This window comes from Abrus precatorius, unplaced genomic scaffold, assembly GCF_003935025.1.
Source record: "Abrus precatorius isolate BTA unplaced genomic scaffold, Abrus_2018 Scaffold4, whole genome shotgun sequence".
In the NCBI taxonomy this organism is placed as follows: domain Eukaryota; kingdom Viridiplantae; phylum Streptophyta; class Magnoliopsida; order Fabales; family Fabaceae; genus Abrus; species Abrus precatorius.
Window position 1 is genome coordinate 13,995,349 of NW_020874384.1, and position 139,921 is coordinate 14,135,269.

Consider the following 139,921-nt stretch of genomic DNA (forward strand, 5'->3'; position numbering starts at 1 on the left):
TTGATCTTTTTTTTATTCCCCTCTCATCCTTCATCCATGTCTCTTTATTTCACTTTTGAACTTTGAAAAAAAAATTCTCATTTTTTTCTTCCTCTTACCCATCATCTACAACTTTCTCCCTTCAAACTCCAACAAAAAACTTCTCTACCTCTTTTTCTTCATTCAACAAAAATAAAATAAATAATGAAACAAAATTCTTTAACTCAAAATACAAGCCCCTTTAAATCATTCATTAAAAAATTTATGCCTTTTAATAAATCACTATCCTTTTTAATGATCTAACTACTTTTAGTAATGACATAATTTAGATTTAGATTTAATTATTTATCACACATTAGAAGAAAGGTTTAGAGCATGCTTGATTTTTATTATAATTTTTTTTTTGTTTTTAAAAATAAAATATAATATAAAATACTATTTTTAAAATAAAAATCAAACGTGCTCTTAATCTCACTCTTTCTTTCTCTCTATATACACTTCTTTGTAGTACAAAATATATTAATCAAAATTATCATTGTTAAACAAAAAAAAAAAATTGTTGAAGTTTGAAAAAAATAAGTAAAAGGTGTAAAAAAAGATGAAAATGAGAAAATATATATCGACATTTAAAGATAGATAGAAACAACTTAGTAGGCATGGATATGGAGTAAGGAAAAAGAAAAATGAGAAGAAAAAAAAACAACCAAAAAAATTGTTCAAATACTATATTTTTGTCAATGTTTATAAGAAAAAATAAAGATGAACATTAATATTTTGAAAGAGTTAACATTTTTTTATGAAAAAAAAAACTTTCTTGAAAAACGTTTAGAATTAAGAGACTAAAATAAGAAAAAAAAATTAGAAGACTAAACTGAAAAAAAACCAAGAATTAAGAGATTAATATACTAATTTAATCTAGATTCTAAATATTATTAGATATTTTTAAGTTTAGCACAAGCTTAAACAAATATTTACTTAATTTGTTTATGTATTTCATAATAATTTATAAAAATGATTATTGATAAAATTTTCATATTTTAAGTATTATTTTTTAAAAAATGATTGAGTAAAATGATTTTTTTAAAGTATTTATTTACACATTTTGAAAATAGAATAAAAAATTATATTTATAATTATTTTGATAAATTCTTTTGAAAGTTTTTTTTTCAAAATAATATATGGCCTCAATTCACCTTTTCTATGCCATGGATGCCATCAAGCATTGGCCATTGCTGCAATTAGACATTAAAAATACATTTTTACATGATTTGGAGGAGGAGATCTGTATGAAGTAACCCCTTGAGTTTGTTAATCATAGGGAGTCTGTGAAAAAGATTGCAATCAATAAGATTTTGCAAATTCTTTCTTATTGAAAGGAAGAACGTGAAATTCTTTTTCCTTTTTAGAGAGATCAGGAAATTGAATCTAATAATAAGGAGAATCCTCTTTTTGGTCTTCAACCACCTCAGTCACTACGTTAATTAATGATGCGGGAAAACTCTAAGAAGTTACATAAATAAAAATACAACACCAACTTAAGCTTGGTCCAAAACAGTGTGGCCAGATTTGACTATTTGACATGAGTGGCGTTAGTACTGCACAAATCTAACACAGTCATGACTAAAATAAGTCAGTAATCTCCCATTCGAGTAAGTTCAAGGACTGAGATACATACTGGGAAGGTTTTAACAGACGAAACATAAATATTATTGATAACATGCACGGTGAAGAATGTGTGCTGGATTCTGTGAAATAGACTTCAACAGTTGCGTTGATTATGATCTAGACAGCTGACAATAACAGAAGAAATTTGCATTAGCAGTAAATCCAAATATAATCAAATGAGGAAAGCATAATAAAAACTAGTGAAATAATAAAGGAAGGAATTACCCTCCGATTCATGGAGAACTTTTCTTCATTAAGAGGCTTCAAGCACCTGATCTCCAACAACAGCAGGCTCATTGTTAGAAGCATTCTCTGAAGTATCAATGCAATCACTGTTTTTAAATTGGTCCTCGGGCTGGGCATCAAACAAAGCACAAGAATTCTTAAGCCCTTGGGAAGAGAGTTGATTACTTTTTAAATTCTCATCTGGTAAGCATCCCACAGGAAAGTTCTCCAGGTTAGCTGCGTTGCTTTCACATTGCATTTTAGCAGAAATAGGCAATTCTAGTTTGCAAGGATAATTCCCAGTTAACTCCAAAGGCCTATGGAAGAGCAAATGAGCCACAGTTCGATCAATGGGATTTGTCTTGGTTTCAACATCAGCAATCCTAGCATATCTGTGATATGGTTCATACAGGGAGTAGTAGTTAGTAGTATCTCAAAAGGCAAATCATGATATTCCATAACCAAAAAGCCAATATTGATTGGTGGAGACGGTATTGTCATCTCTAATATGGTTAGCGAGGAAAGACACCCTTATTAAAGTGAAAAATATATTATATATTTTAAATTAGCAAGTACATTTCTAATCTGTTAAATTACAACCAGCAATTTACTAAAGCTAGTATTTATGTTATGCCTAATCTGATGACAATGAACATCTTTTAACAGCAAGTTGTTTTTGGGATATATTGAGTACACTACCTTTGAAGACAGAACATTTATAAGTCAACTAGGCTTTCCATGATATTTACAAATTTATAATTTCAAATTGTTCTCACCATTGTATATTTGTTAGAAGTGTCAATAGTTCTTCCCAGAATTCATGAACTCTACGTTTTGGATACTAAATCTAGTTCAATATGACATCTATTTAAAAAATAAGCAACTGAAATCATTCTGTTCTATTTTTCAGAAAGTTGCTCAGATCAATGTTTTTCAGTAGGTGTTGGAGTTATTTTTAATCTCTCTCTACCTATGTTTCATATGATTAAACTCTTCTTACTAGAGTCTTCATTGGTCTTCTCCTCTCATGGTCAAGCTGATAAAGAAAAGCAACTAGAGATATAATAAAACTGGGATTGAAATAAAATAGTGTGTATTCAGTAGTAAAATGAACGAAAAACAGAAATAGCATGATGGTGATTCTCATCTCCCAGCCCAAGCTAATAGCCTCTACTCTCAACAAACATTATCCAGAATCATCCTCCTTTCTCCCCCTGTTGTACTTATAACTAACTTCTCTCCTCATCACGGGTTCCCCCATTCTTTGTAACTAACTTCTCTCTCATCTCTCCTCCATGTGTCCCTCTATTTCCCCCTTCTGAGCTTTCGATTTTTCTGGTCCACTGGTTGAATCGGTAACCCTTCCACATTTACATTGTCTTCACAGGCCCTCTTAGGCAGGATTATAAATCATCTTTTCTATAATAATAAGTGCTACTCTAACTTATATCTCATGCATTTATCATTGATCTTATTTTTTCATGTGTATCCACTCACCCACCGCAATATTCTCATCTCTACAGCGCTTATTGTATGCTCTCATTCTCACTTCACGATTTTTGGAAAAAATTTCCTTTGAACTTGGAAGACCAAGGAAATCACAAATAACACTTGTATCATTTCCAATTTTATCCATCCAACATAAATCACAAGCAACTTCTTCAATCTCTCCATCACCTTCTATGAGCATTTGTTAAACAATTGAAATTGGGTATGGAATTGGACCTTTGAATTGTAATTATGTCATTTGGAAGTCTTTTTTTTAGAATAAGAATCACAAGTCTAAAAGTCGAATTTCATGGTTTCACCACTGATCATTGTGCCACCATCCCATTGTCACTATTGCCTCTGCTACACCAGCAATTACCATCCCCATCATTGTTGCCACTATCGTTTCACCCCTTTTCATTGCTACCACCAACTAAATGTGGAAATAGGCCAGGCCACTCAATGGAGACCTACGACTTAGCCTAGATCAGACCAGACTTGTTTACTGAAGAGGTCAAACCAAGCCTTTTTTAAAGTCTATTTAGTTAAAAAAGATCAGGCTTTGGGCTATCCAAAAAGTCTTTTAGGCCTAATAAGCTGACATATTTAAATAAACATTGATATTATTTTATTTTTATTAATGTAATTGTAATGTTTTGATATTATACATTTATTGTATTTGATGGCTTAAGTCAGCTGATTTACATATAAGTTTAAGCCCATTAACTTTGTTGATATTATGTTCCTAATTACCGTATTTACATAAATTCAGATCTTTGGATCAAATGCAATATACAACAATTTTCAAACACCTCTTCTCTTTTCTCTATGGTATCAGTTTTGGGTCGAATCTAATTTCCTACAGTTAACCGTGTCACTGCCAGCCCTGATATCTCCCGTCATTGACTTTTCTTTGTGGCTTTGACTAGAAGCACCTCCTCCTAGAGACTACCATTGACCAAGTGGCGTTGCCAACCATTGCCCCACGCGCACATGCGAGCCACTTCCATCAGCCTGCGTACATCTCACGTGTAGCCACTTTTCTTGGGCGTCCTCTTTTCAGCACTGGCCTTGCTTCGGTCACTTTTTTTTGGCATCTTCCCAACCTCTAACAATTCCCGTGTGGCTGTTGAACTTTACTTCCAATACAAGGCTGCCATGCAATCTACTCCACCTGTCACAGTCTCCTTCCCTTGGCCCTTTGGTTCTTACTTCCAGCACTTCTGATCACATGTTTGGTAATGCTACCCTTTTCTCTCATCTCACCTTTTTCAATTCTCTTCCTCTTGCCACTTTATCTAATGGTTCTCAAACCAAAGTCACTAGCATAGGTACTACTAACCCTCTCTCAAGTCTCTCTTTAGAGTCAATTTTTTTGTTTCAGGTTGTTCTTTCAACCTCATTTCTGTTAGCAAACTTACTCATTATTCTACATATTCAGTTCTTTTCACTAACTTTGTTTTTATTCAAGAGGCTAACTTCCAAGAAAGCTTGAAGTTATGGGGGTTAATTGGTTATAAAAGGGTAATTGTGCATATAGATTGTGGAGCTTCAGACAACTATATCTCTCAGAATTTGGTAGAAGAAATAAAGCTCAAGGTGACACCAACCTCCCCATTCCTTGTAGAGGTTGGAAATGGAGAATAAATAGAAAGTCAAGGCAAATGCAAGGAGGTTCCACTGGAGTTACAAGGGCTAGTGATACATCAAAATTCTTTTCATCTTTGATTTGAAGGACACAGTTGTTGTACTAGGGTTGGCATGGCTGGAAGGTTTGGAAAAAGTAGAGACTGATTTTGGGGCTTTAACCCTCACCATAGGAGAGGGAGGAGATGCTATAATTATCAAGGATGATCCATTGCTTAGGAAAGGACAAGTCTCTTTGAAATTGATGGTAAAAGCTTTGAAGCAAGAAGGGGAAGGTTATGTGATTGAGTGTCACAAAACAACAGCTGCAGGCAGTAGATTCCAGAATGTGTAATGGGAATTTTGAAGCAGTATGCAGATGTTTTTGAGACTCCAAAAGGGCTACCTCCAGAAAGGGTTCAAGATCATGCCATATACTTAAAATCAGATGCTATCATCCCTAATTTGAGACCTTTCAGGTATTTGCATGGCCAGAAGACTGAGATAGAGAAGTTGGTAAAAGACATGCTAGAAGCAGGAATAATATGATGTAGTATCAGCCCATATGCTGACCCAATCATACTGCTAACAAAAAAAGATGGGGGATGGAGGTTTGTGTTAATTATAGGGCCTTAAACAAATAAATGACAAATTTCCCATCCCTGTAATAGATAAGTTGTTAGATGAAATTGGGGGAGCTAAAATATTCTCTAAGCTGGATCTTAAATCTGGGTATCATCAGATTAGGATGAAGGCTTTTGACATGGAGAAGATAGCTTTCAGAACACATGAAGGCCACTATGAATTCTTGGTGATGCCTTTTGGCCTTACCAATGTCCCATCAACATTTCAAGCACTCATGAATGAAGTTCTAAGACCATTCTTGCGGATCCAAACCTTCAATCACATGCTGAAAACCTCACTACAGTTCTGAATGTATTGAGAAAACATCAATTGTTTGTCAACCTGAAGAAGTGCTACTTTGCACAACCTAAGCTGGAGTATCTAAGGCAGATTATCTCAGGAGAAGTCGTCTTGACAGATCCAAAGAATATAGAGGTAATGCGTTCTTGGCCTGTATTGAAAGATGTCAAAGGCGTGAGAGGTTTTTGGGGTCTTACTGGCTATTATCATAGATTTCTAAAGAATTATGCAAAAATAGCCAATAGGGGCTGTTTTATATCAACAGTGCAAGTCAATAGCTATTTTCAGCCAAGCTTTTTCAGAACATGCGCAACAAAAGTCAGTTTATGAATGAAAATTGATGGCAGAGGTGTTTGCATAGCAGAAGTGGCATCACTACTTTATGGGGACACAATTTACCATAGTAACAGATCAAAGAAGCTTGCAAATTTTAACTGATCAGAAATTATTGAATGAGGAACAATTCAAATGGGCCTCAAAGCTTATTGGGTTTCATTTTGAAATACAATACAGACCCAATAAGGAGAATCCAGCAGCAGACGACTTATCGAGAAGGATGCAATTTCAAGTGATGACCACAATGAGGATATAATACATAGAAGAATGGGCAGAGGAAATAAATAATGATGATAAGTTGGGGAAGTTTTACATGACCTAACCTTAAACCCAGGCCTCCCATCCAAGATACAGCAAGCAAGGTGATCATTTATATTACAAGAACAGGTTGGTTCTCCCCAGAAACTCTGTATTCTTTTGTTATTAGCAGAATTTCATGCTTTAATGAGGATCATTCTGGCTACTACCGTACTTATAAAAGAATAGCTGGGATATTCTATTGGGAGGGGGTGAAAAGAGATATTCAGAAGTTTGTATCAGAGTGTACTATTTGTCAACAAATAAATATGAGGCTTTATCCCCAGCTGGCCAACTGCAGCCCTTGCCCTTACCTAAACAGGTTTGGTTGGACATCACTATGGATTTCATTGAGAGTCTACCTACTCTACCAAGGGCAAAATGCACACTTTATTGCTCTGTGTCACACTTACACAGCGAAGGATGTAGCTGCTGCGCTCATGAAAGAGATAGTGAGGTTACATGGTTCCGTTCATCCATAGCTTACATGGTTTCCGTTCATCCATAGCTTCTGATAGAGATGAGCTATTAAGTAGTTTTTCGGTAGAATTATTTTGATTAGCAGGGATCACTTTGAAATATTTCACTGCTTACCATCCTCAAACAGATGGACAAACGGAGGTAACAAATTGTAGTTTGGAAGCATACTTAAGATGTCTAACAAGGTCCAGACCGAGGCAATGGCCAACATGGTTAGCTTGGGCTGAGTTTTGGCATAATATGAACTATAGTATTGCTATTAGAATGACATCCTTTAAAGCTGTATATGGCAGAGACCCTCCTATCCTCCTTAAGGGGACCACTATACCCTCTGAAGTTGAGGAAATTGAACTGCAGGAAGGAGACTTGGTGTATTTGAACCTACAACCTTACCGACCCAAAGCATTGGCTATATGCATCAATGAGAAATATGGTCCCTATAAATTCCTAGAAAAGATTGGTCAAGTGGCCTATCGCTTGTAGTTGCCAGAACACAGCCACGTACACACGGTCTTTCATGTTTTGTTGTTCCATGTGACATCTTATCCCTTACCCGAAGTTTTAGTAGAAGAATGGGAGTTACAAATGGAGCCAGAACAAGTTCTAGACACTAGAGAAACAGAATTAGGAGACCTGCAAGTCCTCATCTAGTGGAGAGAGCTACCCACATGTGAAAGTAGTTGGGAATCTGCAGCTCAAATTCAAGAAATCTTCCCACAATTCCACCTGGTGGACAAGCTGCAACTTGTAGGGGGGGGGGAATATTGATACACCCCTAGTAAGACAGGTTTACATTAGGAGAAATAAAAGCTGTAATAGAGAATAATTTCCTTTTAAGATGTCCCATATTAGTTAGGAATAGAGTCAGTATACTCCTTATAAGGGTTGGGATAGTCCTCCTCTTATAAGCTAACTTTTGTGAGTGAGTTAGGCAGAAGTTTCTATTTAGTCTTGCAAATTTCACGCACCAGATGTTCAGTCTTATGCGTGAGGGAGGGTGGTTAAAATGTCTCACATTAGACTATCTTAACCCTTATAAGGAGTATACTAGCTCTATTCCTAACCAATGTGGAACATGTTAACATTTCCCAATATAACTGATAGGTAGGTAGTTAGGTGGGACAGTTAAGCCTATAAATAAAATGTACCAAGGGAGAATAAGGTAGGAAAAAGATCAAGAAGTCTGAAATTGGAGTGTACTGGGTCCCTCAGAAACCCAGAATTAGGAAACCACATTGTATCTTCCTTCCTGAGTTTGAATTTTAGTTCCATATTGGAACTGAGTTGAAATCTTGGCATTTATCGATAAAAAATCATTCTTTTTCAGTAATCTGTGGCTACACATCCCTATTAGATAATACCCACTTTTCACCTCCAACACCAAGCAGGTTTAAATCAAAATTCGTAAAAATATATATGTTTAAATAATAATTGTAAGCAGGTTTAAACAGAGAAAATTGTTTAGGTCTACCCTTCAACTTGACAACATAACCAAGTTGATTGCTGTTCATAGTTTCAACTTTCAACCTGAATAAAGCCTAATTCATAGTGGTTTCAAGCAAGCCCATTATTTAGTGTAAATAGCTTTATATTAAACATGAACTCTATTACATATCACTGAATCATGTTGAAAATTTCCATTCATAAGTAAGAGCCTATATGATCTCAACTTATAAACACAACAGACACACAAACTTGAAACACTTAAAGATTCTAATTATATCCGTCAGAAATGAAGAAAGAATGATACTGAATTCAATAATAAGTAGGTGACTGATGAATATAAGATAACAAGTCATGAAATTAAAGTAGCTATGCATTTTAACAGTTTTCCAAACCTGTTTTGGCTGTTGCTTTCTTCTCTTGCAACAGCTTCAAGTTCTTCTCTGCTACTACTGTTTGTACTGCTTGTATCACTAGCATAATTCCTTTGCATTGCACTTTGTGCCAACCTGAATAAGCTATCTCTAATGCAGAGTCTAATTTTGACATCTAACTGTAGAAAAAGGTTTGCCTCAGGATTGTAGCCATGTTTGAATTAGTATAGAAGAAAAAGTTATACAAGACAGCTTAGACCATTATCAATTCAACGTCACCTTTGATATAATATCCTGAAGCATGTATAGTGTGGTGTCTTCAACAAAATGATCATCCATTGGCAAAGAGATTATATTAGAATCATCTTGTTCAGGATGAGCCCCATCACAACGTTGACTTTGCATTTCTATGGCACATGTTTTATTCATTGATTTATTAGTACCAGGAACTTGATGGCCCAATTGTTTCTGTTGCTTCTGAATAGCAAGCATTGCTTGCATTTGCTGCCGCCTCCTCAGTTTTTCAATTTTTTCCTGGGGTGTCATAGTGAGAGGCTTGACTGATTCCACAGACTTGTTCACAGGATTCATTAAATCAAGAGACACTTCATACCCAGAAAGCAGAGGCTGTCGCATAAGACCTCCAGACTGTGCTTGTGGTAGCAATGTGATAGAAGGATATGCATTAGTAAGGTTCCCATATGCAGGGGATGTCGCATATGTATTTGTGATGTCCTGGTATAGTGTCGCATGTCCTTGAATCTGCTTCTGTTGCCCAAGAATTGAAGAGGGAGAAGACTGAATAACAGAAGATCCCAACTGATTCTGAAATTCTCCAGATGCAGTTATTGAAGGAGACCAACTACCATAAAACTCCTGCATTACTTTTCCCTCTTGTTTTCCTTGGGATTTTTTCCGACCTTTCAACTGATTCTTTTGCCCAAAACCCTGAACAACATCAACAAAAAGATTAAACAATTTGTTGACTTTGAAAAGAAAAACAAGGACTACCAGAGGCAACACATAGTAATGTCAAACATGTGTAAGAAACCTCCGAAAATCTAAATAGAAAACACACATTCACTTAAGATAGAAGGCACAATACAAGTGTAGTTCTACAGAAAGAGCATTCAGAAAAAAACAAATTCAGAGCAAGAAACTATTCTCCTTGTAACGATCATTTGTTCCTAAAGATGCCTACAAGTTCATTCCAAATTTCAAGGGACATGTAACCACAAATGTCTGACCTCCCAAAGCACAAAAACCATTGGACGATAAAGCCTTATGCTGCCTATACACCTCTAAAATGGTTTGACTGTGAGCTTGAAACTAGAAAAAGGAGGTAGTAAAGTCCAAGTTATGACTAAAATTGCTTAATTTGTAAAACTCCTTGTTTGGATTTTTAAATTTAGCAAAAGGTATTTGTATTGTATAAGAAGCTGCCAAGGTGAAGGAAAGGCTAATGGAGGTGAAGGAAAGGCTAATGGGGGCTAAATTGTCTGGCTAAGCTAGTAGCAACATTTCACTAGTCTAGGGTGCATATGATCAAGGATTACAAAGAAATGGTGTAAGACCATTTCAAAAAGAGTATGTGATCTATTAGAATACATGGAAATATCCAAAAATATTTATACTATCTTAGATTATCTTCTAAGATTAGTTTCTCTGATTTCTCATTATCTCTTAGGATTGGTTACCATTTTTCTCCATCATATGTTCTCCTCTCTTAGTAGTTAGGATTTTTTAATGGTTAGTGCTCTAGGTTATGAACACATTAACAAATCAATACGTCATTATATCAAAATACATCTCAATTAATATTAATAGTGTTTCATTCACTTTTATCTCTCGCCCTTGCTCCACACCTACATCACAATTTCAACATTACCATTAAAGTAGTACCATCCTTTGCAACTTGTCTACTCCACTATCCAGCTCCCTAAAATTTTACATTGTTGATATGTGAATATGGTAATTAGAAATGTATTATCAGGATTGCCTTTATCAGGCATTATTTTGTGATTAATATAGATTCTTGTATATTTGTATAAATTGAGACTTTTGGGTTCAATTGTTTTCTTTTCATCATGTTCAGCCTTCTTTCGATTGTGTTCTTCATATTGGCTGCCTCCAGTTATTGTGTCCTTGTAGTTGTTCCCAATTGTGTTCTTTACTCCGATCATTCTTCATTCGTGTGTTCTACTGCGGTGACATCTTTGGCATGCCTTTAACACCCCTGTTTTTCTCCATGTTCCAATCTTCTACACAACACATTTTTCCCATGTGTCTCAAATTGTCTTCAACCACTGTCATTGATCCCCCACTGTTGTGTCATCATTCCATTAAAATCAAACATTCGTCCTGCAATTTGTGACTATTTCCATTGCTTTTTCATCACTATCTGATTCATTTTCTCACTATTTGGTCCATCACTGTTTCAAAAATATCTTACAATATCTTAATTATCCTCTAAGATTAGTTTCCCCAATTCCTTTAAACTATTATGATTAGTTACAATATTTCCATATCTAATCATGATTCGTTTCCTTACTTAGTTAAGAAAGTAATTAGTATAAATAAGGGTTAGTGTTCTAGGTTATAAACATGACAATATGTCTAGCACCACCAAGTTCTTCAACAATCAAATATTTTATTCTCTTCCAATACAATTTTGTTAATATCAATTAATGTTTCATTCTCTTATAACTCTCTTCCTTATAATTTAAACATGATCCAAAGCATAGAAGTCAGTAGTGGCTGCTATTGCAGAGTGATAGGGTGTCCCTATGAAGACGTCGTTGCGTCATGTTTTAGAGTAGCGGCCTTCACGCTGCCAATCGCAGCCAAAAACAAGGAAAATTATGGCCATCGTGGCTGCTATTTCATCCATGCTTAAATCCCAACTTTGCCTTCTATTTTTGAACGATGGGTGGGTTTTAAGCCCTCTCATTCCATCTCTCAATTCTATTTTGTTCTGTTCTTCATCTTCGTTCTATGCGATCCTCTTGCTTCCGGTGTCTTTTATCTCTGGCGAGGCTTGTGAAGTGACAAAGACATTATACGGTCATCTTCATCTATGATGAAGCTTCTGACATGACCCAAACAATTTCCAAACGTCTTCTTCCACTCTAGCGAAGCTTTCGATGTGACCTAGACATTTTTCATTTATCTTCTTCATCTCCGACAAACCTGCATAATTTCTGGTGATTGACCATTCTTCATTTTCTATTTCCCTTCTAGATTTTGATTTTTCCTACTTTGTTTTGTTTCAAATTTCAATGCCTAAAATAGAAGCAATGACTGCTCCTGCCAATCAATCGCAGGAAACTGCCCATGTTTCAATTTCTTCCTATACACTAGTTAAACTTCCACTTTTGATCATTAATATTGCATGTCTATAATTTGGGGCTTAATTTTGTATTTTTCAACATATATATGTGTGTAGCTTAATTTATATTAGATATATTTAAAACTTCAGAATAGCGGTCATCCCGTTATCCGCTATTCTGCTATCCCACTATAGCATTTTTGGTGTGTTCGCTCCGCACTACTATTCGGAATTAACTAATAACTACTATGATCCAAAGTCCATACTCCATACTAGCATTATGTTTTTTTTTTTCTAAAATAATTTGATATATACCTTATCAGCAATTCCATTTGCAGTTGCACCATTTTCAGAAGCTAAAGTTGAGATCACATGAGTGGTCCTTCCTACCATATCCTGATTAGTTATCAGATAAAAAAATGAATTAATTTCATTAATATACTATATAACAAGTAAAGAACAACATAGTATTGAAACTAGTTAAAGAACATTGGTATACTGATAATTTATTATTCTTTTGGGACTTGGGATATCTTATCGCAAGTTGTATTATGTCTTTCTTTTAGAATAGGATTAGGATTACCAGAGACTAGAGTAGATTCTCTCTCAAGTGTAGGTTGCTTGACTTGCTGAACTTTGCAGAATAGGGTCTTTGGGAAGCCCATATAAGACATTATTTATCTAATGGATATTAGCTAATCACTGATATCAAAATATTGAGAATTTCAATTATTAAGATTGTTTCTTGGTTCTTTCGTTCAATTTACATCAATGGTAATTGTCCAAAATGGTTTTACGTACCTGCTGCACCTTTTCAGTAGGAATAATTCTATCTCTAGCATATCCTACATTGACTGTGTTTGCATGAGCATTTTGAATATCTTGAGATGAAGAATCACTGATACTCTTAAAGCTGGGAGAAAATGATTGACCATTATGTTGAACATATTCTGCTTTAATTTCCAAAGGCTCAGATCTGTTCCTTAAAGCACTTCCTGGACTTGGTGATTCCAAGAGTATGGGTACTGCACTGTTACTCACATCTTTGGAAGACCACAGCTCATCAGAATTCTCAAGATTTACATGGCCAAATATAGGGTCATCATTGCTGCAAAATCATCACTTGTGAGAATATTCACAGATGTACACCAGTGTAAGCAATGAAAGTTCACAAAACTATCTTTAAGGTCAGATGTGGTCAATAAATATTAAGTGTTAATCAGGAATTTTAGTATTTAGATTCAATGTTATTCAAAATGTGTGCAAGATAATTAATCCAAGGATTGTATAATACCTATAAACAATATAAAAAATTGGCTGCATGAAGTCTCTATTCCAAGTTTAATGAGTGAAGAACTAGACATAATCATAATTTTGACAGCATAATTGTCAATGGAATTGATGAGCAAATTTTCTGGTCATCAAAACCAGCAAATTCACGGCATAGGATAGCTGGACATTTAAAGCCAACAAAGTCTATGAGATTATATTGTACAACTGTAACTTTGTAACTGTTATTCTGTCCTTAATTAGGATATCCAGTTTTAGGATAAATGTAAATATAGCAGTTTAGCTAATTATTGTATTAAACAGTATATATAAGAGAATTCTCCAGCAAGAGAACACAGTTTCTGACCTACACTTTTCTGAGTTTAACATGGTATCAATCTGGTCTATAATCCTAATCTAGCTGGTCCCAATTTTTACATCCCTTGTTTTTTTGTCTCAATTCTATACTTAGCTTCACGTCTATTGAAAAGTGTGACGTCTTATTGGTTTGCTTTAATGGCAAGAACTACTCCACCTGGACATTTCATTTCTAGATATTTGTCAAAGGAAAAGATCTTTGAGATCATATTAATGGTAGCAATCCTGCTCTTAACAAAACCAATAAAGGATGAACACGCCAAATGGCAGGTAAAAGATGCTCAAGTCATGGTGTGGCTCATAGGTTTTATTGATGCAAACATTGTCCAAAATTTATGAACATTCAAAATTGCAGCAAAAATGTGGGCCTACTTGAAGAAAATCTATAGTCAGAATAACAATGCTTGCAGATTTCAGCTTAAACAGGACATTGCCATCTCTCAACAGTATAGTCTCTCCATCTCTGTATTTTACTCTCATTTCATGAATCTTTGGACAGATTACACTGATATAATTTATGAAAAACTTGACTTTTGATTGTCTTAGTTCAAGGTAATCAGTTCATCAAACTACTAAATGAAATCAATTTCTTATGAAATTGAGATTTAATTTTGAAGGTATCCAATCTAATCTCATGAATAGAGACCATGTACCCTCACTAGATGCATGCCTCAATGAACTGCTTTGTGAATAACAGGGTCTTCTCACACCATCAACCATTGAACAACAAAAATCCTCTATTGTTCTAGTGGCTTACGCAACACAAGGAAAGCCACAAGGTTGTGACATGAGTCTTGTGCAATGCTTCTGTTGCGAAGGATTTGGACACACTACTTCACACTAGATGCATGACATGTTAAAATTTGATTTTCTTGGAAATAATCTGTCTCCACCTCTTCATGTTGTTCAATTTGATTTCATTCCTTGTAAAGTTAGCAAAAGTAAAATTCTACCTTTATAATTCATAGTGATGTATGAGGGGTGGGACCAATTATTTCTCATGCTAATTATAAATATTGTCACTTTTATTAACAATTATAGACGTTTTACATGGGTCTATTTCTTGCACTCTAAAGACGAAGTATGCGTTGCTTTCAAATTTTTTCATACTTATGTTTAGACTCAATTTTCATCTAAAATTAAAATTTTTTGCTCAGATAATGGGGGAGAGTTCGTTTTTCATTCATTTAAGGACTTCTAGCAAACTAAAGGTGTTTTATCTCAAAGGACATGTCCCTAAACTCCCCAATAAAATGAAATAGCCAAAAGAAAAAACTGCCACTTGCTTGATGTTGTCCACCCTTTTGTTGGAATCATGTGTGCCACCAAGGTTCTGGTGTGAATCTCTTTCCACTTTTGTTCACCCTATAAACTGTTTCTTGATATCTTCATCATTAAATAATAATTCTTCTTTTACTCGTTTATTTGGTCACCCACCTAATTATTTCTCTCTTCATACCTTTGGTTGTGTGTTATGTCCATCTTCCTTCTCAAGAACGTACTAAATTCACTGCACAATCCATTGAATGTTCTTTTCTTGGATATTCTTCTCACCAAAAAAGTTTTCTCTATTATGATCCTAATCATCGTCGGATTTGGGTATTTAGAAATGTCATCTTTCAAGAAAATAAATATTTTTTTGCAACTCATCACGATGCTTTCCCTCCCCAATTTCTATTTTTCCATTATTTTCTAACTCTTTTGTAGGACAATCTTCACCTAGACCTCTCTTGACTTACCACAAACAAAGTCATACCACTCAAAATTATCTATCAGATTCTCCTAGGCCCTCTCAAGGTCATTCCTTAGTTGCAGATCCAGTATAAGCACTACAACCAGTTCCTTTAAGACAAACTACAACTAGTTCCTTTAAGACAAAGTTCCCACACTTGTAAACCACCAGAAAAGTATGGTTTTACCCTTCCCTTATCCTTTACAGTAACTTTATCATCAGAGTCTTGGCATTAGAAGAAAATCAAACATGGAATTTTGTGCTATGTCCCTCATCTGTTAAACCTCTTGACAACAAGTTTGTGTTCTCCATAAAGCTTTGTTTGGATGGGTATATAGACTGTTGTTACAAGGCTCGTTTGGCTGTGTTAGGAAATAAGAAAAAATATGGACTTGACCATGATCAGACTTTTGTCTCACTTGTCAAGATGGTTATTGTGCGAACTATACTTGCCCTTCTGCATCACAATCTTGGCCATTACATCAAATAGATGTCAAAAATGCTTTCTTCCATGATGACTTCAAGGAGAAAATTTGCATTAAACTTCCTAATGGTATGTTCACACATTCACCTAATGTTGTTTGCAAACTAAAATGCTCTTTATATGGCTTGTAATAGGCATTGAGTATGATTTGAAATTTTTCGATCAACATTACTTGGCTTTTCATTTATACAAAGCTAGTATGATCTGTCACTTTTTCTACAGAGAACTTCTAATGGCATCTTGGTGCTTCTTGTTTACATGGATGACTTTGTGGTGACCGGTTCTGATCAAGAGCTTATTTTAAAAATTAAACAGTTGTTGCATTATCTTTTCACATGAAAGAGCTTGGCCACCTAACTTCTAGGGATTAGAAGTCCATCATCAACCTAAAGGCATATTTTAAAATCAACAAAAGTATATTCAAGATCCTCTATTGACACTCCGATGAAAGTTCAGCCACGATGAAGGTGAACTTCTTGCAAATCCCATTTTGTATTGCAAATTGGTTGCTAGTTTTATCTATGTCACCATCACTCATCCAATTTTTATTTTTTTTTGTAGTCCACCCAGTTAGTAAGTTCATGCAATCTTCTCAACATTTTCATCTTTCAGTAATATTTTGCATCATACTATACCTCCTTGGCACCTTCAAATGTGGTTTATTTTATTTGGTTCATTTCTCCACCTCCAAGCATACAGTGATGCTGACTAGGCTGGATGTCTAAATACAAGGAAATCTACTACTGGTTGGTGTATTTTTTGGGTAATGCTCAAATTTCATAAAAATGCAAGAAACAAGATTCAATTACCAATTCATCCATTGAAGCAGAATATCATGCCATGTCTTCTGTATGCTATGAAATAATTTGGTTATGTGGTCTTACAGAACTTGGATTCTCTCAAGCACAACTAACTCCATTGTATGCTAACAACACAAGTGTTATACAAATTGCAGCAAATTCAATTTATCATGAATGCATGAAGCACATTGAGATTGATTGTCATTATCTCTATTTGAGAAGCGTATGATTGTAGAATTATCACTCTACCTCATGTCTCAATATCTGTGCAAATTGCTGATATTTTCACCAAAACTTTGACAAGTCAGCGACACAATCTCCTAGTGGGTAAATTGATGCTTGTAAACTTACTAGCATCAATTTGAGGGGGAACGTCAATGAAATTGATGAGCAAATTTATTGTCAGGTGAAACTCACGAGGGACAAACTAAATTAGATGGGTCCCCTCCCTATTTAGTGGATTTTATTCCTTATTTATTATGGCTGGAATTCCTTTTTCACTTTGAATGTTACCTCCACTTATTGCAGCTTCGGCTGTGGAAAGCTGCACACATGGCTACATCTGATTTTAACATAAACAAGTTTAAATTTTAAAGACACTTATACTCAGATTGACCCATGTGTAAGCAATTGTAAATTTATAATGGAGAAGTTTTTATAAAGAGAGTAAGAGGATAAAGAAAAGTTACATCCATTATAATTACTGGTCATATTCAAAAAATATCTAACTGAACATATGTTACAAGGACCTCAGAAAATGCATGAACTGTATACAAAATAGTACAAATAATATACTTTACCTGAAAATTCGATCAAGGTCATCAAAGCTTCCTATGTTATCCCAGGCATAGTTGACAAAATCACCTTGCTCTTTAACTTCATTTGTATTTTGAAAAATTTCTACATCCTTTTCCAGATGTGTAGTTTCTTCTGTCACAGATATAAATAATTAGAAAGATAAATTATAACTACATATCATACAAGTTTATTGTTTTCATATAATAAAGGCAGGACATGAAAATCAAAGAAACCAGCTGACATAATCTGCACACAAATAAACAAACACCGATAGACATGCTATCTAGTCTACTCATAATTCCAACAATTAATAATTTTACCACCTCTTTGCTAAAATGAATTTGCTAGTTTCACCTAAATTTTTAGATACTTCAGTAGCCAGGGAACCCTGATCAGTTATAGCAGCACTAGATAAAGATAAGTCAGGCCATGAGTTTGTTCCAGATTCTGAGGCAGATTGTCCTTCAATATTATCAAGTTTGGAACTGCTTCCTAGCTTTCTTTGATGAAAATCAGTTTTAGCCTCTATTCTCCTCTGCTCGATCAATTTAGTGGCACAAGCTTTTTGATTCCATTCTTTCTTGTCATGAAGATCTTCACTTGCCTCCTGATAAGGCACAATATGATCATCACTCTCACCAGCCTCACCCCATACTATGTTAGCAAGCTGAAAACAACCCATTGTCAAACATGGAATAAATATTGATGAGGCAAAACCAACAAGAAAAATAAACATTTCAGATGCTAGCAGTAGGAACATTCCTAGACAGTAGACACAAGTAAATACTATGACATCTCCATTTATTTTTTAATCTCAGGAAACTATATCAGCAGATTCTATATCATGTAAAACACTGAAAACATTATGACAACTAAATGTAGTTGAAACTAAATTTCAACCATACCAGATACAAGAAACTCATCCACTTCATATGAAGTATTTCAGTTTTAGAAGTATTAAATGGGATTTCAAACCTATGCAGCATAAGACATTTCTCCATTCATTCAACAATTAATATTAAAATGACACAGATATGAGTAGGACAAAGTATGATGATGGCTTATGGGGAATTTTATGCTTTAATTAGACCTAGTCATTTAATTATGTTTTTTTTTTTTTTTGCTATACTATCTAGCTGATAGAATAACAAGAATAAGTATTGGTATGTGATTAAGAACCAGAATAGGAGCTTGAGCTGTTTACAACCTAAACTAGAGCCTCATCTACAAGAGAAGTATTTTCTCTCTCTAAACAATACAACAACAAATTATTTCTTAGGTCGACTAAATAGATCACAAGATGCCATTGAATTCGGTCAAAAATCAATTTTTCAAAAATACTATTTATCATTAGATCTTTTTAATATATTCCTCTAGAGTTCTTCTGAGTCTCCCTTTATTCTTTTTTACCAAACTATAAGTTACGTCATCCACTCTCCTAATGGAGTCATGGGTACCTCCAGTAACCTTATTTGCACATGACCAAACCACTTAAACAGTTTTCAATCATCTTTTCTACTAAAGGTGCTACTCCAATATGACATATACAATAATTTCTTGACCTTTTCTTTTTCATGTGATTACTCATTCTTTTTAACATTCTCATTTTTTAAGTCTCAACATTTACTCCAAATAAGATAGCTGGTTGTATAGTCGTACAATAAAACTTTCCTTTCAGCTTGACAAATACTTTACTGTCACAAATAACTTTTGATGTATTTCTCCACTTTAACCACTTAGCTTGTATTCTATGAGTACCATTTTCATTAATTTCTCCATCATTCTCTAGAATTGATCCCTAATATGTGAACTTGGAGACTTGAGATATAACGTCATCTCCAAAGCAACAATGAATAATTAACTTCTACTACTCCAACTTAGCATTATTCTAATTCTCCCCCTCACTTGTTTTCTTCTTCTTGTGAACATACACTTTCCAAATCCTAGTCCTTTCAAAATTTGGGTCCACATTCTAGTCTAGCACTTCATCACTAGACTATCTCACACAAGTAACCTTTCCACTAAAATTCAATTGGACTGAGCTTTGCCAAGTTGCTTATCCCATTTCAGGTTACACAGCCATTCAAATGAAACATCTATGCATTATTGACATTGGTCATTATTTAGAAATTTGAGCTTAATTCACACTCAAAAGCTAGCTCATAGTAGGAGGACTATCCAAACTCTTATAAAAAGTATTCTAACTCTACTACTAGCTAATATAAGACATCTTAACACACCTTCCTCATGCTCAACACTAAACATTTAGTGTGTGAAGTTTGCAGGATTGAACATCTGTAAGTGGCCCATGGGGTAGCCCAATATTTAAATTGGATAAACTCTAATACCATATTAAGAAATTTGGGTCTAACTCATTCCCAAAAACTAGCTCATAGTAGGAGAACTATCCAAACCTTTTAAGAAGTATTCTGACTCTATTCCTAGTTAATGTGAGACATCTTAATAGTCATATCTACATATTATATTACAATCCGAGAATGATTAGTGATACTAAAAAATGTGAAATAATAGATGGGGACTTACAAGCAATAATGTGAACAATGATTTCACATTATACAATTAATTAAAAAATATATCAGGCAATCTTAGAGTATATAGCTATAACTTGTGTATATCATTAGTGAGTTAGTTAGATGTTAGTTGAGCTGCTGGTCCAACTGCCATATTCTCTTACAACTGTAATAGAAACACTAATAGGTAGCATTCTGTTATCAGGTCAGTTTGGAGTATGGCATCTATATAAAGAAGATCCTACGAGCACTTATATTGTTGTATTCGCCTATTACAATCAGAGTAAAACTTCATCTAATTTCCTCTCAGTTTCTTTCTCTCTCTGCTCTAAATTTAACAGCCAAGGTAAAAGCTCTTAAATAACAACTCTTCTATTAAGAAAGTGAGAAGGTTAAAAGCTGGATGTGTAAATAACAAACACAAATACATTGACTGACATACATGAATTAAATTGAAAACATATTTTTACTGATACTTCAACTACATAATAACACATATAGCCTCTTCCTTGGACACCCTAAAAGCAACAATTGTTATTAAATCCTATCACATTCTGAATTACTATTAAAACTTTCCTACATATCCATAATCATCAAACTCCCCCAAATACAGAAGGTGGAAGCTTCCATAAGCTCATAGCTTGTTACAATGATTAAATTTATCAATAGTTGTTTGGTTTGAGAAAATGTTTTCTATTTTCACTTTTAATAGAAAAAATGCCACCTTGTTTTCACTTTGTCTCCTGATTTCATATATTTTTATAGGAAATAGTGAAAAACAACTTTTTCTTTTTTGCACTATTTCTTATACAAATCTTTGAAAATAGAAACCAAAATAAAAACAAGGGGGCATTTTTTGTAACTAAAAGTGAAAATAGAAAATATTTTCTAAACCAAACAGCCTCTTAAAATTTTAAAACAGAACAAAAACTTGTGGTATAACAAGCTAAACAAAGAGTGAACAACTACTAACAGGAAAAGCTCAGTAATGAGTTTATTCTATAGTGAAATACAGGAAAATCAGCCAGAAAAGGGACAAATCATGACATGAATGACAATCTGACATGAATGTAATATTTGGAGCCAATTCTACATCTAACAATGATTTGAACCTTTGATCTTGACTTCTGAAAGCAGAGGGAGTGTTGCCAAAAACAATAATGAGAAAAAAACTAGAGAGAAACCAAAAACATAATCCTACCGCATAACACCTTGAAAAGAAAAGCAAAATTCTTAAAAACCATGTGTCTCTACTACACTACAGACTCATTATTTATAAAATTGAATACATGAAACACAAAGATACAATTTTCATAACTAGTATTACTAAACCTAGACGCTTACATAAAACCTAGACATAATGATACAGATTTCTAATACACTTAAATCAAATATAAGTAACTATATAATGCTAGAACATCTTTGAAGATGTATAATTCTTTACACTGGGTTACAACTTTGTTAAAACAATAGTCTACAACAGGCCTACAGTGTCCTCCACTCATTTCATTTAATTCTCACAATTTACTATCTACAATACCTCTTCCCATCTTAGCATCTAAAATTTTATTTTCTCCCTTCTCTTGAGGCATTTATTAAAAACGTGACTATAAAACTTGCCATTATTTTACCCCAATCCATGTTTGATATCAACTCCTTTTATTTCCACCTTAAATACAATAAAAAAAACAGGTAAATATTTAAATCCAATCAATCTGGAATTTAAGGTTGAGACCATATGGGAATACTCAAGCAACCCTGACTGCAAGGTTGCAATCATCAGTGAAACAAAAAAGATTCTAAGAATATGTGTTTGCCATGGGTTTTATGAATCTAGCTTTCAGTTCCCCGGCCCCTGTCATACTTTATGAAAAGGAACCAATAATAGACCATAGGAAGAAACCATATTATCGTCATATCTCCCTTGATACAAAATAATTGATTCTGCCCTTACCCAAGCCTCCTCATTGTATGCAATAACAAGAATTTATGAATCAGAGTGCAGCCACCAGCTTTGCCAAAATGTATCAACATATCAGGAATGTTGACTTTTCTTATCCTTTGAAGGAGACAGAACTAAAAATCATGACCATCTTCTACCTCCATTACTCCTTGTTAGTGATAAACTTCATTTAAGGTATATGGCAGTGACTATACTCTCATGGTCCAGAACAACTATGATAAGACCTCTCAGAATCCAACCATAATGCAACTCTCAACCTCCCTTTGCATGGCCACTGATGAAATATTCTGAGATTGAAACATCATTATTCTGAATCACTGCTTGGCTGTCCACAGTCCATTCCTTGTCCCGTCATGTACTTTCAGCCCATCAAGGAAATTTCCCCTGCATCAAATAAACTTTCCTGATCCTCATCTCCTAAATTTCCTTCACATTGGAATATTTTGATGTCAATAAGTCAGGACTGCCTCAAACTAAAGGAAGGGCAAACTTAGTATAAACACGTGTTTCAACGACTGACAGTGACCAGATTCATATTAAACAAACCCTAAGAGATCCTCGTACTTAATCGAACTTGTTATTTATAAAGAATTCTCTGAACATCTAAATTCTAAAAAGACTAAGAAGGCTGCACAGCCTTTCTCTTTCCTTCTATTTCAGATTTAAGCCTCTTAAGACACAACAAATGAGACAAGACGCAGGTCAAAACCTCCCAATAATATTTAATTTGCAAGAATTATTGTATTTTATTTGTAAAACCAAATCCCACACATTATTAGCCATTTACATAAAAACTATAAACAAAAGCAACACAAGACAACATCTTCACCTCAATTTCAATCTCTTATAATCATTTCATATTCAAAACACCAAATACACAAAATTTACAAAAGAAAAATATATAAGAAATTAAAAAAATCATATCAAATTTATTACAATCACAACAAATTACGATCTAACAATAATAATCGGGGAAAATATCTTAAAATTGACTAACCTCTTCGTCGTTCCAGTCAAACATTTCTTACATGCGCAGAACAGAAATTGTAAAAGCGAAACGCGGAAGCAAACACCAGACCATGAATTACTTCACTCATGGCAGATTAATCCTCAGAAGATTTCACTTAGAAGATCAGCACAACAACCGCACCATGAAACCGAGCAGTGCAAGCAAAACGACGTCGTCGCAGAGGACTCGCTCACGTTACACACGATGTGCATGCAACAACTCAAAGCGAAGATAGAAAGAACAGAAGAAGTTTCAAAGTTTCAGTAAAACGGCGACGGAGCGTTTAGAGAAAGATCGCACGTGACGTCACGCGAGTGGTTCACGAGTGGTGGAGTGAGTCGCACGGTTGACACGTGTGAGTTCGCGTATCTAAAGTAGTGGCTCTGAGCGAGTCTATCAAATGCTGAATCCTCATTGGTTCGCAATGGCATATTCTCTACGTGTGTGCCTTTCTTTCTCTCTCTCTCTCTGGCTGTGCTTCTTTTGTCTATGTATGTATGTGGACCTAGTGGGCCAGTACAAGGCCTATTAGTGGCTCAGGTTGCTGCAAAGGTTGCTTTCGATTGGGCCCAGTGGCTCGTGTTTATCAACTACTTGACGATATTATTAATGTTGGCAAAACAAATAAAAATAAAAGACGATATTATTATTGTGGTTCAAAAAAATGTTGACCATATTTCTCCAAACGTGGTAAAAAAGGTACGAAACTATTTTTCTCTTAAATTAGTTTTTATGTTGTACACCTATTGGGGTATTCAAAATCTAACGGAAACGATTTTAAATCTTTAAATTGATAAAAAAAAATCTGTTTAAAGTAAAAACTGATCAAATTGAAATTCATATAAAAATTATTTTTTATTATATATTCATATAAAAATTATTTTTTCTCTTAATTTTATCATAACAATGTTTAAATATATGGTACTCTACTTTTATCTCCTCCATTTATCACAATTTAGTATCGTTTTTTTTTTTTATCTTATATTAATGATTTTTTTTATTTTAAATTTTGTCGCTTTAGTTAATGATTTTTGCCTCTATTTTTGTTTTATCAAAAAATTCACTAGATCTTTTTATTTATTTTTAATATAAATAAAAAATCAAATTATAAGTCATAAAAAAAATAAATTTTAAAAAAATTAACCAATATTTCTGATTTAGTTTGGTTTTGTTTTAATATTATCTTTAAACCAAAATAAATTGCAAATACCTTGATAAGCTGTTTAATTTATTGTTTACAACCCTTAAAAATTCTACTTCAACTAAAGGTCAAATTTTTTATTTTCACAAAAATTATATTAAAAATTGCAAATTCTCATTCACGGCACAAATAGAAATAGGAAAATACGTCGCTAATAATTATAACTTTTAAACATTTAAGATTAATGAGGACAATAGCATTAGTAAACATGGATAAATAAGAGCTTGTTTGTTTTCTATTTTTTTAAAAAAATTAAAGTAAAATAAAATATATTTATTAATATAGATTTTTTATTTTTTAAAGACATTTTTAAAAATTAAAAACAAAAACAAAGAAGTTCTAAGCTTTTTTTTTTCTTTTCACATCTCTTTACACACGTTTATTTTTTAGAAATCAAACTCTTGATACATTATGAATGAACCAACCTTATAAATTTATGGCAAGTGCAAATTTATTGTTAAAATAATATAATAATGTTCTCTATTTTCACATAGGATTATAACTCTACCACATCAATTATCTCTTTCTTTAATTCTCCAATAAATTTAGTTATAAATTTTTGCAACTCTTTTGTAGTAATGTTTTTTGAAAATAAATATATAACCCTATGTGGTGGTATTTTTGAGACACTTGATGTATGTACACCCTTTGTAATATTGCTTTTGAATGCACATAATGAATTTACGTTAAATTTTTAGTATTTTTTATAGTTATTTTAAGACGCGATTTGATATCCTTATTTATATGGAATATATAGTTGAATTGATATAAAAGAATTAGATAATATTTTTAAATCACTCACAAAAATTTTAAAATAAATATTAATAGCTTTAAAACTACATGTATCAATGAGTCTTTGTAATCTTAATAAGTAGTGAAAGTCTCAACCTAATCGAATTATTGAGAATTAATTAATTATTTAGACAAAGTTATTTATATGCCACACTATATGTTAAATCAATCTTTAAGACATTAACACATAATTGTAAAATTAACAATTTTTTCCCTAAGAAATGAAACAAATTACCTTCTTCTATCCTTTCCTCTAACCCCTTCTTCTCATTTAAACACTATTTGTTTGTGATTTTAACACGCTTAGGTCTTATTTTTAAGGTAATGGTTCTTTCATAGTATAATATTCTTTTTACCTTTTTCCTAACAAACGTTTTTCTCGTTGATTTGAGTTTGTCTTATATAAAATTTGTGTAATAAAAGGTACAACTCAAATGAAGAGCCAATTCAAACTAAAAGAACAAGATATAATAATATTTTTCTGTGATACATGATTTTTGGTGTCTTAATCCATAAATTTAATATAATCACTTTCTATTTTTATAGTTATCCTACAACACACATGACACTCTATTCAAATATCTTGACTTTGTTTATAATATATATATATATATATATATATATATATATATATATATATATATATATAATATTAAATAATTTTATATAAAAAAATAGAAATGTAAAAGATGTATTAAAAAAGTGCAAAACGTAACTTCCTGAAGAAATTAAAGAAGAAAGATAACCATAATAGTAATAAGATTACGGTATAATGTGGATATGTTGGCATTTATAAAATATGTCCTTTTTTTGTTTAAAAAAATAGCTTTTAAATAAAAATAACAAAAAAATTGAAATTATTTAAATTTTTTATACTAATTAAATTATTTTTGAATTATTAAATAGTAAAGTTTGGCTAATGTTTAGTTTTCTTAAAGTTTAACAATGGAAGTTTAAATTTAAAACAATTATTTATTTATTTATTTGTGCATATAATGATACAACAAACTTGATTTATATTTTCCAAACAAAGCATTTTTCAAATGATTGAAAGCAATTCAAATTTTATGTATTTTAAATTTTTTTGAAATGTTAATATTCCTCACCTCAACATAGGCTAAGGGTACTTAACTTGAATTTTTTAAAAAAAAGATGGCACGCAGTTCAAATTAAAATAAAAATTAAATCTTATCTACATTTCTTAAAAATTCATAAAAGTAAATTAAATTCACAAAACTTTATAAAACTAAAAATTGTTTGATATTTCATAAAGTTACTTTATTTTAACATATAGTATAATTTTTAAAACATAAACAAATATTGAATATCTATAAATATTATTTTATTTAAATTTTGATATATATAATTATTAAAATAACATAATATAATTCAATAAAAAATTAATAAATTTTAATTTCTAAAAGAAATTAATAAATAGAATATGCACTCAAAACTTATTCTTGAAGTAAATACAAATTTTCATAAAATATGATAATAATTAATAAATATGTAAAATTTTGAAGGATGGATGGTGGGCCCAATCTGAAAACTACTTAAAAATGAAAAGGTGCAACAATAGTAAACAAAATGACTCCATGGCCCAATGGATAAGGCGCTGGTCTACGGAACCAGAGATTCTGGGTTCGATCCCCAGTGGAGTCGAAATTTATAGTTATTTTATAGTTGTTTATCTTTATTTAGGAAGAGTAAAGATTGGTATATGAATTTATGTTTTTCATATTATTTTTTTATAATTTGTGTTTTAAAAAATATCTTCATTAAAATTTTAAATTATCCTTTTCTTTGTTCATTTATTTTTTTGTTTATTATTTTTTATTAAAAAATATATTCTAATAATAATAATTAATAACTGAAAATAAATTTTATTAAAATCAATTATCATTTTTCGAAGTTAATTATGAGTTATGAAAACGAAAGACGAGTTGTTCCCTCGTTTGATGTGTGTGCCTCGTGTTCATATGTCAAGTACTAACTAACGTAGGAACTTAGTTGTCAAATTGGGCCCTCATTTTAAAAAGTTAAATAGTTTCTTTTGAATTTTTCATTAAGATAGCAAATGGGCATGTCATGTTATTAAGTAATAGTAATATCGTTTTAAAAATTATAAAAATTAAAATCATAAGAAATTGAGTTTATCAGGATAAATTTTTCACGATATCTTAAATATAATTTTTATATTAATCCACTTTTATATTATTAATTTCTATATTATGAATAAAAGTCTATTATTTAGGAAATAAAATATTGGTAAAACCATTACAGTTCACTACTTATTCATTTTAAAATTAAAAACAATTTATTGATAATAATGTTTGAATTATATTCTCTCTTATTATAATATTTTTATTTTTTACCATATCTTTCTTAATTTTGTTCTACATTTGTATATTATTATTATTATTATTATTAGCAAGAAAAAAGATCATAAAAGATCAAACAAAGAAAAAAATAATGAATTAAAAACAATTTATTTTTTCTATATAATTTATGAATCAATTATTAAACAAGAATATTTTAAAAGTTACTTTAAACAAGAACATTTTCAAATGTTAATTTTTCCCCCTTTATTATGCTACATAATTTTTTATAAATTGACAATTTGTTTTCGAATCAATCTTTATTTTAATTTTTTTTAATTTGAAACTTTTATCTTATTTAATAAGGTAAACTATTTTTAAATTTATAAATTTTATTAAAATTAATCATAAATATATTTAATTTTTTAAAATTATTTTGTTGTAATAATTGTTTACCAATAATGGTGATGTTTTCTACTGGTTCCTCCACTCCTTTTTATCTTTTACTTAAGAAGTTTTTAACATATATTTTTTAAATCAACCTTAAATTGAAAAAATTATTTTTAAAAATTAAATTTTTTTATTTAATAAATTAAAATATTTATAAATTTATTAAATTTAAAATTAATTATAAAATATTTAAATTATTGAAATTTTATTTTAATATAACAATTTTTTACCAACAACGGTGATGCTTTCTAGTAGTTGATCCGTTCCTTTTTATCTGTGACTTCAGAATTTAAAAAAAATATTTATTATCATTTTTTCTTATTATACTATTACCTTTTGCAGAAAATTTATTTATTTTACACATTTATTATAAGATGGACATTTAATTATTATAAATTTCAAATATCAATGAGACCAGATCACAAATCTTTCCATAACTTACCTGCATATTAATAAAAAAAATATTTTTAATATTGAAAATTAATGAGTAAAACTAATAAATAAAAAAGAAGTTATCTAATTAGAGAAAAATAAAAATTAGATAATGATTTTTACATAAATTAAAATATTAATTATATTTTTAAACTGTGTAAAGTACATGAAGTGACAAATAAAAAGAGACTCAGCTCAAAATACATAAACTATTCCCTTGTTTTTCCATGCATGGAAGCAATTAATGGCAATTGAAGCCAAGAATACACTTTTTTTTTCAATTTCTAAAATTTTAAATGGCTTTCTCAATGCCAAAGAATGCAAATCAATTAATGTGGATAATTAATTATTATTAATCTTGACATGAAAGGTAATGTTCAAATTTGATGATTGTGTCATGGCGACAACACCAATGAAGCAAATGGCATTATATATTGTTTGAATCTGTGATAAAACAAATCCTCAATATCACATACACAAGTGAGAGAGAAATTAAGAGCTTAAGTGAGTGTTTCTATGGCTTCCCTTCTCTCTCCAAACCAAACATCTCCGGTTGAAGATGCTGATGCTCTTCAAAAAGCTTTTAAAGGTATCATCATATATACAACATATTCGATTTGTTGGCCTTTTTCAGAAGCTAGAAATCTTGTTTCATTCTTTTCGTTTACATTTTGATTTTAACATTTAGCTGATAACCTCGAAATGTTTTGTTTTTTTGCTGAATCCTTTTAATCTCTGATTTTTTGAAAATTTGTTTACGAAACCATTGAGTGCCATAATTAATACTAATTAATATGCCATTTGTTTATACTAATGGTCGTGTTATAAAACTCGAAATTAATATGCATTAGTTAGTGAGTTAGCACTAAAACAAGTTATTTAGGTTAATTTGTTGTGTGCAATGGTCGGATCTAATTTGGACTTGTATAAATGACACTCAAAATGAATAAAGCTTAATTTTTTTATAAGTTTTTGTGAGTTTAACACTTGCATTAAATTTAATCAAATTGTGATAAATTCTACTATTTTTTTAAATAAATTATCAATTCTACTATTAAAATTAACCGTCATAATTATTTTACATGTAAGAGAATATAAAATATTTCTCAATTCTTATAGCACAGTAGAATTTACTTTAAAAAAAAATCTATAAATAAAGGTGTTTTTTTTTTTCTATCTCCTTGTAGACCTAAACAGGCAACTTTGAAGTGTGAATAAAATTGAATGTAATGGCCGGTTTGTCGTAATTTTTTTTTCACCTTTTATAGAATTAAAATGTATCACTTTTTAGTATTTTAACTGTTCTATTTTTTAACATTATCTTTTTAAAATAGTAATTTTTATAATACTTTATAAATCAAAAGGAGATTCTTATATATAGAATAATTATTATAATTAATTTTATATTAAATATATATTATAAATAATATAAATTAATAGTCTATTTAAAAATATAAATATTCTTTAAATTTTAAAATATTATAATTATTAATTTAAAAAAATATAAAATATTCTCTCAAATTTATATAATTAGACAACTCTTAAATCTAGAACTAAACTTGTAAATTATATTTTATCTCGTGCAAACACGTCAAGAATAACTTACTACTAATAATCATTTTGGATGTAAAAATCGAAAGAGAAAAGAGAGAAATACAAATTAAAATATATAATAAATAATGTGATAAAAAAGAGAAAGATAAAAATAAAAAGAAAATATAAATTAAATATAACGGAGAGTGAGTATTAAAATATAAGATATTAATAAAAAATATCTTTCTTTACATATTTTTTAATCAATGATTATTTTTCATATTTATATTTTCTTACACCTATTTTTTGCTTTTTTTATTTTCCCCATTTTCTATCACATGATCTAAAGTATCTCTCACTTTAACACCAATTAGTTGGGTATGTAAATAATAACCCTTCTTCAATTTTCAACTTCTTGATGGCGTAAGAGGCCAAACTAAGAGTGGAACATAGAAGATTATAACATTGTTCTTAACAAACTCGAACAAATTGAAAGCATAGTTCATAGCTGTATAGCTGTATAGGCTATTAATTATTTGGTATGAAGGTCCAAATTGACAGTGACAAAATCTACTATAACTACTAAAATTTGGACACCTAAAAGCGTAGTTCACAGCTGTATAGTTTATTAATTATATTATATATATAGAAGAGCTAGGAAACTGAACTTCAACATAACCAGCACCTTAGTGAGGAAAACACATTCATCTATGGCTACCCTTATTGCTCCCACCCACCATTCACCTGTTGCAGATGCAGAAGCTCTTCGAAAAGCTTTCCAAGGTTATATATGTTACATTTCTTTACCCATGTCTAATTAAAAAAATTACATTGATTGATTGTGTTATGAATATGTATTTTTTTTTCATGCCATCTTGAAAATCGATTAAGAAAATTGATTCAATGACTGATGGAAAACATGCGCCCCTAATCATTAGCCAATTCTGACAAAATTCAGTATAAATTGAAGTGTTTATTAAAAAAAAAAAATAGTAGTTGATCAAATATAAAAGGTATCCTTCACAAGATAAAATGTGATATTTAATATCTAATGGTTTTGAACTGTGTAGGGTGGGGGACTGATGAGAAGACTGTTATAGAAATACTGGCTCATAGAAATGTTCATCAAAGGCAGCAAATAAGAAATGCTTATGAGCAACTTTACCAGGAGGATCTCATCAAACGCCTAGAGTCTGAGCTCTCTGGTGACTTTGAGGTACCATAATTAGAACATGATTTTGCCAACAATTTCCTATACTTTTAATTTGTCATAGACTTAATAATAGTACTAATGATTTTGAATAATTTGGTCTAAACATAACAGAGAGCAGTGTACCGTTGGATGCTGGAACCAGCAGATTGTTATGCTGTTTTGGCCAATGTAGCCATCAAGAATGGCAGCAAAAGTTACCATGTGATTGTGGAAATTGTGTGTGTCCTTTCCCCTGAAGAGGTTTTGGCTGTGAGGCGTGCCTATCACAACCGTTACAAGCGATCTTTGGAAGAAGACGTGGCTTCTAATACCACTGCCCATCTTCGCCAGGTAAGCAAGGCCAGAGCTACATTATGGCTGGGGTAGCATAGCCATGGTTACCCTGAAAGCAATAATTAAAGATTTGTATTGACTATCATAGTAAAATTCTAATTTTGATTGAAGAATAGTGCTAAAATCACCTAAAGAACTTCGCTTAAATTTTGGCCTTTCTCAAATCTTTCAAAAGTAACCAAGATATATATGATTGGCTACCCCAATTCATATTGTTTTGTGTTCATCCTTTTTTAGACTTCTATTAATCATATAATTTGATTATTTTCTGGCTTCATATAAGTCTTTTAATCATGTATTACAACCATTCACATCATTAACTCTTTTGTTTCGACGGAGTAAATAATACACGATTGAACGACAGTGTAAAAATGTTTTTTTTTTCTTTAAAGTAAGGGTGAATAAAAAGTACAGGTTTGATGAAATTTTATAGGTACACACTAATGGTCTTGAGTTTGTACTTTGTTTTGGTTTTGGGTAGCTATTGGTTGGGTTGGTGAGCTCATTTAGGTATGGTGGTGATGAGATCAATGCAAGATTGGCAAAAACTGAAGCTGATATTCTTCATGAATCCATCAAAGTAAAAAAAGGCAACCATGAAGAAGCCATTAGGATCCTTACTACAAGGAGCAAGACCCAACTAATGGCAACTTTCAATCGCTACAGAGACGACCATGGCACTTCCATAACAAAGGTACTAATTAAAAAGTAACTTTTCCTCTTTCTTTGCTTTTTCCTTCATTGTCTTGTTCCTCAAAATTCTTGTTTTATTCTTGATTTTTCACTACATGTTTGTTCAAAAAAATATAAGGTACTTGACATGCGTCTATTTACATTTTTACTGCAGAAATTGTTGGATGACGCATCTGATGACTTCCACAAGGCATTGCACACTGCTATTAGATGCATCAATGATCACATAAAGTACTACGAAAAGGTCAGATTCTCACATTCTATCAGCATGTACAAAACACCATTTCAAAATGAATTATGTTATTTGCCTGATATTCTTTATACTCTTAACATTCTGTATGATCCAGATTTCCAGATCATTAACAATTTTGCTTGGCATAAGGATTCATGAATAACCAAAGCCATCTTATTCGTATGTTGGGATTTGAACATAAATAACACCACAATTAGAGCTAGTAAAAATTCTTATACAATGAATTATTCTTAAAATTGTACCATGATGCTTAGGTTCTGCGCAATGCAATCAAAAGGGTTGGAACTGATGAGGATGGACTCACCCGTGTGGTGGTCACAAGGGCTGAGAAGGACTTGAAGGACATCAAAGAGCTCTATTATAAGAGAAACAGTGTTCACCTTGAGGATGCAGTGGCTAAGGAAATCTCAGGGGACTACAAGAAATTCATCCTCACTTTGTTGGGGAAGCAGGATTAAAGTAATTGCTCTATCTAAGGGCATATCTTGTAATAGTTTTGGCTGTGTTGGTTTCTTGTGGTGTGATTTGGTTAAGTTCCCTATTTAGAAGAGTATGTTCTCATGAATCCTGTTTCTTTGGTTTAGTTGTGTGAGACAGTGTGAGGACTTCTATCTTAAATTACTACATTTGATTTTTTTTTTTGGGTGGATTACTATGTTTAATGTTTGATTAATATAATGGACTTTATTTATATATATTGGCACTATTCAATGACTTTAACTTAGCCCAACAAATAACAGATGTAATTAACTTTTTGCATTTAAAACAGCTTATAAATTATTTATTCTTACAAATAAAAAATAAAAAATAAAAAATAAATAAATAAATAAATATATATATATATATATATATATATGATAATAAGTGTAAGTTTAAGACTTACACTAAACTTTAACTGTAAAAATCAATAATTTAATTATGCGTTATATTTTATTACTTTAGTTAAACAACAGATAACTTTTTTAACTTTTAAATTATTGATTATTAAGATTTTGTATAAATTTAAGAAAATTTACACATGATATTAATAAATCCTAATATATATATATATATATATATATATATATATATATAAATTCAAAGTTTAAATATGATTTTGTCTTTCAAAAACACGTTAAAGTTTGATTTTTATTGGTATAAAACTTTTTTATTTTAGCTTTTAAATTATTTAAAATTAATAATTTTGGTCTTCTTTATTTATTAAACTGATAGTAGCATAAAAATTAACACGTGTGAATATTTGAGTTAGTCATGTTAGTATTTAATAATAATTAAGAACTAAATCTAAGAATTTTTAAATATGTAAAAGTTAAAAAAAATTAATTTTACATAAACCAAAATTATTGAAAGAAAATTTATATTTTAAGTTTTTCCCCTTGTTTGATAGTAAGAGAAGAAAGAAAAAAGTGTGAGATCTACTTGCAAACTTTTCTATAACATAAAAGATAATTTTTATAATAGATTAAGAGAACATTTTATATTATTTTGTGAAATAATTATTACTGTTCATTTTATATTAGATATCCGTTCCTTTATATATATATATGGAGGATGATCTTTTCATACTAATATAAGTCTAAAAATTCTTACACTTAATCTGAATCTTTTAATAACTTACATCTAATAGTTAGTAAAATAATAAATATAACCTGTTAGATGTAAATCAAATAAAAAGTTCAAATTAAGTGTGAGAGTATAAATACTTTTTTAAAACGCATTTAAAAATAAGTATTATAATATTATATCCTTACACATTAAATTATGCATGAAATTTGCATATATTTATTGAAAATATTAACATTAGCTTTTACAATTGTTTTACATAATTAAAAGTAATATTTTTTTTATCAAAAATAATTTATTAGTTTAAAAATATAAAATACAATAAATATATAGTAGCTTATATTAACAAAGCCTTAATCTAGAAGCTAACCCAATTCCAAAGTTACTTCGTAGTTTGATGCAGAAGATGGTCATACAAGTGTTGAGAATCCTGGAGCATGTGTTTCCAAATGTTCACCATGCACAAAGAAAGGGACAAAAAAACACCTCACCAAATGACATGATGATACATGTTCTTACCACGCTGTTTGAGGATGGCGTGATCAACTTTTTGTATTCAAGTGATTTTGATTTTTGAACCCAAAAGATGCTAAATTAAGTAACGTATATAATATTTAATTAATTTACAAATCAAAAGTAACGTCTAAATTATGTCTAAAAATGATAATCGTGAGTAGGCGATAATTTCTAAGTAGTCATGTACCTATAAAACGTCACTATGATTTATCATAATCCATGCACCAAAACAATTTGTTTTTTCTCTTGTGAATCAAATCAGAAAGAGAAAGAACTCTAGTGATCTACAATGGCTACTATAGTTGTTCCAGATTCAACTTCTCCTGCTGAAGATGCTGAGGCTGTCCACAAGTCCTTCGAAGGTATTAATAATGCTTCACAATTGCATTTTCTTCCAATTTTCTGCTAGTATATTTTTTTCTTATAACGTTTAAATTGTGATTGTAACTCACGTTTCACCCCTTCATTCAGTCATTATTTTTTCTCATCTGTGTCTGGTTATGTTCAAACTGGTAAATAATTTCGGTATTTTTTTTATTTAAAAAAAGCTTGTGAAGAGATTTTATTATAATGTTTAGTTATGTCTGTCATTCTATTTTCGCTAGCATAAATAGGAAATTTTTTATGTTTAAATATACTGATGATGTTAGATATTATAATTTTTAATATTATAAGGTCTTGTTTGATTTAGATGTCTAGAACTCCACGACTTATTAGTTTAACTTTTGAAAATAAATTCTAAAATAATTTTCTAATGCATGTTTAAAATTTAATAAAATTGTTAAATTATGTTTTAACATAAAAATTATAATTTGTAATGTTACATGTGATACAAATTTAAATAAATTTAAAGCAAATTAAACATACCACTAATATATTATGGAGTTTTTTTTTTTTTATAAAAAAGACAGATCAAGATACAAGATTTATTGTGTGCCTTAAGTTTGAGTAACTTAAGAAGTATATTTTATCAGTGTTTTGTGTTGTGTGTGGCTGGTTTCTATTACCTCATCCTTCTCATTTTCTTTCATTTTTATTTTCCAATATTGACAGTGATCATTCATTCCAATGCACAGATAATCACTGTAAATTTGACTCTCATATCATCATCTAAGTTTAAATTTTGGGTTTTCATCACTCAAAGACACCCTTACTGATTTTCACGCAATATAATTTAAGAATAGTTGATTTTGTGGTCGAATCATCATTAAGTTTTTAATAATTTGATTTTCCTGCACTCTGTGTTTCGCTTCTTTTTTTGCTACAGTAATCTCCGACTTAACAAGACATGTAAGAAAAATGATTAATAAAAAAAAATGAAAAGGAGATAAAATGAAAGTAAAAAGGGGACCACATAAAAATGATGAAAAGGTAATATATGTGAAAATAGTACACAACTTCCAGAAAATTCGAACACAAGATTAGGTGAACTAAGACATTCTTAATGTACCTACCATGTGGCAGGTACTCCATACTTTTTCATGCCATAATTTTAATTTATATTTTCTATGTATACTAAAATCATAAAATTAAGTGTTGTTACTTAATCCACTAAGTAATATACTAATGTGATTATTTTATTGTATTTTTATTTTGTAAATGAGATTTTGATTAGTATGTTATTAGTCTTCAACATGATATCTTGTAATATCTCTGAAAAGTAAGGAAGGAGAAGATTGGGAAAAGGGTAATTTAAACAGTTTGATTAACATTCAATCTTAAAGATTAAATAGTTTGTATTGGAACTTGGTGCTACTTGAGCTGAGCCAAGGGTCCCAGAATGTTTTATTTATTTTCTTTTAAAAATAAATTTAATCTTCAATCGCGTGTTTTGTATTAGAGAAATAGGAATAGATGGGAGCACAAATCAATGAGAATTAACAAAGTATGTAGGCATCATCTTGACCAAATACATTGCATCCACTCCTGCTATACATGCTAATTATTTTTCACTAATAAAATAGGAGCCTTATGTCAAAATATTTATGGGATGGTTAAAATAATATTATTCTTCTAAAAATCCTTATTCATGTATTTTTACTCTTTCCTCTTTAGTTAGTGTGACAATGAATGACAACTAAGGAGTCAAAAAATAGTTGCAATAAATTATGTAAGGTTTTTTTCCAGATATTAATAGCAAATTAAGGGCTTGATTATGATGCACGAAATTCTAGGTGCACCTCATATCATCATATTACTTTATATTTTGTATCAAATCAACCGTCCATATGGCATTGATTTGTATGGATGGGTGGCAGTGAAAATTTCACAAATCTAAATAAAATATTTTTCAGCTGCTTATATGTTGGTCCCTCAAAGTGATGTCAAAATTGGCTTTTGAGTTTAAAAAAAGCGTGTCAATAGGAAAAGGAAATAAAAAATATGTCATTTATTATTTTCCAAAAAAAAAAAGCTACGAGGCTTGAATTGGTACAGGGATTATTCATCCGTGTGTAGCTGTGTAGCATTTTCCAATAGAAGAATTACAGCATAACTCTACAAGTATATGCCACTGTCTATCTAGCATTATAAATAGAAAAGCTGTGAGTGTAGTTCTCTTCATCACATCATCACAGTAAGCACTATAGAGTAAGACATTCAACTATGGCTACCCTTTTAGCTCCCAGCAACCACTCTCCCCGTGAAGATGCTGAAGCTCTCAGAAAGTCTTTTGAAGGTGGCATCATCCCCCTTTTTTGTTTGGATCATGTTTATTCATGGATCATTGTTTGGATTTTTTAATGTCTGTGACAGATTTACAATCTTGATTAGTCATTTGATTTCAGTGTAAAAAAAAGTACTTTTGAGATTGTTTATTTGTTAGTATAGTTGATGAATCTAACACTCCTATTTATCTTCTAAAGGGGTCTTTATAATGAAATAGATCATGTTGATTGTTGTGTTATTGATTTTTCAAATTTGCAGGATGGGGAACTGATGAGAAGACTGTCATAGTAATATTGGGTCATAGAAATGTGTATCAGAGGCAGCAAATTAGAAGAGCTTATGAAGAAATTTACCAGGAGGATCTTGTGAAACGCCTTGAGGCTGAGATCAAAGGAGATTTTGAGGTATGTAGCATCTGTGTCATATGATTATCCATAAAAGAAAACAATGATCTTGTTAGTGTTCTATGTGCTTTTTGAAATTAATGTGTGCTAATGAATTTGAAACTGTACTGAACAGAAAGCTGTGTATCGCTGGATATTGGAACCTGCAGATCGTGATGCTGTTTTGGTGAATGTTGCCATCAAGAGTGGTAAAAACTACAATGTTGTTGTGGAAATTGCCACTGTCCTCTCCCCTGAAGAGCTATTTGCGGTGAGGCGCGCTTATCTCCACCGCTACAAGCACTCCTTGGAAGAAGATGTGGCTGCTCATACCTCTGGCCATCTCCGCCAGGCAAGCCTTCTATTTAGTGCATGTTTGGTTCAATTTATTTTAGAAAAAGTTATTTTCTAGAGAAGAAAAGGTTGATCCTAATCACTTCTTTCAATGTTTCTTTTCCAATTAAAGTTGAGAATGAAGGCTAATTAAATAGCATGATTAGATGCAAAATTTCACCAGTATAGTGTTTTGGGATTTTCAATTATTCATATGGGAATAAAGATGTGATCAATGTAAGGTTTCTGAATCGTAAGAAGTATATGAAATGTTGTAGTGCCTATGATCTAAGTTTTTGTGTTTGATTTTGAGCAGCTTTTAGTGGGACTGGTGACCTCATTCAGGTATGCTGGTGATGAGATCAATCCAAAATTAGCACAAACTGAAGCTGAAATTCTTCATGAGGCTGTGAAAGAGAAGAAGGGAAGCCATGAAGAAGCCATCAGGGTCTTGACTACAAGGAGCAAGACTCAACTGATTGCAACTTTCAACCGCTACAGAGAGGTCCATGGTGCTTCCATCACCAAGGTACAGAAACAAAAGACACCACATCCTTTTATCTCCTTTCATCGAATCACTAAAATTGTTGTCATGCTTTTCTCAATATATGCCGTTCAAAAGAGAACTAAAAAAAATTCACATCTTCTATTTATCATCTTATATTTTGATCCCTCTTATGTTTGCAGAAACTGTTGGATGAAGGATCTGATGAGTTTCAGAAGGCATTGTACACTGCCATTCGTTGCATCAATGACCATATTAAGTACTATGAAAAGGTTTAACTCATTTTTCTTTCTATTAGCACTATACAACAATGTCATCTTATTTTAATCAATGAAGTTTGGGTTGTACTTGCATTAGGGGAATAGTTCAATCCTTTTTATAAATTTCATCCTATTAGGTGCTCCTAACGATATTTTAATGTTGTTGGGGTGTCTTCTTGATGAAAAATTGAAAATCAACCAAGATTTTGAACTTTGTTACATTGATATTTTCCTTAAAAATTTTCTTATTTTATAGGTTCTTCGCAATGCAATAAAAAAGGTTGGAACTGATGAGGATGCACTCACCCGTGTGATTGTGAGCCGGGCTGAAAAGGACCTGAAGCTCATTTCTGAAGTTTATTACAAGAGAAACAGTGTTCATCTTGAGCATGCTGTGGCCAAGGAAACCTCAGGGGACTACCAGAAGTTCCTTCTCACTCTGTTGGGAAAAGAAGATTAAAAATTTTTCTGAGGGCATTTGTGGTTATGAGTAGAACATCAAGTTATATGCTGGTGTCTGATGGTATTATATGTGTTGGTTTTCCTTGTTGAGTCTATTTTCAGTTTTCCTTGCTCTTCCCCTCGTTATATTTGCTGTATGAGGACTTGAAGTTCTATCTTATATAGTAATATGATAGCTCTTTGGTTGCTATAAATTATGGTTCATCTTGAACTTGAATCCTTTATTTAATGTTCGAACCATTGTCAATGGTCCATGAAGAACAAGAAGCTCAAAATTAAAAGATATATGTTTTGTTCATTTTAAAGTTAGATAGAGTTGGTTATTTTGATAAAATTGATTTAAAATTATAGAAAGAAATTGAGATGTGTGTTCCAAGTTATGATCAATTACAAATTTTACAATGGTGTAAAAAATTGATTCTTGGTATAAAACAAACAGGCCCTCAATGTATTCGACCAGCCACTGAATCTAGGAGTCTCAACTATACAATAACAAAATGATCAACAACTGCAAACTTGTCCTTTAAGAAACATTGAGAACTTGGTTTCATCTATTGTGTGGATTCCAAGCTCCCTGCAAATATGCGAATGAACACATGGATATGTTTAACATTAGTTTGAACAGAAAGCATGTGGATAATTATCATAGCATCCAACGCATCAGAGGCTAAATAGATATTATAATCTTCACTTTTAGCTAACATAGTAATCTCAGTCCAAGCCTCCAAAATTATGCAACAAAGTCAATTATTCTTTGCATGCTCATAGCATGGATTACATCTTGAGGTTTTAAAAATTCATGGGCTATAAAGTGATATGCTCAGGGGAGACATTGTGGTCCCACCCATGATTGAGGTAAAAGCATATTCACTTGTGTATTTGCTTTTCAAACAAAATTAGGTGTCCTGCTTTTCTACTTCGTAATCGCTTACAACCATAATGGAGAATCATGCCAGCACAAAAAAACTACTCTAATAAACCAAACAAGGAAAGTCTCAACACAAAACTACAAATAATACTCACAAGAAAAACCTCACTGCAACACCTCAAAATGAAGAAGAATCAAATCAAACAAATTTAAGCTTAAAAGTACAATGATTGGTATTTGACTATAATATCTTAGTTTTATTATTTGAACATAAAATAAAATAATATTATATGTAATAGTTATTTTTATTTTATCATACGTATTTCAAAATAGATACTTTTTTTTGCTGTCATAACTTAGTTAAAAAAAATGCGTATTTGCTTCCCCATGCATAGCACTTTATACCAAAATTTAATTTAATATGAATCTAAAATAATAAATACTTAATAAAAAAATCATTTAAAATGATGAAAATTAGAATTAACTATAAAACTCTTATTAAAAAAAAAAACTAAATATTCTTTTGTTCATCTCTTGATAAATATTATTATAATTTTTATTATTCTAATTAAAACACCTAAAAATTATAGACATTTGTACGTATATCCATGGGTTGAGGTTTTATTAGATTAAAGATAATAAATCCAATTAAGATAAAACTAATAAAAATATTGAAATGTAAAAATTTAAAGTTGGAATTGGACTTTATTTTTCATCTTCCTTCATATTTTAATGAATTAATACATAGGAAGACATTCTATAAAAATAGATAAAATATTTTTATATTCCCTACATATACGATTTTAAGAGTATTTCTTAAATAACAATTCTTTTGTCACACATTTAATGAATCCTCCAACATTAAAAACAATTGTTAAAAAAAATCGATATAGTGAAATTTATTTCTAAAATCACAATACACTAAGTAAATTTCATTTAATCCGACTTTAAAGATTACTTTCTAGTTAAATCTTGGATCCTAAATCAAGATACTATCGATAAAAATAGAATCAAACATTAAAACATAATAAATTCACCAACATCTACAAAAATAGATAACTATATATATATATATATATAAATTATTAAAATATTTTAGAGTTAAAGATTAGATACAATTACGCAATGCTTCTTTGCTCTTCTCTTTGGGTCTTTGTTTTTTTGTATTTTTTCTTCTTACTTTAGTGAATTCTTGTTTGAGTGAAAATAGCTACGCTCAAGCAAAAATAATACTTCACATTTTTTGTTCCAGCAAAAGAATTTTTGTTGAGCAAAAATTAGATAGGGATTGAATTTTGTTTCTCACAGTTTTTCTCAAGCTAAGTTGTTTTGCTTGAGTGAAAGGTGATTCAATTCTTCAATTGCTTATTTCTTCTCTACTTTTCTTCCACCTTAATTTCTTGTAAACTAAAAAAATTCAAAAATAAGGATTAAAGAAAAAACTTTATCTTTGTCTTTTAATCAAAATAATTTATTCTAAATTCTTCTAAATTAAAAGAAAATTGAGATTTAAATTTAATTCCTTAAAATTAATAAGTGCCCTAATTCATGTAAAAATTTTGTAAAATTTGGCGCTTATCAATTTTCATTTAAAAAATTTTGTACTTTCACTATTTGGATTATTCTATCTTCTTTTTAATGGATAATCATATGACACAGATGCAAAACATTTTTTTAATTTGCATACTAATTTTTTTGTACATCATTAAAGTTTTATTTAATTTGAATACTATTTTTTTATAAAGACCTTTTTTTTTTATATAAATTTACTTCGATTAGGACTTGCTATAACCATATTTAGATTTGCCATGAGTTAGAAAATATTAACTAAACTCAATTCATTAACTTGAGTTGGCTCACTAAATAAATAATAATAACAATAATTAAAAATTATAAAAAGATTTACAATAAATTAAAAGAAATAGCATGCCATAAAAGTTTGTAATTATAAGTTATAATTAGGTAAAAATAAATTTAGAGTGAATCATAATATACAGTGAACCAATTAGCTCAAAGATAAATATCTCATTTTGACCGGTATAATCCTTGTAGTTATATTATTATGTTTTGGTTTTTGTCAATTTTTTATTTAATTTATATTTTGGTTCTTCTAATATATTAAACAATGATCTAAATGGTTGTGTGTTGTGAATTTTAACTCTTCAAAAAAGTTTTAAATCAACAGTTAAATGTACTTGTCAATTGTAATAAATAATTTATGAATATTTAATAAACAATCAATATACAATAATTGACCTAAGTTTCATAAGAAAGAGATGAGCTTATGATGAGGAGTTAGTTTTTGTGTACAAAAACTGAGTATAGGTTTAATATGTCTTTACCAAAGAGAAAGAGATATCTTTTATAAAGTGCAGAACTCAAAAAATAGTATACTATATTTAGAAAAAAAATTAAAAACTTTTTTAAAAATGGAAAACAAACATATTAGCCTCTCAAAACCTTAATTTTTTGTTGTCTAATGCTGTAATCTTTGAGCATGAAGCATGTTGATGTCAGAGAGTGTGTTAGTTTCACTCTCTATCAATTTTATTCATTCTTTGTTATTTACTAGTAACTTTTTTTTTATAATCAGACATATTTTATCGAAGTTGCACCATCATATTATTCTACAATGAAATTAAGAGAAAATTATCTAATATAAATTATAAAATATTAATTCATATGATAAAATATGTTAAAATTTTATAAATAAAATGGAAAAAATGATAATTTATCATTACACCATAACAAATGTCCTAGCATCTTGTAGTAGTAGGTACACAAACCAAAATTTTAGAACATAAATCATAAACCCAAATTCCAAGTAAATTATAAGCAACAAAGTTGTATTTATGCTTTTCTTTTCACCTCTAATTTTTTTCATGTGACTTAAATTAAAGAATTGATTAATTTATGACGATATAAAATACACACACCAAAAATTGGTTGTGACCTAATTTGTAAATTAATCTTAAAACATAAGTGATTTTGCTTGAATTAAGTTAGAATTAATTTATCACATAAATATTTGTTGAAACCTAACCTTACCCATTATTTTCCAATTGAAATGAATTAATATTATTTTTTGTGTGTTTTTAATCCTTGCTCTAATTTCTTGGATGTTTTTAATTGCTTGAATTAATTTAAAGTTAATTTATCAGATAAATGTTTGTTGAAACCTAATGCTACCCATTGTTTTCCAATTGAAATCTCTATTTGAAATAAATTAATATATATTTTTTGTGTTTTAAGTACTGCTCGAATTTATTGCACGTTTTTAGTTGTTTTCCATAAAAATTTAAGTCTCTTTCAATGTTTACGGTGTCTAATTACTTTGAGTTACAAATTAATACTTATATGAACCTTTAATTTTGATTTGAACCTCTCTTTATTTAATTAAAAATTAATCATAAAATAGTTAAAATATGAGAGTATAGATTAGTATTTGTTTACTCAAACAAAAAAAAATAGATAAAAAATTTAAACACTTTTAAAATATTTTAAAAATTTTATTATTCATTATTTTTATTTTCTTTCTATCTTAATATAACAACCACATTCATTCTAAATTTAAATTATATTTTTAATTTTTTATCAAATATATTTATAAAAAAAAGAAAAAACACACTTATAAGCACTATATTCATATTTCTTGTGAATAATTTTTTGAGAAGAAAAAGAATATTAAATTTTGTGTCAATATCAAAACTCATACTTCCTTTGCAAACCAACATACATTTTATTGTGCACACATTAAGTATAGTAATTGACAGGAAACAAATGTTGTTCAAATTTTCTTAGTTTAGAGAAGATAGAGTTGGGATAAAAAAGAAGATAAAGTTATGATATTATACACTATTTTAATTTTAATAAAAAAAATTTAATTTAAACAAAAATCAATTTTTAACTTATTTCACTTTTTTAAAAAAAAGAAAATTTTATTTAAGCAAGCACTGCAATTCTGATGTTAACTGCAAAAAATTCACATATTTTGCGCTAACCCTCAGCTACCCCACCAAAAATATGTCCATTGTCCATGCGACTTCTCTATTTTTATTTTGCTATTTTATTTTAATTGCTTTCAATAAAAGTCTAGAGTCTTTCCATTAAACTGCAATAATTTTATGTCACTTTATTCTTCATATGCAATTACACTTCATATCATATGACACTTCTTCTAGGTTTTCGCATAAAATTAAGTCATTTTTTCAAACCAGGTATCCAATCAAATATGATTAACTTTGAATTTTAAACGTTTTAATCAAATTTTAAAATTATTTAAATCAACTTAACCATGATATCGTATTTACTGATTATCTTTAATAGAATATTTGATTAATTAACTAATTTTTAAAGTTTCTAAAAATAAATGTTTGAAGTGATTTTTTACTACCGATCAAACAACCTTTAAAATATTTGAACTTTAATTTTTAACGTTCGTAGACACTTGCTAATTTTCCTAAAACTAGAGTCTTCGGTAACTTTTTTGAGCAGAAATTTTATACCAAATGAATTAATAAACTAAATTACTTAAAAATTGGAAGGTATTACCTGAATGTTCCATGGTCACCTCTCCATTATGAGGCTTTGAAACTCAAACTTATCAATTCCTATTATAAAACACTAGAGTGTAGATTTGCATCAACCAATACAGAGCACATAATACTAATAGATTTCATACAAATTCAAAATCGTTCAGACTTGCAATAGCTAGTTTTTATAGTCAACAACACTCCATTCTCAGAAGCATCTTCCCAATTGCCATGCCATGATAACCCATTTATTAGATAAATAATATTTGTATGGTCTCGTCATTGCATGGATAACCATAGAAAAGGGACCACAGCTACCACTTGAGAGGTATGCCTTTTTCTTTGCAGCATTGAATTGCATCATCAAGCATTTCCTCAAGTCCATACTTGAACACAAATCCAAGGTCTATAAGCTTCTTAGACGAATAATCTGGTAGCTTAATAACTTGACTTTGCTTGGACGAGCTACAGGAAGAGGTTATAATCAAATGTACTAATTCATTCCAAAGAGATCAAACAAAAATCATTTACTCAAAAAATTAAACAGTCAAGTGTGCAAATTAGTAACATGATCAAGAAGTGGAATAGAAACTCACTCTGGTGTTTTTTGTTGAAATTCTGGGTATTTAGTAGAAGCGATTTGAGATACCATTTCAGCTGTTACATAACATGATGAACATGTATACCTTCCCTTTGGATTGGGATGTTCAAGAAGAAATATATGTGCTTTAGCCAAGTCATCCACATGCACCATAGCAGTTGGAAGTGCGAAACCAACTGGATATGTGCCTACATAAATTTCTTACTATTTAGAATCTTATACAAGAACAAAGAAATCAAGTATACAAGGTGCCCTAGTTTCTTTTAATGTTACAAAGTTAGTTCTTCAAATATTTGGGTTACCTAATTAATTCTTCAAAGTTTAAAATTGTTACTTTAATCATCAATTTTTTTTTATAAGTATTAATTTTAATTTATCATCAATTTAATTTTTTTACCACTTTAATCAATTTTAAGGACTAAGAAAGTGATATTTTAATTTTTTTAGAAACTAATTTGGTAATAATTTAAATCTTTAAAAGGATAATTAATTAGATGTTTAAAGGAAAAACTTTTTTGTAGCTTCTTAAAATTTTAGTTTTTGCCAGAATGTCCATGAGTACTGACAGCTCCTAAACTACACTTTGAAGATGTAAATATATTTGCTGATTCTATAATATAATTTACGTTGGCACTCTTGCGTAAATAGAGATGCAAAGCATTAAAACTTTGATTTAACTTTCATTTATACCGATCTTTTCATTGCTATATATTGGTTGCTTGAATCGGATTTTCTTCTTCCTACTTGTCTTCAACCATTCTACTAATAAAATTTAATTTTACACCAAAAGAAAATTTTAAAGTTGAGACATGATTTCAAAAAACAATTGCAATGATGATATATTATTACAAGCATCCGAAATAGTGACGTTTTAATAATTTATATTAAAAAACAATACTAGTGCTTTCTTTTCAAAGCTTGTCTCTCTTCACCTTAATCTCTCTCTCAGGCTCATTCTCTTTCTCTCTCCCTGTATTCATATAAGTTTCTCTTTCTCTAGAGAATGAACAATTGAATACCTCTGCAACCTTGAGGAGGAACACAAATTGTGACCAGCACCTCCTGTCACACACACTCTTCCTTTCATTTTCCTTTCTTCCATTTTCTCTCTTACTCTCTAATGCTTGCTTCCTCTCTTCGCCTTTATCAAGCTGTGAGCATTACATCTCCACCCTTCAATTTTCTTTTAATATATCTTGTCCCTATTATTGTAAACGTTTTTCAATTATTACGATACACCGTTGACTTGTTTATTGTACCCCGAATAATAATCTATTGAATCATAATGTGCCTTTTTTTATATGTAAAATAAAAAAATAAAAAAATATTAAAATACTTTAATTAGAAAATGTAAAAAATGAAAATTTTTCAAAAAGTACCTATGATTTTTTTACCAAAAATTGCTAGTGGTGTTATTTTGGACTTTTGTTTTTTTACCAAAACAATACAATTTTAAAAATAAAATCTCAAATTAAAATAATTTAAAAACTATTTCTTTATCCGGTGTTTTTTGTTATTACGTTAGATGGTGTCTTACACTAAATGAGGCGATACTAGATTAATACCACCTCAAAGATTAACAGATGATCATTGATCAACTTGTATCATCCCTACAAGTACACAACATTTTAAATGGGGAAGACGTAGCCACATAGTGTTTGCAGAACAATATCGCCAATAAAAGGTTGATACTAATGGCAGCAGTCAAAGTTTGAAACTGTTACTGCTTATCAGAGCGTGATACTATTGTCATAAGAATTAATTTTATCCTCTGAATAATAATTGTGGATGCACTTTATATTTATATATATAAGGAAGTAAAATTACCACCTTCAAAATTTCTAAAGAATGTGACAGTTGTGATAATTCATAGGTCATATTTTGAACATCCAACTTTCAAATTAATTTATACTCAAAATTAGGTCCAATTTTAGAATACTTATGAAAGTATAAAAGAAATCTCTTAACAAAACAGACTACCTTTCTATCAAGTAGATTTAATAGTTCATTTCCATGTTATTAATGGAGCTCAAGAAGATATGACCAAGGTAAATTTCACATGTACAAATCTGAAGCCAGTAGATATCATCTACCCTCCAGATCTAGATGATGATAATACGTGGAATCAAATTCAACAAGTTATGTCATCGCTTACTTCCTCTAGTCTTGCCTTTGGTAATTGGGAAAGAGAAGGATATATTATTCCACATGAAGAAGCTGAATTATCACAAGCTGACATTGTAATAGATTCACAAGATCCTTATGCTCAATAATGGATTAAGACAAATAGAGAACTGATAATAACCTAAATCTCTCTCCGAGTCATGAACCTATCTTCAAAGACTAAAGGACAAATGAACAAAGCATCTTTAAGTCTTTCAGGATGACTTGTATTGTACTAAAAGAAGCTTTAAATTTTACTGTGTGCTTTATCATGTACTAAAAGTAATCTTAATTTGTTTGTTTGCTTAAAGTTTCTTTAGGAAAATATTGAAATCTTATTCGATAATGTCTGTTTGTAATCATGTTGTTTGTTTTCTATCCTTTATGTAACGAAGAACGTTCGCTTGTAGAAGGCAGAACAAATTAATAACAAATCTTTTGTTCATACAATATCATGTGTTCTTTCTAAATATTTTCTCTAAAAGCTTTATTAATAATGGTTATCCTCTAATCCCTTATTAGAAGTAAGTATGCTCTACACATGCCTCTTAATGAGAATCCTATGTATCAGAAAACTTCTTGATTATGATCTGATTGCTACGGTCCTCGTTATTATAGCTTTGATATGTTGAATAAGCACGAGTATGAGAAAAATGCATAAGAGGATTGCTAAAGTATTAGAAAGTGTTAATGGTTCATATCATAATTATAATATTGGAGGCTCCTGACCAAAGATGCAAAGAGTAAAGTTGGTATCAAGTTAGTAATTTTTTAAAAAAATTTAGATTTTTTTTAGTTTCTATTTAAATATTAAATTATTATAGTGATTAAAAAATTATATTAAAAAAGAATAATAAACTGTAAAATGTATGAAAATAATTTAAAAATTATAAATCTATAATAAAAAATTAATATTTATAATTTAATTTAATAAAAAATAATATTTTTAACAAATAAAATATAAATATAATATTAAATATAAGTTGAAAGTAAACATTTTAAAGTTGTAGTAATATTATTTAATATAAAGTCAAAATTAAATTTGAATTATTAAATAATTATATTTGTATTTATAATAGTTAGAGGGTAATTGTTGATGAGATGAATTAGGTAATTTTTTTTAAAATTATATTATATATATGTTTTGGATGTGAAATAAATGGTATATAATAAATTATAAATGATTTAAGACAAATTTGTTGGTGTAAGATGACTAGATTTGTGATTATCGTATACTGGAATGGTTGAAAAAAATTTAGGTAACAAGGTTGTTAACTTTGAAGGAAATAAAAAAAATGATTATGATTGAACATAAGATAAGTTTCACCATGGTGAAAGGAAAGATTGATGCAAAACTGAAATTGTCTACTATTAAAATTATATTCAGATTGATTTAACAATTTTTAGTAGACTCAATTGTTGGACAATATATAATTATAGATGTATGTAATGACAAAGATATTAATTACAAGTTAAGTGTTTCTTACATCAAAATTAGAGAAGTACAATTAAGTTATACACAGATATTATCTTTGGTGAGAGTTTTTCTATTCGGTCACAAGGTGTTGACTTAAATTTATCATTTGTATGTGATAATACTAGTGATAATGATCAACTTCTATTAGGAGCAAATACACTTATGGTTACTTTGATTGTAATTTCTATTTAATTTCTTAAAGTATATGTTTATCTAACAATGAATTTAATAATGGTAATATAGAAAGCAATATGAGGATGATGATATTGATGACAATAAAAATGAATAGAAAATTTCAATAGATAGTTTATCTTATACTAATTTGGAGGGAAATTTTAATCAATGTTGAATACAACTAACAATCCACAAAAGGAGGTATTTGTAAAGATTGAAATATTAATTTTTTTAATTGAAAAATAAAAGAAAATAACTCTATTGTGTGGTTGTAATGCAAGTGTGGTTGAAACTCCTTTTTTGAATGCAAGTTCACACTATACTTATATTACTTAGAAACATTCTAATCAAGAAATGAAAAATTTAGATTTTCATGCTTATCAAACATGGAGGGAGGGAGATGCAATATATGTTGGGCAAGTGTTTGAGTCTAAAGAAGATGTTAAAGTGAGTATTAAATAATTTGCAATGTAAATACATTAAAGTAATTTTGTGGTGGAGTCAAAACTAATAAAGTTGTATGTGAAGTGTCCAAACCATATTATTGGATGCCCCTAGAGAGTTAGAGCACCATTGTCCAGAAATTTGAACAAATAAAAACTCACAAGATTTGGTAAAACACATACATGTGTTAATCCAATGATATCTTTAGATAACAAAAAACTGAATTCAAACATCATTTGCTCTTGTATTCTTGGTAAGTTTAAATTGACAAAGATATTGGGTGGTAGTAGTCTAATTTTAATGTACCAACGTTTGACATAATTAATATATTGTCTGCATGTGGTAAAAGAACAACCATCAATGCCAATCACATTAATTCAAGAAAGAATAAGTGATCAATTTGGTTAAGTTTTGTATAAGAAAGCATGGAAGGTAAAACAAAAAGTCATTGTAAGGATTTTTTTTATCAAGATGGTTAGAGTACTTGCAATTACTTGCTTTTGGGTTCGTTTATGAAATTGAAACCAATGAGTATGTGATTAGCCACCAAGTGGATAACAGATTGAGAGTCTTTCATTGGTTGTTTTGGTCCTTCAGACAACGTCGAATTGATTTCAACTTTTCTAAACCTTTACAATAGATAGATGATACATTCTTGTATGGTAAGTACTGACAAATATTACTTATTGATACAACTCAAGATGACAATAATTGTGTCTTTCCAATTACATTTGTGATTGTTAAAAGGGAAACTTTGTTAACATGGAAATGATTTTTGGCATTTATCCATCTTCACATCAGAGAAAAGGTAGGTCTTTATTTGATATTTGATAGACATTAAAACATCAAAGGTGCACTTTCTAATCTACAAATTAGGTGGTAACCTCCAAATGCTTATCATGTATATTGCATTTGTCGCATTGCAAGCAATTTTAATTAACAATTCAAAAATGCAAAATTTTAAAAAATCTAATAAGATTAGGTATGATTATTGTTAATAAGTTAATATGTTCATTTATTAATTACTTATTATGCTAGTTAGAATTTTATTTTAATACTATTTTACTCTGTTAAAGGATATACACCATGCAAGAAAAGATTAATGGTAATGATATGTATATGCTTATAAATAATAAATACATAGTTGTCCAAACTCATAACTACAAAGCAATAACATAAACCATAATGAAAATAAAGAAAACTATAACAATGATATCATTGTTATAGCCCTACTAATTTGTATCACACATCTTGTTGTCTTGAATCTAGAATGATGTCAAATTGGGCATTTAGATCAATGTCATGATATCCTCTCCCATGAGATTATAGAAGACTCTTTCGTTGCATGAAAAATTGGACTTATGCACATGGTATGAACACTAACAGATTGTATAGAGAGGGTGTCATGAAAAATGGCAACTCTACTATTGAATTGGGAAGTAGGGTGTGTGGTAGGCTCAAATGAGTGAAAGTAGAAACTCTGTATAAATTGAAAAAAGATGAATGAAAATTGTGGAGGGACATTATACACTCTAAAAAATAATACTCCCTTTGCTAGTTAGACAAGACAATGTGTATTATGTCCCTCCATATTTTTTATTTATTCATTCTCAATCTACATAAAGTTCTTACTTTCACTCATCTAAGCCTACAACACATCCTACTTCTCTGTTTAGCAGTGGGTATGTCATTACTAGTTTTCATGTCTAATTTTTCAGGCAGTGGAAGAACCTTTTGTAGTCTCGTTTAGGGATCATGACATTAATCTAGATGTCCAGTTTGGCGTCATTACATATGCAAGACAACAAGATGTGTGACACAATCCTCATCGAGAGGTTACAGATCAACCTTAATACCACATCCTCACTCCATATTAGGATCCAAATTAGCAGGGTCCACACTAGTGATATCATTACCATTAATATTTAAATACATAAAACATTTAATTACTTATTTTAGTTCTTTTAGTTTTGGGAATTCATCAAAATAGTCCACAATTTAAAGAAAATATTATTTTAGTCTTCATCGCCATGCAATCATCAATTATTTTAATTTTCAATGTATACAATTGTAAATAATTGTCTCTATTGCCACTTAGACATTGACATGTTAAGCGTCATTATAATAAGTAGCATTTAATGATAACGTAAAGAATATTTAATTGAGTAAACTTTCATTTTGGTTCCTAAGATAGTTAGTATTAGATATTTTAGTTCTTGAAATATTAAAATTGTCACGTTAGTCCCTGACTTCTATTTTCGTTGGTCATTTTATTCCTTAAATTTAGATACAATTAACAAACAGTAATAGAATGTTGATATATCACGTTAAATGTCATGATAAAAGGCTGATATGACAGATACGATGTCGTTTTAAATATGTAGAAGAGTAAACGTGGTCAAACAATACATAACTAAAAATTTTCCCTTTTCTCTCTAACAAGGAACCCTAATGTTTTTTTTTTTCAAATCTTAAAACTCAAATTGCAAATTGTAACTTCTTTTTTTGTACTGAAAAATTTAAGATTAAAGTTTATTTTACTTACAAACAGGAGAATCACATGTACTTTGATATGAGCTTTGAAAAGCTTAACAATAGTTTGTTCCATGACTTCCACAACAGCTCCGTAGGTTGTATTATACAATGTTGTGATATTGGAAATCACATTATTGTGATGATAGGATTGAATGAATGAACATGTAGATTCTTAGAAGTATTACCATATGCAGATTTGGAAGAAATTAAAGTTACTTATCAAAGACTATTAAAGGAGTATCATCCAGAAATTACTTCTATTCCTCTCAAAATTGCCTTAGAAAAAAATTCATGAAATTAAGAGAGGTTTATGACCTTCTTAGCAATGAAGAGAGTCAAATATTTTATGATTGGACCCTCGCTCAAGAGGCTACTAGTCGCTATGCAGAGAAGATGAAAATGAAATTAAAAGATCCCTATGAGCAAGAAGTGAAGAACTTGGAATCTGTTCCACTTTCACACATGGTTGATGAATATTAGGGTTATTTGTTAGAGAGAAAAGGAAAAATTTTCAGCTATATACTGTTTGGTCATGTTTAATCTTCCACTTATTTAAAATGATATCGTATTTACCATATCAACTATCTAACATGATACTTAATGTGACATGCCAACATTTCTATTATTATTTGTTAACCTATCTTGGTTTAAGGACTAAAATGTTCGATGAAGATAGAAGTCAGTAACTAATATGATATTTTTAATATTTTAGTGACTAAAATATCTAACATTAACTATTTTAGAGACTAAAATAAAGGTTTAGTCATATTTAATTAGTTAATTTAGTCTCTTAAAATTATAAGTCAAGAGATTATATAGAAACCAAATTAATAAATTTTGAAAAAAATAAATTTTAAGACATATCATTCTATTATGTTATTATTAAATGTCACGTGACATAATTAACTAACATTTAATATGTAAAGAGCATATGAAACTTATTTATATATTATTTTTAAAGAAAAACTGATATAAAAAAAAAAAAAAAACTTACTTTTTTATTATGCGAAATGATCGTTGAAGTGAAGCGTCTAATTCACCTTGGTGATGTTGTTAGACCTTAGACAAAAGTGAAGCCTAACCAAACAAGAGAAGTTATCCAACTAAGTTGTAATTGACCTATGATGTTGGCATTTGGAGCCATGGACCTGTTAGTAGCATAAATATCAAAGGTGCAACGTAAGAGGGGGTATAGTCCAAAGATACACCATCTTTACCTCGTTATCCCTATATACTTTGGTGATGTCGTTATAATTAATTTAATTTAATATTTTTTTAATAGATAATATGACTAATCTGTTTAATTTTTGTTGAAAATTTTAAATATTAAATAATTTTTATTATTTTTAACTTAAAAAACTTTTTTTTAACTGAAGCAACTAATACTAAAATTATTAATATTATTTTATGTTATATATATATATATATTTAAAAATAAATTTATTCTTTTCATTTAATTGAGAATGTTAATTAATTTATCATTTTTAATCCTATAATTTTTTAAAATAGTTAATTCTAAAAATAAATTTAATTCATCAATATCCAAAAAAATTATCATTTTTTTTTAAAATTTAGATTTTTTTAAAAAAATTATACCAATGACTTTAATTTTTTAACACTAAAAAAAATAAAAATATCTTCATATATTTTAAATTGTTTAAATTTATTTTGAAGTACAGTATTTTAATTAAAAAATTATTATTTATTAATTAAAAGTTATTACTCATTAAATATTATTTATAACAATAATATAAAGTTAATAGTCATTTAAACCCTCGCCTTAACTACTTGAGGTTTAGGCCTGATACTGTGCATTAAAATGTCACTCGGGATGAGGTATTAGAGGCTGCTGAAGAAGTGTTTGCTAATGTTGTACTCATACTTCGCCATTGTCTCATTGTCTGTGGCAGCAAAAGCACACGAAGATCGCGAGAATCAACACCAAGTTCTTGTTTGTGAATGTTATAGTGCTTCATGAAAAATTGATTTTTCTGATTTCATGGACATGATATTCAACCATGTGACTTTGTTTCTAGTTGAAAAGTAACTTTCTCATGTTGTCCTTGTCCCTACTTAAGTGGTGGTTTTGTTCTCTTTTCGACATTTTATATACTGCTTTTAGGGACGAAATCTACTATTTTATATTAATTAATCTGATAAAATGTGACATGAGATTTGATGTGTTTTGAAATACCCCTGACCCGGATCTGCGTTGCTTGATGGCATCCCACATCACTGTCTCATTCTCATGTCTCCACAACCCTTCAAGAGATGCCAAATTGTTTATAGCAAAACGGGGAGAGTGACAGCTCCCCTATTGTGCTACGTGTCTATTCTTTTATTGGTAGCACTTCTTGTATTATCAGTGACTTGCTGCCATCGTTAGTAAATTCCTCTAAACGCTGTCAAATCGTTATTTTTAAAAGTATAATCAAAATCTATAAATTAATTAAATATCATTTTATAACTTTTATAGGAAACTGAGCCCAAAGTCTCGTAGATGATGCCATAACAGCCATAGCGTATGATGTTTAAATTACGTACCACTGTGTGCTACGCTGATTCATTCATTTTCGTGATCAATAATGGATCATGCACATGTTGTTAAAACGTTTTTTATTTTCTAATTAAAAAGAATGAGGCTGTGTTCGGTGCTTGGCTCTTCTTAGGGTTCTATGCGTCTGAGTATAAAAGTTGAAAAGTAAAATATAAAGTGATAATATTTCCTGTTCAATAGTCTATAATAGACTTTTTTTTCCTATACTAAACTCGATTAGAATCAACTTTTTCACACTTTTCTTACATTAAGGGGATTATATTCAAATTTACTGATAAATGGTAACATGTACAGGAGCAACAACGAAAGTTGGTTAAAATCGATTTATATATAATAAGAAAGTCAACTAAAATTGACTTTTATTAAATACAAAACATGATATTTTTATAAGCATATTCTATTTAGGGAATTTAAGTAATATGCTAATTTTTTTAATTTTATTTCTGTAAAAAAAAGCCACAAATAAAAGGTGGGTTGGAAGGCGTTTACAATAATAGACACCAAGATATATTAACATATTAAAAGGTAGAAATGTATTACTCACAGTTCGATAAAGGCAAAGAGAGGAAGCAACCATCACCATTAGAGAGTAAGAGAGAAGGCGTGAGAAAATGGAAGAAAGGAATATGAAAGGAAGAGTGTGTGTGACAAGATGTGTAGGGTTTATAACTTGGAACAGAATTTGTAAACACAAATCTTAGGAATCTAGATTTCAGAGATATTCATCCAACAAACCTAGCATATATGAGAAAATTAGATTGGCGATAAATAAATAGTCGTAATAATCTTTAAGTTAAGGTTTTGTTAGCTAAATATAAATCCAATATAGAGAATTATTCCATTATTTCTCACTTAGATTTTTTGCTTTGCTAGGCAGAAAGGTATGTATAAAGTTCTGGCTAGTTTAAAGAAAGTTGTTTTAGATTATAGGCAATGGCTTTAAAACCAGTTTCTAGGATGAGTTCTGGATTCCTAGCATTAAAATATTAGTAGACTTCAATCACAATGTTCCAGAATTTTTGTTGAGTTTCCTAATAGCTTGTTTTATATCAAATAATGATTGTGATTGGGAAAAAAATATTCCCGTACACTACAATTTAAAGTAAATAGGTTATTAGCAGTTTGATTATTTCTTAAGCTAATGTTGATCCTGATGTGATTAGTTGGTTTCCCTTCTCTAATGAATTTTTTGTAATGTTCTACTTTTTCTTTTATAGAAAACTAATTTTGATTGTGATGAAACTAAATTATTTAGTTTGATTAGGAAGTAGCAAGGTCATCCAAGAATCAAATTGTTTTTGTAGAAAGTTGTTAGTAGAAAACTCTTAACAAATGGGAAGGTTAAAGAAGGATTTTTCAAAGTTCAATTTATGTTGTATAGTCAAAATTGTGATTTTCTATATGATATTTGGCATATTTTTATTATTGAAAATCATTAGATTCTATTTTTTAATCTGAGTTTAACTAAGTGGCTATCTTTCGATCTTAAAAGTAATTGTTTAGATGGTATTAATTACTTGAATATTCAATTTGAAGTTGCTATATGATTGTTATGGTTAAATAGGAATGATTTAATTTTTAATAAAAAAAATCTCTAGATTTAAAGGATTTTATTTGTAAGCTAAATTGTCACACTAGAAATATAATCTATGATTGTTTTATCTTCTTCTCTTCTTTATAGGACTTACAAGCAAGAGTTGTTGCCTGAACCTATCCTCCTTTTCATAGATTCAAACTTAATGTGAATCATTCAGTTCATGAAGTTTAAAGGGCATCATGTGAAGGATTAGTCAAGAATGAACGGACTAAATTATGTGTTAGTTTCGTTAAGAAAAAAACTAAGATCTTGCTCAGTCATCTATTTTGAATTATGAATTTTTTTTTTTTAATCTTAAGCTGATTAGAGATCCCAAATTAAAGAGTATTTGTTTTAGTTGAAATGTATTTTAAATTAGCTATTCTTTTAATAAAATATAATATCTTATAAACTATAATTGTAATCAATTCTTAGGAAAGATCAAAGTACTTGTCCATTCCATTAAAATTGTTAGTTTTTAGGAATGTAATCACAGTTCCTTAACATGAGTTAGTTTTTGAATATCTTCACTCTCAGCTTGTTCTCCATCTTGAGAGAGAACAATAAGGAGAATTTTTTTTTAGAATAATTAGGTAACCTTTTGTTTTTATTTGAGTTTTTGTCTCATTAAAAAAAAATAAGTATGATTAAAACTTCTCTAAAAGAAAATAATATGATTTATTCTAATTAATGTACATGTTTTTTTAACATAATAATAATAATAATTTATTTATTTATATATATACTCTTGATTAGATTATTATTTTTAACTCAAATGATATAATACCAAACAAATAATAAATAAGTATAACAAATCTAACAAGTTAATTATTATTGATGTACAAGAATAACAATAATTCGTAAGTATGTATAAACTAATATGTTTTATGTATTCTAAAGTTTTAATAATTTAGTCATATTTTATCTTAAATTTAAAAAAGAAGAAAAATGTATTTTAAGAAAGAGGATGAAGATCAATTCTATTTTACTCTTAATGCATTAACTCTAATAATATACTAAAGGCGGAAAAAAAATTTCGATAATCATGTTATCTTAGCTTAAATAATAGTTATTAACTTTTTTATAATTGATTTTTATTTTTCTTTTGTAAAATAACATGATTATATTTTTAAAAATATTTAATTTTTATATTTTCAAAATATATTTTTATATAGTAATAAAATAATATAATAAAATATATTTAAATAAGCCAACCTGGTAAGATTCCTTAAAAGGATCTTAGGCCTAAAGTCGAATAAACTTTTAGTGAAACTTTAATATAATCTATTTAATAAATGAATTTGACTTGGCATAAATTAGACACAAACTAATCTTACGCTCCGTTTGCTTCCTTGAAATAGCAAGGAAATAAAATTGCAAACAATGAAATATATCAACTATGTATATTTTCTTCATTTGGATTACATGAAATAAAAGGTTGAAATATTTTAATTTGAGTGCATCCCACATTCAAATATTACCACAAATGTAGCCATGAAAATTTCTACAGTTTTTTTTCATTTGTATTTAATTATTCAAAAATAAAATTTATTTTATAACTAAAATTAATAAATAATTTTATATTAAGATAAAAATACATAATAAAATTTTACAAATTTAAAGTTAAATTTATTTTTAATTATTATAAAAAATTTATATCATTTATTCAATTTTTACTATTTTTTTATTTATATCTTTACTATTCAAAAATTTATGCAAAAATTAACTGATATTAAAATTTGTTGTTAAATATCTTTTTTATATTAACAAAAATATTGTATTTCTTAAGCAATATATATTCTAAATTTTAGATAAATTTAATTGAATAAATTTTGAAACAGTGTTTTACATTCATTATTATTATTATTATTATTATTATTATTCAAAAAAGAATAGTAGAAAATTATTGAAGAACTTCAAAAACCAAATCATTTAGCAGGTTATCGAAACCAACCTCAACCATATGTATTTTTTATTATTATTAAATCAGTAGATATAATTCAAAATTAATAAATTAATGACATCCCCAAATAAACTCAACCTAGTTTCGTAGCCTTAGTGCCCACCTTTTCTGATCAGAAGATTTTGTTAATATTATTGATAAGGACCGAGTTAAACATTTAAAATGATTAAATTTTAATTAAAAATATTTTTATTCTATTAAAATTATCAAAACATAATAAAAAAAACTTATTATTGTTAGTTTTTAAAATATAACTAAAACAATTTTGTAAAAGTAAAAAAGCCAATGAAAGTGTGATTCAATAATTAGTATTAATTAAGGCAGAAAAGTAAAAGGTGGATCATAATAATTGAAAAGCATTTACAATAATAGCCACAAGATATATTAAAAACAATTTGAAGGGTGGAGATGTAATGCTCACAGCTTGATAAAGGCGAAGAGAGGAAACAACCGTTAGAGAGTAAGAGAGAAAATGGAAGAAAGGAAATTGAAAGGAAGAGTGTGTGTGACAGGAGGTGCTGGGTTCATTGCTTCATGGATCATTAAGAGGCTCCTTCAAAATGATTATTATGTTAATTTAACTGTGAGACAAGATCCTGGTAATTATTTACACTTCTTTCTTTTTTAAAGAGCTATATTGTTCACTTCTCCAATTAAAATTCCTATATGTTTTGCCCTGTGGTTGGTCACAATTTGTGTTCCTCCTCAAGGTTGCAGAGGTATTCAATTGTTCATTCTTTAGAGAAAGAGAAACTTATATGAATACAGGGAGAGAGAAAGAGAATGAGCCTGAGAGAGAGATTAAGGTGAAGAGAGACAAACTTTGGAAAGAAAGCACACGATAGTTTTTTAATATAAATTATTCAGATGTCACTATTTCGGATGCTTGTAATAATATATCATCATTGCAATTGTTTTTTGAAATCATGTCTCAAAGTTAGAATTTTCTTTTGATGTGAAATTAAATTTTATTAACAGAATGGTTGAAGACAAGTAGGAAGGAGAAAATTTGATTCAAGCAACCAATATATAGCAATGAAAAGATCGGTATAAATGAAAGTTAAATCAAATTTTTATGCTTTGCAACTCGATTTATGCAAGAGTGCCAACGTAAATTATATTATAGAATCAGCAATATACTTACATCTTCAAAGCGTAGTTTAGGAGCTTTCAGTTCTTTTAACCTTCCAGTTTTAGTGCAACTCTAAAGTCAAATATTACATAGCTCGTGAGGCACTATATACAACTCATGGACATTCTGGCAAAAACTAAAATTTTAAGAAGCTACAGAAAAGTTTTTCCTTTAAACATCTAATTAATTATCCTTTTAAAGATTAAAATTATTACCAAATTAGTTTCTAAAAAATTTAAAATATCACTTTCGTAGTCCTTAAAATTGATTAAAGTGGTAAAAAAAATAAATTGATGATAAATTAAAATTAATCCTTATAAAACCTTAGAAAACGAATGTGGTAACAGTTTTAAACCTCGAAGAATTAATTAGGTAACCCAAATATTTGAAAAACTAACTTTGTAACATTAGAAGAGTGAATTGAAAGTTTCCCTATTTGTCATTTCTTAAAGTATATTTTTGTTGCCTCCCTGGACGAGGTAGAACGTACATCGAATACTCAATGAACCAAAATAATAATGTTTATTGTTAAAATAAATTATAGAATATGGTGAAGACACTAGCTTTCTTTACAACTTACCTGGAGCATCCGAAAGGCTACAAGTTTTCAACGCAAATCTAAGCGATCCAGAAAGTTTTAATGCTGCAATTGAAGGGTGCACTGGAGTTTTCCACGTTGCTTGTGAGGTTGGGCATCAAATAAAAGAACCTGAGGAAGTAGTGACAAAAAGGTCCATTGATGGTGCACGTGGCATTTTAAAGGCGTGTCTCAATTCAAAGACCGTGAAGCGAGTTGTTTACACTTCGAGTGCCGCTGCTGTGTCTTTCAAAGACAAAGAAGATGGAGTGAAGGATGAAAGCTTTTGGAGCGACGTAGATTATCTTAGATCTTCAAAGATACTAACTTGGTTCTATGCTGTTTCTAAGATATTAACAGAAAAAGCAATGCTTGAATTTGGAGAACAAAATGGATTAGATGTTGTGTCTGTGATTCCCACTATGGTTCTTGGACCCTTCATTACTCCTAAGCCTCCTTCCTCAGTCCTTGCTTCATTGTGTTTGGCATTTGGTATGTTGCTGCTTTTATTTCTTACCCACTCAATTCATAATTGACAGTTAGTTATAATTAATCACTCATGATCGTGAGTTAAAACTATATTGCTACTTTTCATATAATTTATTCCTAACCGATCTTAATAAGAATTTGTAGCATCAGAATGAGGTAGGATAACTCAATAAAATAAATTATCATATTCTCTTAGTTCAATATACATTAAGAACAGAAAAAGATATAAGATAGGATAACTTATCTTATCATCACCTCTTGTACGTACTTATGGTAACCATGCAACTTGGGCACCTTTTATACTTGATTTCTTTGTTCTTGTATAAGATTCTAAATAGTTAGAAATTTATGTAGGCACACATCCAGTTGGTTTCGCACTTCCAGCTGCTATGGTGCATGTGGATGACTTGGCTAAAGCACATATATTTCTTCTTGAACATCCCAATCCAAAGGGAAGGTATATATGTTCATCATGTTATGTAACAGCTGAAATGGTATCTCAAATCGCTTCTACTAAATACCCAGAATTTCAACAAAAAACACCAGAGTGAGTTTCTATTCCACTTCTTGATCATGTTACTAATTTACACACTTGACTGTTTAATTTTTTGAGTAAATGATTTTTGTTTGATCTCTTTGGAATGAATTAGTACATTTGATTATAACCTCTTCCTGTAGCTCGTCCAAGCAAAGTCAAGTTATCAAGCTACCAGATTATTCGTCTAAGAAGCTTATAGACCTTGGATTTGTGTTCAAGTATGGACTTGAGGAAATGCTTGATGATGCAATTCAATGCTGCAAAGAAAAAGGCATACCTCTCAAGTGGTAGCTGTGGTCCCTTTTCTATGGTTATCCATGCAATGACGAGACCATACAAATATTATTTATCTAATAAATGGGTTATCATGGGATGGTAATTGGGAAGATGCTTCTGAGAATGGAGTGTTGTTGACTATAAAAACTAGCTATTGCAAGTCTGAACGATTTTGAATTTGTATGAAATCTATTAGTATTATGTGCTCTGTATTGGTTGATGCAAATCTACACTCGTGTTTTATAATAGGAATTGATAAGTTTGAGTTTCAAAGCCTCATAATGGAGAGGTGACCATGGAACATTCAGGTAATACCTTTCAATTTTTAAGTAATTTAGTTTATTAATTCATTTGTTATAAAATTTCTGCTCAAAAAAGTTACCGAAGACTCGAGTTTTAGGAAAATTAGCAAGTGTCTACGAACGTTAAAAATTAAAGTTCAAATATTTTAAAGGTTGTTTGATCGGTAGTAAAAAAATAAATTTGAAATATAAAATTATAAACACTTCAAACATTTATTTTTAGAAACTTTAAAAATTAGTTAATTAATCAAATATTCTATTAAAGATAATCAGTAAATACGATATCATGGTTAAGTTGATTTAAATAATTTTAAAATTTGATTAAAACATTTAAAATTGAAAGTTAATCATATTTGATTGGATACCTGGTTTGAAAAAATGACTTAATTTTATGCGAAAACCTAGAGACTCTAGACTTTTGTGGAGAGCACCTAAAAAATAATAATAAAATAAATAAATAAAAAGAGAAATTGCGTCGACATTTTTTGGTGAGGTGGCTGAAGGTTAGCGCTAAACAATTGGGTTAGCGTGTCGGTGGTGATGTGAGTGATTTGAAGTGTGAGAGGGATGTGTGTGAGGAAAGAGAGTAACTCTTAAAATAATGAATAAAAATTGAAAAACTAATGCAAATTTAAAATGAATGAGGTTATTATATCAAGAGAGAAAAATAAAAATAGAGAACAATCAAATTTTTAAAATATTTTAAAAGTATTTAAATTTTTTATCTTTTTTTATTTTGTTTGAGTAAAACAACACTAATCTATACTCATATTTTAATTATTTTAAAAATAAAGAGAGGTCCAAATACAATTAAGTGTTCACGTATAAGTATTAATTTTTAACTCAAAGTAATTAGACACCGTTAACATTGAAAGAGACATAAAAATGGAAAGCAATTAAAAAACATGTAATAAAATAGAACAAGATTGAAAACACACAAAAAATATATATTGAATTATTTTAAACAGAGATTTCAATTGGAAAATAATGGCTAATGGTTTGAACAAATATTTATGTGATAAATTAACTCTAAATTAATTCAAGCAATTAAAAACATGCAAGAAATTAGAATGAGATTAAACACACATAAAAAATAATATTAATTTATTTCAATTGAAAAATAATGTGTAAGGTTAGATTTCAACAATTTTTTACATAAATTAACTCTAACTTAATTAAGAAAAATTAGTTATGATTTAAGATAAATATACAAATTAGGTCATACTCAATTTTTAATGTTTAAACTCTTTTATATCGACATAAATTAATTAATTCTTTAATTTAAACCACATAAAAAAATTGTTTTTAAAATTTTGGTTTGTATATATAATGTTACAAGATTCTAAAACATTTGTCATGTTACAATGATAAATTATTATTTTATCATTTTATTTAAAAATTTTTAACATATTATATCATTTAAATTAATATTTTATAATTTAAATTAGATAATTTTTAAATTTTATTATAAAATATGATGACAATGTAACTTAGACAAAATATGTCTAATTATGAAAAAAAAAGTTATTAATAAATAGCAAAAAATGAAAGATTGATAAAAAAAAAATTTAACACACATGTTGACGTCAACATGCCTTGTGCTTAAGACTTGTTGCATTAGATAATAGAAATTTAAGGTTTTAAGAAGTTAAGTCATATTTTTGAATTTTACACTCTGAAAAGTGTTTCATTCTCTTTGCACCCAAGGCTTGCAACATTAGATAATAAAAAATTAGGTTTTGAAAGGATTAAGTCGTATCTTTTAAATTTTACACACTAAACTTACTCTCCTCTCTTTGCATATTAAAACTCCAAACTCTCATTATAAGCTCCTTTCCTTTTCTCCCTCTCACCTGATACCTGAGAATCGTGTTTTTATCATAGAAGATCAGTCATATGAATTTTCTCTTCTCTTATTATTATTTATTATTATAAATATTTTGTATTTAGTTATTTTTATTTTTAAATTTATGACTATGTGTAATTAAATATATTTTCTCATAAAAATGAATTGATTTAATGTGATATAACTCCTCTTAAACTACAATTTAATTTTATGCAATTAATTTTTTAATTAAAATTATTTTCTTATTATTATTTTTATTATTGAATTAATCCCTTAATTATTAATCATAAGTAGCCAATTAGTAGGCAATTATATCATTAATAGGTTAATAGAATTAAAAGATAATTTTAAGAGTTAAAAAAATCAATTTATTAAATGTCTAATCAATTAATTAAATTTAATGAATATGATATCTCTTAAGTTTTTATTTATCTTATTAGCTTATATAATTTTAGAATAACATATAAATAAGAAGACAATTATTATTCTAGATCATTACGGAATATTAATAATTGCTTTAACACAACTAAATAGAATTGAATTAAGAAATATAAAGATAATCAATAAAAAGAAATCAAAGCTTCAAAATTTTATTTATATCAAATTAATTTTGCAATTTTTTTAGTTTCTTTTTAATTCTAGATTTTATTTCAATTCAAATATTCTCATATTGTGAATTTGTTTAATATTCAAAAAACAATAATAATATATGTTTGCAATATAATTTATATAAGAACAATACTAAGATGATTTAAAATAATTTCTTTTATTACAATTAAAAATACACTTGTCTGTTAATTTAAAATATTTTAAACAGTTAAAATCTACAACACAACCATTTATATCAATGTTTGGTCTAATAGAAGAATCAAAATCTAACTTAAATGAAGATTGGCCCATTTCATTGTCGAGGGCTGGGGAGCAAGGTGAAGCAAAAAAAAGTGTGTAAGATTGTTCGCTGTGAAGGTCTAGAGTTTGTGGCGATTCAAGAAACAAAACTTGAGACATGTAATCGTAACTTATGTGCATGTTTGTGGGGTTTTGTAGATTTTGATTGGATTTTCCTGTCCTCGTTTGGCAAAAGCGGGAGTATGCTTTCACTTTGGGATACTTCCAAAGGTAAAATACTTTTCTACTTTTTTAATACTGGATTCCTGGGTATTTGCTTGCAGGTATTGGCTACTGGAAACCTATGTATTGTGGTGAATGTCTATGCATCATGTAAACTAAATGAGAAGATAAAGTTATGAGATGATTTGCTCATGACAAGAAGGAGTTTTGGCAAATTTATGTGGTGCATATTGGGTGACTTTAATGCAGTGAGGTAGGTGAAAGAAAGGAAAGATTGTCAGGCAGACCATAATATCTCTGAAATGGATTACTTCAATTCTTTCATTCAGGAAATGGAACTTGTGAATTTTTCACTTATGGGTAAGAAATTTACATGGATAGGAGGAATGCTTCTATGATGAGTAGGCTGGATAGAGTCCTTATTTCTGGTTCCTGGCTTAATTATTAGGGAGATGGTTTTATTTAGGTTTTGAATAGAGATGTGTCTGATCATTGTCCCATTATTCTAAAGTATAAAGTGGTTAACTGGGGTCTGAAACCGTTTCGATTTAACAATTTTTGGTTGACTCATAAGGGAGTTGTGGAGGTGGTGGAAGAAGCATGGAATAGAAATATTACCCTTTCATGAGCTGCCCAGAGAGCTAGTCAGATGTTGAGGAATATTAAGATTGCATTGAAAAAATGAAATATTAAGGTGTTTGAAAATATTGATAAGGTGATTTCTGATTTGACAACTAAGTTGAGTTTGATTGATGATAAAAATTCTGTAATGGAACTTTTCGATGTGAAGAAGGAGCGTCAACAGATATTGGTGGTTGATATTTGGAAAGCTAGGAAGAATAGGGAGAGTCTTATAGCCCAAAAAGCTTGGGTGCGATGGGGGAAGGAGGGTGATTTAAATACAAAGTTCTTTCATTTGTGTGTTAACGGAAGGAGCTGACGAAATAATATACATGCGCTTCAAATTGGAGAGAGATATGTCAAAGAGGTTGATAAGATTAAAGCATATATGATATCTTATTTTGCAGATCATTTTAGTAGTAGAGGTTAACTTCAACCTACTATTAATGTTAATGATATACCGAGAGTATCTGTTCTATAGAATGAGGGGCTTGTTAATGCTTTTTTGGAGGAGGAAGTGGGGAGGATGATTTTAGAGTGTGATGGGGATAAAAGTTTGAGACTTGATGGTTTTAATTTTGTGTTCCTTAAGAGGTTTTGGGGAGTGATCAAGGAAGAAGTGATGAGTATACTTACTGAATGTTTTAGAAATGGGAAACTACTTAGGTCTTTGTTATCATACTTTATAACACTTATGCCAAAAGTGTCTTGCCCACAACAGATATCTGATTTTTGGCCTATCTCATTACTAGGTTACCTTTATAAGATTGTTTCTAAGCTTTTGAAAAATAGGTTGAAAGCGGTTCTGGATTCAATAATTTCGGAACAACAATCAGTCTTTATCCTAGGAATGAACAGTTAGATAGTGTGCTTGTGGCTAATGAGACAGTTGATTATGTGCGGAGGCATAACAAGAGGTGTTTTGTGTTAAAGCTTGATTATGAGAAGGCTTATGATTTGGTGGAGTGAGGATATCTTTTGTTTATGTTACGTAGCTTTGGATTCTCAGAAAAATGGATCAGTTGGATGGAAGCTTATGTGTGGGGGGTAGCCTGTAAGCTTTAATTAATGGTTGTCTATATTGGAGGTTCATATTGGGCGGGGCCTAAAATAAGGGAATCCTCTTGCCTCTTTTCTTTTTTGTGGCAGCGAAAGGGTTAGGAGTTTTTATGCGAAAGGCAATGACTTATGAGTTGTTCTCTGGTGTGACGATTGGGGTAGAAGGACCGAATATTTCTTTGTTGCAGTTTGCGGATAACACATTGATTATGGGAGAGGCTTTAGTTTAGAACTTATGGACTTTGAAAGCAGTATTGCATAGCTTTGAATTAATATAAGGTATGAAAATTAACTTTCATAAAAGTTGTGTATTGAAAATTAACACTGGCAATGACTTTAAAAACTTGGCTACGGAGTTCCTACATTATAAGATTGGTAGTTTTCCATTAAAGTATCTTGGGTTACAGTTAGGTATTAACCCGAGGAAGCCTAGTACATGGAAGGGTGTGTTAGAGACTCTTAAAAAGAGGTTGGTGTCATGGAAGCATAGGTATTTATCAATTGGAGGCAGGATGACTTTGATTAATGTCGTTTTTAATTCTATGTCATTGTACTCGTGATTCTTTTTTAAGGTACCGAAGTCGGTGATAAAGGATATTATCACTATCTAATGGAATTTTTTATGGAAAGGTGTTAACGATGGATCTAAAATCCCTTAGGTAAAATGGGAAACAGTTTGTGGACCACGAAAGAATAGTGGCTTGAGCATTAGGAATGTGCAGTAGTTTAACTAGACGCTTCTTGGTAAATGATTGTGGCAAGGTATTAATTGTTCTAGTTCACTGTGGGTGTGGGTGTTGGAAGCTAGGTATGGCAGATTAGCTTCTTCTATTCAGTGTTCATCAGTCCACAATAAATGTTCTTTGTAATGGCGTGATTTGCTTAAGGTTATTCATCAAGGAAATTCATGACTGGATGAGAAGTTAGATAGGAGTGCGGGTAAAGGTTTGCACACTCTTTTTTGGAGAGATAAGTGGGTAGGCGAGGTGCGATTGTGTGAGGCATTTCTATGATTGTTTACAGTGGCAAAGAATGTTGAATCTTTTGTATTGGAGAATGGTTTTCATGATGACACTAGGTGAGTTTGGGATGTTAGTTGGAGAAGAGAACTTTTTCAACATGAGATCTCAAGCTTTAATCTTATATTAGAGCTTGTGAATAGAGTTTCTATTAAGGTACTACAAGAAGATAAATAGGTATGAAGAGCAGATTCTTCAAGCTGTTATTCAATGCAATTTGCATATTCATGGCTATTTGAACTTTTTGGTGGTCCTAATATTGTAGATCAGTATACGGTGGATGCCTTGCAAAGGCTATGGAGAGGGAAGGTCCCTCTTAAGTGTCTGTTATTTTCTTGGCAATTATTGTTCAATGCACCTCCTTGTAAAGGTTTACTGATTGATCGTGGTGTTTAAATTGATGATATAACTTATTGTTTCTATCATGATTTGGAAGAACTTCTAACTCATTTGTTTTTAACATACTCAATTTCATCTTAAATCTGGTATTTTACTGCGCGTTGGCTTAGATTCTCACTGGTTTTCCCTTCAAATTTATCGACTCACTTGCTTTTTTGGGTTAGTATTGGTTATAGTAAAAAAGAAAGGATATGCTTATTAATTGTTTAGGTAAGTACAGTGTCATCTTTGTGATTACATGAAAATCGAATTGTGTTTTCAAATGGTGTTTTAGAGGAGAAGAAAGTCCTAGATTCTATTATTCTGAAGTCTTGGAAATGACTATCACTTATTAATAAGGGAGAAGCTATTTTGTTAGCTGATTGATATTTGAACCCACGAAATTGCATCTATCTTAGATATGTATAAGTATATTTTTACTTTTTATTTTTCTGAATAAGTATTAGTTTTTTTTCTATGTATATGGGTTTTGAGTTTCCCTTAAAATCTCTCCAATAATATATATTTTACTTATAAAAAAGCAATCTAACTTAAATAACAACTTAACAAAAACAAAAATATAATAATATTAACTACGAAGATTATATCTATCAAAATGAAATATTTATCTTTAAACTAATTAGTTTATGTGGATTCAGAGTCACTCTAAAATTGTTTTTAACCTAATTATAAGTGATAAGCATAGATTTTTATGGCATGCTATTTCTTTTAATTTATTGTATTTTTATAATTTTTAAGTTTTTAATTATTATTTATTTAGTGAGCTAACTTAAGTGAACGAATTGAGTTTAGTTAATATTTTCTTAACTCATGGAAAAGCTAAATTCAACTATATTAAGAATTAATTTAGGCAAATTTCTGAAAAAGTTTTTGTAAAAAAAAAATAGTATATACAACACAAATTAAGTTGGAACAACCTCCAACCTACTCATCTATTCAGTCATAATGTACATTGTATATAAAAGTATGTTAATATATAAATATATATATATATATATATATATATATATATATATTATTTAATCCAATATTATACTCAATTATTTGTTAACATTAAAATAATTTTACTTGAAATTTTTTTAAAAATTGTTGATAAATTAAATCATAAAATTTATAATATCTTTTATATTTTCAAAAAAATATTTATATATTTATATATTTAAATTAAGTATAATATTATCCTGTATACTGCATATATTATCACACTAGATTAATAATGAAAGTAATGTAATTTGATTCAGTTTAATATTTATCTTGATTAGTTTAAATGAACCCTGAAATGATGGTTGCTAAAGAATAATTTTAAAATATATTAAATAGACAGTGAAATGATTACATTATTATTGCAGTGTCATGTGGTTCAACTTATATGGACAAAATCTTCCTTTAATATATATTCAAAAGTTAAAATATGCATTCAAATTTAAAAAAGAAATTCATTTATAAGTAACTTTTTACATATAAGTTTTTGTATTTATAACATTGCTATCAAAAATTATTATTTATTAAAATGCATTTTTAATAAGTATTATAACTACATAGATAAAATTAACAAAATATTTATATAAAAATTAAAATATATACTTTCTAAATATACAAGCTAATTCATAAATTAGTGATAAATGAATAGATAAAATATGTATTTTAACTTTTATATAGTATAATATAATATACGTGTGTTCAGCGTAAAGAATTAAATTTGGGTGTAAAACAAAAGACAATATATCCTTTTTGTTACAATATCTGAACAACAATAATATAGGGCTACATTGATAATTTATATCAACAAAATTTTGGTAAATGTTTAATGTAATTGAATATTTGTACATGATAATTTGTGTTCAAATTTTATATATTTTTTGTTTCTTTTTTTTTCTAATATATTTTTTTGTTTCTTTATAAATATTAACTAGATCACATTTATTTTAATGTAAATTAAAACTAAACACAAAATTTCAACATTATCTCATATATTTAAATTTGAAATAGTTAAATTCTTGTCGTTCATAAAACTTCTAGTCTTCATTGCTAGGTTGCATTTTCTATGTTTACCATGAATCTTCAGAAATTTGAATATTTGACATTCTTCCAAACTTCTCTCCATGAAGGCTTAAATCAATTAGTTGCATCAAAGAATATCTATAGTATACAATTTTGCACAATTTATAGCTAGCTTCTTGACAACTGTATAAGTATCAAAATCATCATCTGATTATGTTTGTTATTGTGACAAAAGGTGATCTTTTAAGGAGACTTTGGTTGTGACACCTCTCACAGCTCTAAAAAGTAGATGACCTCTACATTAACTCTGGTATAAAGCATAAAATATAACAACATGATATAGCAAAGGATATTTGTCTCGGAATAAATACCAGAACAGTTTTATTTGGTACATTTACCAATTTTGTTTTTGTGACAATAATTATACAAGATGAAGCATCATGCAACAGTCCAAAGAAATTTTGGCCGAAAAACAATACATGAGATAGAAATTAAAACCAGAAAATCATTTTCTGAGGATTTGTTCTCTTTTTAATGTCTTCAATTAGCCTCCTCTTGCAATCAAGCTTAGCAAGAAATCCTTGTAGTTCCCTTTAGCTATCTCTTCAATTTTCTGGGATAAAGAAACTCCATATAGGTTATGGTACTCAGCCTTTATTTCCTTCATATCAATGTCAGCTCGAGTAACAATCACACGGGTAACCGATTTCTTAGTATTCTTGTCCACATCAACTCTCAATGCTGCATTCAAAACCTAGACACAAAAAACAAATATATGTAATTCATGAAGTTATAATTTTTTATTATAAAAAAGAAAAACAAGGGTTGGATTCTAAATTTGTAATTTCACCTTACCTTACTAAAATATATTTGTGGGGTGCAAAGGCATTGCATAGTCTCTTTAAATCTTAAATCATCAAGATCCTAGCAAATGCAGTGAAGGTTTAATCAGGAATAGAATCTCATCATGATCATATTTAATATACAATAGAACCTCAGAACTTAAGGTGTCATATAAAATGATATGAGGATTATTATAGAACTTAAAATGGCATTATGGTGCATTAGCAGTGTCTAATACCTCGTCAAGGTCCTTGCCAGATATCTCTTTATAGTACTTGCAAATTGCCTGAAGATGTGGCTTGCTTCTTGTTGCCAATATCCTTATTACTTCATCATCCTCATTTAAAGGCTTCTTATTAGCATTCTTAATCGCATTCGAAAGGATTTTGGCCTCTGATTTTGCAGTGTCATCTTTCACCTTTGATCCTTCATATCTATAGGCACTCACAAGGGCAACCAGGAGCTGCTTCCAAAAGCAATAGATGTTGACTTAGATATGTACTCTATTGCAAAGAACATGTAACAGAGACCGTATACGATCATACCCTTAAACATTCTTTGTAATATTTTATCAAATTCTTTTCGTATGTCCAATGCTACAAATTAAAAATTAATAAATAATGATTTTTATTATAAATCATAATATTTAATACTAGTCTTAATTAAGCATATCATCGTTAAAAAATTGCACAATTTAAATTTAGTCTTTATAAAACTTTTAATTAGGATATAGTTTCTATTTTTTACAAACTATTGTTTTTATTCACTTTTGCCGACGTAGACTATTGAAATACTGCAAAATGATACCATTTAATCAGATTAAAGATTAAGAACTATATTTTAATAAAATATTTTATAAAAATTAAATTTAAATTATGTAACACCAAACACTTAATTAAGTCTTAATATTATTAATATATTAAATTTTGTAATTTTCAATAAAAAATTTGTTCTATACAAGTTGTTATTTATTTTATCAAATACAATCTTTATCTCATGGACATTGTTTATAAAGTGAAGGATCATATAAGATGATCCATCTCATTTCTTATTTTCTTATTGTGTGACATTAGGCTTTACATTACATAAAACATTTAATTATAAGGCAATGGGCATATAGAGTGAAGGACAAATTAATTATTTTCAAACATGAAGAAAGAATGGTCTTATGGTAAAAGCCATAAGATGGTGCAAGTGAAGCTCACCTTTCGTTCAATGCCATGGATGTGAGAGGCAACATCTTCTTCAATGGAGTGGTCAAAGAGGGAATGGTAGGCTTTCCTTGCTCCCAATAGCTCTTCGGAGGATCGAGTGCATGCAATCTCAATAATCACTCCATATGCATTCGGGCCTTTCTTTAGGGCCTCTTTTACTAAACGGGCATCTCTTTCCCAAGGATGCATAGCCCAAAGCACCACAGCATTCTGATTAAATCAATCATATAAGGGACCACAAAATATGGACCAAACAAAACGTACCACAGATTCGATTATTGCAACTTCAGTTTTTCCTTTTTTATAAAAAAATATTTTTAAATAAGCATTAAAGACTATAATATGTTTTATATAATAAATATTTTCTCTTTGACAAATGCCACCCACCATTCCATCACTTATAACTTTGTGATATTTTTATTTATTCATTTTTATTAAGTCCCTCTAAATATGACGAGTTTTTTTTATTTAGTTTATTATTTTATGAGGATTAAATAAAAAATTTATAACATTTATAAAGATTAAATAAAAAACTCATAGAATTTTAATAAAATAAATAAAAAAACACCGGAAATTACACAATATAAAAGTATATTACAAATAATTCATTCATTTTTGAAAAATTAACAATAAAAGACTAAGTAAAAGAAATTATAAATTTCTGAAACCTTTTTACATTAGAAAATTTTGCAGAGTAGACAGAAATTTTAAATATATAACAAACACAAAAAGGAAATGTACCTTAAATCGCACGAATTCATGCTTGAGAAGACGAACATAGTGCTCATCCCATCTCTGAAAATTGCGTTCATGATCCTCAGTAAACAAATGTGATGTCTTCTTCCTGAAAGATTCTCTCTCTAGTGGATCCCATTTTCCCAGTATTGTTATCAATGATTTTTCATCCACTCCATGCCCTGAAATCATCAATCATCAAACACCAACCATCATAATCATGAAGGGCACGCATATATAATAATATTTGAAAAATAGGAGAAAAAAATTGAGGTACTGTGGTGCAAGCTAAAGGGAGTGTGAAACGAAAGAGATAACCTGAGAAAGCTTGGGTCAGAGCTTCTAACTCTTGATTGAGAGCCATTCTGATTCTTCTCCGAGTCAAGTTTGATAGAGTTGAGACAAGTGAGAGACAGGTTTGTTCAATTAAGGGTATGGTCACTTTATAGGACCCTGCAAGGCTATTATCGTCATTTAAAATGTAATTAAGAAAAATAATAAGAAGCTTGCAGGGTTGTTATGAGTTTTAACCAATGGAATGTGAACACGTGAAATATATAAGTAAGAAAGCCACGTGTGTATGTGAACTGGGATGCGCTATGACTCTTTTGTCCCTTACCTCGTAGCTGTCTGAACTTGAAAGTGTTTTTCTTATATTTAATTAAAAATCAGTGAAGTCAGTAAATAACACTTTTTTTTAAGTAGAAATTATACTAATAATACCGTGTTTATGTTAATTACTAATTTTGAGTTTATATCAAATTGATGCTAATTTTAAATAAATTGACACGTTAACTTAAATTGTGATAGTAATTATGTTGTTTTGCTGACCGCAAAATATTTAAGGCAAAGTTTGTAACTTAAAATTAATATAAATTTAAATTTCAGTTAAAAAGCCAGCTCAAGAAATTAAATAAAACTATTAGAGAGAGAGAGAGAGTTCATTAATAATTTTATCATAAGTTATGTAAAGGGCATTGCAGTTGCAGCCATGCCCCTCAATTTTTAGTATATACGACTAAGGCCACAAGGCTGTTTCAATTTCTAATATGACCACTTAAAATGCTTATATCTAAAGATAATGCAACCTTTTATTATAACGAAATCAAAGAGAATGTTATATAAGGAAACAACTAAATAACTTACTTTTAAAGCTTTTATTTCCTCATCATTAGGGATGGCAATGGGTAGGGTATGGGTAAGGTACTACAGTACCTATCCCCATACCCACGTTTTAAAAAAATATCCGTACCCGGCTCCATACCCGCATGGATATGAATATTAATTCATGTACCCTTACCCGTTGGGTACCCGCATACCCGTCTTATACCTATTACCCGCGCTTGTTTAAGAAAAAATATTTATAAAGAAAAATATGTTTATATAACTTCACATAAGTAGCATAATAATACAAAAATTCAATATGTAGTTGCCGAACAAGGTACAAATATAGATAAAAAAATAAATATTTAAAGATCATAAATGTTAAATGTATCTTAATATAATAATTTTCTAAACTAAAATTCTTAGAAACAATAAGCAAAACTAAACACACAAGTTATTTGTCAGTGATAATCCTAACTTGTGTGAGATTTGATTGTTGGTAATGTCAGAACGACAACGAAATAGATTTGTACAATGGTTGTCCCTTCGTGTGGGATCACTTAGTAACCTCTTGTGACGACATTAACAACTAACTCTAATGAATAACATTTCATAGTTTTATTAAGTTTTAGCGAGACAGACATTGAGAATGAGAATAGAGTTAGAGTAGAGAAGTTTAATACTAACAACAGAAAGTTGATACATAAAATATTTTTTTTAACTTTTGAATTTGAAATTGTAAGAAAAATAATAGATTTAATTAAAATAATATAATATAATTTATATATATATATATATATATATTAATACTAGTATTTTTTAACTCATATACTATACAAAAATATTTTATCAAAAATATAAATTTTTAAAAAATTATTTTAGTGAATTAAATATTTATAATGTATATAAATTTAAAAAAAATAGAATTTGAATGAAAGATAAATAGTTACAATAAAATTATATAATAAAGAAATATACGTGTATATTAAAAAAATTATATTTTTTTATCTTAAAAAAATTAACAAATAAAAATTAATAATAATTTTTTATATTTATATCTTTTCAAAAACTTTTTTGAATGTGAATAAATAGTAAGAATAATATTATTTAGATTCAATAGATTATAGTTGTGCTTGTAATACATATGTTACATAGAAAAATATTATTTTAAATTAAAATATAAAAATAAAATTTAAATATTATTAATAAATAATAAGTTTACGGTAATAGTAGGTGATTGTAAAATTTATAAAATATTTATAATATATTTATTATTTATCATTCACTTTATGATTTAAACATCAATATGATTTTATTAACAAAAATATTTGTGTAAAAAATATTTTATGTGTGTCATATATAAATAATATTTTTTAAAAAGTCAATCTTATATTAATTATGTAATAATTAAATTGTGTTAGCCTAATTAAATGATATAAAATAGTAAATAAATTTTTCTATTAAAAATATAAACCAAAATAAATTTTTTGGTTTACTTTATTATTAAATATATTTTTATATTAATCTTATATAACTTCACATAAGTAATATAATAATACAAAAATTCAATGCATAATTGTAGAATAAAGTTCAAGTATATATATATATATATATATATGCAGATATGAGGCGGGGTGGGTACTTAGATACCCATACCCGCACCCATCCCTATTAAAATTTGCAGGTTTTTACCCACACTCATACCTGTATAGCGGGTAAATACTCTACCCATTGTGGATAAATTTTGCGGGTGCCCATCGGGTACTTTACCCATTGCCATCTCTATTCATCGTGGCCTTTTCCTTTTATTTTTCTGTCCATTCTTATTAGAAAAATAAATCATATTTAATGATCTACTAATTAAGGTTGTTATGTCTCCTCATCCGTAATCTTCTTATCTATTACAAACATTTTATATTGAAACTTCGTTGGAGCAAAGTTATCGTTTACAACTTCTATATATATTATTTTACTAGATAGATGTTACACGATATAATTTTTCTAATCAATTATTAAATATATATGATATGGATACGTCACACCGTTACATATCACATTCTCCTAGTAAAATAAATATTATATAAATTGCATATCACACTATTATATTGACAAACTTTGTTATATTTTTTTTTAGCCAACTTTTTAGTATCATACGAAATAAATATTACATATTATTTTAAAAATATGAAAATACTCAACAATGTTTTATTTAATAGTTATAAAAAATTACAAATATAAAAAATAAGAAGATTTAATCATCAAACGTGGTCCTACATCATCCATTTCAATTCTGGATGTTATCTATCTTGGCAAAATATGAATAAAGGTTGATCGTGACAATGGTGGTGGTGCCTAGTTGGCATTTTCGATTAAATTAATAGTAGAATGGGGCACGGGTACATTAATGTATGGAAGGTGAGGTATTAAAAAATGAATTCATGTTTATGAAAAACATGAATGGACTAGAATGCAGAAATTTGTTTGTTGTTTTACTGTCAATTATAAGTTGGACCCCACTGGATGTAACCTGTGATAGACTTTGACGAGGAATCGAATACTATTCACTTTATCGTTTTTCTAATGTGTAATTATAAACATACGATAAGAGATATAAAATATATTTTCTTAAATATTTTTAATAAGTTTTGTGTATTGTAACACATTTTTAATTAGAGAAACTATTTTCTTAATTAATTTAACATTTTTATCTTAAAAGCATTACAATTAGGTTAAATAGCTAAAAATACACATTTGGGTCATTATATAACAAATAAAAAAAATGATAAAACACTTATTTTTATAAATATGGATCCTATGCAGTTTTAAAAGAACCTACAGCTTGTAATTTAAATTCGCTTAAGCGAAATAAAATTAGTTTAAATAAATTTAATAAAAATTTATTTTAGTTTAAGTCAAAAAAATTTGTTTAAATGAATATAGTCAAAAAGTAATTTTCACTCAAGCTAAAAAATTGACTTAAGTCAACATTGTAAAAAAATTTAAAACTTTATCTTTTTCTTTTTTAAATTGCAGAAAATTTGAGAAACTTTTGTTTCTCACCTATGACTATCTAATTACCAAAAACTTTTATATATTTTATCTCATAAAATATTCTAAATATATTGTCTAGTGTACTATTTGTGTTAAACATTAGTAAGGTAGAATTATTTGAAATCAAGTTAAATTATTGAGAATAATGATAAGGATTATAGGAATGATAACTTTGAAAAATTTGTTGAGAAATAGTTGTATTATTACATGTTTTGAAACACTTACATTTTTGTTGTATGACTATAAAGTATGACCACATAATTTTACATAAATATTTCTCAACTTTTCTATAGTCTAAATAAGAAGAAGATAAAGTTTTGAAATTATTTTTGTAATTTTGACTTAAGTGAATTTTTTGACTTAAACAAAAATTATTTTTTAACCAAATTTGCTTAAACGAATTTTTTAAGCTTAAATCAAAATCACTTTTCGTTAAATTCACTTAAGTGAATTTTGTTTTGCTTAAGAAAATTTAAACTGTATGTTGCAATTCTTTCCAAAACTATAGAGGATCTAGATCATTTTTTTACACACATATATGTTCTATTAAATTTCCACAACTTTACATTATTTATTACAGTTAATTTCATTTTAATATTTTTTACAATTTCACTAATTTTTTGTGAGTATATATTTCCAAACAATTAATATTTTTATTTGTGGTGCTGTATGTATATATATAAAATATAATACAAGTTTATTTTTCACAATTAATATATGGTTATTGTAAAATTAGTATATCTATAAGATATTAATTAAAAAACTATTAGATAAACATTTTGATTAAAATTATTTTAGAAATGATTAAAATATGATAAAATTATATTAAAATTACTTTTTAATAGAAGTTTCTTTATTTTAATTCTTAACTAATATCTTAAAAGCATTAGCTAGCATTTTCTTTAATTTATTATGATAATGATGTATACACCCAAGAAGAAGGAGGCTTAAAAAATTGGTTTACAAGTTCACACTAATATAAAATGCTTTCAGGGCAAATGAATTTTTAATAGAAGTTTCTTTACTTTAAATGTTTAAGTAATACCTTAAAAGTATTAGCTACCATTTTCTTTAATTTATTATGATAATGTATTCAGCCACGAAGAAGGAGGCTTTCAAACATTGGTCTGTAAGTTCACACTAATTTAATTATTAGATTTTAACTAATTTCACAATCAATTAGTGACACGTATATGAGTGAAATTATTTATTAGTCAACATTTGCTCTCATTTTTTTTCATTTGTCATTAAATATATCATTTTAATTATGTTTAAAATAGTATTAATTAATATTATTTTCTCAGTTATATTCTTATATTTACACTTATCAAGAAAAAATAAATAAATTATTATGGTATAAAAAATAATAATTATAATTTTTAAATTTATATGGCATGCATTAATTTCTTTTGTTGTACATTAATAAATTTTATTTCATTCAACAAAGTTTCTAGACATATGACCAAAATTCACACCTTGATTAACGTGTATTTAAAAGAGTTAATTGTTTATCAACTATATCATGTTTTGTTAATATGTTAAACATATGTTGACTATGTTTTAAAATACGCTTAAACATATTCAGCGTCAGGTATTGATTACCTAAATTGTCTGCGAATGTTCACACCCTACAAAAAATTATGCATATTTTTGTAATTATTTTTTAAAAACTTTAGGTAATAATATATTCTTGTATTCATTGTTAGATCTATTTAATGTATATAACTGAAATTGTGAATCAGAGTTTGAATTAGTTCTTTATCAAAATTTTTAAGCTTAGTTGCATGAGAATTAAAATATAAAATTATATTTTTAAATTAAATTATAATTCTATTTTACAACTTCTAATTATGAATAAAATTATATATCATTTGAGTAGGAACAAATATCAATAAAACTATCTTACATGGTATTAATGACATTGAAAATAGAAGTGATCATAATCAAGACAATAATATATATATAGATTTTTGTCTAAATATAATAATTATATATAGAGAGTGGGGGGAGAAAAAGATCTTCTTATATTAGTGTAAGTTTAAAAATTCTTAAATTTGATCTGAGATTTTTATTTAATTTATATCTAATGACCAATAATAAATTATAACTCATTAGATGTAAGATGAATGAAAAGCTTAAATTTCAAATTTTTAATCTTACACTATTGGGAGAAGATCTTCCTCTATATATATATATATATATATATATATATATATAATTTTGTTAGTGCGCTTGTAACTTGACTTTTAGATTAGAATTTGCATTATTTGATAGAGATTTTTATTTATAAAAATAAAAATTTTAAATAAAATATTTTATTGATAAACAATTTGTAATTTTAATGTGAATTTTTGCTAAAGTATATGATATAGAGTTTCAGATGAACACAAACCTCTCTTTCTCCAAATTTTTTCTCTTTGACAGAAACAGAAGAAAACGACCTTTGATTTATAAAATGAATGAATCTCACGAGAAAAATAAAATATCATAAAGATAATGTGTGTATCGCATGTTCAACATGATTAATTTTGTAAGGTGCTAACTTTATCAAAAGTCAAAAGTCTTCCATAAAATTATTTATGCCCCATATATCCATAGCCACATGTTGTGATAAAAAATGAATCTCATTTTTTATAACCTGTAAATGAAATTCAACGGTTAGATGTGAAACGAATAAATTTGAAGATTTTAAGTCAGATCAAGCAATCCCTTTGCATTAATTTTATTAATTTTAATTTCAATTTGTATGCTTTTTTTAATTTATTATTAATAAATATACCTTTATTATTTTTAAATTCATATCATTTATTAAATTTAATAAGTCATATAATATATTTTAAACATTTAATTTAGTAATATTCGTACAATAAAAAATTACTAACAGAAGAAGAAGCTAAGCTAAGCTGTGGTCATAGGCTGACATAGTGACCTGCAAATGCAAAGCATGTGTTATCTGCTGATTTAAGCAGTGAGATTTACATTAATAAACATACTTATCCGAATTTACTCTCATGGCTTAAGGTCATTCCAAATTCATTAATTAACTCTTTTTTATTATTAAACAAATTCTATGTGATTTCTACTAACAAGATGATGATCCAAATTATTGTGGAAAAAATTATTCTAAATTACAGGAGTGATAAGTATAATGATAATAATTGAATTTCAAAAGAGGTATAATAATTGAGAAAACCTGTGAATAGGTCGATGTAACTATCCCTTATTTAATGAAATTGTTATATAATTTACTTAATTATAAAATGTATTCAATAAAATATTAAAAAATTGTTAATAACATTCCTCCTTTTTAAAAATATTTATCGTTTTATATTGTTATTATTATTAACAGTTCTTAAGTCTGGTTTTAAATTATTTTAAAATAAAAATAAATAAAAAGTAATATTGAAAATATTAATAATGTTAATAAAATTGAGGTTATTATCAAGGTTTAGATTTTTGTGAACGCAAAGCAATGACTTCCACGAGTTTTGGGGATGGTAGGTATGAATGGGACATAAATGTCACAATGGCTAGAAGTTAGATCCCACCAATGATGTTCAAAGCAGCGGAAGGAATTAAATAGCATTTTTTTAATTATTAAACGTAAAAATAATAATAACTATTTTTGAAATAATAAAACCCTGTACTTTTTATTTTGCATTTATTTTATAAAATATTAAAAATATATAAGGAAATATAACAAATCTTGTTTAGGTTAAAAATATATACCTTCTTAATACATTGGATTACACATTACATTCTCTATAATAATTTTTAAGTGTTTTATCAAAGTTCTCTCAGTACTAAAAAAAGTAATATTAAATGGAAAAGTAAATTTATTTAATATTTTTGAAACTACCAAATATATAAAATTATTCCAAAAGTAACATATGTCATAATTAAAATAAATTGTGCAGTTTCGAGAAATAAACATTCAAAAACTTCGTGGGATGCAAAAACAAATGTGAAAATTGTGGTGGGCTTTCTCACAAATCAAGAGGAATATTGTGCAAAACTAAATTTTCACTAACACAAAGGACTTCAATTGTAAAGATGAAAGTCAAGCATGAAAGCAGAACCAGGGGCAAAATGGTAAATCAGAAAAAATGTTGTCAAAATCTTAATATTTGCGAGCATGTTTTTGGATGATGTTTTGAGGAGGGAACAACAGGTGAAGCATTCAAAACACGTGCGAACTGTTATCTAACTTTGCCTTGTTTTGTTGTCACTGAAAACTCAGCTTCATTGTCTCGAAGAAATGGCTTCGTTGAAACTTCCAGAGGTTCTTCCTTCTGCTACCCAAGATAGTGAACGACTTAGAAAGGCTTTCCAAGGTCCCTCTCTCTCTCTCTCTCCCTCAAAACATAGAGACATGTTAATGCTGAAGAAAGTTGAAAAACTGAATTTTGTTATGATTTAAGTGATCACTAATTTGGGTAGCAAGAATTATGTTAAAAAAAACTGAAATTTTGTTGTTTCTCATTTTTGGGTTAATGGGTTTTCTCTCCACAAACGTTTTTATCCTTACAATGGAATCATTGGAATGTAATACTTTGATTTTATAACAAAGTTTTGATAGGAATATTTTTTCATGGGACATTGGACTTGGAGGTATTGTCAATGCTTTTGCCTTTGTTTTAGTCCTTGTTGTTTTCTTGCCTTGGTTTATGGTGATTTCTGTTTTGTATGAGTTGTTTTCGGAATTAGATATTTGATGATGATGATGATGATGCTTCTGGGAAAATGGTTATAGGATTAGGGACAGATGAGAAAGCGGTAATCTTGGTATTGGGACGCAGAAATGCCCAACAAAGGAAGGAAATCAAAGAAACTTATCAGCAGCTTTACAATGAATCCCTCATTGATCGTCTCCATTCTGAACTCTCTGGTGATTTTAGAGTATGTCATGCTTTCTTCCCTTGATTTGATTTTCTCTTTCCCTTGTTTTTAAGAAAAAAAATCTTCAACTTTCTGTTTTGTTGGCATGTCAACTGAAATAATGTCATGTCACTATTAGTGATTATGCTATTTTGAAAGTGTAGTTTTTCTTTGGTACAAATTGTTAAATTATGCTAGGCTGTAGATTGCCAACCAGCATTGGTCAATCATGTGTTCTATTGCCGACTCTAGATTTCAATTTTACTCTGATTTGATTCATGAGTATTTCAAATTTTACCCAATAGCTTTGGCCTGTTATTGTAAAGAAACAAAAAAACAAAAAATAAAAAAAATAAAAATTCTGGGGTGCTGTTTGGTTTCAGAAAATGTTCTGTTTTCAATTCTATTTTCACTTCTAATTATAAAACTACCCCTTTGTTTTCATTTTGTTTCCTGTTTTCAAAGATATGTAAAAGAAACATTGAAAACAATTTTTTTTTTTTTACTTTTCATTGTTTCTTGTAAAGATCCTCAAAAGCAAGAAATGGAATAAAAATAAGGTGGTAGTTTTGCAATTAAAAGTGAAAATAGAAAATGTTTTCCAAAACCAAGTAGTCCCTAATATATATGCACAGAGACAAGCATGCTTATAATGTGGGGAAGTTGCCAACCAGCTTTGGTCAAACATGTTTTCTCTAATTAGTTGACTACTATTCTGAACTTGCTTATCAAGGGAATCAAAACTAAAACAATATTCTTACTGCAAAGCCTTTTTGACTGGAACTTGTTTTAGTGTTCATGGAGGATTGCATTGCATTTTTAGTTTGTAAATTTTTTCTCACTTGAATGCTTTTTCATTGTTTCAATTTTTTCTCTTGTATGGGAGCGAAGGTCACATAAGCTATTTCAGTATTTATCTGTTGTTATGGGTTTCTTGATACTTAGCTTTTAAAAAGAAGAAGAAAGGTTCTAATAAGAGGAAAAAGATAGATGCAGCTATCAATCTTTTATTTTTTATTTTCATTTTCATTTTCAGTTCAACTGCCTATAAAGACTTTTATCATTGCAGAAGCAATAATTTAATGGGCAATGAAATGTGCTGGCGTGTCACTTCTTATTCATGTGATAAAACTCTGATTTAGATGCTTATTTATCTTCTATTAAGATGGCAATTGCAAAGCTCATGGAAATATATCCTTCAATCTTACAACTGTATATGCTTTTGGCACATCATATTCTTCTATCGATGGAAAAGATCATTGGTTTTTTTTTATTAATTCAATTTGATTCTCGGAACATACCATTTTTATCAAGAAATGGTGGGATCTATACCGTGACTCAGACTTGTGATGCATAACAGAATGCTGTAATTCTATGGACTTATGATCCTCCAGAAAGGCATGCAAGGCTAGTTAAGGATGCGTTGAAGGCTAAGAAGAAAGGGATTAAAAACCTTCAGGTTCTGGTTGAAATAGCATGTTCATCAACTCCTAACCATTTGATGGCTGTGAGGCAAGCTTACTGCTCTCTCTTTGATTCCTCCCTTGAGGAAGACATTATAGCCTCGGTCGATCCGCCCCTCAGAAAGGTAAGAAAATGGATGTTTCTAAGACTCATTGAACAGAAACATTTAGCTGAGTATGTCTAGTCAAGTTCATGTGTCCATCAGGTAAAGGTAGCTATTTGACGGGTAAATATGCATGAAAAGGTTTAAAATACTTGGTACTATGATTTAAGGCTCAAGTTTTCTTGTGCTTTACCTCATTTTGTTGAAGGCTATTAAAAGTGGGTAGTGCTGCATAGTAACTTAAAGTAAAACAAGAGAGTATAAAAGATATTACAGAAGAGCTTCATCAATTTATTATGAAGGGTTGTTTCTTAAATCATGCATTTTTCTTCACCAAAGTAATGTTCTTGAAGAATTAAGTTATGAGATGTGATGATACAAACAAAAATGATGATGAAGATGAGGAAGAAGCAAGAGTATGAATGAAGTATCACAGTATAATTTCTACACAGTTGACACTATTCATTCAGTAAACTAAAGCACTTGTAGAGTGGTAGTTTCTTTGTGGGATCTATTCCTGTTTGACCACGGTTCAAAATTGTAAATTAAATCTTGAAATATCTGTCATAGTATTCAGAATTACAGCTACTTAAGATTCATGTACTCTTCCAAGTAGCTATTAAAGTCAGAATGTACTGTTGAATTCATGATTCACACACATGATGGTTATTGGGCAGATTTTGGTGAGCCTTGTAAGCTCATACAGGTATGATAAAGTGGCTGTAAGTGTGGAGGTTGCCAAGGAAGAGGCAGCAAAACTACATGAAGCCATCAGCAATAAGCAATTAGAAGATGATCATGTTGTTTGGATACTTAGCACCAGGAACCTTTTCCAGCTACGGGAAACTTTTGCATGCTACAAGCAGCTCTATGGGATTACATTGGAACAGGTTTTGCTTTAAAAATTTAGGTTCTTGTGTAAGGTTTTGATTTTGATTCACCAACATTGTAAAATTTTACACTACTGTTGATTTAAATCTTGTAACTTGTTTAAAAATAACTTTTTTTTTTTTTTGGTTTCATTTAGAGTGAAAAAATGCAATTACTACAATGATGTGACAATATCTTTTTCATTAATAGTTAAAAAGTTTACATTGATAGTGGATCGGTTTTGCACACACAAAAATATGATTATTTTATGTATCCGATTGGAATTTGGATGATTTTCTTCACAGGGCATAAAAAATTGTGGTAAAGGTGATTTGGAATCTCTCTTACAAGTGGTAATATGGTGCATAGATTGCCCAGAGAAGCATTTTGCCAAGGTAATTACTAATTTTCTTCTACTGAAAACAGGGTGTGACTTGTTAAATTAATTCATTATTATGTAGGAAACGTAAATGCTAATGCCTTATCATGCTAAGGTGTCGATTCATTAGAATCTATTGAACAAGGGCATTCTCTATATTTTTTTAAAATCTGCTTTCATAGAACTATGCCAGCTAAAAGAAACTGCCTATCTTTTTCTTTTCAACCCATTTCCACTAGTGCTGGCAAAATAGAATTATAGCAGTTTGAGTTCCTTTTTTAATGCTTTGTAAATTTCTAATTGTATAGGTTATATATAGCACACATTAACAATTTAATTTGTCTGCCATCCAAAGGAATTTTTTTTTCTTGGAAAAAGTGGTCAAATGTGATTTTTGGTATTTCACCGTAACATGACTATACAGTTTATCTTAAAAGATTGCTTGGTTTAGGAAATATTTTTATTTTTTATTTTTACTTTTAATTACAAAAATATCACTTTATTTTTATTTTGTTTCCTGGTTTTAAAGATTTGTACTAGAAACATTGAAAAGAACTTTTTTAAGGTGGTAATTTTGTAATTCAAGGTGAAAACAAAAAATGTGTTTCAAAGCTAAATAGTCCCTAATGTTTTTCTTTTTTACTTCTTGAGTAACCATCTATTTTAAGTCGAGCCGAGTATTTAAAGTTTAAGTTTGATTTATATATATATATAAGAAATACCTAGACTTGACAAATGAGTTAGATTTATAACTTGAGCTTGTCTTGATTATCAAATTTGAAGTTTGGACTTGACTCGTTAACTTTGTTTATAATACTTTTATAAGTTTTGAATAATTTTTTATTAATTTAGTATTTAATAAAATATAATTTCACTGACATGAAAATGACTTTAGGTTAAAAATATATTTTTTAATTTTTAAAGTGGTATATATATTTTTTAAAATAAGGTCATTTGTTTAAAATACAACTCTTGAAAATTTAAATTACATAAATAATACGCACATACAATGATAATAATAAAAAAATATATAAACTTCAAATAAATATTATAAATAAAATTTTAATGCAAAGCTTGAACTTGACTTATTTAAATAATTAAACTTAGTTTTGAATTATAATTTATTTAATTAATTAAATAAATGAGCTTAACTGAATATTTAACGAGCTGAACTTAACTAGTTCACTATTTAGTATTTGTAGTTGGAGAGTTCAAAGTCTTACCAATCCTAAGTTAGAATCACATACTTATAATGTGGAACTTAAGTTATATTCTTTGCAATTGGATCTTAACATCTTACCATGCTCTGGAGCCCTTACACTCACTTGAACTGACTGTGTAGTACCCTATTTGACACTGCAACACAAACATCACTACTCGTGTCACTCGTTTGCAATTTGGAAATATTGTGAGAGACTTTGATACCAATTGATAAGAACTTTAGAAGAACTACATAACAAAACCTAGCTATTATAGTTGGAGAAACTAAAGTTTTATAAACTTTACATTAGAATCACATACTTCCAGTATAGGACTCAAAGGCTCATACCTTACAATTGAATCATAACCAAATATATACAATATATCATTATTGTAGTCTTTCAATAATAAATATACAAAAATTGCTCTCCACCAACGTCAAAATTTGACATTAAATTGATTGATTTGGATGACCAATTTGACATTAAAGATTATATAATATAACTGTGCAATTTGTTTTGAGAGCAATTGATTCCAATCTCATTTTTCTTAACTTTAATCAATCTAACAGGTTGTAAGAGATTCTATTCTTGGCCTTGGAACGGATGAAGATTCTCTCAACAGAGCTATTGTAACTCGAGCTGAAATTGACATGTTGAAAGTGAGATTCGAATATGCTAACATGTATAAATCCAGTCTTGATGATGATGTTATTGGAGATACCTCAGGAGACTACAAGGACTTTTTGATGACTTTGCTAGGGAAAGGTCCAAAGGGAGAGTGATACATTATTGTGTTCTTGGATTGCTTTTAATCTGCATTGGATGGTCTAGACTCTGTAATATATGTTGCTCTTATATTTCAAAAGAATTAGAATTTATGGTTGAAACTAAAACCATTTATTTGTTAATTATTATTCTGCTTTGACTCTGTGTAAATTAATTGTATCTTGATGTCTTCATGAAAATTGGAAGAACTTGGTGTATAATAAATGAGGGGTTGATGGTGTGAAACACATAGTAGATGTTTCCATTGATGCAATTGTAATCTGTAAGTGCTATTGAAAATTGTACTTGAATGCACTAAAACAAAATTTCCCTATGAGTTGTAACACCTATGTCTATTAATAGACTTTAAATTAATTAACCCAAAGAATTACAGAATATTTTAGATAGTTCAGTATTCATTTTAGGTGATTCAATCCAACACATCTATTAACTTTTTAATAATTGAATGGTATGGTTACGCTCATACATGAGTGAATATGCAGATTATGAATAGAAAGATTAAATTGCCACCTCTAATAATAGTTCAAGCTTCTAGTCATATCAAGACATGTTCTATAATTGACAATCATTAATGTTGGCCACCGAAGTTGAATTTGTAATTGAGAGGGGCTCTTGATTAAATCCAAAACTCATTACCTATTCAAAAGCATTGTATCAGAAATCAAGGGTAGTTGCTGTTAAAAATATTCAATTTGAATACCTACCTAGTTTTTCAAGTCTAAAAATCTTCTATTCCAAGTGTTAACTTGGAAATTCCCCTGCATACAAGCGTTGGATGTAAGTAACCGAGTCTAAGTCTTACAATAGGTGAGATCCACTATTTAAATCATAACTCGTTCAAAAATCTAAGTAATAAAGTATAGAGTGTAGAATCAAAATCACAGAACAGTGTGAAAACCAATGTGCATAATCAAAACGTGTAAGTATGAAGCGTGCTAACAATTAAACCAGAATGTGATATGCTACAAGGCTATATGCATATCAAATTAATGCAGTATCTACTACAATACATTATAAAGTATCAGTACAGGTTTGGGCTTGGATGTTCATTTTGACAATATTTGAATTGTAACAAGAAAAGAAAACATATGACAAACAAAGATTTGATATGTAATTTAATTAAAAATTTTGAGTTATATCACATATTACAAACTTTTTAACTCAATTTTATTGAGTTACTGCAACAAAATCACAATAACTATTTGTTGTAGTAACTCGTTACTACAAACAATTTACCCCTTCTTGCTCTTGATGACCTTACATCTAACTCCTCCAAGTTTAGAGAATTCTTTATTGAGGATTGACGGGACCCTTATCCAAAATAAAATTGTTGTAAATAAAAATAAGTAAAGTTGTTAAATGAGTTAGCTCTAACTCATGTAGAAAGCCTATGAAGCTAAAAAGCTAACTATGTGAAAAGTTTATATGACCTAAAAAGTCTATATAAGATTAAGTGGGTTATGCCTATCTCATAGATTAATTATCTTTAAAAAATTATTATAATTAATTAAAATATTTATTTTATATTATATTTTTTACTATAAACTTATAAATAAATAAAATTGTTTAAAAAAATGAAAATAATTAAATTTATATAATATTAAATATTTAGAATGAATTATTGTTATTAAATATTATTAAGTAAAATGATAATTTATTATTAAATTAAGTTATATATTTATCTATTTTTTGTATTATTGATAATTATTAAATCATAATAACATTTTTTATTCATATAATTACATAAATAATTATTTATCACATTATTTTATAATTTTATTTGATTATTAACCGTAAATTTTTTTACATTTTAATATTTTTATATTATTATTATTTATTTATTTTTATAAAATTATCTTAAGAACATTAAATGTTCAATAAATATTTTTAAAGTCACAATAGAGATAGAAAATTGACAACAAAAAATAATGATAAATAATTTGTTAAGTTTTTCGTTGTTATCAAAATATTTGAAATAATTTATTTAAATAAAATAATAAAATTTAATGTGTTAAAAAATAAAATGCAAAACTATCATCATAAAAATTGTAGACATATGGTATTTAATATTATAAAATTTATGGACATAGCTAAATAACTTGCGAATTTAATAAAAATTAATGCATGTTTATAAATTTAAATTTTGTCTCATCTTAATTTGATAAAATTTATTTTTAAAGTGAAATAATTTAATTTAATAAAATTAATAGAATTTTTTATATTTTGAAATGTATTTTATATATACAATATATTTTTAAACTAATTTGAAATAAAATAATTTAATAAAAATTATAAACAACACATGTCTTTTAATAAAAAAAATAGCATAATAATTATTTATTACTTTTTGAAAATTGTGGACTAATATACCTTTAATACTGACCTAACCCACCTGGGTCTAAAGCCGAAGTAACCCCACTACTATACTGCCTTAAAAAAAAAAGGGTCTATAGAGAATGGGTCATGTATGGTAAACTGTGGGCTATAACCCTGTATTGTCAGCTCTACCAATAAGCAAGTCAATATCTCATGCCTAATAATAACTCATTTTATTCTAAATAAAAATTATAGTTGTATGTCTATTCCATAAGATGGAGCTTAGTTAATATATTTTAAATGTGTATCTTTCCTATGGTATATTATTAATGATGTTTTAAAAACAATTTGAAATTTTATATTAAAAAATGAGAATGGAGAAGAGAAAGAAGTAAAGAATATAAATGAAGTTTCAAATTTTAATTTCAATAAATTTGACACCATTCATTGAACAAAGGTTGCTTTATGTGTGAGATGTGGACCCATTTGATAGACTTGAGCATAAGACTAAGGCTCCGTTAATTTTTATCATCACAGTTGTAGTTATTTAAAATTTATGAACTATTTCAAGCCAATATTAACATAAATTATTGTGCGTTCATCTCTTCTAACATAATAAGTACTTCTAACAATTGTCAACCATTATTTAAATGCAATTACATGTTTAAGGAGTTAGTTTTGTTCTAGTCATAAATTCTCAAAAGAAACAATAAATACAGTTAGGAAAAAAACTTAGGCTTAATTTGAAACTACTTGTCAATAAGAATTTCTGAAAGACAAAAATAAAGAAGAAAAATTAATTAAAACTTTCTTATAAAATTAATATCAATTTGTGTTCTCTTACTTTTTTTAAAAAAACTGTTTCATTTAATTTATTATATAGTTAATTTTTATTTGTTAAAGAAATTTTATTCATATTACTTTTTTTATAAAAAATTATTTAAAAATTTATCCAAACAGAGTCTTAGTCCTTTTACCGATATAAATATCATGGATCATCTCATCATATATATTCCTTGCAATAATATTAATGTGAAATGAAAAATAAAAAAAACAAAGTTTCATTATTAATTCAGTCAATTAGATTGAGTTAAAGTAAACAACTACACTCAATGTCTACTTGGCACAATCTTTGGGCTTAAAGGAGACAATATTCTTTGGTAGGTCGAAGCCAACCAAGAAATTTTGTTGAACCAAGCTCCCAAGAATGGCATAAGGCTTCTTATGACAAATATTTGTGAAAGCCAAGCAATAAATCCTTTTTGCAACTGGAGCAAAGGTGTTGAGCGCATTCAATTGGATATCTGCACCTTTAAAATGTAAAGTAATTATTGGAACCTGTGGGGGTTTAGATCCACTGTCGTAGCAAAGAATCGATGGTTTATCTCTAATCCTAACACGCTTTGACTTAACTACACGTTTCACTGCTGATGCCAACTTAGAGTAAACATCATTTGGAAAATAAGTTTCGACCTCTTGTGTGCCAATTATGGCATTTCCATCTCCACTGGATCCCAAAGTGGAGTTTCCAAGCTCTATTCTCTCTTTTCCCACACTAAATGCTTCTATGTGTACGAAATAAGAGGCTTTTGGGTCTTTTTGGTATATGGGTGTTGAGACAGTGCCTTCACCAGAAACCACAGCATCATTTCCAAATTTGATTATGCTTGAGGAGTTAGGATGTGAGAACGCTGGCGCTAAACAATAGGAAAATTTTCCACCTATTAAGGAATCGAGTTGAGATACAAGGGATGTTGGTCCACGTCCAAAGCTAACTACGCCAGAAATTTCCTCACCAAATGCTGCAAGATTATCATGCCCACATCCTATTACTGTTCTAGGAAATTGCATAAGATTTCCACTGGTGGATTTTAGTGTGAATGTGTCTACACTGAGATCTCCTTGTGTTCTTGAAATATAATCGTCCCTAAAATAATTGCAAATATGTTTATAATCCAAAGAGCAGGTGGTATTTGGCACAGATGTACATGTAGTAGAGGAGCAAGGAAGGGTTTTGTATGTTGAAGATTTTAAAGGATCAAATAAAGGAGGGGTTTGTTCATAAGGACTACAAGGCTTGCATTGCATCCATGTAATGTCAGCGCTTATGTCAAAAAAACCAAAAATTTGGAATGGTGGGGTGCCAATTGAATAGGACAAGAAGTATTCGTATTCATCCCAACCTAGACTGATCTCTGGTGTGTTTCTAGGTGCAGAACCTTTGTTGACATGGTTGATTGAACCATAAAATGGTGATTTTGGAGATTTTCTATGAACTAGTTCCACACCAAAGCCACCATTGAAAGCGTTGGTGAGAACGATGTTGTGAAGGCATAATGATAGGAAAAAAAGAGAGAGAGATGAATAACATGCAATTGTTGCCATCACTTCCCTTTACTAATTATTCAACCTTTTTCAGCCTTTCTTATAGAGCTTTATTATAGGTATTTTTTTAATTTACTGTTCTGCAAAGTAAGCATTAAATGAAATAGTATATATTAATTAATTTGAATAACATATAAATTATTTAATACTTTTCCCCTTCTAAATTATAAGTATTATATGCATGAGACAATTCTTTTTTTGAATTGGGTAGTATTATTATGAATTGCAAAACACTCTCTAGGTATTTAATAATTAACTAATTAATATAGTAAATATAATATAAATTTATGATTAATTTGACTTTTTAATTTTATAATATTTTTAAAATATAATATAAAATTATATATATATATATATATATATATTATTAATGTTAATAAATAAGTTAATTATGTTTTTATCAAACAATTGAAAGGTCGAATAGTTTGAAATTTCAAATTGAATTTGGCCTATTCTCGTTTTTAATATAAGTTTTTAAAACCAACATTAAGTATTGCCGACATCCTACAACTGAATTTATTTATTTTTTTAATATTCATTTAATTATACATATTAAAAAGTGTTTTACCTAACATAATTTTATTTAATTACATTTATAATTGTTGACAGCATACAATAAATTAGAAGTTACTCTAACTTTGTAATTACAATAGTCTGAATTTATTTATAAAAATAAATAAGAAATTTATTGATACAAATAAAAAGAAGTTATATATTAAATACTTAGAAAGAGATAATTTTGTGTGTATTCAACCTATTAGAACAAAATTACCTTTAACAAAAGTATATAAAAATACTTTCAAATTATTTGTTAAGAAATATATACTTATTATAAAAAAAAAATTGAGAAAAGTTTTAAGAACGTTCACATTTAAGAAATAATACGTATTATATTGAGGTTGATTTTCCATGTACTATACAATAATTTTAATTATTAAATAAAAATATGGAGGACAATGTTTAAATTTAATAACTTTATAAAATTAGAATATTTATTATTGTTGAAATGATACTGTAATATGTAATTATTTGTGATTTAATAATTATTTAAAATTTTCTTTAATTCTATTTATAAGAATTAAATATTCAATTAATCAAAGCTAATAAAAAATATTATATGCATATATTAATTAAGATTGTATTTCAAAAAGATTTATAGTATTAAATGATTAAATTATTAATTTATAATTTATTTATTTTTTGCTAAGAAAAGGGGCAAAACGCCCAACAACCCAAAAATCTACACAAAAGGTTTAGGAAACACAGAACTACAAGAGTCTAAGCTTAGAAAGGGAAGAAGAGGGATCCATAAATTGGACACAGGGAGAGAGGAGGTCAAGGCCTATCTTGGCAAGAAAATCAACACAACCATTTGCCTCTCTACAAATATGAGATAGCCTAATAAAACTAAAAAACTTCAAAGCCTCCCTAATGTTACAAATTAAAGGAAATAAAGGATGGGAGGCTGGTTGCAACTTCAAGATGAGAGAGATGGCTTCCTTAGAATCTGACTCAATCCATATAGCTGGCAGCTTAAGTTGAATCACCATCTGAATACCAAAGAAAAGACTCCATAACTCAGCAGCCACAGGGGAACAGAGATCAATTTTCCTATAGAAACCAACAATACAATTACCATGAGCATCCCTAATTAGACCCCCACAGGCAGCAACACTAGCAACTTTAGATATAGCACCATCAACATTCAATTTGAAATTATCAACAGGAGGAGGAAACCATCTAATAGTCCTATGACATGATTTGGAGACTTCCCTGCAAATTGGTGAAATATAGTTTGCATCATAAAGAGCCTTCATTACAATAGTATTAAGATTATTAGAATGATTGTTGAAGATAAAATCATTTCTGTCCAACCATAGATACCAAAGGATAGTACCAAAAATTAAATTCCAATTCTAAAATTTGTTAGCATTCAAAAGAGAGAGATTATTTGTTAACCAAGCGGACAGGCCAACACTAAAAAACTTGACCCACTGGTCAACAAAAATGAACTGACTCCAAACAGTTTGAGCAAAAAAACAGTCCCTTAACACATGCATAACAGTCTCTTGATCACTACCACATCTAATACATAGAGGGCAATCAGTCATCTGTCTTCTAAACCTTTCTTCATTAGTTAATAATTTTCCATTAGCAGATTTCCAAAGAAAAAGAGAAATTTTGGGAGGACCCTCCCACTTCCAAACAGCCTTAAACAAGGATTGATCAATCCTACCATTAGGCCTATCATGGTTCAGCAAGGAAAAAGCAAATTTGATTGAAAATAAACCATTACTAGTTAAGGCCCAAAACACAGAATCTTGGGATTCAAATTGAGTTGGAGATAATTTGGCAAATCTGAGCAGGAAGGGAAGGGGAAATTTTATTCCAATCCCACTCTCCATTAGTGGAAAACATAGCCACCGGAAGATCTAAATCAGAATTAGGAATTTGAAGCAGAGCATAATGAGAAAGATTACTAAAATTAGGGACCCAATTATCAGTCCAAAATTTTGTAGCCATACCATTCCTAACAAACCACCTCAGACCTTTAGAAAAATGAGACCAAACAGACATCATACCCTTCCAAAGGTGAGAGACTCTAGCATTATTCCTAAGGGCAATATCACTATTCAGTTTAAAATTATACTTATGAATAAGCACCTGAGCCCAAAAATCAGAAGGAGAATTAGTAAGCCTCCAACAAAGTTTTATCATATAAGCTTTATTAAGGGTATTCAAATCCCTACACCCCAAACCCCCTTCATTCTTAGGCAAACAAATTTTCTCCCAACCTAAGAGATGACATTTCCTACCATTCAACAAACCCCAAATGAACTTTCTACAAATGCTATTTATCTCATGTCAAATGGAACTAGGAATGATAAGAGATTGCATAACATAGGAGGGAATGCTCATTATACATGCTTGAGCAAGCGTCACCCGACCAGCAAAGGACAACGATTTCATTTTCCACATGGATAATTTTTTCCTAACCTTATCAATCAAAAAGGAGAATTGATTCCTGGATGGTTTCTTTGAGACAATAGGGATTCCAAGATAAATCCCAATCTGGTTACAAGACTTGATACCTAAACACTATTATAGAATTTTTAATGGTGGGATCAGTATTATTAGAGAAAAAAAAAATAGAGGATTTGCCACTATTAATTTTCAGGCCAGAGGCAGTACAAAAATTAGTCAAAACCTCCTTTATAATCACAACTTGATTAAGACAAGCTTTGGAGACTAGAATGATGTCATCAGCAAAGAAAAGATGGGACACTTTAGGTCCTAAGGGACTAAAAGAAAAAGGAATCCAATCATTATTCAAAATCTTATCATTAATTAAGTGAGCAAGTTTCTCCATACACATTACAAAAAGATAAAGGGAGATAGGGTTCCCTTGCCGAATTCTCCTAGCAGGTAAAAACGCCTTTGTTATCTCATTATTCCAATTAATGGATAAAGAAAAGGAAGAAATGCAGTGATAAATTAAATTAATCAGATCAGAAGGAAGGCCAATTTCCTAGCAGGTTTGAATAATAAAACTCCATCTAAGCTTGTCATAAGCTTTCTCAAGATCAAATTTAATAATCATAAAACTATTTTTGTACTTAAGGGAATTTAAAGAGTGATTTAATTCTTGTAAGATAAGAGCATTATCAATGCCCTGTCTGCCAGGAATAAAACTAGTCTGGTTGGCTGAAACAATGTGAGGCAGAATAGTCCTTAATCTATTAGCAACAATTTTGGTTATGATTTTATAGCTAACATTATATAAGGAAATAGGCCTAAAATTGCTAATATATTCAGGATTATCTGTCTTAGGAATAAGGGTAATATTAGTTTCATTAACCTCAGCAATTTTATCAGGATTATGAAAAACATCAAGGACAAATATGAAAATAAAAGGGGCAAGAAATTTCCATTGGTTTTTATAAAATAAAGCATGAATCCCATCAGGCCCAGGGGCTTTAAAGTTCCCAATAAAGAACAGAGATACCTTAACCTCCTCAATGGAAATGGGAGAAGATAAGCTAACCCTATCACAATCCCTCAAAGTTGGAAATGAGCTTATAGTGGTCAGCCAAGAAATATCAGAAGTGGAATCAACATATATCTCTTTAAAATAATTCACAACCATAGATTTTAGCAGTAAGGGGTCATATTTCCAATTGCCAGATATGTCTTTTAAAGATTCAATAATATTTTTATTCCTTCTAAAAATAGCAGCTTTATGAAAAAAATTTGTGTTTCTATCACCTAACTTAATCCAATTAGATCTATAATGATGAAACCAGTAAACTTCTTCCTGGTCCAAAATTTGTTGGTATTCAGACTAAAGAGTTTTCATAAGATTACATAAAAAAGGATTTTTCATAGACCCTAGTTTGCAGAAAATTCCCTTAATTCTACTTAAAATTTGCTTTTTCTTATTGAAAATATTTTCAAAAGAAATCTTATTCCATTCAGAAATATTACCTTAATCTCTATATATTTTCAGTCCAGGTACTAGAAGGTACCCAGGACTTTTTAACGTGATCAGGAAAATCTGGATGAGAGATCTAGGGAGCTAAGAACTTAAAAGGGTTCACAGGGTTCACAATATTATTAATTGATCTAATTCTAAGCCAGATTCCAGCATGATCAGACTTTAAAAATAGAAATATGGGTAACTGAACAATTGGGGAATTGAGTATACCAATCATCATTTACAACCACCCTATCTAACCTTTCTTTTAAGCATCCTTTATGCCAAGTAAAAGGGTTACCCTTATAACCCAAGTCATAAAGGTCACAACTATTTAAACAATCAGCAAATTTTTTCCTATCTTGTTGACTTACAGAACTACCACCACATTTTTCCTAATCATACAAAACTGAATTAAAGTCTCCTGCTAAACACCAAGGACATTGGACAATTTTACTGAAATCCATTAACTCTGCCCAACAATCAGATCTGGCTTTACTCTGAGGACTAGCATATATAGATGAGAGAATCCAATTAGGATGCCCAAAATTATTGATTTTAAGGTGCACAATAAACTTGGATTTTGAAATAACTGAAGCTTTAACATTTTTAGTATTCCAACAACACTAAATACTCCCAGAGAAACTCATTGCATCAACTTTGACTGAACCATCTAAATTAATATTTTTAATTATTTTGTCAGCCCTATCTAGACTAACTCTAGGTTCAAATAGAGCAATAAAATCTAGATTATGAATTCTAATTAAGTCATTAACTAACCTAGCAAAAGTCTTATTTCCAGCACCCTTACAATTCCAAAATAGACAATTTATCAATAAGGATAGGGAAAGTTAAAGAACATCCTTAAGATGTTGGTCCTGCACAGGACTGTAGTCCAAAGTCATAGGATTAATTGAATATCCCAACTGCTCACTATCAGGTCTGGATATTGGATCAACATCCAGATCATGAGGGATATCAGGGGATCACCTAACTGGGAATTCCATGTCTTATTGAAATTTCCTCCTACTATGTCCTGAATAGATGAACTCTTTCCTAAATCCTTTTGCATGATTCGCATTAAATGGAAAATACACTCTTGGTTAGTGTTGGTTAGATTGGTCATAGAAAGATCAGGGATATCCTGGTTCCTATTGATAGAGACATTAACAGGTTCACCCCCATCTTTTTCTATCTTACTTTGAAATTTAGTTTTAGACAACTTTTTAGTGCTAGGCTGAAAAATTAGATTAGGCAGACTCTTGCTAAGTTGCTTAGATTTAAAGGACGCAACCTCACTCCTATTCTCCACATAGTTTCCAGACCTAGAAGGTTCTATTTATATTAAATGAATGAATATATCTATTTATATGAATATTAAATGAGTATTTTTTTTATAATTTTAAAAAAATATTGGTAGTTGTTTTTAAAAAATAAAATTGAAAGATATATTAATAAAATAACAATATGTGAAATGAACTTATATGTTATTTTAAAATATTTTATTTCATTATAAACAACTATAAAATGATTTTTGTAAAATATTTAAAATGTTTTTATTAAAATATTTTATTTTAAAACTATTTATGAGACGTTATCTATAAAAAAGAAATAATTTGAATGTTATTTTCGTTAAACATTTTAAGAATTTATAATATAATATAATATATATATATATATATATATATATATATGTGACTTTATAATAGTAAATTTTTTTGTGCATTATTAATATATCATTAAAAACATTTGACTCAAAATAAAAAATATATTATATGCTTTTCAAATTTAATAAATTTCAAAAGACAAATTATTTTTATTCTAATAATAATAATAATAATAATAATAAATATTTCATTTATAGAGTTTTTTTATAGGTATTTTTTATAATTATTTTACTGTTTTGAAAAGTAAGCATTAAATGAAAAAGTCTATATTAATTAATTTGAATGACTTATAAACTATTTAATATTTTTTCTCCTTCTAAATTATAAGTATTTTCTGCATGAGACAATTCTTTTTGAATTGGGTAGTATTATCATGAATTACAAAACACTCTCTAGGTATTTAATAATTTTGTATTTAATAATTAAGAAAATTTGTGATAATAATTATGAAAAATATTTCAAAAAATTATTTGATTGGTAAAATTATAATTTATTAGTATTAGAATATGAAATAAAGTATTAAAAATATAGGCATTTATTTTTTATTTTTTTAAAGCATAAAAACAAGTTTAAGTAATAAAAAAATGGTTTGAAAAACATAATTAAATATTATTTTAATAAAAATTTGTAATTTTTTTTACTTTACTCAATGTTGATTAAAAAAGTTTGATTATTGATAAGAAAAATATTTAATTGAATATTCAATTACAAACTATTCATTTTAAAACATACATAATATAAAATTCGAATGACATTTCTAATGTAAAAAGCAATATAAATACAGAGTTTACTTTAAAATAAAGAAGTATGACAACATTTATTTTTCTTATTGTTGTTTAAGATAATCCTTTCAATTCTTTCCATAAGAAATAATTTTCTGTATTTTTTAATTTTATGAATAAAATATTTTTTGAATATATTCATTATTAAATTTTAATTATATTTTTATTTTTTATAAAAGTTGTGTTAATGAGACATTATAAAATTTATGATTGATTTGACTTTTTAATTTTAGAAATATTGTTAAAATATAGTATAAAATTATAATATATGTATTTTATATATTATTAATCTTAATAAGTTAATTATTATTTTTTTATTAAAACAATTGAATGACCGAATTGAGATTTCAAATTGAATTTGGCGTATTCTCGTTTTTATGATTAGTTTTTAATATCAGCGTTAAGTATTGCTGACATCTTACAACGGAATTTATTTAATTTTTAATATGTATTTAATGATACATTTTAAAAATATTTAAAATAATAAATTTGTATTAAAAATATAATATTTAAGTTTTTTATTTTTTATCATTTACTCTTAATGCATGTCAAAAAAGTGTTTTACCTAACATAATTTAATTCAATTACATTCATTATTGTTGACATCGTACAGTAAATAGGAAGTTGCTCTAACTTTATAATAATAATAATAATAATAATACTCTGACATTATTTATAAAATATAAATAAAAAATTTATTGAGACAAATGAAAAGCAGTTATGTATTAAATACTTAGAAGGAGATAATTTTTTTGTCTATAATAATTTTATTTGGTTAAAATAATATTATTTTTAATGAATTATACATATAGCCTTTTTTTAAAAACAGAAAAGAAAAAATTATTAGCAAAAAAAGAAAAAAAGAAAAAAAGTATAGAAAGACAAACTAAAGAATATATAAATTATACATATAGTCTACAAAAAATATTTATATCTATAAATTTATATTTATACAATATTCTAAAAATGCGCATTACTTTTTTTCAAAAATACTAATAACTTTAAATGGTTAAGCTAATGTCATATATTAAATTAATAAATATATCACTTATATGAATAATGAGTATGGATCTGGTTAACACAATTTCACATTAAAAACATATATAAAAAGAATTTTAGATTAAATTATTTAAAAATGAATATCTGTTTCTTAAAATTTAGGAAAAAATATTAATAGTTGTTTTTTATTAATAGAATCAAAATGACTATTTGTATATTATTATAAATAACTATAAAACAATTTTTCTTTGTGAGAAATTACATATAAAGAATGAAAGTAAATGTCATTTTTATGACATTTATTTTAAAAATTTATAATCTATAATATATATTTACAACTTTATAGTAGAGAATTTTTGGTGCACTATACAAGTTTTATTATAACAAAATATTTTTTAACGAAAAAATTATTTGTTTTTTAAATTTAATAATTTTTGAAACACATATTTTTAATTTAATAATTAATAACAATAAATATTCTATTATATGAAATAAAATTAAATCAACAGATGATTCTTTGCATCAAAAAACAAATTATGAAAATTTCATCATTTAAATTACTATTTAATTCAAAAATAGGTGCTTATTATTACAAAAATAAAATAAAATCTCTGTGCTAGTAAAATAGACTAACCCTTAAAAGCATATCTGTTAAAAAAGTTAGTCAAAACGGTTTCATTCAAAAATTTATATTCATAAATTATATAAAAATAGAATTAAACTTTAACAATAGACACTCTATTATATAAAAATAAAATTAAATAAAAAATAAATTTGAAATTTGAAAATACATTATAAAAAATACAAACTTAAAATTATATTAAATTAACACAGATAAAAATACTCATGCTTGAGAAAATTTTTAAGAATGTTCCCATTTAAGAATTACTACGTATTATATAGAGTTTGATTTTTCATGCATTGTACAATAATATTAATTATTAAATAAAAATATATTGGAAGACAATTTTTAAATTTAATAACTTTATAAATTTAGAATATGTAGCAAACATTAATAATTAATATTCAATAATAATAAATTAAATAAAATAAAAATATAATTTTTTATTAAAAAATTATGAAAATTCAAAATTTAAATTTATTATTGTTTGACATGATAGGTACGTTTAATAATTATTTCACATTCTCTTTAAAGAAATAAAGAAATATTATATGCATGTATTTGGATTATATTGAAAAAATATATATAGCATTAAAAGATTAAATTATTAATTTATATATTAAGTGAATGAATATATCTATTACATGATTATGGATAAATAAATGTATAAAAATAATTTCAAAATAGATGTATTTAAAAATGAGTATTCTTTTGTAATTTTAAAAATATTATTATTTATTTTTAAAAATAAAATATTTTATTTCATTATAAATAACTATAAAATGACTTTTGTCAAACATTTAAAATATTTTTGTTGGAATATTTTATTTTAAAACTATTTATGAGACGTTACCTATAAAAAAAATAACGTGAATGTGTGTGTGACTTTATAGTAGTAAAATTTTGTGCATTATATATATATATATATATATAAATCATTCAAAAATAGAAAATATATTATATGCTTTTTGAATTTTATAAATTTCAAAAGAACAAATATTTTTTAACAACTAATAACAATAAATATTTCATTATATGAAATCAAATTAGGTAAAGAGATAAATTTTTACATTAAAAGAATTATGAAAAATTTACAATTTAAGTTAGTATTGAATTTAAAAAAATTGAAGTTTAAATAGTAAAAAATCACTTTCGTGGTGACAAAAAGGACTAACCCTAAAAAGCATCTCTGTTGGAGAAGGTTGATAAATTTCTTTTTAAATAATTAATATCTATAAATTAAATTAAAAATAGATAAATTTTATAAATTTAAAAAACATATATATTGTAATTTTTAACAATTAACATTCTATTATATAAAAATAAAAATAAATAAAGAGATAATTTCTAAATTAAAAAACACTGAAAAACTAAAATTTAAATTAATATTAAATTTAAAAATAAATACTTAATTAAAATATAAAAATAAAATAACTTCTAAAAATACTCGCTTAAGAAATTGTACTTTTATATATATATATATATATATATATATGGTTGATTTTGCATTCACTTCATGAGTGATATTAATTATTAAAAAATATATTTGAAAGGTAACTTTAAAAATTTAGTTAAAATCATATAAAATATTTATAGTTATATCGATAAATACATGATTATAAGATATTGATAAATAATATAATCAGTAATAATTTGTTTTTAATCAAAAAGCATTGTTTACGGTAGGTTATGGGCCTATTAACAGGCTTGCTTGGGTACTAGGCACTAGGCCCAATAGCCTGTCAAAGAGTCATATTGCACAAGTATACTTAAATAAGATTTATATTCACACAAATCTTAATAAATTACGTATTTATATTTATGTTTCAAAAAATATTTTTTAAAATATACTTTTATTTTAATTTTATATTTCATTCATTTTATCATTTAAAGGAATATAAAACTCTTTATCTGAATATTTATTAATTAAGCTGGAATAATCCATATTAATTGATTTATGTGATGGATAGTTAAATGCAATATATAATATTAAAATATATACATTTTATCCCCATATTAAGTTAACCTGTCTTACCTTAAAATTACGAAATTTTGATCCAATCGAGTTGAAACCAATGATCTTACTAAAATTTTAGGTCATCAGGTATTAACAAATTGGAATAACACAAAATGCAGTATGAGGACGAAAAAAAATGCTAATGGATAGGAAGTTAGTGGAACTCCATGCAGTTCATTTTTTGAATCACAAGGGATCGTAATCGATACAGTTGATGCGTCACTTTCTTCCCAGCTTTCCCAGGCTGGCATTCTCACAGTGCCACATGCATCTCAACTTGTTCCAAAATCATCACTCCTTACCATTTAGGTTCATATTTCTAATCAATACCACCCAAAATACCTTCTCCTTGTCTCATTTTGGCTTTATTCATTTTTTGGTTTAATTTTAGCAATTTGCTATAGGAAAATATTTTGCTGTATCTACTTGCTATGAGAAAAGATAGAATGTTTATAACACATGAATCAAATGGTAGATGATTGTTTTAATTCAATCTATTGTTTTAAGTTTGATTTTTAATGTTGTTGTATTAAATACTTAGAGACATAAAGTTACAATTTATCTACAAAAAGAACACTATTATAATAAAAAAATGGGCTCCTATCCGTTTGTGTTACAAATGACTCGATTTCACCAACGTTAAAAAATTTGACAGGCATTGAGCATACTTTGTATCTTATGTAACTCTCAGTGTTTACAGAACTTCAATGCAAACAGGTAAATTAGAGATGAGAGACTGGCTTCATTGGAGTATATACGATTACGAAAAAATGTAGCACTTCAGAGGAGAGGCTCCATCAAAGGAGAGTAAATTAGAAAGTTGACATCCCTTGAATGGGGAATGAAATTGATGAAGAGAGAGATTTGAAGTAAAGAAAAAAAGAAGAGAGAAAAAGTAAAAGATATAATAAATAATATGCTAAAAAGGAAGAGACAATTAAAAAGAAAAATAGAGAAAAGGACATAGAATATACGAGTTGAAACAAACTAAATGATCGTGAATCACATTTAAAAAATAATATTGTCTATTCATAAAAAAAAATTATATATGCCTCAAGTGAAAAGAAATAAATATCAATTCAGAATGAAAACTGCTGATACACAGAGAAAGAGAAGTAATTAATTATAAATTTAGAATTAGATTTTTTTTTTTTTTTATCATCGTAGGTGACACTTTTAGGTGTTTTTTTTTTATATGTTTGAGGGTATAATTTTAAAATATCTGTATACAAAAACATAAAAAATATTTGTTTAAAACATAAATAAAATATACAATGTCATATAAGGATATCATTTTTTAATGATTCAAATAATTGGTTGATATATGAGAAAAAAATAATTAATATCTACAGGGCTGTAAGGACATGAGTCAAGTCAGAATATATACTTAAAGAAGATATTAATTAAATTTAATTCATTTAAATAATTAAAATCAACCTAAAATATAATGTTTTTTGTATACCTAAATCAACAAGTATAAGGGAATATTCAATAAATTGAGTTTGAACATATTTATCGATTCAGGTACATGTTCTGTGTGCATTTCAATTCATTGCCAAGAAAAGATACACCGAGTTATTCACCATTCATTTTAGAGCCTTTACGATATTTAAACTCAAAATATTCATACATATATCTTGGTATTTATCAGTTAGGTATGTGTTCTACTTCTATGTCCATTTCACTTTAGAATCCTTACGACACCTACACTAAATCATAATAATGATTTCATCTTAATTTGGGTTGCCACGTTATATGTTTGAACCTTCCCCTTCCACTGTACTATTCTTCAATCACTACCCAAAGGGAACAGAAACACCTAACTTGTGAGGCTCATTAATAGATGGAGCACTCATTCTCAGCGACAAAAACGGTGTTAAACACCATTGATCTCTAAACACACTCCCAACTACCCATAATGCTCCCTAACTAATTCTATAATCTTAGTGTGTGCTCACAAAAAGAAGAGGCAAATAGTAACTTAATGCACAGTGTAACCCATGCTACCTATTATAAATAATGCATGTATTTGACAAGAGTAACACAAGCCTTCGAGCATTTCCCTTTTCAGCTTTCATTGCCAACCAAACCTTAGAGTGGCCTTTCTGTTTTCTCAATGAGAAACCCTTCCTCTATGCAATGCGCATTTTCGCGCTTCGGGGTTCCCTTGATGCTTCTTGTTAGCATCTTTTGTGCTACTTCAGCTTTAGCAACAACTGAAGTTCCAGGTTTGTGCTTCATGCTCACTCTGACACAATAATTAAATTTTTTGTTAATGTGTGAAATGCTCACACGTACTTAGTAGTGGTGACTATGCATGTATTATCAGTCCATTTTATGAGTTAAATACAAGTTATCAAAAGTAGAAGAATTTTATCAAAAAAATATTTTTCACTTTGTTGTATTTCTTACATTATAAATGGTTTTCTTAATCATTTATAATTATTTTAAATTATACTATAATAACTGGTATTAACTTAATTTTTCATTAATTAAAATATTCACTCAAACGAGGAATAAAAATTATTCATGAACTGTAAAATACTTACACGCTACATTCCGTCAATGAATGAAAATTATATATGGTCATGAGTTGATAGTTAGTCTTTGACAGATATTGTTTGTCTTCTACGTTCAAATATTTAAACTATAAATTTTGCGTCTTGATACACTCCATCAACTTGAAGACCTTTCCATAGAGGACACTATTTGAACTTTAAAATTTAACTAGTGACGTGTAATGTATATGTATTATTAAATTAAAGGGATTTTTTAAATAAAATATTAAAGATATATTACATGAATATTTTTGAATTTATTAAGTTTTATAGATTTAAAATATTTATTATTATTATTATTATTATTATTATTATTATTATTATTATTATTAAATTTAATTAAAAGATGAAGTTCTAAATTCAAAAGCAAATCATAATGAAAATTTATGTGGCATAATGAAAAGAAATTAACTGGTTAAATAAATCTGTTACTTATGGAATGCAGTGAACACAGATGGGAAGGTTGTGAATGAAGAGCTGACAAAGACAAATCAAAATGGACATGATGAAGAAGCAAAATTCAAAGGGTTTTTCCATCCAAAACCAATCTTCAAGAAGACAATTCCAATTTTTAAGCCTGAACCAAAGATTATTCCTATTCCAGTGTATAAGCCTGTACCAAAAATAATTCCAATTGTTAAGCCAATTCCTGTATTTAAGCCTCACCCAAAACCAATTATAGTGAAAAAGCCAATCCCAGCTGTTGAGACAGAGTCATTTCTAAAGCCAAAGCCTTTCTTTAAAAAGCCTATTATTCATAAAATACCACTTCATCCCAAATTTGAGAAACCACATATACCACATTTTCCAATTCACAAGCCAATTCACAAGCCATTTATTCCAACTCCATGAGATGATTACACTCTTTCTCCATATTCTACAAAATTATCATCCTTAATTATCCATTCTATTTCCAAATCCTTTACATGTATTGCTATGCCACTATCTCAACGTCAGTAGTGTTTCTATAATCATGTTACACATCTTGTGTATTCTATTAAAATATATCTATATCTAGTCCATGCTTTATTGCCTCAATAAGGTTCTCAGCATTGCTGTTGTAAATCGATTCTATGTATTATTGCAAAAATGCAAGTTATTCTCTATTTTTCGTTTATATAATTTTGTTAGTTTTCCATTCCTTTTAACATTTTGTGTGACTCCATTTTCCGCAAGGCTATTCATACCAAATAACCGTATATACACAAAATTACGACAGTACATTTTTACGTCCTTCTAATTTTAGTACATAAAAATTTCAAAGTTTAAATTAATTATCTCCTCAAAGTTATCCAAATCAACTTTCCCGAAATTGGGATGATGGACAATGTTTTAATTTTGCATCTAACATTAGATCTATCGGTCTATTTTATCTACAGAAAATTAAGTTTAATTTTGATATATCATCAATATAAAAATATTTAAACTGCTAATTAATTAAAAATTAGTATACATATATCTTTTAAAGTTATTATAAAAGTAAATAACTTTTAATGACGTAATAGTTCACGATTAGATTCGATGGCAACATAAAAAGTTTTAGATTATTGATGTATTTTAATTAAATTCTAAAAATGTATGCATAAGTTCTCGTTTTGGCTTTCATTATGTCAAATGCTTCATTCTATATTCTTAGTCACTAAGAAATATTGTGAATGTTGATGAAAGTGAAAGAGTAAAAGAATCTCACCAACCCTTTCATATTTAAACAACTGATAGAGATGCCTTGGAAAGAGGGTGGATTTTCATTGTGTATTAAAGCAGAATGAAAGTACACTCTCATGTATGTGGGTTGATGAAGTGTAACGAAACTACGCTATTTCTCGAGTAAGTAATCGAGGAGATATCATTATAATGATAGGTTACAAAGTGGATATGTTTAATTTAAAATTTTAACACATTAAGTTATGGATATTTTTTTTTTATTTACATGTTACCTAGTTTGATCAATATTTTTTTAAAGGTGTGACTTCTATATATTCACACTTATTACTTCAATATTACAAATCATTTAAATAATTTTAGTTCGTCCTGGTAGCATGATGTATAAAGTGTACAATTATAAGGATTATTTTCTAAGTGGGTCAAGGCAATGCTAATAATTATTTTAACAATTTATTCTCTTAAGCACATTCTTTAACATCATATATGTGATTGATCTATTTTAAAAAAATTCAAAACACTTTTCTTATAAATAAATATTTCTTTATAAATTACATTAATTTCTTAAAATATTAATTACTAATTTTAGTGTATTTGGAAAAACGTGTTGCTAGTATTTGGTGGATCTTTGGGCCAGCTAGTATACCAAATTGGTGTATAGGACTTGCAACACAAATGCACAAAGAATAATATTTTAGGCATCTCTGAAATAAGTTTATTTTATTTATTCCCATTTGAAAAGTGTGTATTTAGCATAATATTTAAGCATAAGTTAGTACTCTAAAGTCTTAGTAATCATGCATTTGATTTAGATTTAACATTTATTTTATTTAATTAGTTCAAATAACTATTGTATTGCGTGTTTTATGTATAGATAAATTGTTAGAGGAAAATTTAAAAGAAATTTAAAGTTGAAAAAAAAAATATGAACCCCTCTCAAAAAAATTACTATTGGGTGCTAGTGGTGTTACCCATGGCAGTGGTGAAAACCCATGAAAAAATAAAATAAGAAATGGATCCACTAGCAAACCATGGAGTCCACCACAACCATGGATCATGTTGCCTTATCAAAGTTCAAGATTTTTCAAGTTCAAAGGCATCCACTGAATAGCCATGGACTCCACCATAGCCATAAATTAAGTGAAAACAACACAATTTTCATGTTTATATTTGCTTTGAGTAGTTTGAAAAGACTTTTAACACCTGAAGTATAAATAGAAAAGATATGAAATGAAGTTCAAATATTAATTTTGCATTCGGGACTATTTGAACTCTGAATTTAACATTAATTTAAATTGATTTGTGCATCATGGGATTGTGTATCATATACGTAGATAAACCGAATAGAATGAGGAATTGTTTAGAAATTTAAGAAAAAAAAATCAACAAACTAACAAGATTCTTTAGGACTTGAAAACTAAAAGAAGAAGAAGAAAAGATTAATTACTTGACTGCAAAAGGTTTAGAAGCTTGTGGTATTATTTCTTACTTTCTATGTCCTCATAATTAAGAATCATTTTTCTTCTTTTGTTTCTTTTATTCTTTCAATTATTCTCTCAAGTCTTCTTTAATTTTTTCCCTTCCTCCTCTTTTTTTTTTTTATCCCTTTAACGCTCTCCCTCCTCCTTTTTATAAATTAGAATTCTCTATTTCAACCTAAAAGCTATTAAATTTCATAGCACTAATACAAGTTAAAAGCACTTATTCAAAACCTACCAAAAAATTTGTCTTTAGTTTGTCTTTACAATTAGACTTTACTTTCAAAGTAAACTTATGATCTTTGTTGTGGAAGAGGGTGATCATGATTATTATTATTATTCTTTATTTATTTAATAATAATTTTTTGACCTAATGATTTGAATATATTTTCCTTTTTCATTTTATTCTAAAATTTGACTCTCTTTTCTTGTATTTTAATTAATTTGAGGCATTAACTTAAGTAGAAATGCATTATATAGCCCATAATTATTTCCATTCTAATTTCATTGCTTTCAAAATTGAAAGTTATAAAATAAATTATGCAAGTAAAAAAATACATCAATCAACATATTTAATTACATAAAAGTGCTTTATTCTTTTCCAATTACATATATCATTTATAGAATAATGTCAAATTTTCAATAATTTTTGGTTCAGTAAAAATAAGTTTTACAAAATTAAATAAATAAAATATTACTTACGTGCACTAATGTCTTAACAAAAATTAAATATATTTTTTTAACTTTGTTATAAATTGAAAAGATTATTATTATAAAATTATTTGTGATAAATTAATCATAATTTTACATGCCTAATATTTAAAAATAAAGATTGAATAAAATTATAATAATTTTGATAAATGTTTTAATTGCTTTGCAAATCTTATTTTAAAATTTACTTTTTAAGTCTATGTATATATGTAAGGACAGGACATACTATCACATGCTTTGGTCAACAACAACTCCTTTAGAAATAGAGAATTCCAACAAGAATGAACCTTTTAAAAGAGGTCAAATCTGAAGCGAGATGATAATTTGAAGTTCGGTTTCTGAAAATTTAAGATAGAAACAACACAACATTTTTTCTTCATTTGTGTAGCTATTCTTATAGAATCTGGCAGATGTGTCATTATTAGCATGGGTGAGCAAGACAGGTTTTCCAAATTTTGGAAAAAATTATTTCATTTAATTAAATGCATGCATGAGGTAAGAGAAAAGAGTCATAGTAAGGCCTGAAATTTGATGTAGGTGGTAATGTTATGCTCAATATATATCATTCGATAGCGATTTCATCTTTATGGCAAAGTTAAAGTGAAGCATGAAAAGGATATTATGGACCCAATGCCATTCAGAACTTGGTAAGGAACACTGTCAACAACATGGGAGCATGTCCCTCTTCGAATTGGTGACCAACCCAATTGAGTGATTGCATTCTTGTGTTTGATCTTTCGAGTGTTGGGGCAATTCCAAGTAATTATTTGGTTTGGTCGTTAGATTTATTTTATTTGAGGTTATGGGCATGAAATTCTTTGTTGGTAGCTATCCAATTTTTCACCTACATGGGTGTGGGCTACAGATGCCAAGCAAAACCACTAATTTTCCATTCGTTGAAAAGATTAATTTTAACTTATAAATTTTTTTAATTTATTTTTATATTAATTTATTTTTCTATAAAGACTTATCATCTTGTGTTGCATTTGATTTTTTCAAAAAAGAAATCATTCTACTTTTTGTTTTTTATCCAAGCAGAGAAAGTATTGTTTGATTTTTAAAAAATTACTAATAATACACTCTTTTAAGTACATTCTTTATTGTTAGTTAAACTTTATTATAAATTTAAAATTATGAAAGCCTTGCTTTTAATTTAATTTGTTTTACTTATGTCTTTGTAATTTTTAATAAATTTTAATTAATAAATAATAGTGGATTAGTCAGTATGTTTCTGATACTCATAATTTTTTGTTATAAAAATTTTAGAAAAAGGAAATTAATGATATCTAGATTTAAGGTACAAAAGCATCCTAATCAAAGAGAAATTATAAAAAAAAAAGTATATTTACAAAGTCATAAAAAGACTAGTTATCAGGACTTCAAATTATAACAAGACAAATACAAAACACTCTGTTGTTTCATTCAACCAACGTTGTAGAATTACATGCTACATTGTGTTTGAACCTTCCCAAGTACCATGAAAAGAAACACCTAACTTGTGAGGTTCATTAAATGGAGGGAGAACCCATTATATCAGCAGCAATAACGGTGTATTAACGCCATTGATCTCTCTAAACACAGGTACAACCACCCACAATAATCCCTAAACCAAATCTAACATTTCGGAGGATATGAGAAGAAGTAATTGCCAATAGACCACTTAATGAACAGTTAAAGTCTCAAGCTAGCTATTATAAATAATGCAAGTATGGGACAAAAATAACTCAAGCCTTCAGAAATTTCCCTCTTAATTTCAGCTTTCATTGCCAAACACTATAGTCAGTGGCCTAGTTGTTTTCTCAATGAGGAAAGGTTCCACTCTCCAATGTGCACTTTTGTGCTTCTGGGTTCCTTTCTTGCTTATTGCCAGCTTCAATCATGCTACTTTTGTTAGGGCAAGAACAACTGAGGTTTCAGGTTTGTGGCTCATGCTTATCACAAACATAAAATTTTATTTTTTATCGAGTAATTAAAATGATTAAAACTTTTAAGATTGAATTTCAAAATCCTTAAGACTGCTAAAAGAATAAAGGTCTTGTTTGACAGGGTTTTTATGTAAAGTTATGTAGTATTGTATATTAGAATAATTTATTTTTAACTTATTTTAATTTAATCAATTTGATTGTTAAATATATAATATAAACCCTCTTATAATAAATTATATATTAAAATATATTCTAAATTTATTATTAAATATACATGCCTACATATAAAAACGTAAATATACTTATACATGCATCGGATTTGGAAGATTAGATCCATGCATGCTTGACATTAAGATCAACATTTTCTACCTCTGGCATTTGAAAGATGAAAAACTATTCATAAATCGAATATGCTGTGCTCTAATGTTTTGAGGAAAGAGACCGACGCTTCATACGCTATAGCCAGACAATGATTCATTTTTACTTGTTAGTATGTCTTTTATTGGTGTTATTGTCTTCCAAATTTTACCTCAGCATGAGTGTATGCGTGAAATTAATTTTTTATGATTATATTTTGAGCATCTTCCTCTTCAACTGATATTATTTTTTACATTGTTGTATTTCCTACATAATAAATGTTTTTTAATCATTTATAATTGTTCTAAATTAACTATAACAATTGGTATTAAGTTAATTTTAATTAATTAAAATATTCACTCAAACGAGGAATAAAAACTATTCATGAACTGTAATATACTTACACGCTACATTCAGTCAATAAATGAAAATTATATATGGTTAGTTGATGGTTAGCTTTTGACTGATATTGTTTGTATTCCACGTTCACATACTTTAATTATAAATTTTGCATCTTGATACACTCTGTCAACTTGAAGACCTTTCCAAAGAGGAAACTATTTGAACTTTAAAAGCATTGTAACTAGTGACGTGTCATGTATGTGTATTATTAAATTAAAGTGATTTTTAAAATAAAATATTAAAGATATTAAATGAATATTTTTGAATTTAGTAAATTTTATAAATTTAAAAGATTTATTATTATTGTTTAATATAATATAACATTATATTATATATGATTAAATTAAATTAAAAAATGAAGTTTTAAAATTCAAAAGTAGATCATAATGAAAATTTATGTGGCATAATGGAAAGAAATTGACTGGTTAAATAAATCTGTTACTTATGGAATGCAGTGAACACAGATGGGAAGGTTGTGAATGAAGAGCTGACAAAGACAAATCAAAATGGACATGATGAAGAAGCAAAATTCAAAGGGTTTTTTCATCCAAAACCAATCTTCAAGAAGACAATTCCAAATTTTAAGCCTGAACCAAAGATTATTCCTGTTCCAGTGTATAAGCCTGTACCAAAAATAATTCCAATTGTTAAGCCAATTCCTGTATTTAAGCCTCACCCAAAACCAATTATAGTGAAAAAGCCAATCCCAGCTGTTGAGACAGAGTCATTTCTAAAGCCAAAGCCTTTCTTTAAAAAGCCTATTATTCATAAAATACCACTTCATCCCAAATTTGAGAAACCACATTTACCACATTTTCCAATTCACAAGCCAATTCACAAGCCATTTATTCCAACTCCATGAGATGATTGCACTCTTTCTCCATATTCTACAAATTATCATCCTTAACGTTATCCTTTCTGTTTCCGAATCCTTTACATATATTGCTATGCCACTATCTCAACGTTAATAGTCTTTCTATAACCTGTCGTACACATCTTATGTATTGTATTAAAATATATATCTAGTCCATGCAGTATTGCCTTAATAAGGTTCTCGACATTGTTGTAAATCGATTTTATGTATTATTGCAAAAATGGAAGTTATTCTCTACTTTTCGTTACATTTAGTGATTGCTTATACATTCTTTCGAAGGATATTTCTTAAGAATTATGCAACCAAATTACTAACTAAGATGTGAACATATCTCAGTGGTTGTTCAAAGGCATGGAAAATTTTGGAAAGTGCATTACAGTCAATAAAGTGAAAGAAAGAAGCATTTTTACGAGGATTAAATTCAGCCATCAACACACAAAATTATTACTATTTGAACTGAACTTAATTTTGAAGTGATACTCAAAAGTTTAATCAAAGCAAAAAAATCGAAACACAATAAAATATAATAGTAATTTTTTAAAAAATCTAGGAAGAGTTAAAGTAGACTTCTCCAAAACCTCACTCAAAGCAATCTAATCCTCTCTTAACTCAAGCTTCAACATCCAATTCCATATCAAATTTACTTAAATACAACGAGTGCAGGTAAAGACTTATTTTATAGCCAGTAAAACAAAAATATTTATCGACAATTCTAGCAGTACTTTTAATAGTTTGCAAAATTGAATTTTGGACAACTCTATCCACTCATTTACCAACTATTTTCTCCTGTGGAGTAAAAGTTAAAAGAAAACTTATAACGATAATAACTATTGTTAATAAAAGAAATTTTTATTTATTGTCTAAAATGTAAACTATAGAATAACACAATCAGAACTATTATTTTCTAGCAAAATACTAGGAGTCTCTCAAATAAGAAAGCTCATAAAGTAAAGAATCAATCTAACTAAGAACTATAAAACAAAAACAATAAGGATAAAGGTACGTAAAACACCATTATTTATCTATTCTATCCTATTATTTTAGTGGCAAAATTGTTATTTTTAAGAAATTAGTAACTAAAATCATTGTAAATAACATGCAACAATTTGACATATATAATTACCCGTCAAGGCATCAATTAGCTTTATTTCCCTCCTAAAAATCACGAACAACAAAATATATTTAAATGTAGTCTAATTACACAAATATAACTTGCATAATAGTTTATGTTTATCTATCTGTCATCCCTTCCCAAGCATAACGAAAATGAGAATTTCTTCTCCCTAACCTCAAAAATCATGACTGAAATGGTTTGAGAAGGGCAATGTTATTTTGTCCTAAACTCTTTGCATATATGAGCACTATTGTAAGCAAAGGAAGATTTGTTAAACACTAAAGAAACATGTCGCAAGCATAAAATGTTAAAAAAAACAAAACAAAAGAAGTAAAAAAACAAAGATTGATTTTTCAATATTTAAAAACTAACAAATCAATCATAAAACATACATGTATGTCCAACTGACGATTTGTTGGTAGCTATGTAAGTTAAATACTTTTTTATACTTCAATTCATTTATTATTACAAAATATCTAAGTGAGAGTATGATAGTTTAATCCCATTCTTTGTTGCATTAATTTTATTTCAGTTCTTTTATACCAAGTCTTAACAAATATACTAAAATAACTATTTTAAATCACTCTTAAAATAATTTTGCAATGGAGCATGGTCCATGGGCATTAAGTCCTTAATTTGTAAATAATTGAGAACAGATCACACAATTATAACTTTCTACTCCTCCCAGTAAGTTAGATCTGTGGTTGACATAAATAGAATTAGATATTCACTAAGATATTTTCTCTAGTCATAAAATGAAAGATAATTAAAGTAGTTCTCACCTTAACTTTAGCTCACCCTTCGCCGATGCATAAACTCTATATTACATGAACCCACCTTGTGAATTTATTGATGGGTATGTTTACAGTTTTACACTGCCGACACTACGAATACTATTTTTGTCTTTGTTTTATTTGTTTTTGGTTTAAACCATTATGGGTTCCAAAATCACAACTAATTTTATTTTTTTAGCATAGTGAAAGTCTTGAATCATGCAATTCAGAACAAAGGAAGTGATGATGAGTGGTCACTTGGCATGTGTTTAAGTCAACGAGTATTTAAGAGACTGGGATTGTTGTGATGTTTGAAAGCTAAGTTGAGAGGCTTTGATTATCCTTTATTTTGTTGGTAGCAGAATTGGTGACATGAGTTTGGTTGATGATGCCTTGGAATTATCATGAACGTGAAGTATGTTTTGTGGTTTGGGTTTTCTTTGGGGTCTCAATCATTTTGGCTTAATCTATCTGTTTCTTGTTTTATTTTTATTTTTTTGTCAACATCTATTCCTTTCTTTTCCTTTTTGGTTTATTGTTTCTTTGTTTTTAGTTGGTAGTTTTGGTATGTGTTATTGGATCATATTGTGGGTGTGGCAAGCGTGAGCAGTACAATTTTTTAATAATTTTGTTAAAATATACTTTTATTTTAATTAATTTATTAAAATTTACTAAAATTATAAAGGTTTCATACTTAATTTAATAAATTAAATAATAAATTTTTAATTTTTAATAATTTTAGTGAATAAATAAAAATGTTAAAGAAAACCGTATCCTTACACCTATCTTAATTGCAAACTTAAACACAACTAGTATTCAAGTTGTCTTCTATCTTTTTGAAAATTTTGTTTATCTTCCTTAAAATTAACTTACTTTTACCTTTTGATGTACATGGACAATTTTTTGGGCTTCTCACAGCGTAAAACTTTCCTTTTTCCATGTTATTTTTAATTATATATTGTGTATATGTGTAAGTGAGTGTGTGGATGCGTGTAATTTTATGAGATAAATTGTACATTTTAAAATTTGTAAAAGTAATTTAAATATATTTCATAAAAAATTAATTATGAAATATGCAATGCATATTAAATTTTTAATATTTTATTCATTTATTTATTTTAAAATTTTGATATTTTCTTAATTTTTTAAGTGAAAGACTATATTCATTAAACTAAGGCTGAATTTTTCATTATTAAAAATTGGAAATGTAAGTGTTGACGTAATAGTTTTACGGTAACTAATTAGACATTAATGCATTTAAATTTAAAAAAAAAGTATAGTTAAAATTTAAAGTCTATTGCATAAAAATGTGGAAGGATGGTCAAAACGTACCGTTGGACACTTTAAATATGTATTAAATAAGCACTGGTTTTTCTATGTAAAGACTACCATTATTGATGAAAGGATAATTAATTAATTGTCATCTCCAGAGCTTTTATAACAAGAAGTATAGTCTCCGGTTGATCATAATTGGTCACACTCGATAGTAAAAGATGATAATCAATTATTGCTTAAGAGAATGATTTATATGCATTCCGATTTTAGTCTTATCAATTCTGTGGTCCATTTTCATTGTCAAGAATAATTTTCTTTACACCAAATGTATTCCTTACTCAATAGTTGTTAATTAATTTCTTCGAAATATAAAAGTTACTTAAATGAATTTACTTTTCTTAAAAAAAAAAATCGTGTTCATATATACAATTAAGAATTAAATTCTTATCAACATTCTCAAAACATAACTATTTACTAACTATGTCAAACTAAACAAGGGTTTGAACCTTCCCTACTTCAATTACCACCCAAATAGGGATAAAAAAAACACCTAACTAGAGAGGCTCATTTAATTGAAGGAGAAACAATAATCAGCAACAATAACGGTGTTAAAAGCCATTGATCATCTCTAAAGGAGCCTCCGACTACCCATAATAATCACAAAAAAAGTAATGGCTTAATAGGCCACATAATGTAAAGTTAATCCCAAGCTAGCTATTATATACTATAAATAATACATGTAAGGGAATAGAATAAATCAAGCCTTAAGACATTTCCCTTTTCAATCTTCATTGCCCAACCCTAGTGTGGCCTAGTTGTTTCTTTCAATGAGAAGCCCTAACACTTTGCAATGCGCATTTCTGCGCTTGTGGGTTCCCTTGTTTCTTGTTGCCAGCTTTTGTTGTGCTACTTTTGCCATGGCAACAACTCAAGTTTCAGGTTTGTGGTTTATGCTGACACTCACATAGATAAATCTTTGTTCATATGATGTACAAAATGCTTTGCACATACATAACAGAGTTGTACCTCTAAGTAATGGGTTGGGAATAGTAGATCCATACTTGACATTAAGTTTGAGGATGGGGACCTCTTCACTATTTAGTCAATGAAAATTATGGTGTATATATATATTGTTCTTATTGCCATAGAAATTCAATTCGATGATTTATTTAAGCGGGTACATGTGCATATCTAATTAAATTGTGGTCCATACTATCTCAACTAGGGTTTAGTGGCTCCAAGAGTCCCCACATCAAATGACTTGTAGAGATTTTGTTCGTCCTTGGCCATGTATATGTTACATTGCTATCTCGTTTGGCACTTCGTTTCAATTATTTGTTTTGATATACTTTTCTATCTATATGAAACAATTCAAATTTTGTGATGTGTATGGACAAACGTATTAATTATAAGTGCTTATTCAATACATTTTTATCATTACAAATTGAAAAACTATAGTAAATATCATGAAAAAGTTTTATAAATTATTTTCTTAAATTCCTAAAATGGTCTTCTAAACGTTCTCAATATCATAATGTCATTGTGTTTAACTGATTCTTCACCATTTCTAATTCAGGGAGTGAAGAGTTGACAAAGGCAAACCAAGAAGGACACGATGAAGAAGCAAAGTTTAAAGGGTTTTTTCCAAAACTAATAATCAATAAGCCTATTCCAATTGTTAAGCCTGTTCCAAAGCCAATTCCCATTGTTAAGCCTATACTAAAGCCAATTCCCATTGTTAAACCTATTCTAAAACCAGTTCCTATTGTTAAACCAGTACCGAAGCCAATTCCTGTTATCAAGCCTATCCCTATTCCAGTGTATAAGCCTATGCCAAAACCAGTTCCCATTGTTAAACCACTTATAGTGAAAAAACCCATCCCTACTGTTAAGCCAAAAGAATTTCTAAAATCAAAGCCTTTCTTTGAAAAGCCTATTCCCAAACTACCAGTTAACCCCAAATTCAAGAAACCACTTCTACCACCTTTGCCAATTCACAAGCCAATTTCAATTCCATAAGATGATAGGAATCTTTTGGCTCATACTATAAAATTATCATGCTTAGAAAGCTACCTACTATATGCCTTTAATTTATATAAATCTTATGTTGTATCTCAAAATCAATCAACTGCGCACTTTGTATTATCTTAAGCTTGTCGTACACTTCTTGTGTACTGAATTGAAATATAGTTTTCACCTCAATAAAGTTATCACAATTGCTATTGTAAATGTGATTCTAATTCTATATATTATTCTAAGAGTGAAATGATTTACTGTTTTTATTTAAATAATATTTTTTTAATTTTGTAGTTTCCTTTAATAAATCTGCTTATGTGCTTTGTTTAAATTTTTTATATCATTCTCAAACCCAAATCAAAAGTGGTTAATACTGAGTAAAACTCACCCGGATCAACAAGGTTGTCTTTTCTTTTAAAATTCTATGCGGTTACAATTTTTTAAAACTAATTCACTCATTTTTATTTTCTACTTTGAGTCCTATGCAATATAAATTTATCAAGTGCAATTTTAATATTTTTATTAAATAATTATTTTTTTAATCAATTTAAATATATTTATTTCTTTTATTAAATAAAATTAATTTTATATGTTAAAATTTTTTAAGTTATATTTCTAATTTTGATAAATTAAATAATCAAACTTTTGTTTATTTACTTTTATTTCTTCATTTTATCATATAAATTTTGTAATATCGATGTATAATTTACATTATCTTTCTCCAATAAATCATAAGGAGTTTATGTATAACTTACGTTATTTTAAATTTGCTATCATGAATCATAATTTAAATATAAATTTAAATATTTCATTTATAAATAAAATTATTTTTTAATGATTTACAACATAGTTGTGTGATCTTTCTTCGCTTTTTATATTGTTTATCGTAAGATGTATATATAACTGTATTATCTTATATCCCAAGAATTATAATTTTACGAAAATTTTAATTTTAAATAATTTTTTTACTAAATTTAATTTTAATCAACTAACTTTAAAATTTTTATAATATATGTACGTAACTTTGAGTTTCACATTGGACTAAGGGATAAATAGGAGTAGGAACCGAACCTATTGAGTCAAAACTAATTTTGAAATAATTTTCTTTTCCTAGAGATACAAATTAATACTTTAATAAATAATTATTTTATCTAAAAATAAAATAACAATTTAGGGATTAAAAATATTTCTTTAAAATTAAAATAAATTTATACAATTAATTTAAAGTAATAATTATTTAAACAGATATTTTAAAGTGCTAATATATTCTTACGCGTAAATGACTCCCAAACTCATTTTTTGTTTTAAAATTATTTTTTACAATTTTTCAAAATTTTTTTTAATAAACTTTGTTAACAACTCCTCTGTTTTTTATTTTTAATTAATCTTTTATTAAAATAAATATCTTTAAATACATTATAAAATTATTATTTAATACACAATTTTATCAACTTAAATCTTTAAAGTTAATTTTAAGCATTTAAAAATAATATTTATTATATTTGTTTTATTTTTAAAATAATAAATATTTTGTAATAAAATATGATTAATTTTATTTATTATCTTAAGACAAATATTAATAATTTTGTTTAGACTTAAATATGCTTTAACTACCTTTAAATAAGGCTTATTTTAAATTACTACCTATTAAATTTTTTATTTTAATGTTTAACTAATTTTTTTTTAATTTTGTATCTGACTTTAACCTTCGTCAGTTAAATAGTAATGTGGCTCACAGTTTGCCACATCATCCCCAATCTCTCTCCTCCACCTTATCCTTAAATTTTCACGTCACGACTCTACATCAAAAAATGAAACATAACTTATACGTTGCATTTTGGGAAATGAGGGGAAAAGGGCCAAATCAAGAACCCTATTCCAAGAAGAAGAAGAAAAACACTAAGGAGAAAAACACGCTGAAGACAAACATGAAAGGAAGAAGAAGAATCATAAAAGGAAGAAGAAGGTTAGGTTTCCTTCGTTAGTTATTGTTGTTTATCTCGGTTTCCGTTTCCGTTCTTCATCTTCACGAAATGAGTAGTATGGGTGGTTCCTCGTGCTCATCTTCTTCACGAGTTATTGTAACTTGCAAAAGTAATAAGTTTGCTATAACTTTTATCTCACATAGTAAGGAAAATCCTAGTAGAAAGTTTTAGAGATGCTCTGCTTGGAATGTAAGTTCAATTAGTTGTATTTGGGGATAAATATGTTTATATTTAGTTTACAGGAACCTAATTCTTGTAATTATTTTCGTTAAGTTAAAGAGCCTGTAAATGGAGATAATGAGTCTGTTATCTCGAGACAAATCCGCATAATTCAAGAGTTGAAGGTAAAGATTAGTGATTTAATGGAGGTTGAAAAAGTAACTAAGGGAAAAATGACAAAAAGCAAAGAAGAGATGGTAAGACTTCAGTAAAAATGTCATGATCTCCATCAACAACTTGCAATTATTGAAGCTTAAAATATCCCGCAAGAAGAAGAAGAAGATTATTGTTAAGAGGAATAGGGTAAAGATTTTAAGATGTTTAGTAATTGTTCTTTGGTTTTTCATTACCATTGTGAGCATTGTAGTAGTAATGAATGTTATTGGTAGAGAAGTTTTAAAGGCTGACAATTTGTAATTCAATGTAATGAAAGTTGTTTTAAATATGGTTTAATGAATTCAATGACATAAGAATTAATGCTCATGACTTTGTTCATTTTGTTATTCAATCTATTGACTCTATTATTTACTCTGTTGAATTTGATTATATTCACTAAAAACTGATTCTGATTTGACATAACAATTGATAACTAAATGTACAAGTTTTATCAGTTATTAACTAACTCCATAATCTTAGTATAAATAAATGTTTTCATATTATTACCTTCAATATATAACTGAACGTAAATTATTACTTAATATTTTATATTCTTTTAGTATTTCTAAAATAAATATTTTACATTTTACTACTTGCATTATACAAATTTACTAATTCACTACCCATTTTTGTTATAAGTACCAAATTAGAAATGTGTAAAAATAGGACTCAAATATATAAAATAGTGGTCATAAAAGGTGCATATGCATACTACACATTGTTTATATTTGATTGTCATCAAAAGGTACATCTTGTGGTCCATAAAAGATTCTCATTCACATGCTTCACAATTAAAATAAAGATATTGTTGCTGTACATTGTTTAAAATAAAGTAAGTAATATTACTCCTAATACAAAATAACTCTAAACAATATTCTCCCTCAGAAATGGTTCCCAAAAAACACTGTTCTCCTTCAATTCACATCATTTGTTCGTCTCTCTTATTTGCCCCTTTTGCTACACTTGCCTCCAAACTTGGTTGAGTTGATAAAGGTGATGGAGTTAGCCATTCGTTAGCTGCTCTTTCTGCTACAACAATGTTTTCATTAAGATCTGCAGCAATTGATCTTCCTTCTAGTTGAACAATTGGTTGACTTGTTTGCTTCCGTCTTGTGATTGGTCCCTTCAGTGGTCTTCTTGGCATCAATTTTTGCTTGTAAAGGTAAATCATTAGATTTTACCAAAGCTATAAAATGATGAGGCTAATACATATACCTTTTTCTAGACTGGTAGAGATTGTTGTGCATTTGTTACTCTAGGTGGACTAGGTACTGAGCTCCTTGCCCTCCTCTTGTCATTCAAATCAAATATGATTTCCTTTCTATTCAACATATTATACTCTTGAATTGCATCCTTAAACTCCTTAATGGAACTAAACTCCAAACTTAACTTCCATTTGAAATCTTTATTCAAATCATCACCATTAAATTTGGAATATTTTCTTCTCAGATCATCTTCCTCAGAGTCACCATTGATCAGCTCTTCACTTGCATACTCATGATTAATATTATCTGCTTCTACTCTTTATGCCTTATAAAAACCATCTGCATTGGCAAAACCTTGACTAGTCTAACAAAAAATACCAACATTTATTCTTTTTGTTTGCCTCTTCCTAACACCTTTTTTTTTTCTTTTTTTTTTCCACCTATAGCTTTCTCAATAGCAGCAACAACAACATTCTCACCCCCAACACCAGCATTCTCACCCCTCAACTCCAGCTCTACCAGCAACACTAGCACCAACAATAGCCCTCCTTTTAGTCTGAGCATCACTTTGAAGCGCACTTGGTAAGTCACCTTCACGAGTGGACATTTCAACATATTCTTCTTCTCCAGAAATCCAAACAATTTCTACACAAACAGGTACTTTCTCAGGCTCATGAAATACTATGAGCAACATGTTCCTCCTCAGCCTCAACATCTTCATTCACTTTTTTTGTAGCTAATTTCTTCCTGTTACGTTTTACTCGCCTAAGGAACGTGTCTATCAAATCCATCATCCATGTCACCAGTCCTTTCCTCCTCACTATCATCTAAATGAACTTCCTTTAGAGTTTTCTCTTCAATATTGGCAAAATTGTCCCTAACAACACCCTTGTTGCCTTCACAAATAGCATACATTTCAACCTTCACACTATTAGACATGGCAAAGTTAGCCATGTCTAGGGCTACACTATTACGGTTGATTTCCTTGTAGTCATAAGGACCAAATTTTCACCATATCCTCACAGGGTGCTATTCGTAATCTAAGTCTTCTTTTACAATCTCAAGTGCTTCAAAGTACGACCACCTGTCCATATAAATGTTCTTCACAAGAACTGCCTCTTTGTCCCCAACATAGTGCATAATGGAGTCCAACTCAAAATGACCCTTGTGATGAATAATAATATTGAAAGTCATCTATATACAAAAAGGAACACATATTCGTGTTAGGTAAAGCAAAATTAACAAAAGTAAACCTTAACCCTCAATAATCAAATCGAATAACACTTACCTTCAACAATATCTAGAATGGTACTTTGTATTACTCTTTGCTCAATAGTAAGTGTTTTCCAGAACAGTAAAGGGCCTCACCTATTTATGGCAACAAAATGTTGCCTCTGGTAACACTTCTCCTCCACGAACAACCAATCACCAACAATGGTGTTTAGGAAACAAGGAACAAACAATAAATGAATGTTTGTTTCCAAAATGAAAAACAATAAAAAATAAAGATGAAGATGAGAAAGAAAGTTGAATTTTAGATAAATGGTTCAACGATTTTTGCTTTGTATTTTAAAATTTTTTACTTAAAAATGAAGATTGAGGAATTGCCCATTTACGACTTCAGCGTTCCTTCGTTCAATATTTTTAAAGTTGAAATACTATGTGCTTAAATCTTAATTTTTTTAATTTTTTAAAAAATAAAATACTAATATGAATTCGTGACGTGAAAATTTAAAGGTAAAGTAAAAAAGAAAAATTGAGTGACATGCAAACTGTGAGCTACGTCACCAATTAACTGACGGAAGTTAACGTTAAATATAAAATTGAAAAAATAGTTAAAAATTTAATTAAAAATTATAAATAATAATTTAAAATAAACTCTATTTAAAGATAATTAAAATATATTTAAATCTTTTATTTAATAAATTGTAAAAACAGAGTTTCGTCCAAATTTTAATTACTGTTACTTGAGAAATTATTTTTTTTAATTTAATTTTAGTAATATTATTCATATAAAAATTTTATTATGTTATATAAATATAAGTTTTATATGAATCATTATGAAAAATAGTAATTCTTACTTAAATATGATAGTTGATGTGTAAAATCAATGTATTTAAAGTAAAATTCATTTTTTTAATTTTAGTAATATTATTCATATAAAAAATTTATTATGTTATATAAATATAAGTTTTATATGAATCATTATGAAAAATAGTAATTATTACTTAAATATGATAGTTGATGTGTAAAATTAATATATTTAAAGTAAAATTCATTTTTTTAATTTTAGTAATATTATTCATATAAAAATTTTATTATGTTATATAAATATAAGTTTTATATGAATCATTATGAAAAATAGTAATTCTTACTTAAATATGATAGTTGATGTGTAAAATCAATATATTTAAAGTAAAATTCATTTTCTAAGTGAGTTTTGTTAATAAATTTCCCATCATAAATCCTTCTTCGATTGTAGTATGGCTCCAACATTCCCGATTTTCATTGACCATTTTCATAAAACGTCAACGCTTTAACCATTTCATACAACCCAACCTTTCAGTAAAAGCTCTCTCTCTCTCTCTCTCTCTCTCTCTCTCTCTCTCTCTCAATGATTCGGTCAGTGAAAGTTGCAGTGATTGGAGCCGGCGTCTCCGGCCTCATCGCCGCACGAGAGCTTCAACGAGAAGGCCACTCCGTCGTCGTTTTCGAGAAGAACAACCGCGTCGGAGGCGCATGGATCTATGACCCGAAAACAGAGTCCGACCCCATTAGTGTTGACTCGACCCGAGAAATCGTTCACAGCAGCCTCTACCTCTCGCTGCGCACGAATCTCCCGAGACAGCTAATGGAATTTTCGGATTACGCGTTTGCGAAGAAGGAATCGGGCGACCCGAGAACGTTCCCGGGTCACGAGGAGGTGCTCCGTTTTCTGGAAGATTTTGCGGGTGATTTTGGGATCGACGGGTTGATCCGGTTCGAGAAGGAAGTGGTGAAGGTGGAAGGGAAGGGGAACGAGTGGGTGGTTGAGTCCAAGAGAACCCGGGGCGGTGAGTCGGCGAGTCGAGAGGTGTTTGAAGCGGTTGTTGTGTGTTCGGGTCACCACGTAGAACCCTACCTTGGTGAGGTTCCAGGAATTGACACGTGGCGTGGGTTCCAGATGCATTCCCATAACTACAGAGTTCCTCAACCTTTCACCGATCAGGTATAGAAAATTTTCAAACTTTTACCTCTCCTTAATTATAATTAATGATATAAATTTATTAAAACAATATTTTTGACGTCATATTGTTTTTTAATATTTACATAATTCATTGATAATCACTAATAGGTTGTGATTTTAATTGGGCTTGGACCTACTTGCTTTGACATCTCAAGAGAAATTGCACAAGTAGCAAAGGAAGTTCATGTAGCAACAAGACTAAATCGAGATATAGCGGGTATGAAGTCAGAAAACTGTGGAAATTTATTGTTCCATTCTGTGGTATGTAAATGATTATTATGAATATAGCTTGAAAAAAACATTTTTTGAAATTGAAAACATATTTTACCTTTTAACTAATTTGAGTACTTTAATTTTACATAATATTTGTTATTTTTAAGAATATGATATTGCTTATTTTCGTTCTTGTCTTTTGACAGATCAAATGTGTATGCGAAGATGGCTTGGTTGTCTTTGAAGATGGATTCTCTGTTTATGCGGATGCCATAATCCATTGTACAGGGTACAATCAGAAAGTTTCTTTTTCCTCGTATGCTATCTGATCATTAAATTATATAAATTAGAATTATTAAATTAAGTAATATTCACAGAATCTTTATAACTTTTAATCCCATTTAGCTAATAAATAACAATGTGTTAAAATAAATGTTTTAAAGAGTGTGTTCTCAGTGTTTTTTACCTATGAAGCACGTATATAATATAGAGACTCTTTGAATCATGTACTTGTGAGTAATGTAGTTAATGATCTTGTGGCACAAGTAATATAACAGGTACAAGTACCACTTTCCATTCCTTGAAACCAATGGAAGAGTAACCGTTGAGGATAATCGAGTTGGGCCACTATACAAACATGTTTTTCCTCCGGCATTGGCTCCAGGGCTTTCTTTCATTGGTTTAACCTACAAGGTTATCATATATCAGTAGTTTCATTATATCATATGCTGAAACAATTAGTGTTAATTGTAATAACTTGGTGCGACCAGGGTCTCGGGTTCGATACACTTGAGTTACAAGCCAAATGGATTGCAAGAGTTTTATCTGGTAAGGTTCAGCTACCTTCGGAAGAGGACATGATGGCATCTGTTAAAGACTACTATCAATTAATGGAGGAAAATGGGTTGCCCAAGCGTTACACCCACTCCATTTATCCACTTCAGGTATGTATGTACACTTGTTTTACTCGCCATCTTTTGCTTTTGGTTTTCCTACTTTGCTCAATCATACCATTGATACACCTGTGCCCATAGATGCAATCCAAATTGCCAATTGATTGACATGACTTGTTTATCAGTAGCTGTAATAATTTTTATGAAAAAATAAGACATTAATCTAGCTAAGTTGTCAGTAGTCTGCCAAACAATTTGCATTTTGCCTAATTACATAAGAAAAGAATCAAGATTCTAAAGATCCATTAATGAACTTAAAATCTCAAACCAGAACCGGGGGAGATAATAAATAAAAGACAAAATTAATGTTTTCTTCTTTTAAAGTATGTTTTAATTTTGTCTTTAACTTTTTTTTATTCATTTTAGTTTCTCAATTTTCAAAAATGATTTAATTATATTCTTTTATGTTAAAAACATTAATTTTGTTGAAAAATTGTTTCTTTTTTATACTGTTCATCATCTCAAATATTTAATGTGCATCCTCTTTCATCTCTTCTTCTTCCTCTTTTCTCACCGTGGATGAATAAATGATATTATGTTTCTAAAACTTTACACCATTGCTAACAACCTTCTTAAAAAGATGATGCACGGTAAGGCAACACAATAATATTGTCTCTCTTTGAATGGTGGTGGCATCATTTATATGAAGTTTGAAGAAAAAGAAAAAAATGAAAGGGAGAAGGAGGAGAACACAGATCAAATATCTTAAAAAGATGATGAATAATACACATGACAGAAAAATACAAATTTTTAATATAATTAGCGATTTTAATAGAAAAAAACTTATTTAAAATATTTTTAAAAATTAGAAAATTAAAATAAATAAATATAAAGTTAGAGGGTGAAATTGAAATTTAAAAAAACAAAAACACTAAAAGCATGATTGATTTCTATCTAAGGAATACAATTTTAGCCTATGCCAAAGTAGGGAAGAAAACTTGAGTTTAATGCAATCAATATGATATCATATGGGAAATCAGAAATGTGCATTCTAAAGGTTTGACTAGTTTTACTCTTCTGAGTTTACCTATCTATCAATGACAAATTGCAAGGGATGTTACTTCAAAAGATTAAAAAAATTTATTTTGAATTTATATTTATTATAATTTAATATATTTTTAACGTATTTTTTAATTAGAAAATGTATTTTAAAAATTTGTAACGTATAGTTTAAGAATACTCGGTAGCATGATCGTATACAAATTACTCTGGCTGCAGGCTGACTATAAACATTGGGTAGTTGCTCAACTTGGACTGCCTCCGTCGGAAAAATGGAGGGAGGAAATGGGTAAGGAGTGCTTTAAGAATTTTGCTGAAATCAACCAAAATTTCAGAGATGAATGGGATGATACTTATTGGGATGCAATCATTCAGAGTACACCCACTTCGTAAAATTAAAGATATTGCATTTCCAATGACAATTATTGAGCTTCTCTCTTTTGAATACTTGCTATTTTTTTAATAATATACTAAAGAGTTTTATTAATTTTTGTTATTGTATTATTGAAGTTATAAAAATAAATAAATATTTCTCAATTATAAATTATTATACGAGTGAATATTGATATTTATAATTTTTTAATATTTTTTTGTAATTTACAATTTTATAACTGTTTTGTTTAGATTTTATTTAAAGATATGAGATTCTTCCGTTATATATTTAAGTATTTTATTTGTATTGAGGTAATATGATGTGAAATGAAATTGAAATTTTTATTTTTTTTTTACTTATTTTTTATAATTTTATATTTATTTTATAATACATTATTAGACGAAATTTATTATATGTTGTCAACATTTTATTACCTTGTTCATTAAAAAAATAAAAAATAAATTTATAATTTTTTTAATAATTTTTTATGATATTGCTGCTGCGCAAGAGTAAATGTTTGAAAAGTTAAGAATACTTTTTTTAAATATTATCATCAGAAAAAAAATTTTCACATAATTTTAATTGAGATAAAATTATTAATAAATTTTTTTACGAATACAAATTTATAAATATAATAATTAAAATAAATAAATAATAATAAATTTTTATAAAAAATAAAAGTAAAATAACATCATATCTTTATTTAATAATATTTTTTTTTGTAATAATGTGTATGGGGTCTCGTACCTATAATATTTTACTATTAATAGAGTCGTGAAAGCTAAAGTTAACCAAACTCTATAATAAATATATTTTTAATATTGTAGTAATTATTAAATTGCGCAGTGCAACGAGATATCCAAGACCCCTTTCTCCTTTCAATGAATCACTCTGTGAAAGTCGCGGTAATCGGTGCAGGCGTTTCGGGCCTCGTCGCCGCACGCGAACTCCAACGCGAACGCCACAACGTCGTCGTTTTCGAACAAAACGACCGCGTAGGAGGAAACTGGGTCTACGACCCGACAACAGAATCCGACCCTCTTTCTCTTCACCCGAACCGCAAAACCGTCCACACCAGCGTCTACGTCTCCCTCCGCACTAACCTCCCGAGAGCACTCATGAGTTTCCGCGATTACCCGTTCATGAGGACCCGAACCGACCCGAGAACGTTCCCGGGTCACGACGAGGTGCTCCGTTTTCTTGAGGGGTTTGCGGGCGAGTTCGGGATCCGAGAGGTGACCCGGTTCAACACTAAGGTGGTGCACGTGGAGAGAAGAGGGGAGGAGTGTGTGGTTGAGTCTATGACTCGGGGATCCGATTCGGTGACCCGAGAAGTTTTCGAAGCGGTTGTGGTGTGTTCGGGTCATAATTCGGCTCCAATAATTGCAGAAATTGCTGGGATTGAACAGTGGAGAGGGTACCAAATGCATAGCCATAACTATCGTGTACCTGAACCTTTTCACGACCAGGTACATTCCCGCCGATGTTTATATTATTAAATTAAATTAATATTAATTCTTGACTCTTAAGACTTAATATATAACCATATAATTTCAATAAAATTTATATAAGGAATGCTTTAATAATTTTTAAAAAGTTATATGAGAATAACAGTTTCTTAAAAGAGTTAATTTATAAATAAGCGTGAATATTTCTTTTTATTTTTACAAGAGAGATTAAAAATTTCTCATATTGATTCATTGTAAAAATATTAATTTTTAAGAATAATTAATTGTAAATGTATTATTTCTAAAAACTGAGAAATAATTAAATATACATACAGTTTGGTCACTTGTGGTTGTTTCCGTACTCGAAAACGATTCTGTTGGATTGTGTCCACACTTTTCTTTTTATGAAATGTGTACTACACCCATTGATCGAATAAAGTGTTCACTTATTATATATTTTATAACTTGTAAAATTAGACTTTTTTTAAAAAAATAAAATGCATAAAATAAGAAACTGAAAATTATTTTATTTAATTTTAAATCAAAGTATCTTAGACACTTAATATAATATACTTTGTTTTATTTTAAAAGCGACAAATTTATAAACTTATTAAGTTGTAAATAATTTTCTACTTCAGTAAATACTGTGATCAATTCTAAATTTTATTATTAAATTAGTCTTATTGGATCGTCAGATGTATGTGGTACAAACTTTACAAACCAAATGTTTCACTTTAAGATTTGAAAACATTGATCTTATATTTTTAAAAAAGAAATTAAATAAAATGAAATTTTAAGAAAATAAAATTTAAATTTTTTTAATAAAGTAATTTGAAATTAAAGTTTTAAAATAAATAATTGTAATAATTTATTTTAAATTTTAAATTTTAAATAAATTTTAAAGTCTAAAAATATCATGTCTGTGGTTTACTTAATAATTACCTTTAACTAAGTATACAAGTTGTAACGAGTGAACCTTAGATATTATAATATTTGTTTGTATAATCCATATCTTAAAAAATTATTTTGAACACTCTTATATTTATTAGATAATAATATTCATTTCTATTTTCATACTTATTAGTTATCTAAATTCTCATACTCGTTATTTGCAGTTTGTTAATTAAAATGTAAATTTTTTTAACAATTTTTTTACCAACTAACAAAACAAAATATTATTATAAAAAAAAAGTACTTTTTAAATATAATAAAAAATTACAAGTAAAGTCATTCATCCTAAATCAGATAAAATACTAAATTATAATATAATATATCATAAAATTATAACAAAATCATTTATTTAAAATTTTAATTTTAATTATGTTTATGCTTATAATATTTGTGCACGTACATGCAAAAGATTATATATATATATATGCGTGTATTATAATATTTTTATTCATTAAATTGTTTGAATATTTATCTATATTTAATTCTTAATCCATTAAATATTAAAAAAGTACTTATTTTATTTATTACAAATATATATATATATATATATATATATATATATATATATCTTTTGTGAATATCTAATAAGTGTAGAATTCATCAAGAAAATTAATGCCGAAGCATGTGATGGATATTATAATCAATTATAATTTAATATGGAGATTAAACTTTTAAAATTCAAAAATTAAAATACTTGAGTTAAATTAAAGACATTAATTAAGGAATTTAAATATTTAATTTAAAATTCAATTAAATAATTAAATTAAAAGTCAATTAATTTAAGATATAGTTTTTTTTATTAGAAAGTATGGAAAGAAATTTTATAATTTTTTTAATTCAAAATTTTAAGAGAAAGAAAGAGAAAATGAGGGTTGAAATCCTGGCCTCTTCTCATTTGTATTACTTCACCTCCAACATGGGTAGAAATGGACAAGAAATTTTGGTAAAAACAAATTTGTGTCTGGAAATGTGATTATTTGAATTGAAGACATAACTATTTAGAAATTTTTTATACAAAGATTATGACTTATTCATATGAAGTTGTACCTAAGACATAATCATGCCTATGGTTGATAATAGTTTATTTTTAATAATTAATATTTTTATTTCAAAAGGTTTTCTTAAAGTTAAAAAAATAAACAACATTATTATGTAATACAAATTTTATTTTGTACAAAATTGACTTGTATAATTTTTATTGAATAAATACTTAAATTAAAAAATAAGGTTCTTTGAATGAATTTGTAATAAGTTCTTGTAAGAGAATAAAATTAATATAAAAATAGTAATAAAATTATTTTCATAAGTTAAAATTAATTTATGCTTTTTTATTTAACTTCTTTAAAATTTAAAAAGATAAATCATTTTTAATTTATAAAATAATTTTTATTTATTTTTTATATTATTTTTATTTTTCAACAAAATTTTATTTACAAGTTTACCCAGATAAGACCTAAGTAAAACTAGAGAATGTAATTAAAATTTTATTCCATTTGTAGTAGATGACTTTCTGGTATGGAACTTCATACTAAATATTATTTTTTAAATAAAAATAATAATTTCTTTAAAATATAAAACCATTATATATTAATTACCAATGTAAAATTTTTCAACATAAATTTTATAATTAATAATAGCTGTTTCAGTATCCACGATTTGAAATAAACACTAATAGTATGCTTTTATCTCTGTTACAAATGCTATTGCTCCAAAGTTGTTTTTTTTTCTTTTTCACTTGGTAAAAGAATATTGGTGAAGTCTTATAAATTGAGATTTCCATATCAAATTGAGTTTCTCACGGCCCTTGTCTACCACAGTTTAATTTCAAAATAAAGAACATTGCACAAAAAATAGATAAGCATTCTAATTTTTTAAATTATAAATTTCAAATTATTATAAAACTTTTTTATTTAATTTTTAGTTTTATAAAAGATTATTTATTTAAAATTATTTTTTACTGTTATTTTATATTAAAAATACTACTGAAATAAACGTTATGTAAAGTGAAAGATTAAAATAAAAATCTTGTGAAGTTGAAAATTAAAGTAGTTGATATAATTTTAAGAGTTAAAATAGAGGTCTACTTAAGAAAAAAATTGTAAATTAGTCTCTCAAAGATTTAAAACATCTTCATAGTAGTCCTTAAAAACGATTAAAACATTAAAAAGGGAGAGAGCTTGACTTGTTAATAAATTAAATTTTTACTAAATCAATTATTATTGAAAACTAAAATAGGCAACAACAAAAAAAACATATGATTTAAATGATTTAAGAATAATTTGGTTGCTCAAATTTGTAGACGATCTACCCTTAATTAAATTGATTTACCCATTGTTTATTCAGAAACTGAAGTGCTTATGTCCTTATTTTGTTACATACTTACATAATTCATTGGTATTCTCTACTTAACACAGATTGTGCTTTTAGTTGGTAATGGACCCAGTGCTTTTGATATCTCACTAGATATTTTACCAGTGGCAAAGGAGGTTCATATAGCAGCTAAACCCAATCCATTTGGTGTGAGGTTTGAAAATGTACGATACCATGATATGGTATGTATACATTTAATTATTATCTAAATCTATTTGAGATGCATTGATACTGTGATTCAATTTTAAATTGTTATAATTTTTTATTTTTGTAATATTAATATAAAATTATATTTAATTTATATTTTAATTAATTAACAACATAGTATATCAAAATTAAACTCTTATTATCTTACTAGGCAGATTATCATCTCTACAATCTGTAAAGTTTTGAGAAAAAAAATGACAGTTTAAGAGTCTTGGATTAAAAAAAAAAAAAACTTGACAGGAGGATTAAAATTGTTTAATTTTAAAAATAAAAACAAATAATTCCCAAAAAAAATTACACATGATGCAAATTAGAAAGATTAAAAATATAAGTACACTTAATTATTACGATAGAGTATATTATAATCAGTTATTTTAGTACTCTAAAATGTAAAAGTGTTTATTAAGCCATGTAATCTCCAGGCCTATTTTGGATAAGAACGCTTGTTAAACAAAAGTGAACATATTTATAAGTTTTAACATGTCAATCGGTTACTCCGTAAATTAGAATATGTGGTGTGCTATTGCAGGGTTTAATTTAAAGAGACTTTTAAATATGTAAATGGATATTTTATAATTATATATTTTAAGAAGAATGATTTTTTAACCACAACGAAATTTGACAAAAACAATTAAAAAAAACAGTGCTTGAATGTGCTTTCGAGAAAAAAGAAAAAAAAAAAACCTAAAGCTTTTTGAATTTGGTTAATCCTTTTAGCTTATTTGTTTTGGTATGATATGCTATTGATGCTTGTAGTTTTGTTTTCTTTGCAGATAAAATGTGTGAATGAAGATGGCTCTATTGCCTTTCAAGATGGATCATCAATTTTTGCAGATACCATAATCCACTGTACTGGGTATAATCAGAAAGTTTCATCGTTTTTATCTTCAAAAGTATCCGAAGCTAAGTAATTAACCAAAAGTAATTGAAAGTATAACATTTAATATTATTAATACATTAATATTAATGTTACAATAACTAGTATCTTCTAAATACTTGAATTGGTAAAGATCCTTCAAGAATTCATTGATGTTATATTATAAGTGTTGTTGCAATATCTTTGACTGATAACAACTAATATTAGTGAATGATATTGTGCCTAAATGTGTTTGACAGATACAAATACCATTTTCCGTTTCTTGAAACCAATGGAATTGTAAAGGTTGAAGACAAATGTGTTGGGCTGTTATATAAGCACATCTTTCCTCCAGCATTAGCACCTTGCCTCTCCTTCATTGGTATTGTCTCAAAGGTTATATTGATGATTGATTAGTTTATTCACCATATATATAATCCTCAGATACTATTTGGGCCAAATCAGCAAATTTGGTTAATAATGATTAAATTATTGGCTAACAAGGTGTATAAATTGATTAATGGACTAATACTTTTTAATATATTTAATGTGATTTGTAAAACAAAAAATTAAAAAGTTGTCAATTTATTAGATTAGTGTTTTAACATTTTATAAAACAAATCAATTATAAAAAATGTGTTAAAAATATATTTAAAAGTGTTTCTACTATTAGTAAATCAAGTTTGAATAGGGTCAAAATTTAAAATAAAACGAGGAGGAGGTAGGGTTAAATAAAGTGATTATAGATGGAGTCGACCGTATAAATTTGAGTTGAAATCTTTCTTAAAAGAAAGATGTCTTAAATTAGGTGAATTCATAATAATAAGTAAAATTTATTCAATTTTGTTTAACGTATGCTCAACATATGATAAATAATTAATTGTTATTTGAAATTGTAACATTTGTTATTATTGATCCATTAACTTCTATGATATCTTATGAATTTTAATTAAAAAAAAATTAATATACATGAATACACATATTCATGTATGAAGAATTGATTTTTATTGTAAGCAATAATTAAACTCGGTGTCACTGAATCTTATATATATTATTAGTAGAAATTACAGTACAATGAGTGAAGTTTATTAAAATTAGAAGCTCTATGTAATTTTGTAATTTCTAAATCAATTTTAGTCAATAATACAAGGTATACTAGAAAATATGTCAATAAATTTTCTCATTTTGAATATTCATTTCCCTTTTAATAATTATCGAATTAAATAATATTGTGTAACTGATAAGGTGAAGAACTTGCTGTAACCAGGAGCCTATCTTCCTTATTGTTGAATTACAATCCATCTATGTTTCAAGAGTGTTATCTGGTAAGATTCTTTTACCTACAGAAGAGGAGATGATGGATTCTGTTCAAGATATCTATGGAGAAATGGAGAAAAATGACTTGTCCAAAAGTTGTGCTCTTTCCCTTCGTCCATTACAGGTATCTACATTTTGTTTAATTTGTTTTGGGTATTTAAACTGCATTTTAGAACCTTGTGTCATGAATGAATAAGGATGAGAAGTGATTAATGTGCAGCAAAATTTATTGTTCATTAATAGTAATATTCAGAAAATTTGTACTCTTATACACAACATGGGCAATTTCATATATGATAAAGAATAAGGATGAGAAGTTCCTCCTATGCCCCATTAAGATATTGAGCATGTTCTTGGTCCTTCAGTTGTAATATTAAAGAAACTCATCATTTATTATCATTTACACATGCAAAACTATGAATTATTCTTGTAGTTAAAATCAAGGTAAACGTTAATCAGTACTGGTGAATAATTAAAAGAGAAAAACATTATTAAAAAAATGTTATTATTGTATATTTAACATAACTTTTTATTTATTCTAAATATGATTTTTAATAATCTATTTTTGTCTCTCTAATCAGCCCTCTTAAAACACAAGTTAATAGGATTATAAAATTAATCAATACTTCGTTTGAAATTATCTAGCAGGAAGATTACAAACATTGGTTAGCTGCTGAAGTTGGGTGGCCTCCTTTGGAAGGTTGGAGGGAAGATCTATTGGCAGAGTGCTTCAAGAAATTAAGTGAATTGCCGGACAAATACAAAGACCAATGGGATGATGCTTATTGGGATACCATTCTTCAAACTTCATCTTCTTCCTAAAGACAAAGATGGTGTTCATTTTCTTCTACCACAGAAAAATAAATAAAGATTGTACCCTCAAATTCATATCCAAACTTGATTTTTGGGTTATTTACCCATATATTCCTACATCTAATTGTGATTCCTACTTAGTCACTAGCATTTAAATTTGAAAACAAACTTGAAAAGATCAATAATATACTCGATATTAGATAAATTTTACTATAATTAGTTTATTAAACATTTTGTCTAATTGATCGATCGTCTGCCATAAAACAGTATGATTATGTAAATATAATGTTATGTTGAAAGAATTTATGTCAAAACTAGAATATTATAGTTATCTCTAAAATATTTTAATTAATATTAAATAATATCATATATACAAGTAATGGTATTAGGTACCAACTAAAGGCATCATAATAATAGTAAATAATATTATTACAATGTGTTATCCAATATTTAAATATGAGGGAATAATTTTTAATATAATATTTATACAATTATTTTTTTTTTATTTAAAGTGCTAAAGATGACGTCTTCTTGCGAAATCGCATAAACACTCAAGTTTTTTATAATCTACACAAAGGTTACGCATAATTTCGGTTTATGGTGTGTAGGTCAGTTTTTTTAAAGTCTATGTAATAATAATATAAAAATATTTACGTGATGAAAGTTTTCTCTACTAATTTTTCTCTTTAGTATAAATATTTTTTAATAGTTATACTTTTTTCTCAATTAAATCTGGAGAAATCTAAAGTTTTAAAGAATCAAGCTCTATCTTTTTTAAATTTGTGGAGTATACTCTTTCACCTCTAGTTTCTTTTTCTTTTCTTATATTTAAAATGTGTAACTAAAATTCTTATGTCAGAGATAAATCAATTTTATTTTAAATTTTGAATAAATTAATCCTTTTTCTGTTCTCAACCATTTATTTCAAATAGTGCGAATGCTTTTATTTTGATTGATGCTTTTAGACAAGTCATTAAAGAGATAATTTGAGATTCAAATGCATAGTTAAAAAACTTGTGTTGAATTAAAGTTGAAGTAACTTTTTCATCAGCTTAGATTTTAGGAATAGAATTTAGTTATTTTTTTTAATGATTTTTAATACTTATAGCTTGCTTGACTTAGAGTAACCGCTTCTAGGTAAGAAGGTTGACAAAATCTAGGATGAAAGTCATTGAGAAAGAAAAATTCCAATAATAAAAATTGAATTGTGGCTTCTTCTTCTTTTTTATATCAAAATGAGACAAATTGAAAAACAATTTCTTAAGATAAGTTCGTTTAAAAATATATTCTCAATCTGTGATTATTTTTGTCACGTCATCTCAACTATTGTAGTTGATTAATAGTGTACAACCAATTAAACTTTAAACTAAACTTGTTTTGAATATTTGTAAGGATAACAGTGTACAATTAATTAAACTTGAAACTAGAAACATCCTATATGTTTTTAAGGCCAATCGAAAGTCATTTATACGAACATAATTACTAATTCAACTAAGAGTCTCCAAAACTAATGGGAGAACCAAAAGAAACCATGCTCATTTTCAATCTTGTAAGAGAAGTCATTTTTAGGTACACAACATTCAATTACAAGGAATTTATAACATAAAAATCTTCTTCTTTTTTTGCCAATTAAGAATAATTTCATGAATATTATATTTTTATATGATAATTTGAGCCCATAATTTATCTTTGTGATGTTACAGTTGTCAAACTGATTTTTCAAATAAATAATATTTATATCATGAGATTTTCTCAAAATGAAGCTTCTTACATTCTTGGATTAAGTAACAACAATCCAATTAGCAAGACATAATCCACATCATTATTAAAGATAAAAAAAAATATCTTAGGTGATAACATCTAACTAAATGGAAGATGAAATTTATAGAATTTGTTTAACATAGTAAGTAATAAGAGAATGTAAATACAATAATACAAATATAATAGGAGAGCAATAAATATCGAAAAAAAATATTCTTTCAAACTTGCAAGAATTAGTAAAGAGCACTAATAGAAATAGAAACATAAAATAGCATAAGAGAGAAACAATTGTTAATGTGTAAAATTTATCAAAGTAAGAGTAAAAAATTATGAGTCGTCTAAACTAAAGAAACAATCTATTATAATCAACAAAAGATACAAGAAAGTCTCTAATAAATGCACAAACTGTGCTTCTAAATATCAAAGCTGTAACGCCCCTAATTTTGTAATATTAATTATTGATAATTATATAAATCTAAATGTAATTTTATGTATGTATTTTTTTTAGATATATGTCGTGAATATGTATGTGTGTGTGTATATATATATATGTGTGTGTATGCATGATTGGTTGGGCTAAAATGGGCTAAGTGCCTAAGTACAGGGCGAGATACTGGGCTGTTCTCGCTGCAGCGAGAGGATTCTTACTGTAGTGAGAGGGTCCTGGGAGGAAGGACCAGAACTGTCACCTTCTTGCTGTAGCGAGAGACGTCTCGCTCTAGCGACAGTTTGGGGTGCATTTCTGGGTGCAGTCTCGTTGTAGCGAGATTCTGCAGAAACCAGAGTACAGTTTTCTCTGATTTTTTCGCTGTAGCGAGGGAGTGTGTCGCTGCAGCGAGAGTGTCATGACCAGAAAAGGATTTATAGGGGGCTAGGGTTCGGGGAGAGTAATTTCTCCCTCTCCCTTCGAAATCCCTTCGATTCTCTCACTCCCAAACCCTATTCCACCGATTAATTGCCTCCAAAGTCGTTCAGGAGCAAGATTGGAGCTCGGATTTGTGTGAAGAACGCTTGGAGGTGAGTTTTAAACGGTTAGGGTTTTCGTTTTCCTTCCCTTTCTCTGTTCTTGGTAATTTTTGAGGTTCTCATGTAATTCCTCCATGTGTTTAGGCCGAAAGCCGTGTGGAGAGCATTTCCATGATTGAGTTCGGACGTGGGTCTTCAATCCAAGGTAAGGGGGGACTCTACCCTACTCCTTTATGTGTGATTTGCTGATATTTTGTGTGATATTGTGATGTGGCGGAGTAGAGGATAGGAAATTGCTGAGATATGTGATGTGGACACTTGTGCCGTTTATACATGTGTGTATATCTGAATGAACATTATGAAAATGTGGGCCCAAGGATCGTGTAATATGAATGGAAATAGGCTAGGGGTCGTGTGTCTTGAATGAATTGTGGGCTATGTGTTGTGTGTGCTGTGAAAATAAAATGTGGGCCTAGTGTCGTTTACTATTAAATGTGGGCTATGTGCCGTATACTGAAATGTGTGTGATTGGGGTGTGTAACGCCGTTGTAATGTGTTGTTAATGGTTCAACGATACACTGAGAGTGTAGGAGATGAGGACGGTAGAAATACCTTGGAGAAGAGGGAGTAGTGGTGACACCGACTCTAGAACGAGTGCACCAAAAGCCACACACTCTCTTCCTGACTAGACCTCTGACCATTACCTTTGTTGAGCGACCCGTGACTGCCCACGTGGTATCCGTGAGGCGGGAGTAACCGGCGACCATTCATGGTGTAAATCTGTTATCACAGTGTCAATGTGAGTGTGGCTGGCATGCGTAGACACGGGTTTATGAATTATGCTTATAGATATGATGATGTTGTCTGTTATTGTATTTGTTTAATGTATTGAAATATACTGATGAATGATGTTGTTTGTGTTATATCTGTATAAATGTATTGGAAATGTGTTGGAGGTAAGACTCTATGTTGATTGTGTGTTTTGGGTAGTGTAGAGTACTCACCCTTACATTCATTTTTCAGGTAATCAAGACGATCCCGGACTCAGTAAAGGGGTAGATGGAACTGCTATAGGACTTAGGACATTATTTGAAAACTATTGTATTTTAATAAGCCTTGTAGCAACTGTTCGATATAATTCAGAACCCCTTTTCTTTATTTGATATAGTTTATGAAACTTGAGTCAAAATGACCATTTTATTATTCCAAAAATTTGTGAAATTTCTTATTTATTAAAATTAAATTTAAGGTGTTACAAAAGCATATAAAGCACTAATACTTATAAACGAGAAATAAAAAGATGAAAAAAAAACTTCAATTACAAAATATAAAATTGTGATATTTGTTTCTCCCTCCAAACTTTTCTTGATGATCCAGTCAGATAAAATAATGATTCACATGTGAAAAACCTGCTGTTAAAAAATCATCCCAATCCAATATGAATAAACTTGCAGTTGTAATATGAAAAATGAGGTGGTGTGTAAAAATAATAATATGTTATCTTTCTTTCTACTCTTTTGATGTTTTTGCTACAATATGACTCTCTTTTTCATATCACACCTCTCCACTAGTTTTAGTGAGATATAATGGACAACATATTTAATTTTTTTTCACATAAGAAAAAAGCCCAAAAAACTAACACTAAGTTATAGCAGAAATCACAAAAAAAGTTATGACTAATCTTTCAACTTTATTAAGAATATTTTCTTTCCAACTAACAAAATTGTTTTGAAGTTTTTTGACAATGAAATAAAAATATATTTTTATCTAAGAAATTTCAAATATACCTATACTAGAAACAAATATAATATCAGTAATATAGGGAAAAAAATCATTTTATTGTTGGAAGGTTTTTTATAGTAGAAAGATTGATGAATATTAATTTTCAAGCCAAAAATCCTATATAATTTTTTCTGTAATATCATGAGCATTTATAACACACCTAAGATGTCGTTGTTTTAACAAATCATTTGCAAAGAGAAAGTTATATGTTAAGGTCATTCTTGGCGATAATAATACAATTTCATCTTTTCCTAACACCTTACTTATTGATATTAATCAAATCTCTCATACAAAGAACAAATAAATAAGAAGATAAATGATTTTTTTCTACCGAAGCCTCTTTTGTGCTAAAAGGAAAGTATCTTATGAGCATTCTAGAGAATATCAATAGAAGTAGTGACAAAAATATATTGTTAAATTAATAAGAACAATAACAAATACTAATTTTTGCAAATTATGTTTAAAAAGGTGTTAATCAATTCTATCAATAGTCTTTTTAAGATTCAATTTAAAATTAATGTCTTTAATTTTTTTAGAAGAATGAGACATAATATGAATTATCTCATACAAAACAATAACATCATTTAGTGTATTTGTTCCCTCAGGATGAAACTACTTTGAATGAATCTAACGATATCACCAATAAAAGATATAATCCTATAACAATGACTTAATAATACTTTTATATAAAAAAACATCTAACAAAACAAAAATTCGTAGAATTGAAAGAATTATCAATTTTAGGAACAAGAAGTACCAATATTTCAGCCAAGGAAGTAAAGTAAACATTTAAAAAAAAAAAAGTTAGTTGTACTAACTTCCAAACATAAAAACTTGTTTTCTACATTATTTATATATAAGATCCAATATTATATGTTAATTATATTCATCAAAGAATAAGAAGTTTTGTAATAATAAAAAAAGGAAGAGATTATCAAAGATAAATTTATAAAAGATTGAAAAGACAAAGTTAGGTGAATATTTTTTTTATGAACTATGAACTAATTATGAATTTTTTTTTAATTTCTAATTTTATTTGTTGATTTATGTAAATTACATTCAGTTCTAATAATTTTAACTTAAGAATATATCATTGATCAATTTATTTGTATATATATTTTTTACTACATTGTAGTATTAATATAGTATTAAAAAAAATATTAACTACACTATAAACTAAAATATAATTTTATATTACATAAAAATTGATAAATAAAATAATTATATAATTTTTAAAATTTATTAATTTATGTAAATTATTATTAATTATTGTAATCTTTAATATATGTTCATAATTTTTTTAAATTATTTTTTTATAAAATATTTTAAAATTTACTATAATGTTATATATATATTCTTATACCAGTGAAATTCTAAAAACTCTTACACTTAATTTAAACTTTTCATTTAACTTATATCTAACGACTATTGAAGTAATATATATATATATATATATATATATATATATATATATATATATATATATATATAGACAGAATCTTCTTACACCAGTATAAATTTAAAAACTCTAACACCAAATTTGAACTTTTCATTTAACTTACATTCTGTTAGATATAAATTAAATGAAAGATTCAAATTGGGTGTAAGAATTTTTATACTTTCACTACTCTTTGTAAGGATATCCTTCCTATATATATAAAATTCATAACACTACAATATTATTATAACATTAAATACATATTAACTATACTATAAATTGAAATACACGTAATTAATTTTTTAAGTTATATTTTTATTTATTTATTTATGTAAATTCTTATTAATTATCAACTGTTAGTTTTCTTGAAAAATTTGTTTATTTTTAATAA

At 28.3% G+C, this 139,921-nt stretch overlaps 12 protein-coding genes and 1 non-coding gene across 25 annotated transcripts; 9 read left to right on the forward strand and 4 right to left on the reverse strand.

Annotated features, from left to right (window-relative positions):
* Positions 1 to 1,318: 1,318 nt before the first annotated feature.
* Positions 1,319 to 23,628, reverse strand: LOC113865533 (protein LNK2-like). Of its 10 annotated transcripts, none has more exons than XM_027500154.1 (10): positions 23,118 to 23,583; positions 17,981 to 18,293; positions 17,629 to 17,758; positions 13,098 to 13,273; positions 12,967 to 13,019; positions 12,481 to 12,561; positions 9,117 to 9,785; positions 8,859 to 9,016; positions 1,870 to 2,261; positions 1,335 to 1,769 (listed from the first exon to the last, which is right to left on the reverse strand). In XM_027500154.1, exons 1-9 carry the CDS (start codon positions 23,139 to 23,141, stop codon positions 1,898 to 1,900), a joined length of 1,968 nt encoding a protein of 655 aa, XP_027355955.1. In that variant the 5' UTR covers positions 23,142 to 23,583; the 3' UTR covers positions 1,335 to 1,769; positions 1,870 to 1,897. The 10 variants fall into 10 exon arrangements, with proteins under 10 accessions (XP_027355956.1, XP_027355952.1, XP_027355955.1 ...); XM_027500159.1 differs by having other exon boundaries at positions 1,870 to 1,915; positions 2,056 to 2,261; positions 12,967 to 13,273; positions 23,118 to 23,580; XM_027500152.1 differs by having other exon boundaries at positions 1,337 to 1,769; positions 1,870 to 1,976; positions 2,056 to 2,261; positions 12,967 to 13,273; positions 23,118 to 23,582.
* A 3,083-nt stretch (positions 23,629 to 26,711) lies between these two features.
* On the forward strand, positions 26,712 to 26,784 carry TRNAR-ACG. Its single transcript has one exon. It is a non-coding gene; the product is annotated as a tRNA-Arg (tRNA).
* Positions 26,785 to 28,838: 2,054 nt separating this feature from the next.
* LOC113865590 (annexin-like protein RJ4) lies at positions 28,839 to 32,805 on the forward strand. Its single transcript, XM_027500261.1, has 6 exons — positions 28,839 to 28,911; positions 30,926 to 31,071; positions 31,180 to 31,398; positions 31,883 to 32,095; positions 32,249 to 32,338; positions 32,602 to 32,805. Exons 1-6 carry the CDS (start codon positions 28,839 to 28,841, stop codon positions 32,803 to 32,805), a joined length of 945 nt encoding a protein of 314 aa, XP_027356062.1.
* A 4,143-nt stretch (positions 32,806 to 36,948) lies between these two features.
* Positions 36,949 to 39,225, forward strand: LOC113865378 (annexin-like protein RJ4). The gene is made up of 6 exons (XM_027499874.1): positions 36,949 to 37,103; positions 37,352 to 37,497; positions 37,613 to 37,828; positions 38,126 to 38,338; positions 38,497 to 38,586; positions 38,831 to 39,225. Exons 1-6 carry the CDS (start codon positions 37,031 to 37,033, stop codon positions 39,032 to 39,034), a joined length of 942 nt encoding a protein of 313 aa, XP_027355675.1. The 5' UTR covers positions 36,949 to 37,030; the 3' UTR covers positions 39,035 to 39,225.
* A 5,525-nt stretch (positions 39,226 to 44,750) lies between these two features.
* On the reverse strand, positions 44,751 to 45,190 carry LOC113866163 (vestitone reductase-like). The gene is made up of 2 exons (XM_027501047.1): positions 45,033 to 45,190; positions 44,751 to 44,901 (listed from the first exon to the last, which is right to left on the reverse strand). Exons 1-2 carry the CDS (start codon positions 45,188 to 45,190, stop codon positions 44,751 to 44,753), a joined length of 309 nt encoding a protein of 102 aa, XP_027356848.1.
* Positions 45,191 to 58,398: 13,208 nt separating this feature from the next.
* Positions 58,399 to 60,953, forward strand: LOC113866164 (vestitone reductase-like). Its single transcript, XM_027501048.1, has 4 exons — positions 58,399 to 58,525; positions 59,603 to 60,127; positions 60,479 to 60,671; positions 60,818 to 60,953. Exons 1-4 carry the CDS (start codon positions 58,399 to 58,401, stop codon positions 60,951 to 60,953), a joined length of 981 nt encoding a protein of 326 aa, XP_027356849.1.
* An 8,645-nt stretch (positions 60,954 to 69,598) lies between these two features.
* Positions 69,599 to 72,482, reverse strand: LOC113864784 (annexin D4). Of its 3 annotated transcripts, none has more exons than XM_027498889.1 (6): positions 72,367 to 72,482; positions 72,055 to 72,230; positions 71,305 to 71,523; positions 70,338 to 70,562; positions 70,112 to 70,180; positions 69,599 to 70,010 (listed from the first exon to the last, which is right to left on the reverse strand). In XM_027498889.1, the coding sequence occupies exons 1-6, from the start codon at positions 72,410 to 72,412 to the stop codon at positions 69,801 to 69,803; spliced, it is 945 nt and encodes a 314-aa protein (XP_027354690.1). In that variant the 5' UTR covers positions 72,413 to 72,482; the 3' UTR covers positions 69,599 to 69,800. The 3 variants fall into 3 exon arrangements, with proteins under 3 accessions (XP_027354690.1, XP_027354691.1, XP_027354689.1); XM_027498890.1 differs by having other exon boundaries at positions 69,618 to 70,010; positions 70,112 to 70,153; XM_027498888.1 differs by having other exon boundaries at positions 69,618 to 70,010; positions 70,338 to 70,565.
* A 7,876-nt stretch (positions 72,483 to 80,358) lies between these two features.
* LOC113864783 (annexin D3) lies at positions 80,359 to 86,101 on the forward strand. The gene is made up of 6 exons (XM_027498887.1): positions 80,359 to 80,537; positions 80,957 to 81,102; positions 82,442 to 82,669; positions 83,326 to 83,538; positions 83,824 to 83,913; positions 85,669 to 86,101. The coding sequence occupies exons 1-6, from the start codon at positions 80,462 to 80,464 to the stop codon at positions 85,879 to 85,881; spliced, it is 966 nt and encodes a 321-aa protein (XP_027354688.1). The 5' UTR covers positions 80,359 to 80,461; the 3' UTR covers positions 85,882 to 86,101.
* A 3,216-nt stretch (positions 86,102 to 89,317) lies between these two features.
* LOC113866165 (aspartic proteinase CDR1-like) lies at positions 89,318 to 90,586 on the reverse strand. Its single transcript, XM_027501049.1, has one exon. It carries the CDS (start codon positions 90,584 to 90,586, stop codon positions 89,318 to 89,320), a length of 1,269 nt encoding a protein of 422 aa, XP_027356850.1.
* Positions 90,587 to 103,176: 12,590 nt separating this feature from the next.
* LOC113864554 (proline-rich protein 2-like) lies at positions 103,177 to 104,765 on the forward strand. Of its 2 annotated transcripts, XR_003504873.1 has the most exons (3): positions 103,177 to 103,375; positions 104,160 to 104,622; positions 104,663 to 104,765. XR_003504873.1 is itself a non-coding variant. In XM_027498404.1 (2 exons), exons 1-2 carry the CDS (start codon positions 103,264 to 103,266, stop codon positions 104,555 to 104,557), a joined length of 519 nt encoding a protein of 172 aa, XP_027354205.1. In that variant the 5' UTR covers positions 103,177 to 103,263; the 3' UTR covers positions 104,558 to 104,597. The 2 variants fall into 2 exon arrangements, 1 of the variants encoding a protein (XP_027354205.1); XM_027498404.1 differs by lacking the exon at positions 104,663 to 104,765 and having other exon boundaries at positions 104,151 to 104,597.
* Positions 104,766 to 109,289: 4,524 nt separating this feature from the next.
* LOC113866166 (proline-rich extensin-like protein EPR1) lies at positions 109,290 to 116,295 on the forward strand. Its single transcript, XM_027501051.1, has 3 exons — positions 109,290 to 109,473; positions 110,687 to 111,100; positions 115,853 to 116,295. Exons 1-3 carry the CDS (start codon positions 109,359 to 109,361, stop codon positions 116,293 to 116,295), a joined length of 972 nt encoding a protein of 323 aa, XP_027356852.1. The 5' UTR covers positions 109,290 to 109,358.
* A 6,109-nt stretch (positions 116,296 to 122,404) lies between these two features.
* Positions 122,405 to 125,738, forward strand: LOC113865314 (flavin-containing monooxygenase FMO GS-OX5-like). The gene is made up of 6 exons (XM_027499777.1): positions 122,405 to 123,065; positions 123,192 to 123,344; positions 123,503 to 123,585; positions 123,854 to 123,989; positions 124,067 to 124,240; positions 125,468 to 125,738. Exons 1-6 carry the CDS (start codon positions 122,472 to 122,474, stop codon positions 125,639 to 125,641), a joined length of 1,314 nt encoding a protein of 437 aa, XP_027355578.1. The 5' UTR covers positions 122,405 to 122,471; the 3' UTR covers positions 125,642 to 125,738.
* A 764-nt stretch (positions 125,739 to 126,502) lies between these two features.
* LOC113865315 (flavin-containing monooxygenase FMO GS-OX5-like) lies at positions 126,503 to 133,592 on the forward strand. The gene is made up of 6 exons (XM_027499778.1): positions 126,503 to 127,090; positions 130,435 to 130,572; positions 131,371 to 131,453; positions 131,714 to 131,849; positions 132,721 to 132,894; positions 133,419 to 133,592. Exons 1-6 carry the CDS (start codon positions 126,503 to 126,505, stop codon positions 133,590 to 133,592), a joined length of 1,293 nt encoding a protein of 430 aa, XP_027355579.1.
* The last annotated feature ends 6,329 nt before the right edge of the window (positions 133,593 to 139,921 follow it).

Coding starts and splice junctions, on each gene's coding strand:
- LOC113865378 (XM_027499874.1), top strand. CDS start 37,031: ATGGCTACCCTTTTAGCTCCCAGCAACCACTCTCCCCGTGAAGATGCT. Junction 37,829..38,125: donor CCTCTGGCCATCTCCGCCAG/GCAAGCCTTCTA, acceptor GATTTTGAGCAG/CTTTTAGTGGGACTGGTGAC. Junction 38,587..38,830: donor ATATTAAGTACTATGAAAAG/GTTTAACTCATT, acceptor CTTATTTTATAG/GTTCTTCGCAATGCAATAAA.
- LOC113865533 (XM_027500150.1), bottom strand. CDS start 23,217: ATGAGTGAAGTAATTCATGGTCTGGTGTTTGCTTCCGCGTTTCGCTTT. Junction 17,759..17,980: donor TGAAGTATCTAAAAATTTAG/GTGAAACTAGCA, acceptor TATCTGTGACAG/AAGAAACTACACATCTGGAA. Junction 9,017..9,116: donor TTCAGGATATTATATCAAAG/GTGACGTTGAAT, acceptor CTTTTTCTACAG/TTAGATGTCAAAATTAGACT.
- LOC113864783 (XM_027498887.1), top strand. CDS start 80,462: ATGGCTTCGTTGAAACTTCCAGAGGTTCTTCCTTCTGCTACCCAAGAT. Junction 81,103..82,441: donor AACTCTCTGGTGATTTTAGA/GTATGTCATGCT, acceptor GATGCATAACAG/AATGCTGTAATTCTATGGAC. Junction 83,914..85,668: donor CAGAGAAGCATTTTGCCAAG/GTAATTACTAAT, acceptor TCAATCTAACAG/GTTGTAAGAGATTCTATTCT.
- LOC113864784 (XM_027498888.1), bottom strand. CDS start 72,412: ATGGCTCTCAATCAAGAGTTAGAAGCTCTGACCCAAGCTTTCTCAG. Junction 71,524..72,054: donor ATGAATTCGTGCGATTTAAG/GTACATTTCCTT, acceptor TGATTTAATCAG/AATGCTGTGGTGCTTTGGGC. Junction 70,011..70,111: donor CACAAATATATTTTAGTAAG/GTAAGGTGAAAT, acceptor TTTTGTGTCTAG/GTTTTGAATGCAGCATTGAG.
- LOC113865314 (XM_027499777.1), top strand. CDS start 122,472: ATGATTCGGTCAGTGAAAGTTGCAGTGATTGGAGCCGGCGTCTCCGGC. Junction 123,066..123,191: donor CTCAACCTTTCACCGATCAG/GTATAGAAAATT, acceptor AATCACTAATAG/GTTGTGATTTTAATTGGGCT. Junction 123,990..124,066: donor TCATTGGTTTAACCTACAAG/GTTATCATATAT, acceptor TGGTGCGACCAG/GGTCTCGGGTTCGATACACT.
- LOC113866164 (XM_027501048.1), top strand. CDS start 58,399: ATGGAAGAAAGGAAATTGAAAGGAAGAGTGTGTGTGACAGGAGGTGCT. Junction 60,128..60,478: donor TTCATTGTGTTTGGCATTTG/GTATGTTGCTGC, acceptor AAATTTATGTAG/GCACACATCCAGTTGGTTTC. Junction 60,672..60,817: donor TTTCAACAAAAAACACCAGA/GTGAGTTTCTAT, acceptor GTCCAAGCAAAG/TCAAGTTATCAAGCTACCAG.
- LOC113865590 (XM_027500261.1), top strand. CDS start 28,839: ATGGCTTCCCTTCTCTCTCCAAACCAAACATCTCCGGTTGAAGATGCT. Junction 31,072..31,179: donor AGCTCTCTGGTGACTTTGAG/GTACCATAATTA, acceptor TAAACATAACAG/AGAGCAGTGTACCGTTGGAT. Junction 31,399..31,882: donor CCACTGCCCATCTTCGCCAG/GTAAGCAAGGCC, acceptor GGTTTTGGGTAG/CTATTGGTTGGGTTGGTGAG.
- LOC113866165 (XM_027501049.1), bottom strand. CDS start 90,586: ATGGCAACAATTGCATGTTATTCATCTCTCTCTCTTTTTTTCCTATCA.
- LOC113866166 (XM_027501051.1), top strand. CDS start 109,359: ATGAGGAAAGGTTCCACTCTCCAATGTGCACTTTTGTGCTTCTGGGTT. Junction 109,474..110,686: donor AAGAACAACTGAGGTTTCAG/GTTTGTGGCTCA, acceptor TCTGTTACTTAT/GGAATGCAGTGAACACAGAT. Junction 111,101..115,852: donor GCCATTTATTCCAACTCCAT/GAGATGATTGCA, acceptor TTTCTAATTCAG/GGAGTGAAGAGTTGACAAAG.
- LOC113865315 (XM_027499778.1), top strand. CDS start 126,503: ATGAATCACTCTGTGAAAGTCGCGGTAATCGGTGCAGGCGTTTCGGGC. Junction 127,091..130,434: donor CTGAACCTTTTCACGACCAG/GTACATTCCCGC, acceptor TACTTAACACAG/ATTGTGCTTTTAGTTGGTAA. Junction 132,895..133,418: donor TTTCCCTTCGTCCATTACAG/GTATCTACATTT, acceptor ATTATCTAGCAG/GAAGATTACAAACATTGGTT.
- LOC113864554 (XM_027498404.1), top strand. CDS start 103,264: ATGAGAAACCCTTCCTCTATGCAATGCGCATTTTCGCGCTTCGGGGTT. Junction 103,376..104,150: donor AGCAACAACTGAAGTTCCAG/GTTTGTGCTTCA, acceptor TATGGAATGCAG/TGAACACAGATGGGAAGGTT.
- LOC113866163 (XM_027501047.1), bottom strand. CDS start 45,190: ATGGTGCATGTGGATGACTTGGCTAAAGCACATATATTTCTTCTTGAA. Junction 44,902..45,032: donor TTTCAACAAAAAACACCAGA/GTGAGTTTCTAT, acceptor CTCTTCCTGTAG/CTCGTCCAAGCAAAGTCAAG.